The sequence below is a fragment of the Serinus canaria genome, chromosome 5, assembly GCF_022539315.1.
Source record: "Serinus canaria isolate serCan28SL12 chromosome 5, serCan2020, whole genome shotgun sequence".
Lineage (NCBI taxonomy): Eukaryota > Metazoa > Chordata > Aves > Passeriformes > Fringillidae > Serinus > Serinus canaria.
This window is the reverse complement of record NC_066319.1, coordinates 43593470-43737648: the sequence shown is the minus strand read 5'-3', so window position 1 is coordinate 43737648 and position 144179 is coordinate 43593470. Positions and strand designations below refer to the sequence as shown.

Genomic DNA, 144179 nt, shown 5'->3' with positions numbered 1-144179 from the left:
TAATTAATCACTTGTGAGAATAATTTATCTTATCATATGAAATACAGAAATAAATTCGCAGGAGTACAAACCAGTGTAGTTCCAGCTTATAACTGTGGAATATGGATCACAAAACTAATCACATCCTGGGCAGAGAAAATTACAATCATAAATAATAATCCATTCAATGCCCTTCGGTCAGGAAATACAAAAGTCTCAGAGAATGTCAATAAACTAATTAAGTTTGAACAAAAACAGGGTGAAATTTCAACAGAAACCTGCAGTCAAAATTAGACAGAATCTAATTATATGGTTTTAATGGGAATATGAATCTGATTAACTACACTGCAACCAATATTAGACACAAAGTACCAGCTATAATTGCCTTCTGAAACTATTTTTCTGATTGTAAAGTTAGAGAGAAAACAAGGAGAAATTTAATAAAAAGAAAAAAGATTGACAGAAATCAAAATAGAACAAAAGAATCATTGCATTTGTCTACATTGACACTTCACCCATATCCCTATCCTGTCCCTAAAGAATGCATAGGTCAACCCTTTGCTGTTCTCAGATCTAATTTTAGTGTGCAGAAAACCAACACTACCCAGAAAATTAGAACTTTATAAATTAATGAAAAGGTGAATAGACAAAGCATTAGGGCAAGCTAGCCATGCAGTTTGGTCAACACCTGACAAAGTAATCATCTTTTACTTTTTTGTCTCCGTCATACTTTTGATATAAATAATTAGGTCCATTAGAAAAATAATTTTAAGACCCTTATACTTTCCCATAAAGGATTTTTCTAAAAATGATGGCATACTAAAAAAGGTTTAGACTCATATAAATCCACTACAACTATATAAAAAAACATAGCTTTTATTTTACTATTTAATATGACACATGGACATTAAAAAAAGACCAAAACAAAACATCTCTCTGTAGGTTTAATTGATTTCAATCACATCAATATAAAATTTGCAATGTAATTACATGGACTTATTGTGCTATTTTCACAGATTTCTTTAGTCAATGAAAATTTGTTTCTATAAAATATTGAATATGAGAAGACTGAAAGCATCTCTGTTCAACTGAAACCACATCAAATTATTTGATATTTAGTGTCCAACATTTATATCAAAAGTGAACAAAGTAATTTTGTACTGTACTCTCTTGTTACTATGCTGTGTTGATAAGGCAAGCAACCATTTACTTCTTGTACTATTTTAAAAAAAATTAGGCAGCATTTTAAAATAAAAATTTAAAAATAAAATTTGATATTCATAGTAGTAGTTCTGGTTGTATCTTCCCCACATTTCAGATTGAATCACAATCACATTTTTTTATATTAGAGATTACTTTTTAAAGTCTTGTTCAATAATTACATAGAGTTGTTTACCAGTGTATGGTTGTTGGGTTCCATTGATAGATGAGGATCTTTCTCTTTATCAACTTGGTAAGTGTTTTGAGAGAAAGGGTGTTGAATAAAGATACTATTGATATATCTAGTTTGAAAGGCCAGGTAATGCAGCTTCATAAAGTCATATATATTTGTGGTGAATAACTATTAGGTCATCTGATTTTGTTCAGCCACAAATAACTCAAATTAGTTTTGCATTATTTTATCAGGCCCCCTGGGAAATTTTTCCACCGACATAAATATCAATTATAGTAATTGTATCCTGATACTCAAACTAAATTTTCCTTCACTCAATTTCACCTCACTCTCCTCTCTCATATTCTTGGAATCAAGGCTGTAAATGTCCTTTTGTAAAATAATAAACACTTTATTATCTTTTTCTTCTTTATTACCATAAGAGAAAGGTAAGACAGGAGCCCTTCTTAGTAAGATGAAAACTGGATAAAGAAAGGGATGTAACCAATTCACCAAAGACCTCTGCAAGGGTTTTGAAAAGAGGTGATAATATTCCTGGAACACTAAGCAGAGTGAAATGAGACAATATTAAAAGGAAGGGTTAAGTTTTGTTGAGTCAGTGGCAGCAATCTGAAGGGCAAATATTCTTCTACTTAATTGTTCTTCATTTGCATGTCATAGGTTACCAGATCTTGATCTATATTTTCAGAAGCTAGTTATGAAGCTATTAGAATATGAGGAATGAGAAGATATCCATATTTTTTCTATTCTCCAGTCATTGCTTAGCAAGGTTATTTGCAGCTAAAGCATCTTAGGGAAACTGTCATGATTTTCTAACTTAACAGTTGCTTAATTTGTTACTTAATTCAGTTAAGTAGTGTCTTTGAGGTCAATGGTAATATTTTCAAAAAAGCTCAAGTCTCATAGGCATTAACATCAATTCTCTAGATATTTCAAAGTACTCAGTGAAACATCGTTTGCAGTGATCATCAGTGAAACTTGAAACTTTTAATAACTGGGTCGGAACCACAATTTTTTAAATCATGTTGTTTTTTACACTGATGATTTAGAGTATTTTCTGTTTCCTGATCTGTTTTGTCTTGATATATACGTGCAACAACACAAAAGTTAGTCTTGAACCATGAGTTTTATTCCCTTTTTCAAGTATGATGCTACTGTGCTAAACAAAATCTAACCCTTAACTGAGTCACTAGTCTTTCTTCTAAACTTTATGCATTATTACTTTGTCTTTAATTTTGGTTATAGTGTTATGGCTTGTATTGGATCCAAGGCTAAACCAGCTCTGTCTTGTTGACTTTAGGCTCTTTTTAACTTTAACATATCTAACACCAACCACTATTGCAGTTTCCTGCATATTCTTCTTTCCATAATGCTCAGCAGTGTATTCAATTAGTATTTATATAACAGTCACCCAAAGGAAGCACCAAGAGCTGGCAGAGACAAAAGTCCATCTCAGGAAGCACCTGATCCTAATTATGTTACTTTATATCAAATAAAGGAATTCAATAAGACTGGATCCAGGTCTTGGTGTGGTTCATTTGTCTCACATGATTATTTGCACAATACTTCTTTTTAAAAATCAGTTGTGGCCAATTATCATTTAGGAAATAGAGGCAATGGCTTCTAGATATAAAAAATAAAACACTTTCCTGATAAACTTTAGTGTCTGCTCACTGTGAACTTTGTGCTGATCTCTCAATTTTTTATTCTACAGGCTTTTCTTTAGCCAAGTGATTTTAGGTAATAAAGCAATGAAAGATTAAACAACCCTAATCAAGTTTGGGTAGTGAAAGGGCTTGAATTCAGATAGTTCAGATTCAGTGAAGCCAAAGATTTATTGTCATGTGACAGTGAAAAAAAATGCATCAACTTCATTGCTTTTTGTCACTTAGTAGTTAAAAAAATATCTTTGAAATCAAAGTGCTCAGGAGTCTCACAGACAACGAATTTGGGATTTGTTATCTGCCAAACTCCCTCTGCAGCACAGAAGTCAAAACAGGGGAACATGCCCATCAAAACACAGAAACTGTGTTTACAGACCTAGTTTTCTCAGAATTGTGTTTGGCCAGCAGAGATTCTCCAAGTAACAATAATTTGGGGTAAAAAGGAGGGGAAAAGGGGAGGGGGAAGAAATTCATGTAATTTGTCAATTTGTTCACTGCTTAGCTATTTTCTGTGTCAAAATGAGCAAATTATCCTAGCCTCTTGCATAACATTGTGACAGATTATTTAGCAAAGAGTAGTGCAGCTCTAGGTGACTTAGATTCCCAGTTTACAACCTGACCATTGAAAAATACTTTCACTTGAGTCTAAGCCTTAATCTATACCTGTGCTACAAACTATGTCCAGTTTGCTTATCTGCAAATAGATTCTATATTATTTGAGCTGAGACATCAGAGATGCTAAGAAAAAGAAGAAAGCCACATCACTCCCTTGGCTACTTTTTGTAAAAGAACCTTGGATGCTATATGGCTGATGAGCATTAAACATATATGTTCTTGCAGACAGCATCTTCAAGGGACTGAAAATATTATATTCTTTGGTATGATATGGTAACATAATACTAGCCTATAAAAAACATTAACTCTTTTTTTTTTTTTTTGTTTAGCTGAGGAACCTGAGAACTTGATAAGCAAGCAGATTATAGACTCGAAAAAAAATCACAGATTTCAAATTGCAGAGGATGTGTATATTGTGCCTACATTCCTATTATTCAATATGTTCAAAATCACCATGAAAGTTTCATTTTTCCCGTCATTCACAGATTTTCCCTAGTCTGTTGAACATGAATCCAAACAAGGTCTCCAAATCAGAATCAAAGTGCACATGCGAAGCAAAAGATATCTGACAAATTAAATCTACTGTGTACTTATTTGACCTTGGTAGTAACTCTGGCCATTAGTGACTTAAATTTCAAGGCAAAAGTAATATGCCTTGACTAGTTATAGCTATGGATGTATAAAGGGTTAACCTAGAAACGTAAGAAATTGTGACAATCCTTCACTGTGATGTTAAATAATACAGCAGAATAGAATCAATAAATATCAATATATTATAATGCACTTTTATAGTGAAATCATTAATTTTTCTTCTAGCAGGGACAATTACATTTTGGCAAGAGAGTCCAGAATCTGCAGAAGAATATATGAAAAGGATAACCAGTCAAGGCAGTGTCACTTTATTATTTTCCTCCCCCACCTAACTTAGTGCATCTGCAAGCAAGATTTGTCTGTCTTTTGGCACTGCTCAAGTCCCAGGATGTTGAGTGCAGTGACTTTGAGCAGATACCCTCTAGTGGTTACATTTTCAGTCCAAAATGGACATCATTTGCTCCTCAGAATGGAGTATTTACTTGGGAACTAAAAAGATGAAAAGAACACTCTGTCTTTTAGTCTGCCCCTGTATCAGCAAAGGGAAATTAACTTGGGTTTCTCTGCTCTCTGACAAGTTAATTTCATTCCTTCTTTTACCAATTCAGCTATAACACTGGGAGGCTTCATGGTCTCTTGCCCCTGTTTTGGACAGATATAAAAAAATTCATCTCCTGGAATAGATGTACCATCACTTTTTGGCCTATTTTCAGTTAAAAAAATAAATACTTATGTCTTAATTTCCTGCAATGTCAAAGCAGAATGGAATGAATATCAATTATTGCAGAAATATTTTCTACCACTGGAGCAAAGAACATTCCACCAGGATTTTGCTCCCAGGTCTGTAACTGGGCTTTGCCTTCAGCCAGGCAGTCACACATTGCATGCCCCGCTATGAAATAGGTAAAATAATGATTGCTTCCCTTTAGCATTTAGCCAAGCATCAAATATGTATTTGTTAATTTTTTGGGGCAGCAAGGAGTGCAGATAGATCCACATCACTCCCTAAAGTGCCCTTTCAGAAATGAGGCTTAATGATGAAATATAATCAGGGACATTTTCATGACTTGACAGAAAAAGAAGTACCAAAAATGTTCTGGTACTTTTATGGAGCAACATGTCCTCAAAGGCTTTGGTTCCTGTAAGTCTTTCTAAACTTTCACAAAAATCTGTAATTTAAACAATTTTGAAATAAAAAACTCTGACTGGGTAGATCAATGTTTCTACTGCATGAGAAAAATACCTATTCCTGGTATTGCTGAGACATGCCTGGAACAAAGAACAATATAAAAATTTAATTAATTGCATACATTAAAGGTCAGCATTAATAAAAATCAACATATGCATTATTAAGCCCAAAGAAAAATAATTAGTAATACTTTCAGGTGTTGTTAAAATCAAATCAAATGATAAAATATCACATTTTATCAGAAAGGCCATTCTTGTCCCTCATGACAGAAGAAAGACCTTCAGAACTTAATGTGGTACCTTGCAATTTGAATTATGAGGTGATAAAGAAAAGTTACTTCATAAATTTCAGTCCTTGCAGTTTCTCACCATGTGTCCTTCAATGCTTCATGAAAATAACACTTTTTTTTCCATGGCTATTATGAAGTTCTCTTATTCCCAGAAAGAGTTATGAGTTTTGGGAAAATTTTCAGTTCTTTCCACTGATCTTTTTTCCCACTTCTCATCATGAAAGTGTTGATAGAAGACATTAATATGGCAGTATTAAGGGAAATGGCAGAAGCATTGTCAATGCCTGTGTGTAAAGAAACTCAGAATTGCTGATTATTACCTTTATTAAGTTAATCTCCTCCTTCTCCCACTGCCTTGAAAATTTCAGGTCTGCTTGAAGAATTTTTTGCCATTTCTTGCAGTGGAAATTTGCTGTTAGCCATATATGGGTAATTTCACTTATTGTTGATTCTCAGTAAGAGTCTCATACACTTAATCTCTGAGTGGTCTAAGATGTCAAAATACGAGGTCTTAGGTATAGAAAAGATTTCCAAAGAAACATAATCCTCAAACACATTGGCCCTGAATCTGGTTTACATAAAGAACCCTTTACAGATTCTGGCAGCACAGAGGAACCCTAAAGTGTATTTAAATAAAATTTATGCCCACTCTAAGATTTTTTTTTTTTTATGCTGCCAGAACTGTGTGAAAGAAAATCAGGTCCATTATATCTGAGGTGATTTGTTCTTTCAACTGGTGCACTGAATATATGAAAAGGCATTTCTTTATAACTTCTACAATGACAACGACACAAATTTAGAGGTAAAAAAGAAACAAATTTGTGGAGTTAAATAGGGAAGAACAGTTAGGATTATTCTGTTTAAAAAATAATAAAAAATCGGTTCATTTTATGAGAAGCGATCAATTGAAAATTTCTTTCCTGATTTTTCTTATATTATTCTGAGAAGCTGTGATGAGAAATGCTAAATATCAGAAATGTTGGGTTTGGACCAGGTTTAAAAGCAGATTGACTGAAAGATGGCTTGCAGAAAATCAAGCCTGTGACTTTTCTTAACCATAGAGCAGTTATTGCTGTTTTGCAAGGATAAAATAAAAACCAGAAAGAATCATGTGAAATGGCATGTGCAGGATGGTTCTCCACTTGTCTTGAAGAAAATATGTTATGGAGACAAATTTTTAAGGGCTCTTATAGATTGACCATGAAATGACATACTTGAAACTATGTTGAAGGGGCACTTCCAGTGAATTGTTTTAAAGCTGTAGTACCTCTGGCCTTATGAGTTAATTGCAGACAAAAAATTACATTTCTGTTTGATTACAGCCCATTTCCTGGGCAAGTTGAACACAGCCCAAGGTCAGGCATTCTCATTGTTTCCTTGAATGTCCTTTCTTTAGACCTTTTTACCTGCAGTTCTGGCCTTGGCCTTGCTCCATTTTAAATTTGTTTTTCCTTACATTTATGCCAAGATTCCAATGGATTCCAGCCTTTCCCTGTGCAGTAAAACCCTCTTATTTTGCTCCCAGTGGAATGTGAATGCATAGAAAACAGAAGACAGCTTGCACATTTAAAAATATCTTTTTTATTCTGCATTAATTTGTTACTAAATGCATTTTGTTCCAAGTCCATATCGACCTGAAATTTCCCTGTTATTGTTTGAAACCTATAGAAATTGAAAATCTTCAGTGCTCCTTGGCAACATTCTCATACTTTGGGATTACTTCAGTGAGCTCCACCAGCATTGGCAGTAAAATGGGATCCTGTTGGTAACTGTGATTTGTACACCTGTTGGAAAGGATTCAAAACCCTTCCTCTGCCCTTTCTCCCTTTTTATCTGCTTTTCCTGTCTTAGCTTTTGCTTTCCCCTGATCACTCATTACTCCTAAGAACCTGTACAGAGTTAACAGGCAGTCTGCTCTGTCAAAAATTGTTTTGGGAGAACAAGATCCTCATGAACCTCAGCTACATTTGAATAAAAAGCAAAGTTTTCTCCAGACCCTGAAGAGGAAAACACAGTTTCCTGGATTCAGGTATAATAAAAGTGAGTATCTGGGCTTTTTAACCTGTTGGTGGTTTGTGTTCATCTATTTCATTAAGATACAGTAAAATGTAGATGCATGGACATATTGTCCTTCTTGGATTTTCTTTTGATGTTATTATTAGAGGTCTCACAACACTGAGTGAAAAATAGGTGCTGCCTATTATCATGAAAAGAACATGGAAATTTTGCCTCTTAATATAAATTATTTTATCTTCACAGACACACAGAGAAAAATGCTGAAGTATCTTGGAGGAAAGCCAAATGACAGTGTGAGGTGGAACAAAATGATTATGAGTTAGATGAAGAGCAAAATATTCATGTACAGTTATAAAAATGAGGTAGCTTTATATTTACATGTAAATAAAGTACCAAAAATATAGAATCTTCCTAATCTATGAGATTTCACTATGTTTTGCTTAATATAAACCTACTTTTTTTCCTGTCTCCCTTTGATTGCTTGTACAACATATGTCTTTACTCAGCTTGACTTCTATATATTTCTCTAGTTTGTTGGACTTTATTCCATTTTAATTTCCAAGCTGGTAATAACTTAAAAGATGCATAACCTATAATTCACAAATGAGTGAATAGTTCTCAGATGCTGGTTAAAAGTTCACAAGCCACAGCCACCATTGCAATTCTCCCATTATCTGACAGAATTGTTCCTTAACATTTGCACAAGCAAACAGAAATAACCAACAGACCTACCAGAGTGATGACTAAGAATTTAGATGACTAAATTCTTAGGTTTAAATGATTTAGGTTAGATGACTAAGAATTTCTTCTGTTTCATTGATATAATAGGTGCCACAGCTGATACAGAATGAGATAGGGAAGTGTGAATATATCAGCAGAGTGAGAGTCAGAGTACTGAAGACTGAATGTGAACCTGATGAGCAGCCTGCTTATCTTCATAATTTCCCAGCATTAGTTATTTTGTAGGTAGATATTTAAAAGAGGAACTAAAGGAAAGATATATTGTACTATATCCACTGCATAACCTTCGGGCTGCCAGCACTATATAAAGCAAGCAAACAAATAAAACACACCAAATCCACACAAAAAATTCAAAGAATTTGAATTTTTTGTGTGGATTTGGTGTGTTTTATTTGTTTGCTTGCTTTATATAGTGCTCACAGGGGTGAGTGGTATAAAAGTTTCCCCTTTCTTAGCACAATATGGGAATTCAGCAAAAATCACACCATGATTTTCCCAGGTTACCTTGTTGAGGTGTGTTTGTTTTGATACTAAACCTGAGTCATCATCACTTTAAACAAACAGTTAATCTTCCTTGAAAATATGCATGGGGGAAAATATAGCAAAATCTCATCCTTGCCATTAGGGGACAATAAGGACTGTATGAAATTACTTTATGAAATTACAGAAGGCTTGACTTGTAAATGTAAAATAACAAGGATTTTATCTGAATTAAACAGAACTAGATAGACAAACCACATAGCAGTTCAGGCCCTAAGTCCCTCACTGTTTTTGCAACTACATCTGGCTTGCTCTTTTCCTGCCAATCTTGCATACATAGGTAGCACTTCCAGAAAGGGGGACTTGGGAATTCAGACAGGCAGGAGATGGATGAGGAGAGGTCCTCTGCATGTAGGATCAAGGTTGCTAATCTGGTTTTCTGTCCAAACTGCTGAAACTCTGATGGATTCAGAGCCTTTTCACTGTGCTTTTGGAGACCTGAATGCTCATTAACTCCTACTACAAATGCACAATTTTACTGAGGTAAAAATCCTTTGTGATGTTGAGCAGAACCAGAAATCAGATCCCTTATGACAATGTTTATACATTTCCTACAAGGTTTGTTTCCCCTTGTAAAATGTACATCTCATATGCCTTGATGTATGACATCACAGACCTCCATAAACATCTCTCTTTTACTATAGCCCAGGTGTAGTCATTCACCTGAGTCAATATATCCAACACAATTAATTGAAATAAATCTATAAATCTTGAACAGCTGCAGCTTTTGGAGAAAAAAAATTGCTTTATGAACACAGATCTATTGTCACCCCCCGCACAGTCACATTTTCACCTGCACACATAAACACACAGACACTCATCGTATCTGGCTCTGCAGCCATTCTCAATAGCATTCATTCCACTTTATACCACCTGTCAAAACAGCAATTTAATTAGGTTAAGCTGTCTGGCTTTGTGAAAAGGTTTTACTGTACTCTGTTGTCTTTGCCATAAAATTAATAGTTTGACCAACTTCTGAAGGGACAGGTTTTTGCACTTGTGAAAGTCAAATTAAAGCCACCTTTGCCAAACAGAATAATAATAATAATCTAAAAAATAAAATCTCAATGTCTGAAACTTCGAAAGCAACACTTCATTTATAATCATTTCCTAGTGCCAAAGTGCAAATTATGTAACAAAATAGAACTGCAGCTGCAAAGAGACCAAGACTGTAACCTGGAGCACGTGTTATCCCTGCAGTTCTTGGGGCAGGGGCAAGACAATGAAGTTATCAAATGACCTGCACTTTTCTCTGCACAACATATTTGCTGTCCAGTTCACTGAGGAAGAGGGAGTCTCTTCATTTACTGTCATCTCTCTTGCACCTATGTCAGTCTCATTCCTGTGACTGTCAAGGTAACTTTGTGCTGGCCATGAGAATCACAAGCTCCCTGAATACCAACTTAGCTATGATTGAAAATAGTCTGGTGACACTGATCTATCAGAATAATCTTTTATGTCAAGGGTCAACCTCAAAGTGGATGTCTAAGCAAAAAGGAGCATTGTTAGGCATTGTTAGTCATCTTGGTACTAGCTGAGGAACACAGCCTCCTGCTGGCAGAGGGTGACTTCAGTAGGAGCAAAAATGTCCAAATTCCCACCATTGTTTCTACCTTGATTTGCCTGGGGTTTTTTCAGGATTGTGAGGTTCTAAAATATAGTTCAAGAGAAGCTTCCATTTTTTATGGTAATTAATACTGGTGTCATTTGCTAATACAAGTGACAGTGCTATGCTGAATGTCTATTTAGTATGCAGGACATATTCTTTAAATTTATATAAAAAAATTAATAGGATCCCTGGGGCTCATACAATCTAATTAAGATACAGCTATGAAGGAGATGATCAATTAAAGTTTACCTGACAAGGCATATCCAGGTTTTAAATTTTTATTTTAGTTTTGAACTAGCTGGTTACTTATATTCATTGACTACTAAGCTTTTGGCCAATTTATTTATTTGTATTGTGACTGCAGGTATGAAATTTGTTTTGTCAGAATGACAGCACCTTCAGTACATTGAAAATCAAATAAAGCAATTTTAATTCATAATTAACACTTTATCTTCTGCTAGTTATCCGTGGTTGATTGTTTTCATTTTCCTTGGAAAAAAAAAATCATATTTTAACAGTTGCTTTGGTTTGCCTGCTCAGAGAAGAGTAGGCCACTTGGGATAAGATGAAATAACTAGGTTTTATCAATAGCATTTCAAAACTACACTGCTCTCAATTACTCAAGCCTGCACACAGACAAAGGTGCACCTATCCTACAGTTACAGCAAAACATAACTCAGGTGAGATTTCAAATATTCCTAAAAAGCCTAATATATGAAAGCTTGAAGTGTAACTTCTATTTCAGTGTGTTGCCCATCTTCTATACAGCTGTGAAACAAGCTACTTCTCTTCATACTTCCCCTCATTCCCTGTGCACTTTCACAGACTCACAGTATAAGCTGAATTGGAAGGGTCTCCAGTCTAACTCCCAGCCCTGCACTGCACCATCCAAAAAGTAGCAACATAGGCTGAGAGCATTGCCCAAATTCTTCTTGAACACTGTCAGGCTGGTGCTGTGACCAGTTCCCTCACAGAGACTCTGTTTTGTTTTGTTTTTTTGTATAAGCCAGCCTCAATCAGCAGTTTTCAATCTACCTTCCAAAGCCAGCAGAAATTGCTTTTGAACAAGCCAGCAAGCTACATATTCATCCTTAAACAAAAACAAACTAGCATGCAACATTTTTTTATTTCTGCTAGCTTTTCATCCAAGATTTCTTTTCTTTGTTTTTTTCTCTGCTCTTGCTGTTTTCTGTAAATCTGTATGAGATGAGTGAAGTAGGACTTTGTTTTCCAGGCTCATATTACACTTCCATGTGTGGTTTTCCTGAGTATTTCTGTTTCCCTGATGTTGCTCTAGCTGAGCAGAAGCTGTGGTTTACCAAGAATGTTCCCTGGAATGTGCAACCAGTGGCAGCAACAGTTTCCATAAACCTAGGAGTTCTTTTTCCAATAACTAGAAAATGTCATGCAATAATTATATATTTTTATGCATAATTCTACTTAGCCAATACCAACTTTCTGGATTCAAGTGGAACTTTTCTGCACCAAGTAGATCACATTGCTTTTAGTTTGTTGCACAATGGCTGAACTCTGCTTTGCAAAGTGTTTATAGTAGACTGCTATAGTGAGGTTATTCTCTTTGTTTCTAAGATTTTAACTTTATGTAGTTTAATGCAATACCTAATAAGTGCTTTCAGGATAAAAATTTACACCTCCTTCTCATACTCCTAAGCATATACCACTGCAGTTTTCCTTTTTGCTAGGTCTGTTGATCATACAGCTACAAGGCACAGTGGTTTGGTAAGCTGATTTGGCAGAAAATGAAGTATCAAAAATGTTCTGGTACTTCTGTGGAGCAATATGCCCTCAGTGGCTTTGGTTCCTGTAAGTCTTTCTGAACTTTCACCAAAAATCTGCATAGCTTTTGTGTCAAAGAGATTTCCTGCAGATTTTCCTGCAGCATCATTTCCTGACAGCACAATGAATGTGTAAGCTGTGGTTCTGCTGGTCCTGACTTGTCAGCATGATGCATACTGAAAATACTGGCCACAGTGGAGATGTTCTACAGCTGGTCACCTTTTCTGCCTTGTTCTTCATAATCACTGTGTGCAACACCCAAGATTTCAGTCCAAGACCCTCAAATTGCTATATTTGCAAACATACTTGCAATTATTATGGGTTCACAGACAGTTTTTAGACTCCCATTCTTAGGCCATATATCTCTTTATTTGCTGTCAAAGTCATTAAAAACCAGCTAAACTTCTCTTTCCTCACTACTCTTTTGGCACAGCCTGGTTTCATTGGAAGCAGTGAATTTCTAACATTGTCTTACATAAGAGGATTAATAAGTCCTTTTTGGATTTAGATAAATGGCTTTTCATTACACTACCATCAGAAACTGAGAACAGTGATGGCAAAATAAACAAGGCATGGATTTGTTAGGGCACTTTTCTAAAGTGCTCTGTTCTCAGCAGCTCAACTCATTGCAGCAAAGAATATCTGAGAAGTCCTGTCCTGGAGCCTTTACTGCTCTGGGTTCTGATGGGGTCAGAGCAATCCTTGCCTAACAGTGCACGAATCTGAGTTAGCAGTTAGATTTAATATAGCTGAATTTATCAGAGCAAGCAATTTAGCCTGTGCCTGAGCTACAGATTGAAGCTCATTTTCCTTGCATTCCCTCTTCGCTTGCACAAACAATCAGCCCAGTGGTTCATAACTTCTTTCATTTTGTAAAATTTCTGTGCTAGGTGGTATGATAATATCTCATGATTTCCTTATATCCTGGCAGCTGTGACACTAGTGTTGCTAAAGTTTTAATTTTGCACTGGATCTTGGTGTGATTGCTAATGCTTGATCTTCATGAAAAGCAAAATGGATGGGAACAGTAATTGCATAGAGTTAAAAGAGGTTAATTGGACATGCAATCTTCTCTGCAGGTTGTCTGCTTGGCTGTAAAATCCAGTGACACTGCAAAAAAACATCACCTCAGTAGGAATATGATGTCTCTGTATAACATACAAGCACACTGACAGAATTTTGACAGGGGACTATGCTAATAATAGTGCACTATTCAGTGCACTATTATTAGTGCCATGAATAAATTTATAGAAATATTTATAAAATTTCTGAATTCACTTTGTTAGAGGCTCTATTACTACAGTTTAATAAAAAGGAAAAAAAATTACTTTCAGAGCATATATGTAATTTATAATCCAGTAAATGCAATTAAAAAAAAAAGTAACCTGCATGTCTCTAAGTGTGCATTTGAGAAAAAATGGGAGAAGAAGGACAAAGTTCTTGTGAATTTGTTTGACTATCTGCAGATTCCTTTCTCCTTCACATTTCATTCAAGCTATTTCCACTTTATAACTTTGCAGGAAAACAATGATCAGTGTCTGAAAATCATAAGGTCCTGAGCAAGCACTAGGCAAAATTCTATATGTATTTGTATATATCCATGTAGCTGCTGCTGCTACTCCATTCAGCCTCTAAAGGCTCCATGTACTGATGATTCCAAAGTGTTATAACTGATGGCAGAGACAGATGCCAACAGTTGTTATCTCAGTGCAAAAAATTTCATGCTGCAAAAGCAGCTGACATTAAAGGACTTTCTGTGGCAGCCCCAGGAGTGAAAAACTCTGCAGTGAGAGCAGAAAGCCTCAGATCTGACTGAATATATATACTAAGATAAAGTCCCATCTTCAGTGCCTTTCAGGAAAAAAAAAAAGTAAGGATGCTTAGGAGTTGGGGTGACTTTAAGGGATAAAAATACTTCCCCTTTTTAGTTGTACAAGAAGTATGTCTAATTTATTAAGCTTAGAAACAATGTTATTTGTGGTTCTTTGGGACAGGAGGGATGGGACTGAATTCTGTATGGATCAGTGTAAGCAAATGAGTGGTTTGTTTATTCACATATTCATTGTCCCACCTGGCAGCCAACCTACTGAAAAAGGTACAGATAATATCCACAACACCTGCACATGCAGCATTACTCAAGACAATGGATGTATACAGAAGATAAGAATACACCCTCTATTTATGTTTAAAAGGCTGTTAAATATACTTACAAAAACTCATTTTGCTCAAAAGTTTTACACAAGTGTAATTTAACTATTCACTGCAATCTTCTACTGTTCGATAATCTTCAGTGGGACAAAGTATGTTGATGATACCAGGTTTACTACATTTTCAACCATGTGTTCTTATGAAAGTGCCCCTGTCTATTTTGATAGCACATTTGCAGAAAGGATTTGAACCAAAATATAATAGACAAAGTTTTGTTGATGCAAATTTCATTACTGAAAGCAAAGCATTAGTAACTTAGGATATTTGTTACATCTAAGAAAAAAAAAACCAATGTGCTTTTCAAAACACATTTCAACAAATTTTGAAATAAAAAAATGCTAAACACATAATATTAAACACAATGCATATTGTTTTTTCTTGAGATAAAAAAACCCCAATATATTGTTTTTTCAAAATAAATTAAGATAAAAAAATTAATGAAATAAAGAATAATTATTTGCATGAAACCTTACTTGCTTCACTGTGTGTTAGATTTTATGCTAGCAAGATTTGCTATATGCATCAGCAGGGAGATAGAGTTCATAATAGCAGCCAGGGTAATTTTTACACACTTCCTTCAAGGCAGTACTTCCTCAATACTTTAGAAATTATGATTAAAAATCACATCCTCACTGGATTTATAATAAGGTATTGCCTATCGATCATAAAGATGAGCAGAATTTCATTTTAGGAAAGAGTCCTCTCTCTCAAGCCCTGCTGTAAATCAGACATGCCAAGATAGCTTTGAAGAAATCTTTCAACAGTCCTGGGCATGGTGGCTATTGTATTAGAGATGCAACCAATGGTTACTAAAGCAGTTCACAAATCTGCAATCTAATTTGTGGCTGTAGAAATGATGCAGCTCCTTGAAAGTCCACAGAATGAGCTTGTATTGAATGAAATTAAAGGGACATGGTCAACCTGATATCTCACCAATTACTAAATATGAGCTAAAAGTGCTTCTACAGACATTTTAAAAAACACTGCCTGCTTCCTAGAATTTGCAGGGGGATTATTTCTAGGTAAATCACATATTTCTGGCTGATTGCTGGCAGGTCATAATACCAAATTTTTTCTACTCTGATTGCTTTGAGTTTCAAGGACCTTAGAAATGGAAGCTTTCCTTCCCTACAGAGAATAACTACTCTGCACAGACTCACACAAGCTTTAACAGAGTAAAAAGATTCTTTGTGTGCTCCTCCCTAGCTGCAAACACATAAAGAACTGCTACTATCTGTCTGCAGGTGAGTACTGTGCTTGGAAGAACAAGGAAAATATAAAAAGAATTTAAAAGTATTTTCTGTTCCGTTCACCCATCAGAAAAATGTTTTTTTTTCTGCAGGGCTGGTCCCCTAACAATACAAACCTTAGACTCTTCATTAGTAGTGTTGTGCATAGACACATTGCACCTGTCTGAATGAGGAAGATGGGCTTCTAGAGTGGGGAAAAATTCCCAAAGAATTTATGGGGTTTGGAGTGATACTGTAAGGAAAGCAAAAGACACTAAAAATCTTCCATGGAAGTCAAATTGGGATTACAAGGGAAATAATTATTTACCACAGTTTTTTAATGTTCAGGGTGTAGTGACACAGAGGAAATTTAATTCTCACCAAAGTCTTTAATATCTTGAATCTCTTCTGGCAACTTCAAATTTTTGTGAATTTTCTCCTATGTAACAACTGGGAAATGTCTGACAAAGATCATAATTCAGTAAAAGGCTCTTCAAGGTGAAAATGGAATTAAGAGATTAGGGAGAGTAAATCTTTGAGATTATTTTTATTTTTCAGGTGCCAGGTAAAAATTCAGATGATATTTTGAGACATGATGAAAACCACAGAGAAAACATCTTTCTTTCTGGACATATTCATCTTTAGGCAAGTGTGGACAGAGTGACCGTGTCAGGGCGAGCTCAGCACAAGCTCCAAAAATGTCCAGAACAGAAACCTCCAAAAGTGTCCAGAGCAGAAACCTCCAAAAGTGTCCAGAGCAGAATAGCACAGAAATGTCTGACTTGTAGCAAATCTCTAAAGTCTAATATGAGTAGGTATGAAGAGGAGCTACTGTTCCATTAAATTTTCTGCATCATCCATATCTGATTTAGCTTTTTTAAACGTGAACTCCCAATGGATTTACATAGAACACTCTGATTGTTTATGTAGTCATGCTAAGTTGGGCCCTTTGCACAGCTAGATAGACAGTGAAATTTTTCTTAATTCCTACCCATCTGTGCATTATTGCACAGATGTTGTTTAGGTAAAGATCAGGAAAAATCCTACTAGAAACTTTGATGGTGCTTTAAAGTGGTTCATTAAGAGAGAGTTGTTTAATGACCATTCTATGTGAAACTTTCCCTGCTTTTCATAGAACTCAGTGTTTTCATGAAATATGCTTTCATCAGCAGCAAAACAGACTCCTCAAAGTGATTATTCCAACTCTAGAGGTGTCTTGAACCAGTGACATCTTAATCATACAGAACAGACGGGAGGATAGGGGAATATAGGAATATAGGATAGGCTTAAGAACAAGGAATTTTCAGGTTTCATAGAATCAGAGAATATATTGAGTTGGAAGGGTCCACCAGGATCCAAATCCTAGCCCTGAGAATGACACCCCAAGACACTACAGGCCTCCTTTGGAGACTATCTAATAGCTTAATGTCTTTTTTATTATGTGGTGCCCAAACTGCACACCTCATTCAAGGTGAGGTCACACCAAAGCAGAGCAGAGCAGGACAATCCCCTCCCTTGCCTGGCTCCTGCTGCTGTGTCTGATGCCCCCAGGACACACCTGGCCCTCCTGGCTGCCAGGATACACTGATGGCTCATGTTCAATTTGCCATAGACCAGGACCCCCAGGTCCCTTTCTGCAGCACTCCTCTCCAGCCTCTCATTCCCCAGTCTAGGCACACAGCAAGAGTTGCCTGGTCTCAGCTGCACAATCCAGCACTTGCCCATGTTGAACTCCATATTTTTCATAATTGCCAATCTCTCTAGATTGTCAAGGTCCCTGCAGGACCTCTCTGCCCTCAAGGAAATCAACAAAACCTCCTAGCTTAGTGTCATGGACTTCCTTAGTATTCCTTTGAGTCCTGCATCTGTGCTGTTTACGATGTTGAAGAGAACTGGACTGAGGATGGAGCCTTGCCCAATACCACTTGTGACTGGCTGCCAGCCTGATCCCACTCCCTGTGTGAGAACACTTTGTGCCCAGCCTGTTAGCCAGTTGCTCACCCAGTGTACAATGCATTTATCCAGCTGTGTGCTGGGCACTTTGTCCAAAACGACACTGAGAGAGACAGTATCCAGGTAGCAAAGGTCTAAAAAAGCAGAGGGTCAGAACAAAAGTAAAATTAAAGCTCTCATCACTTGCATATGAGAAGAATTACAAAACAATAGTATGAAAATTCCTGGACTTATTCTGTGTGCAATATGCAGAAATAATTGAGCCTCAGCAGTAGGATGCTGTCACCAATGCATAGAGGTCCAGGTCATGCTGTTCCTGAACCTCTGCCCATGGCATGCATCAGGTCACAACACATCTGTCCACCTCCTCCTGTAATGGAGAAATCCGAGCATTGTGTGCTAATTGAGGATACTAATAATATATTTCACCTGGACTTAGAAGACAGCATCTTGCTTTGTGTGAGCCTTATTTCCAGGCTCCAGTAGAGTTGCAAAGCCCTTCAGAGTCAGGGAAAATGGCTCAATGTGACATTTGAGCAAACACTGTACCATTGTTGCTTGTAGTCTGAATGACCAGAGACTTGCCTTTATGTCATTTGCACCTTCTGAGTCACTTTTTTCTGCCTTTGAAACCAGTGTCCATAAAATGAAAGATTAATGAGATCATCTGCAGCCATCCCTCACACAAATAGCATTCATCCCCTCATCACTCTGCCTTGACAGTAACGACAGACCTGCTTCACAAAATACTCAGACATCACAGGTTGTGCAGGGTCACTTCCCCAAACCTCTCTATTCTAAACCTCATGTGCCTGCACAAACTAAGATGTCCAGTAAGCTTTTAAACACATCTTTCAGTACAGCCATGACAGATCAACTTAATAATTACAGTAAGAAAACCAGGTCTCCAAAATTATTTCCTTAATTTTCTTTTAATGTAAAATAATGCAAAAATTATTTCCTGTCTTGGGAATAAAAGGATGTTTTGCTGAATAAAAGGAAGGAAGGAAGGAAGGAAGGAAGGAAGGAAGGAAGGAAGGAGGAAGGAAGGAAGGAGGAAGGAGAAGGAAGGAAGGGAAGGAAGGAAGGCAAGGAAGGAAGGAAGGAAGCGAAGGAAGGAAGAAGGAAGGAAGGAAGGACGGAAGAGAAGGAAGGGGTTTTTCCTTCTCCTGAAGGGAAGGAAGTGGCGGAAGGAAGTGGCGGAAGTGGCGGAAGGAGAGTGGAGGAAGTGGGGAAGGAAGTGGCGGAAGGAAGGAAGCTGGCGGAAGGAAGGAATGGCGGAAGGAAGGAAGTGGCGGAAGGAAGTGGCGGAAGTGCGGAAGGAAGGAAGGAAGGAAGGAGGAAGGGGAGGAAGGAAGGAGGAAGTGCGGGAAGGAAGTGCGGGAAGGAAAGTGGCGGAAGTGAAGGAAGGAAGGAAGGAAGGAAGGAAGGAGGAAGGAAGGAAGGAAGGAAGGAAGGAAGGAAGGAAGGTAAGGAAGGAAGGAAGGAAGAAGGACGGAAGGCAAGGAAGGAAGGAAGAAGTGGGCGGAAGGAAGGAAGGAAAGTGGCGGAAGGAAGGAAGTGGCGGAAGGAAGTGGAGGAAGGAAGTGCGGAAGTGGCGGAAGTGGCGGAAGTGGCGGAAGTGGCGGAAGGAGGCAGGAAGGAAGGAAGGAAGGAAGGAGGAAGGAAAGGAAGGAAGGAAGCAAGGAAGGAAGGAAGGAAGGAAGGAAGGAAGAAGGAAGGAAGGAAGGAAGAGGGGAGGAAGGGGAAGAAGGAAGGAAGGGAAGGAAGGAAGGAGGAAGAATAGGGAAGGAAGGAAGGAAGGAAGGAGGAAAGGAAGGAAGGAAGGATGGGAAATTGACAAAAAAAAAAAGAAAGAGAGGCAATAGGAGGTGTCTAACTTGCATCTGCACACAAAATACATTCTCTAAAGTGCAGGAAACTAAATGCCACGTACCTAGTGAACTCATGTTTTAAGTCAAAGTTTTATCCCACTCTATATTTTCAGAAACTGTTTGTTTTGGTTACAAAGGAAACTACAAATCTGCAAGTGATAACTGATATTCCTCCTTTTCCATAGTTAACTATTTAACTAAAAACCATCTGTTAGCCTTCCATATGCGTTCAGCTATTTTTTCAGGTTTTCATTTCAAATTATTTCTTATGATATCCAAAAGAGCCTTGCTATAGGGGAAAGGAAATTAATCCATCTCCCATTGTTTCTTGCTGCATAAAACTAAATCCTGTGCTTCTTCCTCCTTCCTTTGGGAATTCCTGTGGTGCAGTACAAAGCATGCATTAAAGAGATGTTTTAATGGATCATTAGCTTTCTTACTGGAGGCTTCAGCCAAAGAAATATTTTGCTGTGGTCACTGATAAGCACAAAAGATATTACTGGATATGAGACACATACTTTTATATCCAAATTAATCTGTGCTTCTACAAAGTCCAATGCAGAGAAGCTTGAAAGGGACAAGTATAAGGGCTCTGATATTTAAAGCTTTTGTTTTTGTCAAGGACAGCAGGAAACTCAAGTTCCAGTCTTAATTCAGGCCATAAAAGTGACTTTGGATCCTTTCTGATTACCAGGTGTTCTACATAACTGTTGTCTGGTTTTATTTGTGGGTGCTTGCCCTCTTTTTCCCTGTTCTTTAAAAACTGAGCAAATAAAAAATGTCCCAATGAATAACTTGCAATGTTCCAAACCAGTTATTTTCATACAACAGTAAAGCTCTATCTCATCCACTGCCTGTATGAACCTCATCATTAGTACCAACACACTGGATCACTCTCATCCCTGAACTGAGGTAGAGAAAGGTAAAAAGCATAATATTTAGCATACCAGACATGAGGCTAGCTAGTGTAACATGACTAAAACTATTTAGGATAGAACAGGAGTCAAAAACATCTTGACTCAATGACCAGAGAACTAATTATCAGGGATGTTCTTGAGAAATGATAACTCTAGTTAAAATAAAGTAGGGGATTGAAATAATCCCATTTGTTTCTAAATAGAATTTTTAGCTATTTTGTACACTGAGTGCAGGGAATGAACACTGCAGCTCTTGGCAAGTCTGCAGTGCTCTGTCTTCTTTCTTCCTCTCATATGCTTCTCTGCCCTTGGTGAAGGAGTCAATTTGACCAGCTGAACCAAATAAAAGTCCATACATAGCCTTTCTAGGCAAAACAGACAAGAGAAGGTAGGAGGGGAGACAATACTAAATAGAAGAACAGCCTAAATCTGAGAGTATTTGAAACCTTATTTCTCTGTCTGCATGTACATGTGACAAACATAAAGAAGGGATGGCAGGGAGAAAATAGACTGCAAATTTATAAATCAGGAGACTGGATATTAGAGTAGAACAAAAATAATGATAAAGCTTTGGGTGGGGCAGTCTTACCATTAAAAATCTCACCTCTTTCATCTGAGCTCTTGATTTTAAACCCAGTTAAAGGGATTTTGGAAACTGTAAAGCTGATTGGTAAAGTTGAATTGGTTTTGGGAAGATGAATACTGTGGCTATTGCTACTGACTCTCACTCTCCCATATTCTGCCTTGCTCATTCACTGAGTCTGTTTTTGGAATGCGAGAAAAACATTTCTCAGCTAGCATGACATTATATTTTTTACCACTGCTTGACACTTTCATGGCCTGTGATCACAGTGGAATTTTCTCCATACAGTGATATCATCTCCACATGGGTTAACTAGAGTTGAAAATCACATTTAGGAAGAAAACAAGCTAAACATACCTGACCACAGCCTTGTACCAGGAAGGAAGGTGACCTGAGGCTGACAAGCAAGGGGAACAGGTGGAAGAGGAAAAGGTTCCCAAGGGGAGTATAGATTACCTTGCTCATGTTCTTTTAAATAGTTTGTGTGACCTCTAGTGGCCTTTGCTGCCTGCTGTGTCCCCGTGACTTCAATTTGTGGAAGCGACCTGGATGTGCTGATGCAGCAGCAAATTCACATGGATGTTAGATACCTCTAGATTTCTGCTGAAGCACAACTCACCTGGGAGTTAGGCAAAGATATATCCACACATTTCCTTTGATTAAACAAAGGGTTAAATAGTTTTAATTGCAATAAAGATGTGAACTTCCCTTTTCTCCCAAGAAAACCTCTCCCAAGGTAGAATACAGAAAGGTTGAAGTTGGCTTACTCCACACCCCTGTTCAAAGCAGAGTCACCTAGGCACAGTCCATCTGTGCCCAGTTGGACTTTGACTTATCTCAAAGAATGGAGGCTCCACAGCCTCTCTGGGCAATCTCTTCCAGTGCTCAGCCACAGTCATAGGCAAAAAGCCAAACAAACACTCTCTCCCTTTTTTGTTTAATTTTTAAAGGGAATTTTTTGTATTTCAGTTTATGACAGTTGTTTCTTGTTCTCTCACTGGCTTCCAATGACAAGACTTAATGCATATTTTTGTTAAAGAATGCGAGGAACATATGATACTCACAGGAGAGACAGATTAAAATGAGATTTAAAAATTGCACACACACACACACACACACACACACACACACACTCTCTCTCTCATTTTGCAGAGTGCTTTTTTTTCCTTCCTTTCTTTCTCTTACCTCAGGAATTTCCAGGACTGTAGCAGACAGGGCCCCTGAGCTGCAGCACACTACACACAGTTCTCACTCTGTGCTTTGTTTGACTTGGCTACACATTTGCTCCCTCCTGCTCTCAGGAGCCTCCTCTTCTCTGATCCTTCTGGATGTTCCCAGATCACCCTTTCTATTCCATCCCTGCTGACCTGTCTGTGGCATCCCTCACTTCTGTAGTCATTCCAGCTCATGTAAAGGTATAAATTCTCCCTCATCCTCCAAAAGGGAGATGGAATTTTGCTGAAAAGAGAATCCAAACAGGTGATCTCCTTCCATGCTTTTCAGTCATATTTACTAATGGATCACAATATAAACAATGCACTGTAGAAGAAGAACAAATAAACCAGACACCTTCCATCATTGCTGGATTTGCTGACTCTTATGTATAGATGACAAACATCACTGCTGTTTTTCCAGTATACTGGTGTGCTTAGATTAAGATGGACATTTTCCCAAAACTCCCAGTGAAAAAGAAGCATTAATCCAAAGGAGAACAGTTTCTTTTACAGGGTTAGTATTGCATTATGCTGTGAGCTGCAGATGGTGGGAGTACTTGTATAGTAAGGTATACACAGACAGATGATGTAATGAAGGCATTCATTGCTTGAATCATTTTATGTTATAATTTAAATGTTAATAGATTTATCTTTGTAGATCTTTTTGCACTGCTTATCACTGTCTTGTCCCTATTTTACAGAAAAAGAATTGAGTCAAAGACAATAATAAAGATCATTAAACATTATCACATCAATACACTGTGAACATTAATGCTAGATTACATATTACAGTAGTGGTTTGAATCACTTGGCTAAACCAACACAGGAAATATGTAGGAGAAAAGGATGATGTTCCAGCATTTTGAACTTATTGTTCTTATGTGTTATGGCTTTTTTAACCACAATGTCTCCCTCTTCTAATGAAAAAAATTAGATATATAAAATCTCCCAATATATCACCATGTCACCAACCTTGATTAACTTTAAGTAATGAGAATGACAGTGAAAACAGTATCACATTAAAACACCATCAAATAAGCTTAGGTGAATTTGATTTTCTCATATGTATGTTCCAACAGCATATCTGAAGGTGGGAAGCTTTTTGCAACCAGAGAAAAGTTATATCAAAGCAATCAAAGGAAAGAAAGGAAAAACAACCAAACCAAAAAACTCCAAAACCAAAAAACAACCAACCAACATCCATACCAATCATCAAAATATATTTCAAGTCACCAGATTTTGATTTAGCCTGGACTTTTTCAAATTCAAGGAATTTTTTTGTTTACCTTTTTGGTGTTCTGATTTAAAAATTTACAGTACAATTGAATTATAAGGTATGTCTAGAGATGGCAGGTGCTGAGCTGGTGTTGCTCAGGCTGAGCAGATTCTGTTGTTCTAGGAAGAAAGATGCTTCTTCCTAGATATGTTTAAACTGTGTTGCAATTCAATAAACATGGCAAATATACACACCTAGTTTTGTAGGTTTTAGTGATTATTTCTTCCTAAAGAAACAGCTGACTCCTCACCTCTTTTTGAGAGATAGGATGCAATGTACTGCTAATACTGAGTTTTTATTTCTGCTCAGCTGTAAAGATGGTTTATAAATGTTATCTCTGCCATAAGGTAAGCAAAGATAATAGACCTGATTTGTACACAACATATGGGCCTCTGTATCTAATTTATTTCCTATTTTATTTCTTGGATTTGCCTGAGGCCCATGTTCTGTTTGTATAGGATTTCATCCAAAAATGAATCCTAAAAACACCTCTTTGAAACATGCATTGTCTTTTTTATTAACAAACTGTAATTCTGACATCTGCTAAACTGTCCCCCAGAATAACCATATGAGAGACAAAGCTAACACAGCTCTAGCCAATTATTGTGTTAATTCTACATTGTGGAAATTTAGCATCTGCATTTAATGGAAATACTTTATTTATCAAAATACACAGTTTGAAAACAGCTTCTGAAATTTTATCACTTACCTAGAGCAAAATTTCTTTACTATATAAGCATTAAGTATGAGTTTTAGATCAAGATGAGTGTTTTAAATAGCATTTTTTTAAGACAAAAGAATAAAGTTTTAACTATTATAGCTCAAAGAAAGCTATGAAATAACTTAGTGGGTCCACTTTCGGCCTAATGTCTGTGAGGCTTGCCAACGTTCAAACCTTTGATTCCAAAACCTTCACCAGGGGGTTTCTAGTCCTGGAATAACCAAAACTCACAGAAAGGAGTCTGTGGTTTTGGAAGTTAGAATACAATCTCCTATGAGACTGCTGCACCTGAAAGAAGAGAATTAGATTTTAGTTTGTGTTTCAAAGAACTTTGACATATGGATCAGAATTTTCAGATGGATTGATTTCTGTGTTGGGTTCAACTTAAGCCCAATAAAAAATCAGATCTTTCCTTCTGTTTTATCTGCTTGTTACTGCATCTACAACAACAGTTTTAGATGCTGGAATCATGGCACACATGGCTTTCTTATGCTGTGTATGCAGTGGAAGGCAAAAGTGAGTGATGGTAACAGATGATGTGTCCACTTGAATCTTCTCTCAGACTAAATGAGAATGAGATTAAACTACTTTCAAGATTATTCTTGGTTAAAGTGGACAAAACAAATTCATAGAATCTAGCAGGATTCTCATTAACTTCCAGGAGGTGAGGATTTCACCTTAACATTTTGCAGCATCAGAATTTGCCAGACAAATGAAACCTGTGTTATTTTCCTTTTTTTTTTTTTTTTTTCCCTATGAAATAAGCTAACTTCTTGCTTGCACACTTCTTATTTGGAACTGTTCCAGAAACCAAAGCCAGAATGAAGACTATGATTGATAGTTCTTGCCACTAATAAGACAACACATCACCAAAATTATGCTTTTTCCTCCTTATGATCAGGAGAGCTTGAATGGCAACTCCATCTACCAGGACTATAGAAATACAAGGAAGGCCTCTTATAAATAGAGAGTCTGTTTTTATACTCTGCCTGGGGGAAATTTTACCCTTTTGTTTTTAGGTCCCAGGTGACTCAATGAAATGAAAAGCAGAGCTGGGTTCTGTAAAAATATTTTCTCAGAATCTTGAAAATTTTAATTGTATCTACTCCCACAAAGCAGCGAGTGAAAAACAGAATGTCATTTTCCATGCTCATTTCTAGTGAGTGCTCTAAGGAAGCTCAATTCCATTGACTCATTAGAAGATTTAAAAAGAGACAGCTGAAGGTGCACAGGGTGCTCACATCCCATCTGGTATTGGTCTCCAGAGACAGCACTGCCACTCTGGTACACATTTCCTGCAGGTAGCTCAGAGAAAAGGACTATGGAGTTTTGCTTAAGGCCCCTTCCATCCCAAACCATTCTATGGTTCTGTGATTCTGTGAACTTAAAAAGCACAATCAGGATTGAAGTGGCAGGATGCAATATGTCCATACATTCAGGGCACGTTGACAAGAACACAGTTTAGAGGATTAAGAACATGTGAGCTCAGAAACATCTTAAATATCACCAAACTTTTTTGACCTGAGCATCAAACTGAGTTTTTAAAATAAACAGATTAAATCACCATTAATAAATAGCCAAACCAGGCAATATTATCTTTTGAGTCCTACAGAGACTCAGAAATTAAATTTCTGAAAGATAGTTGAAAATTTAATAATTTTGAAAGAAACTTCCCAGAAATAAATGCATATAATTTGAAAAGTGCCTCTAGGGACAGACACAGCTGAGGACCAATATGTCTGACTTTCATGCTTGAAAACAAAGTATAAAAATAAATAGAATTAATAGAGAATGTAATGTACATGGGAAGGTCAGTATCAATAAATAAATTTTTGTGTCTCACAGAGTCACCAGAAGTCTTTCAAGGACCACTTAACATATGGATAAAACATGAGGGGAGAATGCTATTACAAGCTGAACAGGAATCAATTTTTCATTGCTGTGTTGTGAAAGAGATAGTGCCAAACTTGAGCAACAGCTGTAAGAACATAACTCTGACTTCCTTAGTGCTGGCTGCATCTCAATATTACATGTAGTCTTGTTGTAATGCACTCCAAAGGAAAAGAAAAATCAAACAAGCTGCTTGGACAGATTCATCAGGAAAGAAAAGGTCTCAGAGGCATTAACAGCAACAATTGAAAAAATCTGACCTTGCTTAGTCAAGACATGACAGAGGTCAGAAAAACTAGTAGTTAGTACAATCAAAGAGATAATGTAGAAACAAGGAATAAATGCTTTTTATTAGAAACAACTAATAAATGCATTTATTAGAAAAAACTTATAAGTGCTATTTTATTGTACATGTCCAGGGCTGCTAGGATAAGTAATAACATATTTAAGTTCCAGCAAGGGCTAGGCAAGGTAACTAAACTCCAAAAGCAATTCTCTGGAGCATGATATTTTTTCACTAAATATAAAGCACTGGATTGGTACTTATCTGGAATTTCATCACGCAGAAGAGAGGAAAGGACTACAGGACCTAAAATATTGTTCCCAGATTAACTTTCCATGATTCAATAATTATATCCACTCATTTCAAGTTTATTTCAGGAATTTTGATTTATGCACTAAACCTCAATAATTGCAATAATTTGGTTGTGACTTTAAATCTTATATTCCCAAAAAATGTCTCTGTTTTCTCACTGAAAAGCACAGGTCCAATGTTTCCCAAGCCATCATCATTTCAAAGTGCTGATTAATATCATGTCTGCTCTCAGTCCAGAGTTGGTAATGAATGACAGGCATTTTTTCCAACTGTAACCCTGAATTAGGTACGTTTTTCAAATTGCAGGTTGGTTTCAGATTTAAGGCTTTTTATGTGGAGATGTTTTACATTGGAATGTACACATTTAGTAAGCAAATGGGGAAGAGAGCTTTACTTTACTACTAAAAGAATTCAAGATATTTAAATAGGCAATTGTTGAACAGGTGGCTTTTCATTTCCAAAAAATCTCAATAAAACCTGAGTACCTCTGTAATTTAATAGGGAAAATGTCAAATATGTCTCTGTGTACTTACAGGTGAACAAGCTTTGGGAAAAGAAAATTATTTTGGAAGGAAAGACTTGGGGAATCCCAAAATATTTTGGGCTTGAACAGTTTCTAGGAGAAGATTTATGCTAACAAACTCAAAACAAACAAGCAAAGTTCAGTGTGTCTTAGAAAGAACATAATATTGTCTAAGAAGAAGCCTTCAAAAAGTAATTATGCTCTAAAATAGAGACCCATTTGGAATGAGAGAGTGTTCAGCTAAATACTAGCAATAGAAAAATCTGATGTTAGCATAATTCAATAAAGCAGTATTCATTTGTTGTCCATCCTTTACAAGGGTGCATCACATTTTTGTATATTTAAAGCCATAAATAGTTTTTATTTGTATTTTACCATAATCTAGTTCAGATTGTGGACATTAAAATACATAGAGTTAACAGAAAGCTATTTTAAATCAACAGATTTGGTGATCCTTGAAATTGAATTTTTATCAAGTTCACAGCTTCTCTAAATATTGATGCAAAAAATTAGAAAGGTAAGAAATCTGTTCTTTAAGCTGCAAGGATAAGAGGCCATACCAGGAGGTTTAAAAAGGAAGAAGTATTTCTCAGTAATAAGAGTGTGTCACTATAGTGAACAGGACAACTAAAACCTGATGGTCCCAAAGGAATTGTTCAAAAGTGCTGCAGCCAAGATATTTTCTGTTCCTCCTGAACAACCACTTGAATATTGGTTTATTAAACAAGCATGAATAAGAGTTTTGAAGGTACTGTCCAGAAGAGATGCTCATTTTACTGAACAAGCAAGAGAAAAAGATGATCATTCACCCAGTATGCTTCTGCAGGAAGCAGGGATAGAACAGGGAATTTGCAAAACAAAAAATCCTCTGCATGACTAAGGAATCCTCTACCCCAGAGAATGGTCACAGCTAGAGCTGTAGCTGCACAGAGGGAATAAACTGCTTGCTTTTGATGACAGCTAACCAAGACATAATGTGTCCATTGAGAACAGGGACTTAGAGGATAGGACTGTGAGGAAGAATAAAATGCTAGAATAGACAAAAGCTATTATGGTCCAGGAATACATAATGAGGAATGGGGAGTGTTATTAAGACAATACAATTGGAGGAATTGTCTGGGGAAAAAGCAAAAAATTATCTTTGAGTAAGAAGTGTTTGGGGACTCTTGCTAGTGGGAGTTATTTGCAAGCACACTGACTGAAATTATGACCTCTCTTCCATAATAAATGTTGAATGGCTAAAAGCAGAGAAGTTGTGGATGACAGCACAGATAGATCTGCTACTGCCAGCAAGCCAAGAAAAGCTAGAGACTACAGTCCACTCACTGACACAAATACTGAAAGGTCAGAGTAGTTATGATGGGGAGATCAAAGACCATAGTGCAGCCTTGAGGGGAGAGGTGAAGCACCAGCACACACAAAAAAAATTCTTGTCTTAATGTTCCATTGCAGGCATAAAATAGAAATGTCTCATGGAAAATGAGCAGAGAGGTATACAGAGAAGTGCTACAAAGATGAGTGGCTTCATCAGAGACAGATCTGTAGATTCTAAGACACATCATACTTTTACAGCTATCACATCATGATACTCATTTAAAGAGTTATTCTTTTTCACCCTAGCAGGCATGGTGAAGTAAGCACTGCTGCAGCTTCTGTAACCAGACTCAAAATCTGAAAAGAATATTTGCTTCCAGGAAGGTCCCACTAAGCTACTCTCTCAGATAGTCCAGCAGGCATTTTGCCAGTCTCCATCATCATTATGAGTGCCCTCATGGATCAGGCTGGATGGAGGGAAATATTCTGTCTCTAAACCTGGAAAGAATTTTAGCTGTCTAACATCTTAAAGCAAGTTCTTTGCCCTTTCAGTCAACAATGGAAAAAACAATTTTTATGGTCTAATAAAAAATAATAAAATGATGACATTTGCCTCCTATTTTATCCAGAAATAAATTATATAATAGACATTTTTGCTAAAAGTGCCTAAGGCTAAATTGAAATATATGCAACCAAAAAGATTACAATGGCAGCATAGTATTAGCTCATTTGCTCCTGGCTACTACAAGGTATTTAAGGAATCTCTGTGCTTCATAAGTTTATATACCCACACAGAGAGATAAAGCAAAATCTTCAGATCTCAATGGATACTTTTGGTGAAGCAGCACTGGATTATACATTCAAGTTTTATGTAATGATTTAAAATGCACGTTAGTTTTGACATGCTAATACATGAGCAAAGGCCAAAGGACCTGGAAAATGTGGTACAACCAGAATTGTTTCAAGAATTCTTTTGAAGTGGAGGTCTTGGTGTTACCCTCAATCCTTGAAAACTGCTTTGAGATGCAAACTTCTTGGGAGAGAAGCCTTTGAGGAAATGAAGAGGTTAATGAATCCACTTACAATGACAGGAAGTGACACAATCAGGCTGTACCACAAGCAATGCACAATAATCATTTGAAAGTCTATTACAGATGTAAAGAGGTTATAGATATAATTTGTAGGAAAGAGGATGCACCCCTAAGCCCTCCTGTCAGATACTCACCAACAATGAAAGGAAGCCCTTTAAAGAACAGAATTCTACTTTAGGAGGTGCCTCTCATTATAAATAAGGACTAAGGCAAAATCAAGTAGTCCTTGAGACGTAGGAAGACTATTTTGAAAATGCATTTTCCATATGATTTGGCAATGGCTGAGCAGAATGGCAACTTTTCATCTATTTTCTATTTTCATGACAAATAATCTGCTGGTAACTTTGAACTGATTCACCTATATCAACTAAAGTTCCATTTAGTTTGATAAGTTTATATTGCCAGACTCTGTTCAAAATGTTCAAATCTGCATTCACCATGGACAATGTGGGAGATCAAGATATTGTCTGTCCAGTGCCAAATTTATGTTTCAGAATCCAACCAGAGAGATGCCATGATCATCTTGGGAGCAGTCATTTACAGAAGCAGCTACAAAGAGTACATGGAGCTGGATGGACTCTTTGAAAAGGTAAGACCTGGTTATTAGAAGAACATCTGATGTATTCAGGGTTAATCATTTGGGCCACCTGACCAAACACCTTTCTATTCCCCAGGCAAAAGGCACAGTGGACTGGGAAAAAAATAAAAGGTGATAATCAATGACTAAGAAAATTTTTTGGATTGTGAAACCATGCTATGTACTGTGAATAGTGTAAGCATGACATAGGAACCTGTTCTTGCTACTAATTGTCTTTTTAGAATTTTAATGCAAAGATAATTTTAGTCAAAATAAATGTCATATTCACCTTACTAACTGTGGGAACAAATATAACTGTGAAAGTAGGACACTGAAGTAAGGTCAGAATCAAAAGATGTTGTTGTGGGACTGATTTTTTTTTTAATATTTCTTAGATATTTCTCTGGATTGATGTAAATTAAAAGTTTCAGCATTCCATTTCATTTAAGATGAATCAAAGTGCTGAAATTCATATATGTCCTTTGAGAACAGAATTTACTTTTTCTCCACATTTCTAGGCTTTCCTTCAGTGGAATAAGTTCTGATTTAAAAGGAAATCAGTGTTGTATTCTCTTCTGAAAATTGTTTGTGTTTTTAATTCTTTTGATTTTATTACCAGTGGCATAACTGATGATATTGGTGTTTTGCTGTCTTTTAAAATTAGAATAAAGCAAAATTATATAATTAGCCTAATTCTTTTTTTCAAATTTAATATTGTGCCAAAAGTTTTGAAAATATGTCTGTTTACAAAATATTTCACATAAAAATAATAAAAAAGGACAAATGCATACTTTTAAAAAATTTATTATCTTAATACTAAAGTCTGAGATTTTGGTGTTGATTCATGGCTTTTTTTAATATATAGACTTGGTAATGTTTCACTAAACCAACCCATTTCATCCCTGATCAAGGTGCTCCAAGCCTCCTAATGTGCTTCAGAGAATATGAACTGCAATGTAATTCCTAAGAAATTCTAAGAATTTAACATAGTTAATTGTCTGTATTATTTAGAAGTGCTGTTATTAGTTTGAAGTTTACCTGAATTAGAAAACACAGAAGTAACCAAATTCTGAAGTGCAGAAAATGGGCTTGCATTCAGTGCTTTGTTACACAATATAGTATAATAAACAGGCTTAGAGTAAAGCTTCAAATCAAACCTCTGTTGAGAGGGCCCTCAGCACACAGGTTAATTAAAATCTACATTTAAATCTTTTGGGACACATCTGTTTAGCTTAACATATGCCAAATTATAGGCTATAAAAATTTGTTTCAAAGACATCTTTTTAAATGCAAAGAAGCTTTCACAAATGTTGTCCATTCGTTAATGTTTTAACAGAAAAACAAAGTGATGTACTGGGTGAATTGCATCCTCTTATTTTCCTCTTATTCTTCTTATCCTTTCTCTTTTTTAAATTTTCAGACTCTGTCCCTAAGTGAGGCTTATGCAATTACCCTGATTTTTTCTAACATGTGGCACTGCTGTAAACACAACTCTAGATGTAATTTGTTTGATTTTCTTGCTCTTTTATCATAGCAATATCCCCCTACTCAGCTGGTTTAGTGTAATTCCTTAGATGATTTTCTTGCAGCATCATTTAACCATTTTTGATTGCTTAATGTACAACACAAACATTTTATGTGCCATGTCTGCCTGTCAGATTGCCTGTCACACCTCTTTCACTCTTTTCTTTTTTTCTTTTCTTTTCTTTCTTGTCTTTTCTTTCTTTTCTTGTCTTTTCTTTTCTTGTCTTTTCTGTTCTTTCTTTCTTCTTTTCTTTTCTTTCTTTTCTTTTCTTTTCTTTTCTTTTCTTTTCTTTTCTTTTCTTTTCTTTTCTTTTCTTTTCTTTTTTCTTTTCCTTTTCTTTTCCTTTTCTTTTCCTTTTCTTTTCCTCTCCTCGGTTTTGGACATTTTAAGGAAGTAATAAAATAAGAGGTATCACAAACAGCCAGCTTGCTTTAAAATGTGTGGAAATTGATGGGGAGGTAGATTACAAAGCCTCTGTAAATGTCCATTCTCAGGGAAAGAACTCACCCAGTTGGTCAGTCCATGGCCATGCACTCCTTGACCCTGAGTCACTTCATCACTCCTTTCTCTCAGTCACCAGTGGCAGCTTTTGCCTATCAGCCAGCTAGACTCTTATGTAAATGTTGGTAAAGAAAGATCTTGAAGTCCTGTTTAGGTACAACAGAGATGTTTCACTAGTGGTGGCACTGAAACAAGTGTAGGGATGAAGTGGAAGTGGACAAGAAAAAAGGGGATAGAAGAATGGAGAAGAATATGGGGCATGGTAATTAAATTCATAGCATGTTGGTTTCATCACTTGTTCACGCAAGGATTTTGTTGTGGAGGGAGAAGTCTGTGTGGGATCTTGTGCTTTTTAGCAAGTTGAGATACATTTTGGGAAAGAATTCTGTGATAAGTTCACTTAAATATTCTACAGATTTAGAATCAATTATAAGTAGTGAAAAAAGAAAGGGGAGTAATAACAAAACAGGAGTAAAAAGAGATACAGATACAGACTTATACTTCTCTGTACTTTGAATACTATGTCTTCTACCTATTAACAGTGTAAACACAAAGCATAGGGGAAATTATGGAAGTATCAAGAAGAAAAGTTTTCTAATAAACAGATTTTTTTCATTAAGAAAAGCAAAACAGCTAAAATAGCTAACATTTAGGCTCAGAAAAATGGTTTAGGAATACTTAAGACTAAGACAAGCTTTAGAAAATAGAACATAAAAAATCTTTGCCTGATAAATTGATGAAGTTATCTAATGCTGTTTACAGCCATATTTGGATGGATGAGGAGGGCACAGAAGTGTGACTGGAATACATTCTTCCACTAGCTAAAAACAGATTTGTGCCAGCTTGAATAAACTATGTTTGCATCATATCTGGGATGGAAAAAGAAGTGACATTCAAGAATGAAAGAGAAAAGACACATAGGACATCCAGCTGAGCAATGATCAGAGGCAAAGGAGCATTTTCAGGAGTTTGTTTTAGCTATATTAAAAGCCTGTTTTGAAAACAACTTCAAAATGTTTCATTTGATCATTTGAGGAATGTAAGCAACACCAGCAGGTTTTCCAATCAATTTATGTTGGCTTTTTTTCTCTCTAGCATTTTTTTTACAAAATTCAATATACAGATATTTCCAGCTGAAGTACAGATATGCCTTCAGTTATATTAGCTCTAACAAAACAGTTATTGTAGAGGTTTATTCATTTCAGCACTATCTATTCAGTTTTGTTTTATTTAACAGCAGAAAGTCTATGAATGCATAGCAATAATGAAATCATAATGGTATGTTTTGAGACTTGATTTTCCCCTTTTAAGAGAGGGAGATTTTTTTTTAAAGGCAAATTGATTTAACCATCTGATAACCTTTAATTAAATTAAAACAAAGCCTATCATCCTATTGCAAATTTACAAATGCAACAAGTAGACACATTATTCTGGAAGTCAGACAAGATATAATTAGATGTTCACCAAACAAGAAAGAGGCAAGAGAAAGACTGCCTTTCAAAAAACAAGAAAATAAGAAAGGACATTCTGGGAAGCCTACTAAAGATTCTATTTAAGTAATAAAATATGGAAAATGCCCTATAGAATAGAATAAAATCCTCATTTGAATATGATATTCCTTTAAAATCTGTCTAGTAATGTATTTGACTTTAAGCCAGATTTCTGATCCTTATCTCTTTAGATGAACAAGCAATCACCATATAACATACAACCATATAAATGTATGCTTCTTAGAGAAGAATTGAGGGATATGGATAATATGGATCCACTTCAGATTAAGCAACAATTCCCTACATTTTTAACTTAAAGAGCAATATCTCAATATGAGACTTAACTAATCAATTACTTTAAATGTTGCTAAGGTTAAAGATTCATAATCTGTTCAGAAAAGAAAAGTAAGCCAGAGCATGAGGATAAGACCTTAGGAAAGTCTTATAAGAAATATAATCTCATTAGAGAAGCCAACTATCACACTGAGAAGGATCGTGTCTTCTAAAGTGGAATTGACAGCTTGTAAAGACGTCTCAGAAACAAATTTTTGCTAAGTTAAGGTTGCAGAATCACTGTAGAAACTATTACTTACTTTGTCATGGATTTCCACAATACATTCCCTTTCAGAAGGCTTTGCTTAGACTAAACCACAAACCTTAAATAGTGGAGCAATAGCAGTGGAAAACAACAACAACAACAAAAAAAAAAAGCCAATTTTTTTTATCTATGCTTTTGTCTTTTAAAACCCTTTAAGCAAATTTTTAGGTACTCCTACAGCTAAGATAATGTTTTGTAATCTTTAGTTGATTTTCTTACAATTGTGCAGGGACTAGTCTCTAAACTAGGGTACAGAGGATGAACAGTGGCTTTATTACAGCATTTTTAACATGTGCACTATATGTCCTAGCCTGTAGCTCAGTATTACAGTATTTTCATGGCTAGAAATGAGCCACAGGATCTGTACTGAGTTTATGAGGCCTCAGGGCTATGGTTTGTCAAGCTTACTTTGTATGACTTTTTCTTGATCTGCCTGCAACTTTGCTTTGACCTAGTTCAACTGTACACAGTATTTTTCTCTCATAACTGGATAACCATGTTTAATTTGTTTTAATATGGCTTGTCTTCCTATGGTATAACCAGTTTCACATATAGTTGTAAAAAGTAGTTGTTCTATATAAAATTTGTGAGCCTAATGCAATGAAGCAATGTAGAGAATTACAAGACTGGAGTGTTGGTAGAGTCCTTGAGAAGAGGAAGCAAAGCAAGCAGTGCAGAGGAATAGTGGTGTGGAATAAGAGCAGAGTCACAGCCTGGCACCAGAGGTCCCATGGCTATGAACAGCTCATCAACAGTTAGTTAAAGAAATGCAGACCTGAACAAAATTGGGGTATGGGGGCATGACAAGTGCATGTTATGTAGTAAATTTGAATGCACAGCAATGAAGAGAAGCAGTGGGTGAAAGACCATTAAAAAAGAAAATAGTATTATCCCAGCAAATCCTAAAGTGAAGAAGAAAACAAAAATTTCATCATAGTCTTCCCTGTGAAACCGTTTGGGCGCCGGTGATTTCTGCATGGTACCATAACAGGTGGAAGGATCCCAAAGGAGAGTGAAAGGCTCAACAAAACCCTTAGCAGCTAGGAAATGTGTGATACACTTCTAACTTTGCTGTTATTGAGGGTTTTTTTGCTTTTTTTTACTTTGCTTTGAGTTTTTTTAGTAGTGGTTGTATCCTTTCTTTATGCCCTTTATTTTCTTAATTTTCTGTTATAATTAGATGTTGCCTGGCTTTCTAAATAAACTTTAAAGTTATATTAATAATGAAGTCCTGGCTTTACGTACAATCATTGTTTGCTTTTTCACCTATCATGTTTTTAAGCAGAAGTATGGACATCTTGATGACATAATTCCATTAGATTCTGTATATTGCTATTGAGTTACTGTGGAGTTCATATATTAAGGAAAACCCTCAAAATGGTAAAGAAGCTTCTTATGTTCTACTAAAATGGCTCTAGGTAAATTTACTGGTTTTCAACAGATCTGTATATTGTGAAAGAAAAATTCCTAGCATCTACCTAGTGCTTATCTCCAGGTCAGTACAGGATTTATCTTTTTACCCATTATAAGCAAGAATCAACAAGTATGCAGGCTCAGGATCATTAGCATTTTAGTGTCAGAATTTGTCTTTCCAGTGCACTAGATAACACTGAAGATTAGAAATTTACCTGTGGATCTAGAGAAGAAATCATAACTGACAAAGATGGCCTTCTACATAAATTATTCTAATCTTAAAGTGGTTTTATAAGGTTTTCGGCCAAAAAGATATACTTCAGGCTTCACTTCAAAATGTGAAACTCTTAGAATAATTCCCTTTGAAGAAGACTGTAAGAGGATCCACAGATTATTCCAGTCTTTTTAAATTCCCATGCAATTTATATTTTGTTAATCGTTTTTATAAAGAGAAACATCCAAGTGCTCTGTAAGGATGAGGATACCCTATTAAAAATATTAATATAAATTCTTATATAACATGCAAAACTAGAGCCTTTAGCATAAACTTTGAATTTGCCATAAGTTACAAGAGCTTTCACTTTTGTCAGTTAAATTTACGTTTCTAACACTTTTTCAGAGATGTGGTGGATGTAGGTGGTGAAAAGAAACTGGAAAATGCAGATCTCACTCTCAGAGAGCAGATCCCAGTCCCCTCCCTGCCATTCACATTGTTCAATTCTCATAAACACAGGTGAGGTCACTCAGCAGGGATCCACCAGAGGTGTGTTGGATTGAATGTGGCAGAAGCACATGGCAGGAGTGGTGTGTGATGCTGAGAGAGGTGATGGGCACCATCAGCACCCATGGCACTGCTGGCATCCTCCTCCCTCCTCCAGCACCTGCTGAGGGCTCTGTGGGAGCTGGGCAGGGCACACTGAGTGGCAAACTCCTTGTGGATCACCATCAGAGGACTGAAAGGATTTGTCCAAATTTGTCTCTTCCCTCTTATTCAGCTACCCTGAGAAAAACATGCACATGGAATAATGGCACACACTTCACAGGATGGCTCCAGTCAGGCAGTCAAGCAGGAAAAACAACAGGAAAAAACCTGCAAGCAAATCCAACAGAGCATTACCAAGACCTGTCAGGGATGGAAGCAGTTAAAACACTGGAGTGTTTAGCAAGGCTAAAAGATCTTTCTGCAGGACTGCTTCTGAAACACAATTCTTTTAATAATTATGAGAAATACCCTGATCAAAAAGTTTTGAATGTCATAGTGTTCATTGAAAAAACAGCTGCATTTTACAGCAAGCAGTAAATTCTAACTTGAGGAAATTCATGTTATTTTAGTCATATCATACTTTGCCCTAAACTAATGCTGTTAGTGTTTTACTCATTATTTTGTTATTTGCTATAAGTATTTCATTTATCCTTCATCAGCTGTCTAAATATAATTCAAATGAGTGCATGTCATCTTTTAGAATTAATGCAAAGAAAGCATTCATCGGACAGTGAATTTCTTTACTACTTCAAATCAACATCCTTCTTTAAAACATTGTTAAATTCTTCCCCCGATCCAACCAACAGTTTGCTGGAATTTTAGGACTTGAAGAAATGTTTCTTTAAACAATTTGTCTTCTATAGCAAGGTGGAGGAATGTCTACTGTGATATTTTGTTTTAATTGACAAGCATGAAGCTTTCCAAAGTCACTGCAACATAGCAGACACTAATTTTTTTCAGGGAAGAAAATGGAAAAAGGAAATTCAGATTTTTAATGGAAGATTTATGAAACAAAGAATTTTTCTCATCCCAGGCAAAGATTTTCTAATGGTGTACTAATTTAGTCACTTAAAATAAGCAGCAACCCTAACTGAATCCCACAAATAGAGAAAAAAATAGAAGAAATTTTTTGCATCTTTCCCACAATTGTTTGGTACCCTAGGTCTGAACAGAACTCTTATATTTTGGCCTATATTTATTTAAAAGTCATTTTTATTTGCAGGATTTTTGTCTTTCATATCTATCTCTCTGCCTCCACCACTGGTCCAAATAGTAAAACAGCTTTGATGTTCAGAGTAGTCTGTTAGTGGAACTTCATAAACTAGAAGGAACTTCACTCCTTACATCAGTTCATTTACTATTACACCAAAGTAAAACACTAAAACAACATTACCCACCAGATTTCTATGTTTTTATGTAATAGCACACTGGCTGCATGGCTCATCTCAGAAATATCTTTTTTGAATATTTAGATTAATGACTTAAGGAGGATGAGTGGCAATGAAAGCTCCCTTTGGGCTGCTACACACAAATGCATTTGCTCACGCATAGCAGAAGTGCCAATTTGGGGCATTCCACAAAAATCCTGCAGAAAAATCAGGTTTTTCATGAAGCAGAAAGTGAAGAGTGAATTAAAAGACAGCTCCTATGACAAGGAAAAACTGTCAGATACAGGGAAAGAAAAATAGACCACAGAGAAAAAAAAATACATAAAAAGTCAACAGTAATGCTAATGATGTAGAAATATCTGAATTGTTCCCTTCTTGTTCTTACTGGGTTTCAGTTTCATACTGCCTTCTCTCACATTCTCCTCTGTCTACACTGAGTGACCACACAGAACAGAGCTGCTGTAAACTGATTGCTCAGATGTGCTTTGTGCATTCCAAAGTGTATTCCAACAGGTGAGCATTGTCTGCTTCCAGGAGCTGTGATAATCCTCTCTGTAATTTTCAAGTTTTAGTGCATAGACTGTCAAAGCACATAAATTGTTGAAAAAAATGCTCTTACTAATACTGACATTACAGGTCTTCAAAAACCAATTCATGCTACTCTACCTCTTTACTCTCTTGAACAAGCTAAAGTGGAACTGAAATTATGCAAAAATCCAGAGCAAAAGATTTGTAATGAACTCAACACAGATCAAACTATAATTATACTACAGATATGCATGCCATATGTCTATATATTTGTATATTTGAGAATTTGAATATACATAAATATAAAAATCTATAAATATAATGTGATTGTGCATATGTTTATGTGTCTGTGTGTCTTATGTGTGTGCAAAACGGTGAGAAACCAATAGTGCAGGGGACAGGTACAAAGTAAATTACTTCTAGAGCAGCCCAAAGATGCAGACTATAAGAAAAGAGCTTAGTTTTTCTTGATTTAATCTTAAATGTAAACACTAATAAATCAGATAACCATGTGAGGCATCAAGCAGCAACCTGTCCTGTAATCCAATCATGCTACAGAAGGTCAATGCAACATAAAGAAAATGAGGCAAAAGCAATAGAAATCGTGAGATTAGTGCCTCTGGATTTTTCACATTCTGGTGAAATACTGAATTGATATCACAGTAGAAGACGTGGCTTCATGACAAATGGTTCACTGTATTGGCAGCATTTCTGTAGCTTAGCTTTGCTGGGCAATCATCAAAGTTTGCAGATATAATGGTTTTGCAGAAGCCTTTTTCTTGTGTTGTGACAAATAAGCAATAGTACAAACTGCTTAGTTTCAGGTATTAAGGAAAGAATTATTTTGACAAGAAATAAGGGAGAAAAAAAATGAAAGTAGTGTCTGATCTGATGGCTAACACAATGATCAATCACATCTGCTGTGGGTTGGAATCTTGCCTGCAAGGACATTACTAATATTTGCATTGATAAAAGGAAAGTCATCAGAAATGTGAGCTTTCAAACCCGCCTTGTTGCACACTCCTTCCTGAACACTCTGGTGCAGCTGGCACTCTAGAAACTACAGGAAAGAGTAATTAAAGATGCATAAAACAAAGTAAAATCCAGATCCTTCCTGGCTTTTATGGGCATGGGTTTTTTTACCTTTGGACACAAGCCCTCCAAGAGCATTGGCCTCAGCGAAGGCACCTTAGTAGGGTTCTGGACAAACCAGATGTCCTATATAATAATGCAGAACACCTGCAATTTGCTGCATCCCTCATAATATGATTCAGCTCTACTTCTGCCAGCTTCTGTAGTCGTCAAAGAGAAATGCCATGACTGCCTGTACTTTCCTTCTGCTCTGGCCACCTTGTTTCTTGAGGGAGATCTCTGTGAAGCAGCTGTATTTCCTCCTCCATCTCTACAGAAAGGAACCTGATACTTTAAGGAAGAAGAAACCTTTGTTCCCTTCTCTTTGTGCAGCTGCTAATAATAATCTGTAAAACTGAACCTGTGAACCCAAAGTTCCTATAACCACAAACCTAAATTTATTCAGTGTATCTAGCTCAGATTCTCACCATGACTATTGTAACTAAATATTGAAACATAGTTCAACTGAAAATTGATAGCAAAATTCTTTAAGGTAATTTTTCTTAACTCAATATTCTTAAATTTTGTTTTCCGATAGAAGGACTGCGCAGTCTTATGGCTGTAATTACAACAGAAAATAGTTATAATTTGATCTACTTCAAATTTGCTTCATTTTTGTAAAGTTAAATTACAGAAAGGAAACCAAAACAAAATCAGAAAGCTCTAGACATATACTTGCTACTTGTTTCTCCTGAAAGCAAGTATTGCACATAAAGTAGTCTATTCCTCAAACTCTTTATATCTGATAAAACAAATCAGGGCATCCAAAGATTTCAAATAAATATCGTGACCAATCAAAAAAAGAGAAAACACTGGTTTCAAAACTTTCAATGAATATGTAAGTAAAAATCTGTCTAAAATAAATTCTTGTGGATTGGAAATGGAATATATCCTCCTAAGGATGGGAGATATGAAAAGATTCAATACTTTTAATTAACTCCTTTTTTAGTTGCCTAAAGTACTTAACTCTATTATACTATTAAAATAACTATAATATTATGGAATATCTCCCCTTACTCAGGGGAGATACTCGTTTGTTTTCCTAAGTAATCTCTTCTTGGTAACCCATATGTGCTTTTTGTAAGGTGTAGCATTTTCTTGAAAATGAAACAATAATGTGCATGCCTTGCTTCTGCAGTCCTCACTTACACACACGTGCTGATGCCCTGCTTGAATAAATATCACTGTGCACATCAGCATATACTGCAGAACTCGGCTTCACATCATCTCTCAAATTTTCTTAACATGTTTCCTAAATGGGGAGAAATTCCTATCATTTGCATTGTAAGTCAGAGAGCAATGAATTATGTATTGGTTCCTGACCTGTGAATGCCCAAGGAAGTTTGTGAAAATATATGAGGTCAGGATTATAAAACCATCACTTAAATTGTTTGACTTTCTAGTCAAACCAACATTCTGTCTTCCTTTCTTTCTTTCTTTTTTCTTTTATTTTCTTTCTCAGTATTCATACATGCATTTTTCAGTCACAATTCAGCCCTAATATAAGGTTATAATAAAAAACCCCATGTGTTTATGTGAAAAAAAAATGCTCTTGCTATGCCCACTTGCCTAATTGTGGCTTTAAATATCCTTGTGTTCCATGGCTTTATATTGGCCAGGGTTCCTCAGAGCATACTTAGCTCCCCCCTCATTTTCTGCACAGTCTTTTTCACAGCTTTCCCAGCTTTTCATAAGAGAGGTGTGGGCCTATTGCCTTATTCAGTTGATGCATTTCATTTGGGGATACATAGGGTGATATGTTATACAGCGTGTCATATTGCATGTTTTTAATAATCCTTCTGTTATATATTATTGTGATTTAGTTGAAGGCAGTGGGGTCAGGATTTCACCATAAAAATGTGCTAATTTTTTTCAGGAATGGTAATTTTTGGTAAAAATTTCAACAAGTCTCTCTCTGTGTAATAAAAGCTTTTTAGTAATTTTTAGTTTCAGCCTTTGTTGACAGTGGCATTTCAAGTAGAATTAGAATTTTTGTTGCCTACTTTAATGATGGAATGGACACCATAACTTTTCTTTATTGTGATACCTTCTTCATGTGGTACCATAACTCTTCTTCAATGGAAGAACTCTTTTTAAAGTGGAATATTAAAAATTTTGAACGAACAATAATTAAAAGTACTCCTCCATGTGCTTTCTTTGAGAGATCTTTGTAGTTAAATCCTCTACACACAAGAAACTTATACACAATTGAAAATGTGTGGAAAATTACAGGTAACTGAGCTTAGAAGTATTAAAAATAAAGTTTTATCTTTGCTACAATAAATTATTTTGGGTTATTAAAAGGTTACCTGATGAAGTCAGTGGTTGCAATCTCCTTTTTTTGACAGAAAATATTATCAATTGAAAATGATGATTCCCTCATTGTCAGAAATACATAACTGATGGCAAGAGTTTGTCATTCTCAATATCTCTATTGTCCACCCTCCTGTGGTAAGGAAAGCAGATTTAATTATCAGGGTCTATTGTGCTTCAGCAGAAACATCAAATGAGGGGAGGCACATTGCAGGGGGAAAGAGGCAGGGCTAGGTGTGAATATATTGCACACCAGCCCTAGCTGGTTTTACATGATACTAGGGGTTAAGAAAGAGAGTAAGATAATTTGTTGAGGAACTGTGACAATCAGCAATAGTAAATTTCTAAGCTTTGAAATAGACTAGCACTCAGCATCTCACTTTCTACCAAAACAAAAAATTAGTTCTTGTACATGGAAGTAGAAAAGGGGTAATTGCCATTCCTAAGCAGCTAAGCCATCTCCTTATATATAGTATATATTACCATATATGTTATGTATAAGATTTGCTTTATACAAAAATTTATTAAGGCTTATGTATTAATCTTGTGCATTCTGAAAATTCAAGAACAATTTTGAAGGGAGAATTGGAAAAAAAATCATATTTCATGTCAAGGAAACAGATTAAATAGATAACAATAGTTGAAAAACAGATTCATGATTGTCATGTCAAATGTCAAATATGTTTATCAACTGGCTATGCATATAATGAGTCACAGCTTCCACATATATATATATATGCTATTGACATGTGTAGCTCCTTAAGTGTATCTATTAATTGCAAACACTGGAGTACAGTCTGTTCTCATTTTACATTGCTTTTCTATATGCATATTAGAAAGAGATAACTTTTTAAAGATAAGATTAAATCTGAGAAACTGAGGTAAGAAATTATTTAACTCTTTGAGAGACAAATAATATTTTTCTTTTAGAAACTGAAGAGAGGAATGAACAGACAGATCTTTCAGTAGAACATCTGAAAATATTTCCATGAATGAAAGTACAAAAGAAGGATATTTTTCTCCCTTTCATATACCCACATCCTTATTTTAATTAGCTTGCTAATATAAATACAGCAAAGTTGTTGTATTTTTTAAATAACTCTTTACTGAATATGTCAACAAGATAATATATAGTGTATAGTGAGGTTTTGAAGTTAACAATGCGTGCAACATGGCAGATTGCAGAAAACAGGTAACGCAGACTTCAAACCATCTATTTTTCCATGTTAAAGATAGAAAGTATACCAAACACAGAACAGAATCAAGTGTGCATATCTCAGTTTAAATCAATTTTATGAAAGATTATCTCCAGATATTTGGGATCAACTCATGATAACAATTGTTTAGTAGCTTATCTGTTTCTGAGAGGATCAGAATTCAGCTCTCATGAGGCACATTTCCACAGAGCCCCAGTGTAATAAAAGGTTGCCAAATCTCTTCTGTGCTAGTTTTCCATATGGACTACTAGCCAGCGTCCTTTTAAAGAGTAAAACATTCTCTGCTGTACAAAAGTTTAATGCCAAATGCTTCAATATTGCCTGTAGTATCATCTGGGATACAAAGTGCCCTGTTCAATAGAGTTCAGGGAAGGAGTGATCATCAGCTTCCTAGGATTATCTCTGTGTTTAGAAGAGAGCATCAGGCAGGATTTGATGAGGTTCAGAGCCAGAAACTTTTGGTTTTGGCACTCATTTCTGTTGTGTTTTTCCACTGAGCTGTAAAGATAAGTCATGTGTAAAACCATTATTGTCATGTTCTAAATAAAAAAACTTTAATATCTCCATGTTAAATTTAAGGTGAAGAAGTACTATAAATGTAGGATTCAATGGGGATTAACCACTTTACTGTCAAAAGCTGAGACTGAACTTTCACTTCAATGCCATTAATAAAGTGCCTTATGTAGACCCTTAAAACAATAATATCAAGATGCATAATGTTTTTCTGTTTGCAAAATTTAAATTAATAAATTTTTCAGAGGGAGAAACTTATTCTCATGAAAAAAAGAAATTCTTCCGAGAAAAATATAGTTGAACTACTCTAGTAGCAAATATCATATGCTACTTCATTTTTCTGTTTTACATGATATTCACTGTAGTCCTTTATTGGGTTACATGGAAAATTGCTAGTATCTTTTCAGATCAAATTAGCTTATTCCCTAAACATTCTTATAAAGAAATCCAGCAATAATGTTCCAATAAGAACCTGTTAACACAAAGTCCAGCATTAATTAGGTGTTTTTTTCTGCCAGCAAGCCACATGCAAGTAGCACTTATTAAAGTGACAGAATCCATTAAAACAAAGACCTGTTTGTAAATATATACATCTTCAGAAGGAAGCCAAGTATTGGGAACAGCAGTGTTGTGATACCTCTTTAACACAATTTCATTTAAATGCTTATTATTTTGTTCTACTCACCAATCTTTCTACATGTCTGTGTCAACTCTTAACAGTATGCAATGGAAGATGGGTGAGATTTTGACTAAAAAAAAAAAAAAATTTCCCTAGATCAAATGACCTTGGACAAATCAGGCCTTACAAGTGAACACTTTGAGTGAGTTGCACACGTACATATTTGGAACTTCTGCTCTATAACTTTTAGTTATTATATGTGGTCGGATATCTGTCCTAAGAGAAGATCACCCAAGTTTTACAAAGCCCAAGGAAAAAGCTACTAGTCTTAAACTTTATATTGCCAAAAGATCATTGTCCATTTTTAACTCTGACTTTTTCTACATACTTTGCCTAGTGAAATTTGCTCACAAAGTGCTTATCTAGGTGGGAACTGAAATGAAATGTGGCTGATACTTTGAGAAGTCCCAAATTCTGTTGTAGATTAAAATAAATTAACTCTTTTAGGGCTAAGGAACGATTAAATAGGGAAAAACATTATTCAAATTACAGATATGACCTTTCAGTTGACTACAATTCTGATTTTTTTTTAGATAATATTCCCAGCTCTATCCACAAATTTTGGTATAAGATGTTAGCTATGTTTTTTTCAGAAGAGCCTTTATAGTAAAGAAACTTTTGTCAGTATTACAGAAAAAAATGATACTTTTTTTCATACTGAAGAGAAGCCTAAAGTAGGCTATCTTTAATATCATTATGATTTTTGATTTAGGTAAGTGAGTCATAGTCTACATATATATAATGTTTCATCATTCAAGATCAAAATGAACAGTTTGTGAATGCCTTCTCTTTTCACCCTATTCTATAACTAACTAGATTTGTTGTTATCAGATCATCTTGGGCTTGTGGATCATTCACCTGCAGTACAGGCCAAACTCCCTGAATAAGTCAATTGCTATAAATAAGGTGCCTATAGTACACTGAGGTCTAGAACAGAAGATTCCTCCTGCATCAGTAAATACCAGTAAGCTTGTACTTTCAAAGGAGGCCTTTTGAAACCAAATGTACAACCAGTTATTTCATTGAAATTAAGTACTATGTCCACACCCAATGGGAATCACTGGCTCTGCTTAACTTCAAGCAAACTCCAGCATTCAACAGAAGTGTGCAGGAGCGCAACAGTTTGCTGCTTGTCTTTTGAGCTGTGGCATCTAAAATATGTTAAACAAAAAAAAATCAAATTTAAAAACTCCAAAAAACACCAAATCCAAAAGCCAAAGCCCAAAAGTATGAACCTTACCATGAGTAAATAGATGAGAGAAGAAAACCGTCCACTTTGCATAGACATTTCTACCTAGAATTATGCTATTTGAAATCATATGGTAAACTTTTAATCAGCAAAATTTTAGTGAATTAACTATTACAGTAGCCACAAAGGTTGCTTAGAATACCCGATATAGCTGGAGAAAATAGCTAATATATAGAATATAGACTGGGATTTCAAAATGTAATTTTAAAAGGTGTTGGTGGGAGGCTGTGGTTCCTTACAAAATGGTTGCACTTTGCCATCAATCATAACTGTGTTCTTTTTGTCATTGCAGAGAATTAGTGTTATCATGTGGTCTGAATTACAGAAAATACATGCTCATAGACTGCTGAGTTTCAAGAATGGGTTGAGTGAAATGAGCGAAAGAAAGGATTAAAACCCTCTCTTCCAGCATAAGGAGCTTGATAAAGTGAAAAGTCTAAGCATTCCACTGTGAAAGTGCTTCAGCCTTTACTTCCAATCCACATGCAGAAACTTTCTGTCAGTCCCTAGGTGATCACTGTAAAACTTTCTCTCTTTGGTTCCCCACTACCAAAGGGAAGTTTGTCCCTATCTTTTGTTGTTTTGGTTTTTTTTCTTTTTTTCTCCAATGTGATGTAGCTTTAGCTTTTCCCCAAACTCAGGAGAAAATTAGCTACATTAAAAAGCAAACTGAAAACCCCTCAAATAATTAAATTCCACCATAGTTCTTGGCAATCACTGAGTTAGCAGAGTGGCTGAAATATTACATAATTTTCAGAACTGCATTATGGTTTTAATACAAGCATGATATTTTGCATGGTGCATGTAAAGCTCAAGGACTAAGAAGAATCTGAGGGTATAAAAAAGCAATTTCTAAACCCAGCTACTCCTTGTGAAGCAGAAATCATTATGGAAAACTCAAAAATGCTTAAGGTAAAAGTAGGGTAATTCAGAGGGACACCGTGTACCTGTGTTCTCAAAATCCTCCAATTAATCAAATGCTTGGCTAATGTCAGTCTCTGTATACTTTAATTGGAAAGAAAAAAAAGCAAAACAAACAAACAAACAAAACCAGCAAAGACTTGTACATGATTTTCCCCACTGAAGATATTTCAGTTTGTAATAGCCCTCAAGGTCTTCCCAGTACTAAATAATTTTTTACAATATATTTCTTGTTTGTTTTCTCTTTTTGTCTTTTTTTTCTCCTATTTCTCCTGAAACATAACTCAGGCCCTTAATTCAAACAAGGCTTGACCCATACATATAATTAGCAAAACCTTTCCATTGCCATTATATTCTGCACCACATTTTCAGCAATACGCGCTTTTAGATTTCAAATTACATGAACACATGTGTGACTGCTGCATTGCTGGGAGCTCTGGAGCACTCAGAATTTCCCTCATTCCGGCCTTACCTGAACATGCTATGTCAACAAATGCTTCTCTATTAGGAGGTGCAACTTAATGACAGCTCTCTATTACTGTTACATAACCTTCACCTCCCACTGAGAAGGGTCAGAGAATGCCTAAAGCTTCTTAATTCTTATGGAGAGCACAAACAGTTTTTGAGATAAAGAATATAGTGTTGGGGACATTTTTGGAGCAACTTTTGCAAATAGGAATCAAGGTCACTTTGAGTTTGACACTGAGTTCTTTCCACGTTTCCTATTCCAAGCAGATTGAAAGAAAACTAATCAAACAAGAGAGAAGCTTTTTTGGCAGCACTCAGAACTCCAGCTTTCAACTGGAGGTGAGAAGTGCAGACCTGACAAAGAGGAAGGGATATATTTCCAATTGTTTGAAGCTAAACAGCAACTGCTGGGTTCAAGTCAGAAGGGTTGTGCCCATTTTATCTGAATTGCTTTTGTCTGTTCCTAGTGACCCTGTTTTAATATGCACTTATTTTCCTGTATTCCAGGACACCTAGAAACTTAACATCCCTCAGACTGCTTCGACAGCAAAGTGGTTAATGTTTGAAGAATGAGTCATTCTTTCCTTTGCCATGACATTGGGTTCTTATTGTACAACCCTGTACAGTACTCAGCAATAGTTTTTAAAGATTTAAAAAGCAAAGAGTTACAAAACCATTTGCAATTAACTTGAAATAGAAAAGATAGCACTTTTTTTTTAAATCCCGTTATATAGTACACCGTATAAATTACAGAGTATTCAAATGCATAAATGCATCTGTGTAACATTTATCAAATGTAATTTTTTTTCATTATTTTGGGGGGCTTATTTTTTCTAGAGTTTTTCCTCCTTGTCCTAGAGACCCCCATGGTCCCTCACTATCACGTATGACAGTGCTCCAGGTCTGAGACGTTGCTGTTGCAGTATCGCATGTTGTTGGGGATGTGGCAGTCTGTGTAGTTAATGCCCCCGTTTGGGGTATAAATGGGCTGCAGTCTGAAATCTCCTTTAAGGAGCTGATCATTATTTAAGGAGACAATCTGGAAGCTGGTTTCCGTCATCTCCAGGATGGAGTTGTCCTTCTTGGTCCCTGCCTCACAGTAGTCGTCTTTCCGACGGCCCCGGTTATATTTCCACTTCTGGGAGGTGTAACGACCTTTTTTGTGCATGTGCCAGCAAAAAATGCTGAGCAAGACCACGAGGACAAATATCACTGCACCCCCAATCAACCCTGCCAGCAGAAATGGGGAGCCTAGGTTCTGAGAAGTCGTCTGCTCATGGCTGGAAGGGATGTTGCTGCCATTGAAAAAGGAAGCCTTGGTTGTGGCTTCTGAACAGACAGTGTCTTCTCCAGTCCGGTAGTTGTTGTAAGTATCCAGCGGAACCAAACAAATCCGGTAAGTGGATTTGGGCTCCAGGTTTACCAAGCTTGATTGCTGCTTCTCACCACTAATTATTCGTTCATGAACAATTCCTCCTACCAGACTATGGCCCATTTTAACCCATGTGAGTTTATATGCCATCACGGTAAAAAGTGACATCCAGTTGACTTGGATGCAAGTGTCATTCACAAAATGGATGGAGAGCTGAATCCAATCAGACAAAGGAGGTGTCACCCTTTCTCTGTCCTCCCTGTCAGGCACAGTGGGGAGTGTGGCTATGATGGGAGTGAGAGGATTATATTTACTGCTTGAGGGAGGAAATGATGGGCTGGGAACTAATGTAGTCGGCATGGTTGTAGCTGGGACTGGGGTGATGACAAGTGGCAGACCAGGGGTGGTGGTGGGGCATGACAACATATTCATATTGAGCTCCCTGACTGCCATACCTCGGACCTGCTCTGGTCCCTGGCACATAAAACCACGTACATTGATGGAAGCAGGAATAAATTTGAGCCATTCAGTGACCCACTTAATGCCACAGTCACATAACCAGGGATTATTCCTTACAGTGAGTTGTCTCAGGCTGTGGAGACTATCAAATACTCCCTTTGCCAACATCCGAAGCTGATTGTTGGAAATATCAAGACGTTCCAGTTTGTGGAGGTTTGAAAAGGCTGTAAGTGGTATGTGGGTTATCTGGTTGTCCTGCAAGTAAAGTCTTAGCAGATGTGTACCTGGAAGATCGGGAGGAGGGTAAGTCAGTGAATTCCGAACTATTGAGAATTCCTTGAGCTTGGAGAGGTGGCTAAAAGTGCCTTCAGCTATGCCTTTATTAGTGAGGAGATTGCCGTCCAAGATCAGACGCTCCAGACTTGTAAGATTCTGGAAGGCCAGGTCTGAAATGACGGCAATTCGGTTTTCGTCTACTCGAAGTTCTTGCAAGTCCAGCGGAAGGCCTACTGGCACACTGCTTAAGTGATTCTTGGACAAGAACAGAAGCTTGAGGCTGATGGCTTCCTGGAATGCCCCATCCTCAACGCCAACAGTGGAGATGGAGTTGTCATCCAGGTGCAGTTCTTCCAGCTTCAAAAGCTGAGCAAGAGCAGCACGTGAAATGGTCTGAATGTTGTTTTCCTGCAGGTGGAGAACCCTGACATTTTTGGGCAGGTTCATGGGGAATTCATCCAGCTGATTGCCATACAGGTAGACTGTGTGCACGGACTGGACATTGTGCAACTCTGCAGGAAATCCAGCATTATTAATTTGGTTATTGTGGAGGTAGAGGACGGTTACACCCTCCGGTATCCCAAGAGGCACTGAGGTCAAGCTTCGTTCATTACAGTAGACAAAGTTTCGGTCACAGCGGCAAACTTTTGGGCAGGCCAGAGTTTTGGAGACCTGTATGTAGAGCCCCAGGGAAAAGATAAGCCATGATTTCATGAGAAGAGCCCAATCTGTGGGCCACATTTTAGTCCACAAACCCATTTCTAATTTAAAGAAATAAAGTACCAGAGTGTTTAGGAACTGATAACAATAATAACGCACAGGTAACAAATTCTCAGGTCATTAAAATTGGCTCCTATTTATGTCCAGTGTTCAGGCCAGAGTAACAGTCCTGGAGGCTAAGCATAAAATAATTCTTTTATAATTGGCCTGCCTCCTATTTCTGATAAGGAAAATACAGTCTTATTAGCCAGGGTTACAATGTTTGTTTCCTTCCTCCATGTGTGCTGAAAGAACCAGTAGCCATGTCTTTGCAAATGAACCACAGGTTACTTTAAAGCTACCAGAAGTCTCTGTGCTTGGAGGTGTATTTCACTGAAGTCTGTTGGCTTCTGTCAGCTTTCTGAAGTCAGCAAAGTCCTCATATTCACTATCTGCCAGATCTGGTCTGCCTGTAAAAGGAAAGAGAAAAGAAAAAGCTGAATACCATGGAATGTTTAATAGGAAAGATTAAGCCCATTAGAATACTATTCTAAGGCTGAGCTCTTTATGGATTTTGGGGGAAAAAAAGGGAAAAAAAGGCATTAATATTAAACATTAGCTTAATATTACTGCTAAATAGTCTTGAAATAGATTTGATGCAAAGTCATTGCACTTACTGAAGGACTTTCAGTGACTTCAGTGAAAGCTAGATCTATTACTTTCATTTGCATACTATACCTCCAGTCTTTGTCCTCTCACAGTCTGTTTAAAATTTTAGAACTAAAAAACAGCCCAAAAACCTAAACCATTTAACTGGAATTTTTTTTTGCTCAGGTAATTATTTTTCTTTTACAGAACCACTGACTTCAATGAATAGTAGTATTCACTGATGCCTGACAGAGTAGACTCTGGGCTGTACTATTTAATCACACTATGTTTTTTTCATTTTCTACCAGACTCTGGAATATTCTGCTTCTGTTTCTGTAATACCATTACATGTATTGTCCAAATTAATGCACACTTCCAGATTATTTTGCCTCACTTTTGTGAATTAGAGACTTATGAGGAGAGTCTTTTAAACAAATGTGGTAGTCCACAAATGTAAGATACCCTGCTGCAAGACATGTACTTTCTAAAACTACCATCTTGATATTGGCTCTGATGTGAACTGTACTGTCAATAGATTCCACAACTTGCTTTCCACTAAATGAAACAGGCTCGCATCTGCTAAGTTATTGTTTGAGGAGATCAGCTCAAGCTATGGCAGTTTTGCAGAACACTTCCTTTGAAACCATAAAGGTTAGATATGGCTTTTAATTTTGCTACACAGTTATCTGTGAATGGCTACATAAACAAGTGTGTTAACTTTAGTATAGCTGAGTTCTTTAATGTGCATTTTCAGCTTGTAAGCACACTTTTTATGTTCACAGCTACTATTTATTATTCAGATCTATAACCAAACATTCCCACTCTCCAAAGCATGCAATGAAAGGTACTGTGTTGTTTGATGCTATATTGTCTTGTTAGATGTTGTTTCCAATGATTATTGCCTCATCCTCCCCTCCAAAAGCATAGTTGGACCTAATGAAGGATATCAGCCTTGGCAAGTACAAAGCATGTGCAGATCTCAGGGTCTTCAATTACAGTGACATGAGCACAGTAATTTTCCAGGTTTTGTTTATCCAGATCAAAGCTCAGGCTAGGATTTCAAGAAAATAGAATTTTAGTGAACAAAAATCCTGTTTCTTAATAGTGGTTGATTTTTAAAATTATTTTTATTATTATGTTTATATTTAAATTTATTTAAACAAATTAAGAACATCTAGGTCATAAAGAAACAAACTTTGGTCGTACATAAAACCTTGTTTGTCTGATACAGCTGTGCAGTTTACAACATGTCCCTGATGCTTCTTTTGGGAATCCTATGGACTGGCAATGTAGAAGGCATCCTTAAGAGTCAAACTGTTATAACCCTTCAACCTTGCACTTGCAGATTACTGTATTTATTTAGAGCATCATCAGATATCAGCCTCAAGGTTCAAACAGCTGGAGACAAAAAAGTGAGACCCTGAAAAACCCTGTGTATCATTATGATTTCAAATTTTAAGATATGTAACTGTGATACTGTAATACAGCCTATAATGTATTGTCCTTTTATAGAAACAGTAAGATTAGGTGCCCCACTGTTCATGGTTTTCCCTCTCACAGGCATATTTCAGTCAAGACTGATTTCTTTTCAATTATGCCAGATGACGTGATACTGTAGAGAAACTCTTAACAGGATTACATTCTAACATGAGCCTGAGTGTGACAGTTTATCCGCCTTTAATACCGCCTGGCTCCCATCTAGATCCCAGGGCTCTGATCCGTCATGACACTCTCTTTGGAAATGAGAATGGATATGCAGAGCATCCTCTGAGATGCTCGGGACCACAGAGAGTAATAACAGTGTTCTCTCACTTTCCCGTCATGGTCACAGAGGGACAGCCTGTACCTCCTCACAGATCCAATACCTGCCCTAGGCTCCCTTCCCATTCCAAGTCCAGTTACTGATTAAGTTTTATTTCACTCCCGGGTACAATAGAAAGCCCAGCTGAGAACATGCAGCCACAGGCAGCTGCAGTTCCTGGTTTGCTGGGAATCTCCTAAGAAGGGACTGTCATATTAAAACTGATTTAGGCATTCATCTCATTTTAGTACTCTGTCCAGTGTACTTCTCACTTAAGTAGATGTGGCACCTGAATCAAAAATTTCAGTAATGGTTCAAACAAATTAGGTCAAGCACACAGCATTTCTCATTAGATATTACAAGAAAAAGAGCTTTGATTGGACAGTAACTTGAACAGATTCTGGAGTTTCTCTCCTTTTTTTTGTTACATGGATTTTGCTATTAGAAATCTGTTAAAACTTTCCTAATGTTTTCTTCCCTCATGATGGAAAGAAAGGTGATTCTCCTATTAATGACAGTATCCTAAACTCTAGATAGCAGTCCTTAATAAAGTGATAAAAAAAACCAGTAGAGAATATATGTATTTGGGACTACTCTTGATTGTACTAAGCAAGAGCGCAAGGACATATCTAACTAGATATTTATGGCCTCACGGTTAACTGTGGTGTGGCAGAGGTAAAGAACGAGGAAGCAAGGATAAAACTGAATGTATTCAAATTACTTTTTTGGGAAGGGTTTTTCTTCAGCAGTCTTTTACAACTGCTTAATACTAACTTAAAATAGGGCTCATAGTTGCTGTACATTTCAGCATAGCTCAGGGACCCTGATGCAAAAGTGAGTTCTGTGCGTCAGAAATCTCTACGCCAAAAGATTGAAAGAGATTAAAAAGATTAAAGAGTTGAAAACCTGCTTGATTAAAAAAAAAGAAACTTTTTGAAGGAAAACCACTGTGTGTAAACTCCAAAAGGCTAGAAAAGCATAAGCAGTTTTTTCTTTAGTAAACTGACAAAACTGAAGGCAAGTAGAGTCACTCAGCTTCCCCTCTCCCCACCATTCCTGACATGCTGGCTTCCTAAAGCAAGCTGTTTTCAATATGACTGCAAATTTACTGATTTTTTTCAGAAGTAGAAATTTGGAAGTAGAGGAATTAAAGGCATTCCTTAGCTATTGCGATTTCGAATATTGGGATTTGACTGATAAGCTATAGGTGGCAGTAATTTTGCTTATTTGAAGTCAGAAAGTTCTATGAACCAGTCTAGGTAGAGAAAAAGGGCAGTGTCATAATCAACTTAAAATTTAAGAAATCATCAAGCAAATGCTGCAATAATAACACATCTATCAACAATTTGGTAGTTTTTGTTTCTATTTCCTCCCCTGTACGCTTGATTTCTATTATTTCTCACCATATCCTCCTTAGACCCAGGTTGTATTTTCCAAGTGTGTAAGACATTTCCTGCCTTACTGCAGGATATTAAATCCCATTAGAATTTAAGGAATGATACAATGAAGTTAAGAAAGCTGCATTGAAATAGAAGAAAAAATAACACATATTTTACGTGGCCAAGTCTGAAAATTTGGCTTAGTAGTTCCTGCAATCAGTGGAAATATTTGTTTTCATAACTTACAATCCATTTCTGATCAACATTTTTATCTCACTGGTTTTTTTACAAACCTGCCTTGTTTAAATTCCCTTTTAACATAACTGATGCTAGTTGGAAAAGAAAAATTCTGGCTTTATGTACAGAATAAAATACAAGCCAGATGTTTCAACCTTTAAAATATCTTTAATCAATCGATTGATTAAAGATATTTTAAAGGTTGAAACGTCTGGCTGCAAGTTGGAAAGGTGAAAGTTTTTTATTAGTTGTACCTTTACTGGTCACAATCCTCCATACAACTTCCAGCCTTTGTCACACTGGTTAGCCATGAAATAATTACCATATTACTGAAAGTGATGTTCAATTATAAATTTGTGGCATCTACAGGAAAAAAAAATCAACTCACTAGTCTGCTTGTGGAACTTTTTCCTTCCTCAGGTATACTGCCTCAGTGGCTCTGCCCACGCTGTCTAAAGAATCTCCAAAGCTGCCCTTAGAATCATCTTTCCCATTTTTCATTCTGTAGTTTTTCAAATATGAAGTCAAGGTCCCTGTGGCTACCTGAGAACCTAGTGATAGTCAGGGAAGAGAACAGAGAATAAAGGGAGGAGAAAACATGTGGAACAAAGTCTGCATAACCTATGGTAACACTGGTTACCTATAAGCACAGAGTTCTGAAGTGTTCCTAAGGCCAGGCTGTCTGCCTTCATTAGCCCAATCATAGTTTATATTAAGGCTATAAATTTTTCAGAGATAATAAGATTAAGAATGCTTGGCTATTCTTTCCTTCAAGGAATGCTGAAAATAATAAAAAATAGGTCAAAGGAATCCCAGGCCTTTTTTTCTCTGAAAGTCTAACCAGTTAGCAGCACTTTTCCCAGCAGTTCATCTGTTTATCTGGACCTGAGTGCCATGCAACAAAAATTGAGAGGCAAGCAAAACCAAAACCAAACGTTCATACTTGCTCTTTTCACTATTACCAGTCAGTGACTCTTATTTAGCACTAAACCATTTGGCATAAATTTTCTTGGCTGTACTGCAGACCAGGGTTATAATCAAGTCATATAATCTTACTCTACATAATTATAATACACAGTAAGTACAAGGCTATTATATCTGGAATTGAATGACAAACAGAAAACAAATCTAATTCCTTTCATATGAAATCTAGTGCAGAGCTCCTTCTTCTTAAGAAAACGTCCCTGTATCTATCAACTGGTAACAAGAAAAATTAAGAGTAACACCTGACATATGCCTTTTTTCCATACAAGTAAAATTCATATCTGTCAGTGCACACATTAATGAATATCCTGGTGTTTTGGGTTTTGTGGGGTTTTTTGGTTTGTTTTTTTTTTAAGTGATTAGGAGCCTTGGGTGATAGTTTGTGCTATATATTTCTCTGTGAGTTACTTGAGTTTGAACTTTGTGCTCATATTTTAATAAGAGTCTATAATCTCTGCATCAAAGGCATGGGGAAAATGACCCAAAGGAATCAAAATGCTTTTACAGGAAGCCTTTTTGCATGAGTGCTCTTCTGGCTCCTTCATAGCTATGAGTGTGTATTATATAAGAAGAAGAGACAAGGAGGAAGTAAAAGAGGTGAAGAAAAAGGGATAGAGAGGAAGAAAACATCCTTGGTGTCCTATTCTAAAATGAATATTGACAACAGGATAATGATGAGTAGCTAGTGTAGGAAGGAAACCTTTTAGTGTCTCTGTTCACTGTTACAAATGAAGTCTATATGAACAGATTTTGTCAGAGAAAGGCATTACTGTCTTTGCAATATTGTTAATAAAATAATTCAGCAAATGTACACATCTGAACTCTTGTGCTCTCTTCTACTCTGATCAGGATGTTTCTGGTTTTACTTGTCAATTTACATTTATAATTATTCTCAAAACCTCAGATCAGGCAGCCTGAGGATGCAAGTGAAATTGATTTGGATCTGCCTTGGTGGAGACAGGAGAAAATTTAGAGAGTGGTACATCTTGCAACAATAGGTGTAAAGACATCCTTTGCCATCCTTCTCGTTCTTGTTCTTCTGTAATCTTCTGGTCCTCCGAGCCTTTTTTCTCTTTCTAGCTACATTCCTGCAAATTATTATGTGGACACATTGCCCAGAAGGATGCAGGCTTCAGGAAATCCCTTTTTAAAAGGCATGCTAAGAGTGAACAAGAGCTTTGTCTTTGGAAATTTGGGCAGGGTACAGGTTCAACAGGACTCTGATACAGCCCAATTCCTGACTGCCAGGAGAGGGAGCTAAGCCAGCAGGAAACTTTCTCTCTGCTGAATAAACAAATAAATAAATAAATGTGGGACTTGTTTTCTTCCCACTTTGTCTTTCCTCACACACATGCACACACTTCTTCCTCAAAGTTGTCTGTGACTGCTGACTTGTTTGATGGCATCTCTGTTACACACCTGACAAACTGAGTTGTATAGGACCTGGTTACTGGGAAAATTAATGTTCATGAATTCTTATAAAAGCATTATTCCCAGCTTCATGGTTCAAGAGTTTTTTATGTGTGGGTTACTACAGAGTGAAATTACTTCATGGGCGTGAGGAGGCATGTAAGAGTGAGGGAGAGAAAAGAGAAGAAATAATGGAAAATAGAGAGGTTTTGATGGGAAAAAGCTCAGGTAGAACAGATTTTTTCCTTGTAGTTATAGGAACCAGTAACAGGTCAAGAGAGAGAACCTACTACAAGACATAATCACTGGAGTGACTGCTGTAGTCCAGGAAGCAGAGCTGAAACAGCTACAAGATCAATAGCATTAATGCCTCAGGTGGGGCCATGAGTTCAAGGCTGCCAGTCATCCTGCCAGGCACTGTGCTGCACAACACACCCTGCTCAGCTCCTCACACTCCTCCATAAATGGGCATTGAAGTGCCAAAGTTCAGGTGTGGAGACTACCTGGACTAATGTTATCTTCATCCTGTGTTTAACAGTTACTGAGTTGAAATAGAAGGAAGCTATTCTGAAAATTTGACATTGTGCAACTTCATCAAGACTACCTCGTCTGTGAAAACTAATAAATTTCTGAGCCCAGGAACAACTGTGTTTGCAGCCTGTAAAAAAAAAATGTCCTTGCTCGCACACACATTGGTAAATACAAATTTTGTCATTAAATAGTTCTAAAAATATAACCCTTTTTAGTAATAAAACCCATCAATGAAATACTGTAGAAGGTCTAGTGGAAAATGTATCCATCCAAATTCATGTTTTGGCTTGTCATACCATCCAGTCTTATCTGAATGACTGTCTGCATGAATTAATCTTGCAGGGACCTATTTATATTGATAATTCCATCTTCAGAGTTCTAGAAATGGAAAATTGCCACCAAGAATATCCTGCTTGTGGAGTCCTGAATTCTAATGTAAGAAACATCCAAGCCTAGTATTACAACTAATTGTAGCTGTTAAAGTTAATGAGGATACACATGGTTGGCAAATTAAAAAGCAAAATCTTTAATTACCTATACATGAGCAGAGAGGACTCCCTCACAGAACACAAGGAAGAAGAAAAGGTGCAGAATTCCAGGTTTTTAACCAATGTGAGCTTCTGAGTTGTGTAGGACTTCGAGGCAGCCAAAAGTCATTGACAGCCCAAGCATATTTTTATAGGGAAATATCCCTGCTTTCATTATAAAATTGCTGATTGCTGAAAAACTACTCCAGATGGTGACCATCATGATATTTTCACTCCAGTGGGCAAAGAGGAACAGATGATCACCTTCAGGACTCATATTAAATGGAGTATTGCACCTACTAGCAAAAGGTTATTGGTGTCTTTATTAACCTTGCCCCAAGGCCTACTTTAATTTTTCACCAGTCTAATGCTGCAGTGTTCAAAACTTAGCAAATTTGTTAAACGGTGAAAATGATCTATTTAGTATGGCAGTAAATTAATTCCCTAGTCTTTCATCCCCAAAAGCTGTTCTCATATCTGAGGTGAAATGGTTTTGATGGATCTCATCTAGGATTCTATAGCTCACCAATGTACCATGTGATGATGTGAAGTTGGTTTGAGAAAGTTGGAAATAACAGATGAAAAGAATCTCACATAAGGAGCTATCCTGAACGTTTCAAAAAAATACATTTTCATTAAAGTATACTATTTCACTGAATCCAAAAACCTGCATGTAAATTTGTCAGTTTTGATAATGTTTTCAATAGGAAATGTGCCTGAGGTCCAGCATTTTCTGATCCTTTGTGACCAGAGACAGAGAGAGAAAAAACAATAGGGGAAGAATAAAAAATCAAATTTTTTACCCTAAAACATAGGTTTGGACACAATTCTACTTCATAAAAGCATTTGTAAAATAGTATTTACATTCCACAACATAAAACCGTGAAAATTGTTGTGGCATTATCTGCCTCTGGACAGCTGCACTTAACACAGTGAAAGAAATAGAAAAATAATCTTTCTTTGCCTTCTTGACCATTTTCCAGAGGGCTTACAGCTTTCCTTGATAAAACTGGACACGACTGTGTGAGAAAAACTATTAATACAAAACTAATTTCAAATAATTCCCCTTTTTGGAACACATACATTCTGTACTGCGGGTAGCATAATGCATTTTGCACTAAGAAAAACTGATGGCAACCTGCTGTTTCTTTGCAAACAAATTGGTCCCTACCTATAAATTATTCTACACTGTGAAGCAAGCAGTTTGCTTTTATCTAGAGATATGTGGGCAGCCTGGCAAAACATCTGTGGAGAATTTGAGAAAGCTGCTTTTAGTGACCTAAGTAGCAAAGCATTGCTGCTGTGGAGACAACATTTTGACACATTTTAAATGTGTTGCATGGTGCTACATCATTGATGAGGGCCTGTAGGGCTTCACTTTACCTTGTGGGGTATTGTTCCTTTAGGATCTCAGGCAAATGGGTGTGGGCTGTTGTATACTTGGACCATATGGCCTGGAAAGAAAATATGGAAGGAACTACCCCTCAACTTCTCAGACACCTCAATATAAATAAAGTTGAACGTGTCATCATATGTTCATCTTTCCAGCAAAGGCAGATGGAGGTCTCTCCTTCCTATTTTTATATTACTTAGCATGCTGCTCCTTCACAGCTCTAAGGACTACTCCATAAACAATTCTTAGGAGCTATCAAGAAGGATTATTAAAGTTGTTTGCACTCTTAACTTCTGCTTCAGAGAACCTGTCATGTACAGTATAGTCCCTAATGGGGTCAGTGAAAAAAAGATGTTCCCCAGATCTAGAAAAAATCTTGCTTATATGACAGTCCCTGTAACAAGCAAATAGAAGTTTATCAAAGAAAATTCTTAAATCATTGCCATCAAATAACAAGCTATCAGAAAAGGGGAAAGATATTAAGATGATGGATGAAGAATGTACTACTAAGCCTCTGAAATTCCTGTTCAGCTAAATAGCTGAATTATTTATCAACTGGACAATATCTCAGCATCAACAGTGCCTGACAAGAGCCTGGGGATCTGGTTTTGTTATCTTTTCCCAGTGATCCAAGTACACTTTTCTGTATGCACAGGTGGAGAAAGTGCTATAATCTCACTGCACCAGATATGACACAGCACTTCATACAGGAAACAACTGGTGCTCCCACATATCATCAGAAAAAAAAAAAAGAAATCAGTAGTAATAAACACTAAAGGCATAGCTGCAACTGTAACTTCCTTATAGCAAAACAAAAACATCCATACTCTGCTTATCTGGACACCAGTAAACCCAGTGATTTTCTGATTACAGAGAGGAAACAAACACCAGAGGCAGTAGGAGAGAAGAGTTTACCAAGGGTATAGACCATTACCAGATTTTTTTACCTGACTTACTTTTATTTGGTTCTGCTATTTATTTTCTGTTAATTGTCATTCAAGATTCCAGTAACTCCATGATAATAACTATAATCACTGAGAGAGTCCGGTTGTCTCTTTTTATTGTTGCTGGTTAAGCACATATCCTAAGAATGCATACATGTCAGGATTAAAAGGATTGAAGAAAAGATTATAGGTTAAAAGAATTTCTTTGTAGCAACGGGGATGTGAGTGTTCCCCAGGTCTTGATTCTGACAGAGAGCAAACTTTTTTTTGTCACTTTGCTCTGATTTGGTTCTCATTTAGTGAAAGGCTGCACTACTACCTTTCCCCAAGAGCCATTCAGATGTCCAATTTAACCTTGAAAGTTCTTTGAGAAAAGAAGACTGCATGGGACAGAATTTAACATGGGACAGCTCCAGTTTTAGGTACAAGTAGAAATAAGAGCAAGCTAGAAGTAGTAAATAGACATTTCTAACCCAATGATTCTCAGCTGTGAGAGAATCCACAAGAACCTCCTGAGAACTCTTAAGGGATCACAAAATAATACATACAGGCAGTGTTAGCCAGCAAGAGAGCAGCTCCTGCAGGATGAAGGAGTGCCAATGATACCTTTAAACACTGACTGCAACAGTTTACATCAACCAAGAATCAACTATGTGCCTCTAATTTCTTGCAGCAGCCCAGTTCCCTGGGGAAGAAGAGACAGAGCAGAAGAAGAAATGGTGTTTACATCTGCAGTTGTGATTTAAGTCACTTTTCAGTATTCCTTCTGGTATACTATTTCATTGAAGGAGCAGAGATGCTGCCAACATAGAAGGTGCTCCAAGACAAAGCAGAGCCAAAGGGACATCATTTCCAGAAGCTGAATGTGTTACTCCAGCCAATTTTTCTTTTGCCCCTTGCTGATGACTGTAGGATTGAATATTCTGTGCGAATAGTTTCACCTGATGTACCAAATCACAAGCCTTCTGACCATGACCTGAGAAAGGAGGATGCAGTAATGGTAATAGGTCTAATTTTGTCCATAATATACAGAGAGTAGATACACAGAAAAGAGTCTGCCATCTTTGGGCATTTATGAAGAAGCAGCTCAAAACAGAATTAAGCCCTGCTATTCTGTCCTGAAGCTTCTATCATTATATTTTCTCAATAACTTTTCTAAAACATTTTTAAAAGAGCTTGACTAGGCTTATTTCAACTGCAAACTTCAAAGCCTTTATGTTGAACGAATCCTGACAAAGATGGAAAAGAACACAGAAAGCAATTCTGCTTTGTTTTTCCCCTTCTCCCCTCTACCTTTGAGGTCTGTTTGTGGTTGCATCAGTTGATCAAAATTGCCAGGAGGCCCAAAAATTACACATACCAAGAGTAAAGCAAAAAACCATAGTCTTCTGCCATTAATGATTCATGGTGGGTTATTTTTAGCCATGTGTAGGCAGCCAACAAGATACTTGCAAACCACTTAAACTCTCTTAGCAACTTTTAAGTGGGTTCTAAGAGGTGCAGAAGCCTGGAGTTGGCCTTCAGCTCAAGTGCAAATTCCACCTGACACGTGCCAAATAATTCCAGGCAGCAATATGTGTCATCAATATGTGTCCTTGTGGCACTTTTCAGCACAGTTGTTATTGGAAGGAATTGCTAAATATTATCAGCATTTTGTGCTTATACAAAGCTGGACCTTTCAAATGAGTTCAGAAAGGCAGAGAGGCAGTGCACAATAAAACCTGAGAGCAAGCCAGAGGGAGAAATATATAAAGAAAAACTGAGACAGAGTTTTCAGCTATTCTGCAGGCAGCAAAATATTCCTGCTCAAAAATGCAATTATAGTTTTCTTTTGTTTGCAAGCACTCTACTTTTTCAGGTCACTGCATGAATCAAATAAGAAGACACTCATGTTTTCTATGCAGACCTCTGGGTACTTTAAATTAACTACATATAAAGATCTGCTATGTGATTTGGGGACTTGCTGATGGCTTTTTCTTTGTACTAAAAACAGAGGTAGGTCCCTAACACAAGTATCTTTGTAAGTATGGGAAATCTTGGATTTAGATTTATGTTTACACCAAAATTTTACGTACTAAATGCACAGGTTCTTACCTTACACTTCTGCTAGTAAGGCACATAGTTGGCATAACCCTTTGATGTGGGGTACAAAGACATGTACATGTAATGCATGGTGTTTTCAGCAATACTACCTCTGCTCATCTGCTCTGACCTCTACATGTTCCTTTATTATAGCGGGTTAGAAATTAAGAGAATTTAAATCCAAATCAACTTTGATGGCCATGGAAATATTGCTGTTGCTACATGCAAAAGAGCAAGCATGGGCTTGCACTTTTCTATTTTGTTGCACACACTGGATACATACATGTGTAAGTGGAAGCAGAGCAGATGAGGAAAAATAGCAAAATCTTCTGCTTCATGAAGACATGAATGGCAGAAGAGCCTATAAGCAGACTGGAAAAAGGATTTTGAGAACTTGACTAACTGCAGATGTTGTTTTGATTACTCAAAGGAAGTTTTCTTTTAGTGCAAATCCCTTTTTACTCCACCTCTGTCTTTGGACTACTGCATCTGTGTTGTGTTATGTCGAAAACACAGCTTAGACAACAAAAGGGCACTGGAGATTAGAATAAATATGAAGGGGGGAAGTCATCTGAGGCTTCACCCATCACCACCACCACCCTCAAATCCCTTCAGTTTGGATCTGCAAGAATTTTTCAGACATTTCACTTCAAATCTATCTAGACATCTCTGACCCATTACAGCAAATAGTTGAGTTTAACTCAAAAAGTAGTGTAAAGTAGCAAAGGACAAAAAATAAAACAGTTACAGCTATTCAAATGGATAAAATTCATTGACTTGTGAGAGTTCAGCCCCCCTCAACAGCTGAATTTGTCTACTGTAAAGTACTATTCAAAAATTATTTCCTTCCTATTTGAATTAAAATAAACTTAATTGCCTAATACCATACATCCTGAGAGATTCTGCTGCATCTTCTATCCAAACACATGCTCAAACAAACCCACCCTGGCAGCAACTACCTTCAAGGCTTTTAAGTCTCTTTGGAGAAATTGCCCTCCTCTGCTCCAGTGAAACAGAAAACTATCCTGTATTCAAGAGAGAAAAAAATCTGTTTCTATATTCACTGAAAATATTTCAACCATTAGCCCTCTTTAAAAAAAAATATCCAAATCTTCTGCTCCTCTGCTTAGGGACTATAAGAAGGAGGAAATCTTGTTAAAGCAATAGTGTTCATTATTATTATGAATAACAAGCTCCTTTTAAAGCACAGATAAGGACTGAATAAACAAAGTCACTGTTTAAACACAGTCTGTGCCTGTTCTGGTCACTTTCTGAGTTCACTTCCTACAAATCACTGAGCTGCACTGGAACAAAAGAAAATGTGAGGTGATTTTAATAGGTACCTGCAGCAAATTAACTGCAAATACCTGGGAAGCTTCTGACTCACACTGCCTCACAAGAAGAATGGAATTAGGAAAATTCTTGCATAAAAACTATATTTTGAATACCAAGAGAAACTGTGTTTCATTAAAATTAGTAAGTTTCCTTTGCACAGAAGATAGTGAAGTGAAAATTTCTGTGGAAATGGTTCCACAATTTATTGGTCTTTAAATAGGTTCCCTTAAAGAGAAGAGAAGAGAAAGGGATGCACCCTCTAATATTTCTAGTTCCACTCTTTCAGGCACTTCTGGATGTGTACAGGAGGGAAACTGGATGGCAAAAAGGAACTCCAACAATTTCTTGTATTTGTTGGAGCTAAAACACTGCGATATATGGACTGCTGGTCTGTCTCAGCTGAGAATTTCTTGTTTTAGTCATTCATATCTTATGGTCTGAACTAGGGACTGAGCATGACAACTGAAATGCAGCATGCATGGACCTATCCATTACATTCCCAGAGTATTTGAGACAGAATTTAGATATGGTGGTATCCCATAATGTATCTGATAGCTTAAAAGTCATTGAAACAGCTCAAATTCTGCATTTTGAAATTCTGGATATTTGCTAATGACTATAAATATAATGTTAAACCTAAACTGACCAAATAATGCATTCTCAGGAGCATTCCAAATGCAACAAGGAGGATGACTTAGCTGGTCTATTTTGCTTTTAAGACCATGAGTTTTTAAGGCAAGTAAGAAAATAAAATGGTAAAATGATGATGCAAAAACATGCTTTGAGGGCTAAATTCTGGTTCCCTAAATAGCAATGTTCTGCTTTAGCTTTAGAGGACTGGAAACTGTAAGGAATGAAGTAGTGACCAGAGAAGGAACTGAAACATATCATCATGTTTTATATACTTTTCTTCAATGACCTCTGCACCTTTCCTATATAGAAAAACCCAAGCCAAGCCAAAATATCTCTATATAAAATTGCATTGACTTGAAATTCAGACTGTTTCAAATCTAGTGGTTCAGTTAGAATACACCTGAAATTTTTATTTAGCTAATTTTTGTATAAATGTTTTTTGGGGTTTTTTTTCTATTCCATTTGTATTCTTTGTATTATATAAATGGGATCTTTCTTCTCAGTGAAACTTTGGTGAAAGAGGTCATCCAATCAGCTGCTATATAAACTCTATATGAAGTCTGTGAACTTTCTAGGTTATGTCGTTTCCTTTTTGACTGCTGGGAAGGTTGGCAAACACAATCCTTTGAAGAAAGACATGCTCACCATCTCACTTCTCCTCCTTTGAGGTAGATATTTAGAAATATCCTCATCTTCCACTAACATATAGAATCTGTAACTTTACTTGTGTTTCAGTCTAAGGACAGTTTAGAAAAAATGTCTCTCTTTCTAATAGAGAAACTTATCACAAAGAAAATTTCAGAATAAATATAGTGATAAAAAGAAACAAAAGTAGAGGACAACCACATCTTTTCTTCTGATACTGTGCTTGATTCCATTCTATCACCACACACAACACATCAATATCCATCCTGATCAATGTCATTCCCCTTTTTGTGGATGAACTCTTCAAAAACTTTCACTGCTCTCCGCAATTGTTAAACTAAGCAATAACAATCATAACATTTAAAGTCTATTTTCTAAACAATCATTATTTTCCTCCTGATTGAAGGTCCTAAAAATAAATAAATATAATCCAGACATGATTTCTTGACAGCTGTGATACTGGCACTTAGTAAATTCTTGGTAACAGCCAACAAGAATTGTTTATTTTCTTCTCTAAAAAAATTAAGTTAAAAATTTGTGATCCCAGAAGATAATGTTCTTTCCATAGTATATTTGCAAACCCTGTCTCAGGGAGTCAGGTCAGCTTTTGCACCAATTACTTCAGGACATAATAAATATCATCTCAAAATGTTAACACAGCCATGAGAGTTCAAATACTTCTTTATTCCTAAACCATAATTATATCCTGGGATCTGTTGGGCACAGTCATACTTGCCATTGTATACAACATAATTCACCTTTCTCATCATCCTTTCTAATCCAGACTAGGACAGTAGTGTCCAGCCATCAGTATGGTGGAAAATGAGGTGGCAGCTTAAGGCTATTCCTTAGGAAAAGTGGAGTCCAAAGTGGGGTGAAGAAGATGCAATGTTTGTATGATGGTTTCTTTTTCCTGATGGCAAACCTTTGATTAAATACTGAGCCAGAAGCAGACAGGCAGGCCTCTAAAAGGGGAGAGAATAGTGTCACTCCACTGACAGAAAAAAACTTTAGTCTCCAGTCTCTCTTGTTGGTAGACACTGATTTTTCTGTGACAAGCTCTTTGGATGAAAACTATATTACAATTAGAAGCAGTAGATAAAGACAGGATGGAAAATGACACCATCCTTCTAATATTTGGCAAGTAGAATAGCCCTGCACCTCTAAATGGTTCTTTTTAATCAATGAAGTAATTAATTTTTCTAAGAAATGTTATGGCAGCCTGGACATCCCTTAGCATTTATATTTGCAACCCTTATTCTCATACCTATAATCACAAAGTCTTGCATTTCAGGGAAGACAAGATTAAGTAGTTCTGGACCCACTGCTTCAAGGAGAAGAAGCCATAAAAGACATGTCAAACATATTAAGATTCACAATAAAATCAGGTTGCAAAAACCTATAATCAGACATAACACCAGTGAATGTGTTTCTTAAACTCAGTATGAGCATTAAGTAAAAAATGACTGATTAATTCAATTATCCTACGTAGCTTCCCACTTAAATATTTATGACAACTCTATCTCTCCTGAGCATAATAAAAGGTAAGATGAAGCTAAATACCTGAAAGCAGCATTCCCCCTCAAGTTGTGTGAGTAGAATGTCCCAGATAACCCACCAAAAAAGTAACAAAAATTCACAAGATGAAGTGTTCTCTGCTGCTTGTGTTCAACAGGCAAAGAAAAGACTTCATTTAGCCAGCATCATGGTAGAAACAGAGAACAATTTTAATTTTCTCTTCTGGTTCTTCTTTTGAAACTTTTAAGATTTTGGATTTCCCTTCTCAAAAAAAGGAATCAAAAGGTCGGGGCTCGTATGGTTATGTCCTGGCTTTGTGAAGTTGGTTTTTTTTTGCTAATACCAGCTACAGTCAATTATATTCACCCTAGCACTCATTTACTCATGTCAGTTTGGGGTTTTCAAGCTTAGGGGAAATGATGCCTCAGGTTTAGCTTTTATATTTTTCAGATTCTATTCTGCTTTCTAGGCTTCATATTAGGGGATACAAGCTCTCTTCACAGACAGACTAGACAAAATAATTCCTTCTCTAGCTGGGGACCAGGGACACATGATCCAAATCTCAGGCCCAAGAGCAGAAACAAGGGAAGACCGAAGAGAGGAAACAAGAAGGATGGGACTTCATGGGCTAAAATTGTCATTGGACAATTAGCTCCAATATGATAATGAACCAAAACTTATTAAAGTGTGGCACCCGTGGCTGGTCCATTTTGTGGCCATTTTGGGTTGTGCTGCACAAGGAGGATCCATTTGAGGCCTCTTAATAAATATCTACTTTAACTCTGTCTGGTCTCTGTTCTAGGTCAGCCTTCACAAGGCATCAGTCCTGTAACAGCAGCACTGGCCACGCTTCTGACCAGAAGGCTGTCAGCAGGAGTGGAGCTAATTCCCTGGTTCATCCACAGGCTGTGGCAACGTGGACCTGGAGCTGACCTCCTGGGTCTGAGCCCAGACTCCTGCTCTTGCAGGCAGCCCTGCCATTGAAAGGTAACACCTTGGCCAGGAGCTGCTGTGTGGATTGTTCTTCCCACTCTGAATCCCTCCCCGTTTTCTCCAGGGAGATCCGAGTATGTGCTTCAGCTGCTTGTGTTCCCAGGGTTAGCCAAAGATCCCTCACAAAGTCAGGGCACAACAAACATCATTAGCCTCCTCCTGCAATTCAAAGAGCATTTTTATTTTTCAGTTTAGATTGAGAAATTGAGACAGGGGGCTGTGTGCTCGGGGTTCAGCTGTGACCTGCATACAGCCCTATGGTAAATATACATACTGCAGACCCTGCTCAGCTGCACAGCTGGTATCAAAAGCAGCTCAGGCTTTCCCAAGAAATTCAGGATAAGACCCAATATACGGGATATGGGAGAGGAAGGCCAAGGGCTTGGGGATAACAAGTAAGTTTGTGATTTAGTACACTTAACTGGGCTGGCTTGGGTGGTTATTCTGAGCTACCTTCAGGATGCCTTCTTGCCCTCTGGAGCAGACCAGAATGAGTACAACCCAAAGTGTGGCCTAAATCTGCCTTGGCCTTTGGGAGTGGTGGTATGACTCCACAAAAGACAATGCTACATCTTCTGCAGGGTCGAATAAACTTGCTTAAGGGTTGCAAAGTGAGACGGGAGCACAAGTAAAATTAAAAGTTACAAGTTCCTGTCTCTCAGTCTGCATTTAATCAATGAAACCACATGTCCTCTCTGCTTAGACATACAGCTTTGAAGACATGGCCCTTAATGGCCTGAGGTTTGACTGTTCCAGCTTTGTTATTTTGGTTTGCTTTTTTCCTTTTAGCCTTTACTACCAGCCTCAGAGAGAGTCACTCAAAGCCAGTAGAGGGAAGAAGACTGGTGTCACAGTGGGGAACTCAATTTAATAAGAGCACTCACAGAAATTTTTTGTTCTTGAAAACATGCAAATAGACAGTATGATTTACAAGGATACAGGGAAACGAGCACACAACTTCCCCTGATGTTGTGGTTAAGACAGCTTGGAAACCATAGTGCTGTGCAGAGAACAGCACAAACATACACTGCAGAAAGCCAAGGCAACTATTCAAATCCATCTTTGTTTTAAGCACCAACTGTTAAAGTGACCATGCTGGTTTTACCTTGCCCTCTCTGACAGTAGGTGACAAAAGGCTTTTTAAATGCTGAAAAGTTGCAAGTCTGCCTTATCTGAATTGCAGAGGGAATTTGTCTTCTTGGCTTTTGAATAACTATGCAGAGTGAAAGCCAGAAGGAATAGCTGCTCATACTATATCAAATATGCATGGAAGAAAGAAAAAGAAATATAAACCTGGCATATAAAGACTCATATGGATTAAAGTGCCTAGATTATACAGCATGCAGGTTTTAATGTGTCCTGAATAAGACATGGTAGAATCCATGGCAATTATTCTACTACATGAGCAAAAAAAATTATCCTCATGTTGCTAGTGCTGCAGATTACCCCAAATCCTTGATTCAGCTATATCATGTGGACAACTCTGTGACAAAGTTAAATATTCTTTCTGTCTTTCACCACTTCTTGCAACTCTTTTTACTATTCATTGGATGAGCAATCTTAGACTTAAGATGGAGACAAAAAATTGCAATAGAGAAAAAAGAATTACCTTTTACTCTGTTCCTGGAGTGCTCTTGAATCAAATATTATGATTGTCTAAAATATATGTATGATTTTGAATTGTACAGTAAAGTCTTTTGCAAATTACAGCTAGGAGATGGCTTATTATTGAAAGTGTCATTAATTGCAGTTGGTCACATTAGACACTTGAAGAGCTTTTGGGTTCACACTCAATGCTCAGAATTTCTAGGATTGATTTTTCAGGTAGAAATGCTCATAGAAAGCTGTGTAAGACAAACTCAACACAGCAGCTTACAATTCACTGTTAAGGTTCTTCTCAAGACTCATGTAACTGAGCCCAAAAAGCAAGGGAAAAGGAATGCAAATATATCACTCCCATTTTCAGGAATTTCTGCTTCCAGGGCCAAATTCTCTTGTGAAGAAAATGGCCATTTTCTTGTGCTTGTCTAGCTGAGAACATACTGCATAATATTTTGTCACTTCAAACTGAAGTCTGACTAAGCTATGGCACGTACATTTGAAGAAATCAGTAAAAAGGAGATTTAAAAGGTTGTTGTTTTTTTTGTGGGTTTTTTTTTAGTTTTTTTTCTTTTTTTTTTTCAGGTATATTTCTAAACTTATCTAAGATTTGTGGGTAAATATTTATTTTTTTTAAAACAGATGCAACAATGTGATAATGAAGTTTGAGAATGTGAATGTTCTTTCTCTCTAAAAACAAACAAAAAAAAGGCACTACACCAAATCAACCCCAAAAACAACAGAAAAAAAACAAAAAAAAAACCAAACCAAACCAACATTCTCCGTTGTAACTTTCTTCCAAATGTGTTGTGCTAATATGTCATCATAACATCTGTCATCTGTATGCTTTCTCAACAAAATAATTATTGGTGGTTTTAGTAGAGTGTTAAAAAGACTTTACTGTGAGTTATTTCATTGCTTAGTTTTGAATATTCAAGTTTTATAATGCTCTATTTCTCATATTTTCTATTTTTGAAGTAGGTTTATTTGCACTAAGTTGCAAGACTATGTTCTTTAATTCAAGAGAAGCCAGAAATTATTAAAATTGGTAAAAGAAGGTGGTCCACAGGAAATGTATAATTTTGAGAAGCTACTACAGAATCAAAATCATGGATTCCTTTCCCATGCATGAAGCTTCATGGCTCTGATTCTGTTCTACTGCCTTTGAAGTCAATGGAAAATTTCCCATTAGTTTCAGTAGGCCCTTTGTTTTATTTTCAGAAGCATTTTTTAAAGTTTCCCATTTTCAAGTTCCCATGATTTAACCTTGGGTGTGACCTTGAGAGAATTTTCATGCCCATGAACAGAGAGAATTACTGAACTCAATGAGCCTGAAGGGCTGGACCAAACATCATCACTTATAGTGCTAAATTCTGTTAACTGCATGGAATGCCAATATCTTGGCTTGACTTCTCCATCCCACTTTATAAATCGAGACATATAGCTGAGCAGCTTTTGCAACAGTTGTACTGCTAACAATGGCAGCTCAGGAGAAAAACACAGTTAATACTTTGTGGAATGACAAGGACATAAAACTGCGTGTGAGTAGTTTCAGTGTGTTAGGGAAAATAGTAAAAAGGCAATTTTCTCCAAGTTTCCTGGGACTATTCTGAACAACATTTAGTGTAATAGGCTTTAAAGAAATATTTTCAAGAAAATAGCTGAAACTTTGTTTTACATAAATTCAGTTGATTCAGGAAAGCAATTATTGTTGCATCAAGGGATTTTTTTAAAGACCTGAATAATAAACAAGATAATGGGCTCTATCAGTTTCATGGGATATTTGAGAGTGTAAATTCACTTTTCAAAATGAAAATTTATCCTGAAGTTTCATCTGGTGATGCAGTGCACCATCCTGCACCCTGTAAAATCTCACTGCAGTGGTTTGATTTAATTGGAGGCTGAGATAAAAACACCACCGTGTATTAACAACAGTCTCACTAATGAATGCCAGCCAAAACCTTAACTCATTCCAGGCATTGTTGCATTTTACTTTTACACACATCCTTCTAAAAAAATCAATGCCCCCTTCACCTCCTCCACCCTGATGAAGCTGTCATTGGTACCAGCATGATGCCAAGGAAGAGCCCAACTGGAACCCTGTACTGGATGTACTTTCCCCTGTTCTGTAACAATGACCTAAATTCACACACACACGTCTGTATTTCCACCTTTTCATCCCCTTTTTCACTGCTGCACATTTGTTCCACATTCTTCCTCCCTCCTCTCTGCACTCCCCAACATGAAGCACAATCCACCCCAGGAGGTTTCTGTGGATTTCAGCAAGCGTGGATGGGCTTCTGACTGATATTCTCTCCCTCCCGTCACTTACATAAACTAAATGGCATTTGGATTTCTGAAAGAACTGCATTTGGTTGGAAAGTGAATGCTTCTTTTATTCTTAATTTTTCGAAACACAATTTCTAAGGGTTTTTTTTATCCCTCTTAAATATCAAAGTAATTTTTTCTCAGCAGCTCCAAGCTCCGCTTAGATTTGTGAGCTGAACACTTTGTTTCCTTTAGTGTGCTGATATCTTTCCAAAACAGCATCAAGGAAAAAAGCATGGAAATAAATCCATCTTTCTTGAAAAAGGTCCCTGCTAAATAAATGGATTTAAGGATGTCCAGGCTCTACCCGCAGAAGATAGCAAGAGCATTTAACACTTACAGTAAATGTACTTCTGTGCTAAATTACTTTTCACCTCTCAAGTATAGTAGAAACATTAGGTAATGATGCTCCAGTCCAAATGAAGACCAGCAAAAGTATAATCAAGAAGAAATGAATATTAGAAAACCTGTAAAATCCCTGACATGCAACTGGGCCAGTTCATTACATTTGGTCTGACTCAATTTCTTCTGTAAGTACAATAGTACCTAGCAGACACTTCCCTGCTGTAGGCCAAATGTGAAAAGGTTCTCTTGTCCTACTGATTTTAATAAAATGTGTGTTTCAATGTTTCTTTAAAATTAACTGTCAAAGTTTGGGGAGGCTAGGTGTCAAAGAAATACTCGATACCTCGAAGTAAGCACCACACAAATGTATTTGCTTGCAATGAGTTGAACAAAAACATCACTAAATTTACAATTAAACATTGTTAAGTGATAATTTACTGGAAGAGCATTGCAGATGGTGAGTTCAAGAATCAGGAATGAAAAAGTAGAGAAGGACTCACAAAATATGGAAAGAGCAGCATATCATGAGATATCTTTTATGGTTATAAGTATATATCTTCAGGTAGACTTCTCTTCTGTAATTAGGACCAAGGCAAAAATGCATAAAACAGAGAAGAAAAATTGTACATCAATAAGGTCTCACAAAAAGAATAGTCAAAGTCTACAGAAAAACAGGATAAACTTGTGGTAAGAATCCTGATTATCTAGTATGTTACTACCTACATGGCTTTGAAAACATTAAATCTCTTGATTGCATTATATTTGTTTCAAAACTTTGATAGTCTCCTATCATACATATTGGCCCTTCTGTTGAGATGAAAAATTCTGGGTTTGGGACATTTTCTATTATTAACTGCTGGACAGCAGTTGTGAAGAGGAGAAGGAATGGATGCACCTTCCCGTTTACTTAGCACTCTTCTGTGTTCCTTGGAGCAGCACAGTCTCTTAAGTGCACACTTGACAAGGATGAAGAAAAAAATGTTTTCAGTTAAATCTATAGTCAGGTTTTGGTTTTAACCCATTTTCTTACTCCACTTATATTTGGAGAGAAGGCATTACTTTCCTTCCTAGTGTGGGGAGTATTCTACTTCCTGTGCTCACACGGGGGACCACGTGGGGAGTTTCCATTAATAAATTCACAAGTTAGAAGTTGCTCTTACTTGTAAACCCAATATAACTTGTGTTGCCAGAACTGTTTTTACTTTTCATCTTAAGCTGGTCTCTAAAACAAATTTTCTAGCCTGTAGCTTATAGTACTAGGCAAAACAACCAATGTGAATGGTTGCAATGCCCCTTCAGTTTTTTTCCAATCAATACTAACAGTACCAATGCAGAATCAATACTCTCCTCATACCTCTACTGAGCTCAATGCTGCCACAAAGGCTTTGTAAATCCCTGGACCTCACATGACCTAGGCTCTGATATCTCCCCTCTATTATAACACCTGACATGTTGCTTTAAGGTAATTCTGGTACTTGCAAAATTTAGAGGCACTTGATTTTTCTCTGCCAGAGAAAATCTGCACTGCAAGACAAGTTCAGAAGCTACCTCTATGTATGGGGGAACAATTTGTTCACGAGAAATCATCGAGGCATTGTTAGAGCCATGCAGGAGCTCTTACCTCACTGGCTTCACTGGCAGAGTGAGCAGAACAGGATGGGGACATTTGTCAGATGGTGGAGTTTATAGGGAGGGCTCCAGTTTGTCCCCAGTCTCAGTGGTGGTGCTCAGCACACCTGCCTCTGCTTGGATTAATGGGGAGGAAAGCATGTGAACATGTGGAGGCTCTGGCCTTCATCCCCACCTCAACTACTATAACCACTGTCAAAAGGGAAGAATGCTCTCAAAGCCTTACCAGCAGCTTCAGACAGATTGGAAAACATATGTACTTACTGATTATATAAAAAAGAGAACAGAAATTGCAATGTTTAACACTTTGCATTACAACCAAATCAGAAATTGAATTGTTTGGAGAAAAAGAAATCTCTTAACTAGTATCAGATTTCTGCTGTAAATAAGGCAGATATGGAAGTTTCTGAAAGAAGAGCTCACTGTAATCCTTTGTAAAGAAATTCCTAGCCAACTTAAATATAGAATTTGCAATTAGCTACTACTATAATTATTGAGTCAAAACCCACATGGGAATAACAGATATGAAAAATCAAATTTTGTAGGTATATTGATTAAAAATACAGATATAACTAATGCTAAGACTACATTTGAATACTTGTTTGAATATTTTAATAACGTTCCCCATTTTCAAGCATATAATCCTAATAATGTTCACGTGTTTGTGTTTTCTAAATGGCAAATTAATATACCTACCATTTAGACACCATGATTACACAAAGAAAATAAGATCCTAACCCACGAGGAACTGACAAAAACTAATGAAGCTTAGAGGTGTGGCAAGCAAGCTCTGAGTGAGACCAGGGAGTTTTTCAGACTAAGATCTATAAGCAGTGCATGCATAACAGTGACACTTGATTTACATGCCTTTTACATCTAAAAACATGTTATAAACATGAACAATTCACCAAACATTTCTGTAGGCTAGATAAATACTATAGAGCAACTAGCTAAAGCAGAAAAGTGAATAGCTGTGTTTTGGAGATTTTAAACAAGGACAAGATTTCTAATAGGATTTTAGATGTTTAGCACTTGATTGGTATGTACTTTTCATCAGTGCATATTTTCTGGTGAAAAGTTCTGAATCAATGACATTAAAAAGCTTTGTACTGTATTGTTATAATTAAATTTTTAATTGCAATTTGGATTTGAGTACTATTTAGACATGGCTGATATTTCCTGTGTTCACACAAAGCTGTGTCCTCCTACTACTGATCTGGGACTGGTGAACTCTGAGGGTTGATTTCAATCAGTCCCACAGATTTTCACACAGAGAACAGATAATCAACCACTGTCCCTCTGCTTGGCCAAGTTCCCACCAACCACCCTGGCTTCTTGGACCCAGGAAAGTATTAAAGCTGGATCTGGATTTACACAGATTTGGATTAATAAATATTCTGGGAATATATTCTGGAAAAAAAAAAAAAAAGAAAGAAAGGTGCTTAGGTCATATTCATATTGGCTAGTTCAGGTTTCATAGTTACCAATAGCTTTAAATTTCTGGTAAATCTGGAAAAAAAATTATTAATGCTGAGGTAAGATGCTTTGGAAAACATCAAGAGTTCTATTTGTTACTACTATTAGAGAAAAAAATATTTTAAAATTATAAAATTCAGCATAGTTCTCATTTTCACATGGGTTTTTTGAGGTACAAATAGAAAATAATCAGGATTTAGAGCTAGGATAGTTTAGATTCACTCCAAAGCAGTAAGGGTCAAATGCAATTAGCCCTAGCTTCCACATCAAAGTCAGACAGATCTATAAGAGTTTCTGCATGACCTGTTCCTAGCTTCAGCCTATAAAAATGTAGATTGGAAAGAATGTCCAGAAAAGAGCACAGATCGTAGACATGGCATTAGAATAATATAGGAGGAGATATTTGGTTGAAAACCTTGAAAATAGACTAAAAAAATCCCTCAGAACTTTGTCATGTTATTCAAACGAATCTCAACTGGATCTGACAACTGTTACCAGCTGATGGCAGCTCTGTGTGAAATAAAGAATCAGATTCCACTGCAGCTACCACTGGCTACAGCCAAAACCACAATTCCCATTTGGAGTAACAGTGCCCTTGCGACACCAAAAACCCCCAAGTAGTAAAGGAGATGAAACCATCCAGTTATTCTCTAAAATGTCCCTCTGAGATAAGGCAAGGCACAGAATCAGATTATGTGTATGTGTGAAAGGAGGATGAAAGCAAGGCTCATACTTCCATAACACCTGTGCTGTTTTTCTTCTTTGAATAGAGACATTAATTGTTTGAGACTTTCAGTCTGATAAACTGGCACTACAACAATTAATAATTGAAAAAATTGAAACTAAATCTTTTCTACTCACTGAAATAACAAGATGGGAAAATGCAGTACAATATATAGGCATGTTAGTATATTTTCTATTCTGTATCAAAATGAGAAGTCATTTAAATGCCTTTATTCTTAACCTTTTTAATATGGTATCAAAGAAAAATTGATCACACTCATATCACCCTTCACCAAAAAAACTAAGGGAAAAAAATTCTCTATGCTGAACATAGATTTATGTATGACCTCCATTAACATTAATGAGAGGCTTTAGCTAAATCCCTAAGCCCTGCAGCAGAAACCTACACTTAATAATTTAGTCAAGAACTAAATAGATGGTGGAATAAGACATAAGAAATAACAAAAAAAAAAAATCAGGAGACATCAAACAGTAACATGAATTGCAACATGGGACAGCAGAGCCACTGCAGAAATTCATAGTTTGCAGGGGAATGGGGTTGCTTGATTCAGGGTCCTGGAGAGGTAAAAATAGAGCTGGTGTGAAGAAGAGGGACAGAAGTCCAAGAAGCTTAGGAAGCTCACTAGCCTATCATCACCTCCAGAAATAGTGGCAAATGCCTCCATGATGGTGCAGGTTGGAAGATATGGTATTATTTCCCAGGGGTAAATCAAAGTGATACTTTCTGTTTGCATATTGTTTTGGTAGTGGGTAATTAGCTTCATGGAAGGAAAATTTCTGTCCTTGCTTCAGCAAAGGTAACAAGGAGGAAGATATATATGAACTCTATGCTTTTCCAAGCAAAATCCCTCAAAATAATACTTTAAACCAGATGAGATCTTGTTATAGTTGGCTGCATATTAAACACAATTTTTCAGCACAAAAGTTCATTCTTTCAGGTTTCCTTTGTCTCTACACACTGTAAGGGCATGGAAAAAAAACATGAGACACATTCAGGGATGAACATGTCAATTTTGGCAATCTAAGTTGTTTTACCTTATAACAACTTCTGTTCTCTTATCCCTCATCTTTTAAGTTAAATCCCACATAAATTCAGAATTCAGACCCCCTAAAAACCAGCAGAACTTGATGGAAACAGAAAGCTAGATTTAAAGGAATTATGCCAAGAATTCTTTTGAGCCACTCTATATAACAGAAACTCCATATAACAGAATTTCTGCCAGTTAAGGTCATCACAGGAGCAGAAAATCTAATAAACTTTTTTACTATTTTATCACCTTTTATTTAACTTCAGACAAACAAATGTCAGATTTTTTCATTTTCATGCCATGAGGGGTTGCAAAGATATATATTTTAAATTAAATAGCTATTTGAAAGGCAGAAAAGAAGTTGAATTTAAAGCAGTCTGACCCAGTGTATCTGAGAATCTCTAGTCTGTGGTGTGAGAAAGTGTTTCTTACACCTGGAAGAGTTTTGCTGCAGATCAGGGTCCTTATGCAGGCCAGGCAAAATGAATAAAGATTTCATCTACCGTGTGTTCTAGGAAAAAGCCAACTTCTTAAGGAGTTGAACAGGAAGAATTAAATTCAGGTATTAATTTAAAATATAAGAGACTTCTCCCAATTGTAATTTGAACTGTGATTCTGTTAAGAAACTCAGATCTGGTTAACATTTATGTGATTTGGTCAACATTTGTGTGATGCCTATTTCCAAAAATGTTCAAAACCCTTCTGCGCTTATTCAAATCACAAATCACATTTTGTTTCTACTTCAGTTTCTCTGACGTTCAGAAATTTATCTACAACTTGTAAATTGACACTGCAAATGCTCTTTCCCTCTTGCATAACTTAACTTGGGTGTCCATTTTGTCTTTTTTTGCATTTAGTAATATCTATGGATTGATTATTTCTTTATGAATAAAGAGTCATCCGAGCAAAATGTCTACAAAAAAATCCCAAAGACCATGCTTCACAGAAAGAGATGTAATCTAAAAGTTGCCTAGCATTAAACAGAGAAAAACTGTGATCTGTGATTGATATATTGAAAGGAGTTACAGTCACCAAAACAAAAAGAGAATACGAATGGAACAGCTGAGTGCTTCTCCCTCTTCCCCTCCTCCCTCTTTCTCACTCTTCTGTTATTGAAATTAATATATTGATGTTGAGAGAGTTTATCAAGAATTTCTGAAGGGCAACATTTTAAATATACATAATCTCATTTTTCTTTCTCCTATAAATTAAAGAGCTGTCATCATTAATGCCATCATTTGGAAAAAGCAGTGAGTTCTAAAGAAAATCTGAAGTCTGATTTCTGAAATTTGTCAATAGGAAATACACTGTATGGGTGTATGAATGTATATATGCAAATTTTCCTGCGAAGTTTCTTCACTTCTTTCTAAATATGATAGAGACTTACCCAGAGAAATGGTTTCAAAAGGGTTAAAGTTATGATATTAATGCTGTACTACACTGATGTCAGCAATTTACAGCAGGATGGTGAGTCCCTGTGCCAGAAGCTATGGCACAGGAGAGAATGTTATTTTAACAGCATGAATCTCTATGAAAGCCTGTCATCTTCTGTTCTTGAACCCTTGCTAATGTACTGAGGCGACATGCCCAGATAGAAAAGGAATGTTTTTCAGCTGTTATGTGGTGGCTATTAATATAATACTGCTATACAATAAATATGATGCCACTGGTTGTCATCATTTTAAATTGACAAAGACATAGGAATCTCTTGGGACACTCTGTTTCTAAAGGGCCACAACCTTCATTCCTTATTCAGATGAAACTCTTAATAACCTAGCTCACAAGAAACTTTCCTTTTAAGAATTTTAAGCCCTTGAGACCATCTGGGCACAAATACCATGCTGTGTCAGGCCACATTCACTGTGACTGACAGGGCATAATGCAACACTGGTTTGAATTTTTCTGCATTGCTGCCCTCACACTCCTTAATATTTGCTTAGCATGCCTGACAATACCACAGTGAGATCCAGCACATGCTCAGTACCAGAGAAGAGCTGAAATCCTGAACATTATGACTGATGAAGCATTTTGTCTGACTAACAGCCCTCACAACTCACAGTGGATTAAAAAAAAATTTAGCATTTAAGTCTTCCTAAAATTTCCTTTCTTTCTGTTATCACTTCCCCAAATCACTCAGCTAGAGTACTACAAAGATATATGTACTTATTTTTCAAAACAAAATAAAAGGCAAAAAGAAACTTTCTGTCTACTAAGGAATTTTTTAATGTTGGAACTTTACCAGTTGCTTACCATTTTCTTTTGGCTAACAAGCTCTTGCAACATCATAGCCAATGACTATAGAGGCAATTCTTCAAGACTTACACACATGCCCTTCTAGGCAAATTATCAACAATGTATGTTCTTGAAAAGATAATTCTGTCTACCCAGCTCATCAGAAAGGAATGTGGGTAACCAAGATGAGCAGATGCACCTCAGTCACTTGAGCCAATTAGGTCACCCTAAGCAAACGTGGCTCTTCAAGGCATTGGGTCACTCACAAAATCAGCTTGGTGATCTGAGAGAGCAAGACATTTCTGTGGAGCCAGTGGAACTTACAAAAAAACCCAAAACCCAGAGAAATACATCTCTATATTTGAATTTCCTATATGTCAGTAAAAATAAAGCACTAATGTTAAATCAAAGTAGCTGTTAATACTTTTCATACCAACATTAATATGTAACCTGCATGTATATATTTGAAGTGCTCATGTTTGAAATACAGTGATGTAAAACTGGTTGTTTTACCTGTTCATACCTACTCATACATAATTCCTGCTCAGAAAGTTACCACCTACCTTTCATGCACTTTTTGCCTCCACTCACCCTGATCTGTTTTTCTGTCAAAACCACTGGAAAATGTAGAAGCATAACATTATTTCCCTTATACATTAAAAAAAGAGAGAGGGAAAAAAGTGTGTGGGGGGCAGCAGATCTAAACCCAACTCTCTGACTGCATCACTGCTGGAAGCAAAAATCAAAGTTTTACAGTATCAGCAAAGGAAGCAGCTAATCACAGAAATAGGTGATCTACTAGTCAGGGAACAGAACTGCGATTTGTACAAGCATATGCTGTGGAACTAGAGGAGGCATCCTGGGTCAATGAATCCAATTCCCTGCTATCATAAATAATCATGTCATATAATCCCATTCATCTCATTTGAGCTCCATCTTAAAACCCTTTTTATGAATTTGTGGAATAAATGCATTCATAGCTGGTTTATATTAATTTGTTCTTGTGTAACCTTGTCCTTTAGCAAAAATAACTCATCTTCCTCCTGCCCCCACTTATTTATAGAAGGCAATCATACTTTTTCTCAGCTATTATTTTGCTAGGCTAAATCCAGCTCTTTCAGTCCCCTCATGTAAAACAGCTTCTTCATTCTTTTAGTTATCAAAGCAGCTGGTCTATGTACCTGCCCCAGTTCAAACATGGGGCTTTTTAATACTCTCTTCAATGCTCCAAATAGTTTTAACTCTTCCTATACTAATGATCAAAACTTCATTACCTACTGGGGATGCTTCACTTCAAGCATACTAATCTGTCCGTCCTTCCTTCCTTCCTTCCTTCCTTCCTTCCTTCCTTCCTTCCTTCCTTCCTTCCTTCCTTCCTTCCTTCCTTCCTTCCTTCCTTCCTTCCTTCCTTCCTTCCTTCCTTCCTTCCTTCCTTCCTTCCTTCCTTCCTTCCTTCCTTCCTTCTTGGCAAAGGCACTCAAGTGTTTTGTGATTGACTCACACGTTCTAGTCTCCCCAACAGTTGTTGTCCCAGGCTACAAGTCAAAACTTTTGTTAGGTAACAATGTAAATGCACCAACACTTAAAATGCTTCAGTATTTTATTAATTTCATCATAATTCTGTCTTAGAACTGTGAAAGAGTTTTCAGATATTATGGCAATACTCCCATGAGAGTTCATCTTACATGTGTGCCATTGGTTAATTTCATACTAGTAAACTAAATTTCTAGATGAAAATGCTAATAATTTTCAGCATCAAAGATAAGCTTAGAGGAATTCTAATAATATCTATTAAGACAAGTTACTGCATTTTTAAACTCTCTTTCTTTTAGTTGTTTTACACTTAAAAAATTGTTTCCAGTTTCTAAGTCTCTAACTTTCCTCCTCATGCTACAGAATTTCATTAGATCAGATGTTTTTTTGAAGTCTAGATAGAAAAAGTACATTATCATTTTCTTCAAGAAAACCAGTTATCCTGTTAAACACAGCTATCAGGCTTGCCCAGCATTACTCCTCCTCTATCTCTGGCTGATGTAAACTGTATCCCATCCCATTTTACACAGACATTTATATTTTTAAACATTTGTCTCAAAATGGGTTTTAAATCTTTGCTTATGAGAAGGGAAAAGAACCTCTAGCCACACTAACAAAGATGATCACTTCCTTCTTTTTCTTCCTTTGCATATCTTCTCCAATTAGTGAAGAACGCCGCAGGACTTACTGCCTCAAATCTCCAAGGTGAAATTTGCACATCCTTAATACTTGCTGCATTCTCAGGTGAAGAAATATTAGTTTTTAGATACATGCTTCCACTAGATTTTCTCTCTGCCTTTGCATATTTCAGAGTAATCCCCAGTGAAAATTCAGTGACAGAGTTCTAATCCTGAGCATAAGACTTAATTTAACATATTTGGAATGAGTTAGAAAAAATTATCTCATCTGTTTTCCTGCAATAGGGATAATGAAATATTTCACTCAGAGCACACTTGTTTTGCTTGCATTTTTATGTCACCTTAGAAATAAACCCCACTGTTTAAACCCACTATTGTATCTCCAGTGAATGACACTGCAATCTCCTTTTCTAAGTGTCCACATGTACCCTTCTGGGATCCTTGCAAGCTGTTCTGGATGAAAAACTCTAACATTAGGTATTTTCTAGGAGTGCATAGAGATGAAATCAGTGCAGTCTATATTTTCTCTGTTGTGCTATGATAATAAGTTATTATAATATTACTATTGTTACAGACTAATCCTATATTGTCAAAAATTGCTACTGTTTTATTATAAAACCTTCATAATTCATTAGACCAAATGAGAAGAAGGAACTGCTGCATAGGCTGAAAATTACAATCAGAAATACAAGCTGCATAGAAAGCATTATGTGTAAAACATCTTTATAAAACACAGCTTAGTAACATAGGCTGGTATCTTAGATATATGCAGATTAATCAGAACTAGCTGGCAAGTAAAGGCTGGAGAGGCACACAGCAGTAGACAGAATGAAAGATTAGTGTTAAAAAATACATGAAAGAGAAAATAGTTAAGAAAATAGAATCATGCCATTAACCATATGGTAAATGGCATGATTCTGAGTAGAAAAAGAATTCTTTGATATGGAAAACATATGCTATATATCACATAAGGGAGAAAAAGGGCAAGACAGACTAGTCAAAAGCAGTGGCCATCACCAAAGGCTTCAGAAAGTCCTGAGACTAAAGTGCCATAGATCCTGAAGTATTAATTGTTCACATTTGTAAACCAGTCCCTGAGCTCCTGCCTCGTTCCTGAATGATTAACTGCTGTCTTATTCACTCCCATACAAGGACACATAGAATCACCTTTTTTCCCCCCCTACCTAAGAATGTCTTGTAATCCATATAAACAGCTTGTACTTATTCTGACTATAAATTCTGCAGCACTTAGTTCAGCAGGATAGCTCCTAACTATAAAGAATACAATCACTTTAAGAAGTGGTTGACTTCCAGACCCTTGATCTGATCTAAGGAAGAAAACACTTAAGAATATTCTCCTTATCTACCTAGTAGCTTTTATATTGTAATATCATCTCCCTTTTGAGCTAAATCCTTCTATTTTGTGAATGTCTCCTTACAATTTCGGTTATTTTTTAGATTATTTTGTGGAAAATGAATGAAAAAAAAATAAAAGCAATAAAACCAGAAAAATCTCTCCCTTAGTGTTGACTTCAATTCTGAAGAATTTGAGCTATTTAGGTTTTTATGGGACATTTCATACAAAGATAATATTTCTCTACATCATCTTTAAGTGTTTAAGAGACAAAAGATGACACAACTCTGAACAAAATTTCTGGGACTGGTCAGAATTTTTAACCAGCTAGGACCAAAGGTTAAATTACTTGACCAAGTAAGCTCAGTGAGTCAGCAGCAGAGTCAGAATGAATAAGCCCCAGGAGTGAAATTTCATCTATTTGAGGCCAACATAATTTTCCCAACATTTTCTGCTTAGCCAGGATTTCACCTCAGTTTCTATAATATGCTTCTGCCTCCTCTAATCACTAAAGCACAATGGCTCTAAGTGGCTCTTCAGTTACTAAATTTTTAAACTCTTCAGTTACTAAACTTTTAAAGGCTGTTTTGATGGTGCTGCTGGTGATATTTTTTGCCCTCTCATGTACTTTATTTCACATGATTTTACTAAAGAGCTCATCAATCATTATTCCAGTAATATAAGCTTAGGCAAATATCTTGATTTAAAATTTACTGACACTATAATCCCTTTAAATAGTTCCAGCATAGCATTAACTTATTATAGAGAATGACAGTATAATACAAAAATTGAATAAAATAAACTATAAATAAAATTTCTGAAGGAAGATAGATCTCACATCAGGCTATTTGTATCAAAGGACATGATGGTAATGTACCATATTTGTGAACTTGATATAGAAACACTTTAGCAACTTCTGTTTATATGTACAGGTCTAACAATGGTAACATTTTCTGTCATAAATATTTGGAAACTGTGAAACAAAAAAAATAAAGTAAACCAAAATTTTGCATTTTTGAGCAGTCTGGAAAACCTTAAATAACCCATAAAATTAACTTTTTCATCTTTCAACAGCAAAAAAGCTATTCAGATATTTCCTTAAAATTCCCTTTTTTTAGGTCATTACTATTCTAGATAAATTTATCACAAAAAATTGTAAATGCCAAATTGCTTATGGTCTTTTTGCAGCAACACTCAAAAATTATTAGAATCTTAGCTTTGACACCTTCAATCCTTTCTTGAAAATGATAATTTGCTGATGATAGTGACTGTCCAGAATTTTGCTCAGTATGCTTGAGAAATATTTGAAATTGAAGAAGTGATTCTTTGATTTAGTAATTATATTTTTAACCAATTCAGATGGGAATATTTTCCAATGCAATTTTACCAATGACATTCAATCTGGACAGCTACAGTTCTCACATTGCTGAGATAATGTTATTGCTATTAATAATCTCAAAGAACCTCTGAGATTGAAGGCATTGCACAGAGCCACAGATGGCTGCATAAAGGTCATTATTTTAATAGCTATAACATTAAAAATACTGGAAATTCCATACACTTGGCTGTGTGTTTACCTTCAAAAAGCCAGAAATTATTTTGACAGGAAGAACCCTTGCAGGAAACATAACACTATATAAATGACACTCTAGGGCTAGCTGACCTTATGGTAATATAAATATTGATGTTATTTATGCCACCTAAAGTATCCACTGCAAATACCCAAACAGAAATATACCTGCCTGTCTTGTGTGCAATGTAGCAGTTTAAGCCACCAAGGCATTGCTTCTACTTCAATGCTTTATTTTAAACTGATTTCTTGCACTGAAGTCGATCAGAAAGGGAAAGGAGATTGAGGAAATGCACAAGGGGAGTAAGAGAGGAGGAGGAAAAGAAAGAAAGAAGACACAAATGCACTGGGTGTTAATAACATCAGTTCCATGGTATCTTTGCGCAGATTCCCAGAGCCTGTGATTTCAGCTGCTGGCTGGGCTGCAGGCACCTCTCCTGTGGGAGTGTGGCTTCCTAATGGGAATGGAAATTTAGGCATTTTTAGGGGTTTAGCAATTGAGGGCTAAGGATATAATATCTGGAAGACAGACATAGCAGATCTCATGAATAGGTGCCTGGACAAAAACTCCTCCAGTGTTCTATTGATTCTTACTATTATTTCAGTGCCTTGAGTTCTTAACCACCTAAGGCTCCAGCTGAAGATGATGTTGTAGTCAGTACATTCTCTCTGCCAGAGGGGAACATGTGAATTTATGGTATGGCTCAACTCTGATCAATCAATTTCGCTATTCCAAATGACCAAACATGGTTAATTAATTCATCTTAAATAGTGAGAAGGTTTCCTTATGCCAGGTGTGCCTGCTCTGTCACTGCAGACATATTTTCAACACTGATACATCAGTGCTTTGTCAAAGCTAGTTCCATTTGTGCCTAGAAATGAGGCTTACATATTTATTGGAGACTACATACTAACTTTTGCTTTTAAAAAAGTATCCTGGTGTTCTGCTTATTTGAGACAAAAGCTAGAAGAGTAAAGATGTCATTCTAGCTCGTGGGACATGTATAATGACTTTCAGTTTCTGAAAAAACGCTCAGCATGTCTCACTCTTTTTTTTTTTTTTTTGGGGTAATATCTGGAAACAAAAAAGTTCCAGAAGAGCAGATCTGTGAAGAATTCAAGACTGAATATTACAAGTATATATGGAAAATACATATAGATGTATTGGATCCCAGTTTTACAAATTTTCTTTAGATCAGTTCAAACTAATTTTTACATGGTTTTGATGAAAAATGCTAAGATGCAGTTCTGAGTCTGAATCATACTCAGAATTCCTGTATTAGCTTAGATTCTAGGTGCTTATATAACAAATTTTTGTCTCCCTTTGTGATGCATTCTCATCTCAGTGCTCATGTTCCACTGAGGAAGGATGTATTCCTTTTCTTCTCACTGAGATGTGAAGAAAAGGAATACATCCTTTTCCACGTGGCTTGTAGCACTTTACAGTAGAGCTAAATCTAGCAATCAAATCACAGGCTAAACTTTTACATGTGGCCATTTATTGAATGGATGCTCCACTGCATGGCAGGAAAGCATAAAGACCTCATAAACATAGTAAGAGTTTTAACAACTACTCAATGAAATGCTTGAATGAAGTCTTAACTAACCATGAGGGACATGGAGAGGGTAGTCAGAAGTTGCCCCATTGCTTTGATGTCAGTGGGAGCTGAAGGACAAATCATCACCAAAGTCTTTGACTCCAGGAACTTCAGTCCCTTGTATTAAAACATAGATATAGCTATATCAGTGCTATTATGCCACACCAATACCTAAAAATAGATTACATCCAAATTAATTGATTACCCATCACAATGGGCTGATATTAAATTTCAGAGGTTTATGCAGCTCAAATTTGTGTTTGGGACACCAAGTAAGTAATTCTGTATCACTTTAGATACATTGTTTCCCCAAATCAAAATGTTTTATTTGAAACTTATTTAAATATTTCTAAAATTTTCAGCCAATTCTGGACATAATATGGGAAAGAAAACTTATGACTGTATTAAATTTAGGTGGATTAATCATCGATATGTTACATTCCCTTTATTTTTTGTTATTCTGGAATAATATTGTTTTATTCTGGAAAGCTAATCAGATCAGATAATGATGGTTCAGAATGATGGTTTATTCTTCTGTTCAAGTCCTGAACTAGCATAATTAATCAAAAAAATCATGTCAGTACAGACCAACTGATGAGCAGAGCTGCATGTTCAGAAAACAGAGTATGTGTTCTAGCATCATCAGATGCATTGAATATCAAATCAGTAACTGGATGCCACATTTCAGCCCACTGAAGCTTGCCCAGTATGATATTGCAGTATTTTCTCTTCAGGAAACAACTGGCAATGAAAATTCCACAGATATATGAGAAATTGCTAGGATAAACTGCATATTACAAAGACTAATACCAACATTCTTTATTAGGGAAATTATTTTTGGAACTTTTAGCACAGAGACAAGTTGTTCAAACCAAGATTTTGGAGACATGCATAAAAGTTTTCCCTATAAATAAATCTTAATTTCTCCCATGTCTCTAGAAGGAAACTGATTTTGACAAACTGCATTTTGCCTCTATTTCTTTTAATTTTTCACATTAACATTTAGCAAGGGAAATTTCTCTTTGCTCAAATTCTTATTGCATGCCAGACAACCTGCTGCCTCTTCTTATTACTTTTATTACTTATTGTTGTTATATGGAGGACTTTGCAGGCAACACTGTCACAATTTAAATTTAAAAAAAAAAAGTCACCATGAGAGAACTTTATCTTCAGAAAAAGTTTTTACTTCAAACTGTCTCAGATTTATATTTCAGGCCATACTACATTTTGAAATTAAATCTTTCTCACTCAAAAACATAAAAATATATAGATAGTTCTTCTTGGTCCTCCAATGGAGATAAGTTGAAAGAAAGAAATGTTTTTATGTGTGGAGACTTTGCAAAATGGTTATCATGTTCAAAAGTTATTGACTTTTACTGGGATTGAAAGTATGCAGAATTCTGAAGGACTTGACCTCAGCCATGGAAAGGATACTGCTTCTCAAATTTATTTTTGATCTAACTGGAAACAGAAGGAGCCAGCATGAAATAGGGGCCTGCATTTCACAAGAATAATATCTTAGTCAGAGAGAGTGGGAAGGTAGAGGAGAAATCTAAAAATTTCTATTCCTTTAGCATGAAATTACTGCAGTACAGCTTCATGATTCTTAAGCTATGGAAAAAAAAAATCCTAGCTACTGCTGAGTAAATAATGTTTTTAAGTAAGTCATTTAAAAAAAATAATAATGTGGAGTTAATTGTCCCAGGAGCAAAGTCCCTAGAAGTTAGCCATTGCTCCCTGGAGACATCTGTAAAAAGTGATGTATACAAATGCAATATAAATGTTGCAGCTATTGTCTCTTTGTTACAGCAGTCTTCAGAATTTTGCTGTACTTTATGGAGAACCTTACACTCTCCTTCATCTATTTACTCCAAATTCATTTCTTTATATAGAAAAATCAGGTATTTTGAAGCTGCAGCTTCATTAGGAATCATGTGATTATAGTAACATTTTTAATGCTTGTACTTGGGCTGGAAGCAGATAATTGTTTTGCTGGGTTTGTTTTTATTGTTCTCCCAGGTACTTCACATAGCAAAATGGCAATGTATACTAAGCACATCTATGAGTTTCTCTACTGGATGGCCTACTAGTCATCAAAAATAAATCAAGAAGCTCTGTTCAATCTGTGAAAATTTTACTGCTCGTGGGATGCCATTTTTTTAAAGTTTATATTAAAAACCAGAGGACTCTTTTACATTTCCCTATTACTTAGTACTTTTAATGAAAATCTAACTCACTTTTTCAAATTAATTTTTGAGCATGCACTTTTGGGCTAAATATAGTGCTTTTGATTCTGTTTTCTGTTTTCAAAAGCATTGTGAATTTTTGCAATTGCTTTTTAAACTACTATGGATATAGGTAGCATGTACAAATAGGCAGATGACTGTAGTTGCCCATTTGATTTGTCAAGGTACTGACATCTATACATTGATTCATAAACCATGAGCACTCTCTCCTTTACTTCAGGCATTTCAGGTCTGTACATGCACTGCGTTTCTGATTATTTACAGCTCCAAATATGTTTTGCCATGACACTGCCAATATGTCTGATAAAAGGATGTTCACCTTCTTTCTGCTTTATCCTATAGGTAAAGAATTGATAGGAGTAAGTCTCTTCATTTTCATTCATGTAGATGTAAGGTAATTCCAGATTTTAGAAGAATGAACCTATATTTATACTGGAGAAATATCTGTGGTGAAAGTGGGACCCTTTAGTTTTTGCTATTTCAGGTTTTACAAGTCCTTTTCCCTTACTGTTGATGATACATCATGAGAAGACTTACAGAGTGAAAAATTACCAGAAAGATCCCTCTCTATATAAGAGCAGTAGTATGAGATATGGTGTTATTTATTTCACTTTTTTTTTTTTTTGCAGCATAGCAATGCATGTAAGGGAAAACTTCCCCAAATGACTGTCAGCAATCATAGAATATGGGTACTTATTTATAACAAGGAGAATCTTCCTCCTGGAAATTGCCTGAAAAGCAAGCAATACACTGGGATCATGAATTCAACCTGTGTAATTACCTGAGAGAAAGGAAGAGGAGATTTGTTTCTCATCAGATCAGCTCTAATCTCATTTTCCCACAGCCTAAAATGACAGCTTTGTACTTATATCCATTAGTGAACCTGTGGACTCCTTTCTCTCTGACAGGAGATGTTAAAATAGATGGAATCATAGTACCATGAAAACACAACCCTTTAATCTTGCTGGGAATACCTAGGTTTCAACATGTCTGGGGCTTTAAGCATTAGAGGTTACAAGAGAAGGGCAAAGTGAGGCAGAGGGAGAGAATGAGAGAGCAGGGGTGAGAGAAAAATGCTGTATATAAGATTTCTAGAAGAACAATCCATTGGGAATAATTTCTGCAGCATTGTTATTTGCAGCTGGAATATGCAGCACAATTGATGCCATTTTGCTCATTACTTATCTAGATTGTGCATGTGTATCAAGTCAGTGGAGTGATAAACATGATTGATGTACCCATACATTATTGTGTGTACAAACCCCTGCCCTGAATTTCATAATAAGAAGGGAATTTAAAGATTTTAATTCTGATTGACCAAGTCTCATGTTGAGTAATAATAATTCTCTGCATTATATAAATGCATGTAATGTTATTAAGCATCACAGAACACTTTTGTAATAGCAGCTTTCACTGAAGTTTTACATATTGGCATTAGGTTAATACAGTGATGAGCAGAATAAGATCACACAGAACAGAATGCAATCTGGCTCATTATTATTCACTTTGTTTTATATCTAGTAGCAAAACATTGTACTAGTTTCTATAAAGGAAAAAATGACTAATGAAAGGACACATCTATTATTAGACATTATCAGCCTCTGGGGTACTACTGAAATTTGTACTGAAAAAAAGGCCACTAAATCCTGAATGAAAAAACATTACTGGCTACCAGATAGCAAAGTCTTACTGTAAATTCTGGAGATAAATATTTACTGCAAGGCAGTAATACTGAATTTTCTCCAGTAACATTATAGCAGTTGTCTCATGCTGTTCTTGTCTTTCTTAGACAACACCACCATCAGAAAATGCACAACTATAAGCCTAACTGAATTTTTTAAATGGCAAATTGATAGAGGACCTCTGTCACTATTCTCCCTACTCCTGCAATAGAGAGCTCCTGCAGCAGGAAAAAATATTTAATGCATTAAAACTGAGAAGTTTGAAATTTACTGCAAGTGGCAAAAGTCCACTGTTGCATTGATAAAGCCATTATGCCTGTAGTTCTCTTGCAGAAGGAGATGATGTTTAGGCTGGTAAATTTTTTAGAGCCATATTACATGCCCTAAAAATGGTCACATGCCTGTAAAAATCAATCTACAATAGTTATAGCAATGGTGGAATGCATGAGGAATGTCATGGAAAGCATGTCAGTCACAGTGGGCAGAGCAATTGCTATGAGACAGATACAAGGATCATAACTGCAATATAAAATATATGCCTCTGTAAATTACTCCACAGATGACTCTGAAGCTCCAAACTGTGTGGCAGATAACTAGAAGAGTGCTGTAAACCTGACCTTAGGCAATTGCATGCCCAAGCATTTCCAGATAAATCAAGAAAAAAAATATTTACTTTGTGTAAGAGATTTGAAGAGCAGGGTCCTCTATTGATAGTGAGGAAGCCAGGGCACAAACAGCAGTGTCAGCTATCGGACTGCAATCCTTTCTCCTTATTTTTTAAGAAGGAAGGCTGGCCTACAGTCATGGCTGTAACAAGGAGCTCAACAGAGAAGTTTTAGCTTTTATGTTGTAGATAATTCAGCTGTAAACTGGCTGAGCCCTGATTTTCACAAGTGCTACTACACATCTAATATCAAGCTACTTTCTGAATCTGCTTGTGCATCAGAATTCATTGATCAAATGCTGTTCTTTACTCTTCCTCCTATCTTATGTTTACATTCCTTCTTTTATGTCAGGAAAATTAGTGTAGAGTTTGTTTCTGAAAATGTGCCTTTTACAAGGACTTGTACAGTGTGACTGAGGCTCAGGTCTGCTTTGTAAGAGCAGAGGAAGAAGAGCATGTGGAGGTCAAAGAGCAGTTTTTCTTCCTTACCTAATAAATCTTTTCACATCTGTCAGGGACAGGAAAACAAGGCTCTGTTAATAGTGGTGGGTTTACCTGAGTCCCCCCTTCATTTCATATAGATCACCAAAGCCTATGCCTGGATTTCAAATAGTAATAAAAAGATTTTGTATTCAGCAAGAGAAACTCTGTGTCATTTACTCCCCTTGCAAGCTTTAAAATATTGCACTTTTTGTTATTTCATTTAGTCTAATAGGAAAGATGAATCAGAAACCATAACACTGTTTCTGTTGTCAGGAATGACATGTTGACTAATTTCCTACCCTAGTAAGGGTATTCTAATTTCCACTTGTACTTTATTTATCTGAATTGTCCAATAAAGTATTTGCTAATCTGACAAAATTTGAGTTTTCTCCAATTTCCTAAAATCAATTACTTAAAAACATGTTTGGCTAAATTTTAGTGCTCATGAAAAGGGAAGGCAGTTAGCACAGAGCGAATCATCACACACAAGTTCCCTGGCACAGCTCTGCCAAAGCAGTTCAGTCCCACACCTGTCCTGGAACTATTCACAGAGCTAATCTATGCAGTAGTTATTCCCTTGTGGGCAACTATCCATGAGAGGCTTGACTGAGACCAGCCAAATTCATCTGCCTTGTGTTTTATTACTCACAGGAAGCTTGATCTGAAAGAATGAAGGGCTAACATGTTAACTCATACAGTGCCATTTTTCCACTGAGCTTTTTTTTTTCTGTTTTGCAGTTACAGTAACTGAATTCTAGTCAGATTCTTTACTGGACTTTTTGCAAGATAATACGTAAACAAATAACTAGAATTACATATTTTTTCAAATATTACTGCTACCACAACACTCATGGAGAAGGCTGACACAGTAAAAAAAAATTGCACACCCTCCCTAACAAAGCAAGGACATACATCTTCAGTGTAGCCTTCACCACAAATTATCTCCTTCCTTCATGTTAAGGGCTCAGACTTGGTGCTGATGCTGATTGTGGGCATTTGGTGTGCCTGGGGGAAGAGAAATGCCAGCCCTCCCATATGTGCATGCACAGGGAGTTTCTGCAGCCTTTGCTGGTTTAGTCTGTAGCACTCCTTGTCCCCTGACAAGGGGACAGTGCTGAATTCTGCCCTGCATTCAGCTGCAAGAGGCAAAAGCAGACTGCAGACCTTAATATAGAGTTTGATCAATGTTTGACCTAGACAGTGATTTAATCAACTGGACAGCATGAATGCACTGATGATGCAGAGAAAACATCATAATTCTGAATGTTACAGTGCACAGTGAATATTTCTTTCATTGGGTTTCTTATAAACAACAGTAATAAAGACCCACTTTGATGTCATTTATTCCCTTGGCACATTGCTCCCTTAATTCAGTCTTTTTTTGTCACATAAGGGATTTCTAATCTCTTTCCAATGGGATGTCTTACAAAAAAAAGCTGCCAGGATCTATATTTTATATACTTTAAATAACATATAATAGTAATTATTCCCCTTTGCTTTATCCACTTAAACATATTTTCTGTGAATAAACCATTCCTGAGAGGAAAATTTAAGACTAGTTTCTCACTAATTGCTTTATGCATCCCATCTTTACTCTGTGCCTGTTTTTTCTTATGGTTAAAATGCACAGTTTCTAAAGATACAAAAATGAGAACACAGAATAATATTAATAGGGAATATATTAAAGACAAGAGACTCACAAAAGCAGCAAGGGTTCTGTTCTAGAGGTAACACACTCTGAGAGAACATTAACTGTCTGACAATTCAAATGTGCTATGCCCATCACAAAAACAATTACAGGAATGCAACAGATCCTTGTGTCCCATCTTAGCTTGTCCTAGAAGGTGCACTGTCCTACTTCTCTCTCTCATGGCAGTCATTTTCTTCTCAAATGAATAACAGTTTAGGTGGTCAAAACTGTGATAATTAGGATATTCTGATTTTCTGTTGCACATAAACTTGCTTATCTCTGGAATTCATTAAGTCCAGACATTTTGTTTGCTCACTTTCATCCTGGTTTTCAGTTATTTTCTAGTTACTTTCCCTTCCCAGCATTTATCTTCCCTTTGGCACAATACTTCAATACTTGACTTTTGAAAATGATATGAGAAGCATTTAAATGAAAATAAAAGCTTCTGTGAGCATTATTATTAGTTTTGATAGTATCTTTAGGATACTTGTCCTCAATGCACCTGACATGACAGACATGAGAGGATAAACTCCAGCTTAAAAGAAAGATCCTTCTTATCTGAAGACCTAACTAAAAATTCTAATTCAGCCTATGCTGCCACATGTATTTGAACAATAGAGGCAGTGAAAGAGACAAATAGGAGAGTAGTATGCTGCTACCAGAATACAAACATATGTCAATAAAAGTACCCCAGACCATGGAAAGCCAAATTTCATAGCAAGACTCCAGGTCTTTATTTATTTCCTATTGTATTAAACAGGAGATAATCCTTTAGCATCACAGGGAAAGAGTTAAAAAGAATGCATTTCTACAAGCATTGGCTATCAATCAACACAAGACAATATACAGTGCTATAATTAAACACCCCTTCCCAAGACTGCCAAGTATTTTTGCACAAGACTTAAGCAGCCTGTGAACTGACACTGATGTTATCTGAAATTTAAAAGTGTTTATTCTCCAAGAGCTCAAAAAGGATCATCTTTCTGCAGCTGGTTGGCTTTACTAGATGATGCCTTCCCTGGATCAGCACATGCATAACCAGACAATCATTCTGCAGCGTGTAAAATATGATTGCATATGAGATATTGATGGCCTAAGGGAAGTTCTGAGTATCAGAGGTTCATAATTAGAATATCTATGCATTTGATTCAATAGAGTTTCCATCAATGTCACAGAGATGAGTGGTTATGAATTTCAGAGTAATCTCTGCTCATATGGACTGATTTATGTACTTTCAGCTTTGGACAAATGAAGGGTGAAGAGTTAAAACTCTTCCACCTAGAGACCTCCTTATCTTTTGAAGGGCTCTAAAATTTATAATTGCCTCTCCTGGTGTCGGGATCAAGCTCCACAGTTGGTAACTCATGACCTATTTATGATCATGCCATCCATCCACTTTCAGTCATTCAGTCCTCTTATCTGTAAATTCACAGTCACACCATGTAGGATGTGTGGATCTGCTGATAAGACATTTTTGCAGGAAAGAGAATCTGGGCAGATCAACAGTTCTGTTGCCAGAGCTGCTGGCAGCATCTCTAACATCTCATTTATTCCAGATTTATAAAGATCCACTGTGCTGATCTGAGAATAGAGCTGAGTGTTTGAATTCTGTGATAATAGACAAACCTGTATGTGGTACGAAATATAAAGTTAAATAGATACTGATAAGATTATCCAGTGTGGAACAGAAAACAACCATCTTGTTAGTGTTGAGATTTCCAGAGCTCCTGAATTGTGGGCTTGGGTGTCCTTGGGTTTTGCTTTTGGATTTGTTTTAGTGTGTTTATCTGGTCTTTACTTAGTTTTCAATGACAGCATTTTACTGGAATTATACATAACTAAAAACTAAGGTTCTAGGTTATCACACAAAAAGGGATACAGAACTCCGTATCCAGAATTTAAAATTAAATCAAATTTCAGTATTTTTCTTAAGACTATTGAATGCAGTAGTACTTGTGAAAACTGTTCAGCATTAACTGTAGAGGGAAAGAACTACAGTAGAAAATGAAACAAACTAGAAAAACTCATGTAACAGTTTCCATTTCAAAATTCTTCAGTATCACTGTTTGCCCCACTACCTAGTTAAATATCTAAAAAGAAAGATGCTAACTAAGCTACAGAAGGAAATAGATTTTGTTAAATGATCTTTTGCTACTCTAATTATCTTGAAAATAATTTTTTGTTGTTTTTCTTTTCTATATTTTGTGTGTGTGTCCCCACATGCATGTATTTACATTTTTATAATTTTAAATACATAATACCACATGAATAAAAAAATTTTAGAAAGGAGATTTTTATGGGGCTTTACATGGATAAAGGAACTAGAGTAACATTTCTGTCAGATGCTTTGCCACAGATGCTTAGGCATCCCTGGGCAATTATAAGGGACTTCACTCTGTCTGTGGCATTCAGAGTGCACGTTCTTAAAAGAATGAGAGGTGTCCATTCTGCTTGTTTCTCTCCTCATATTTTCAAAGCTATAGTGGTAGGCACTTCTCTCCATGAGTAAAGATTGTAATTCTGCTGCACCACTGACAAATAATAAGGTTTTGAAATTAGTTTTGTTGAACAGTGAAAATAATTTCTCAAATAAAAAAAAAAAAGACTTCCACTGGCAAAATGCATTTTACAATTTACTGTTGAACTGTTCAAGAAGCAGCTCTTCACTGAGCAGCATGGCACAGGGCCAGAATGAGCTATTTCAAAAATCACTGTCAGGCATACACTGATTTGATACACAGGATTTAGCAGTACAGATGAGAATGACTGTCTGCATGTGATCATGTTCTGTTACATTTTAATAGTCCTTCACTGTATACTCATCTTTAACTTGAGGAAATTTGTTCTTAGACAACTAAATCTGTTTTAAAGGAGGAGAAATTTATCAGGCTGGGTAACAGTACATTTTATTTGCTTAGCTTACTTATTTTGATTTGGAAATAAATTTTCAATGGACAGTTCAAAGCATAAAAAGATGAAGTTTAGTTTAAATTAGGAAAGAAAATGTTACGAGCATATTAGAGAGAAAGGTGTGAGCTGTTGATTAGCCCTTCCTGTCTTTTCTGCCTCCACTTTCTCTTCTCCAATTATTAATGTGGGAGCTCACAGATCAGATCTAAGGTAACATCAATTCAGGCATCAAAATTATTCAGGTTTTGGGGTTTTTTTTGTTTGGTTTGTTTTTTTTTTTTACATAAAAAACTATGAAACTTAAGAGCAAGTTATCAACCAATACGGCTCAAGAAATAATGTGTACTCTTGGAGCATTTGTGACTAACTCCAAAGCTAAGTGTTTAAAGATAAGAATGAGGTTAAACTTAGATGAGCCAATGGGACAGCCTGTGAAACCAGCCTAACAAGACTCTTAAATAGGGTACATTTAGTTGGATGCAAATCTCTCAGTGACACAAGAAGCACCACCTAGGAAAGACTTCCTAGATCACAAATGAAATTACAAGGTATGGCTAACACATGCTCCTTCATTTAGAGACACCTGACATGGTTTCAGTTAGCATTTAAGGCATGAAACAGGCTCACTGAAACCCCCTCACTTACCAAAACCATAATTCATTAAATGATATGCACACATGATGTCTCGTCTGCAGATAGTTTCTACAGAAGCATACCTATGTATGCTGTGCCTGTGACAAACACAAATACTGCTTCAATCCTAACAAAGACACTGTTCTAGTAAGTTAAATTACTTTTGCCTACATAGCTTGTTTTCCTATACATATGTGAAGAAACTCCTATTGGAAGCCTATATACATAAGTATAATCAGAGGCATGCTGTTGGGGTTGTATCATCTTCAATTACAGCTAAATGACATCACTTTGGGGTATTGAAATCATTACTCACATGAGTATTACCTAATAATGAGAAGAGTGTCTGTGAAATTAACTTGCCAGTGAAAGAGAGAAGGATTGATTCTGGAGTCCAGTACAATAATTTAAAATGCAGCTCTTCAGCTGTGAACTTGTATTTCACAAGCACAGGTAAGTTTGGGACAGATTCTTTGCGTTGATCTCTGGAGCAATGCCCATTGGGAACACCTCAGCTCTTTTACCCACTATAGAAATTTGCAACACACTGCAGGAAAAGTATACCTTTTATCTTATTGTTTAGTTTGATTTGCAGTTCACCAACAAAATTAATTTTTATTTTATATTAATTATATATGCTTTGAAAGGTCTGAGGGAGACCTCTATGACTAGACAGTCATCTATATATGTAACCCATATAAAAACTGTATATATATGCATTTAATATATATAACCTAAATTTCTTTTTCAAAACTGCATATTAATTCTCATGTTCTGTCCGTGTCATATTGATTTTTTTTTTTTTTGCAGTAGTTTCCAATGGCATTGTAAAGGTCACCTTTTTCTCTGTAGGAAAAACATACAGGACATCTTAAGGGAAAGAAATATTTGTATTCTAAACCTACAGGTCTGCAGCTGATGACCCTATGACTCCAGTTTGACCATGTTTTGATCCTCTGCAACCAGTGTGAAGATTGAAGAGTGTACATAAGCATCACCAAAGCCCCCCAACATTCCTAGGACATGCTGCTGGGAGCACTTTCCCACACAGACAACCCTTTTAAAGATGATGTGTCTTGGCTAGATCTCAAGGAACAACTTGGCCAGGTATGAGCTGCTAGTGCAGTACTGGAAGCACTGTCAGAAAAAGCTCTACTCTTTAGTTTAACTTGACCTGTTGGTTTTGTGAAGGAATGACAAAAGCTGCCAGTGAGAACTGGGAGCAGCACTGCAGTACACTGATTTCTGGTCTTGGGAGGTGCAGATGGGGTTTTTTATTCAGAGCTCTCACCTTCTCTGCTCTCAAGAGGTCATCTCGTACTTTCACATAGTTTACAGTATTTACTAGGAGAGAAGTGTGTAGCATTAACTTGCCCTGTCTTTCCTGAACCCAGATGTACATGACAATGAATGCCTAATAAATTAGATATGGAATTTCAAAATCTTTTGCTTGTAATGCTCCCACAAGATCTCAGCCATTAAAAAAATCTTGAAAATTTTGTCTGAAGAGAATTTTTGGAATTACTTTAGATTAATTTAGTCATCAAGAAGAAACTAGCTTGATATCTACATGATACTTTTAAGATTAGATTACCAATGACAACCTGGACACAAGAACTTTGGTCAAAGAGCAGAACTTCTGTTACTTCATCCAAACATTTTCATTGTGATATTTTCAAAAATAAATGATAAAAGAAAGTAAGTACTGGATTCTGTGGCTCAAGGTATGTCCCTGCCTGGGTCAGGATTTGCAAAACCACATTGCAGACCATCACAGTAATTTACTGACCAGGGCCTGCTGGAAGCAAGTCACCTCTCACCTGGGGCCAAAGTAAAGCCATCACTTTGCAGGACCAAATCTGGCAATGATCTGATCCTGTGAGTCAAAAAAAGTTTTTTTTCAAAGACAGTACCCTTGAATGATAAACACTTTTCCGTGTCATATGCCTTTTTAAATACATCCTTGCACTACACTAGGCTAGAAAATATTTATGAAAAAAAAAAAACCAAACCAAATAAAGCAGTCATAGCTTGAAGTAAAATATACAGAAGACTGTTTCTGGGTAGAGTTGAAACACAAGACTTCTTTTAAAGAGGGAAACTTTACAGACCTTGTTCTGCATCATTAAGTTTTCAGGAATGCTGAATAGAGCATGATGGATTTAAGTTGCTGCTAGTATTTAATTTTGATACAGTTCAAGGGGCCACATCAGAAGAAGGAATCAAAGACAGAAAAAACAAACAAACAACCTGTTAACTGGGAAAACCATCAATTAAAAACAAGAAAAAATATAAGAAGGTCCCAAAACCTTTCACCAGTGGCTGAAAATATCAGATTAAATTGTAGTATTCCTGGGGCATATTATTTGATGTGATTAGAATATAATTGGTTAAACAGAGAAGAGTTTTTATTTAAAACACTTTTTTCCGAGTATCATCGATGGATTAAGGTTTCGGTGCATTTAAAATAAATTAATAAAACATGCCATCATTTTAATGATGATCTTTTTGTGGTTGTTTTTCTTTAAAATAAGCCAATTACTTGAAATGTGTGGGTTACTCATAGCTGGAGAGAAACTGAGGCTCATATCTTCCATGTATATCCAATTAGTCTTCTTTTAAAAAAAATACCAACTGTATATTATTCTTTTCTATTTTTAATAAAATAAAAAATAAAAGTATTTCTTTAAAAAATAAAAAAAGAAAAAAATAGAAAAGAAAAACCAATTTTATTACCTCTGGAGCAAGTTTCAACTCTTTTGGTTTCTTGAGGAAATAAATAAAAAGCTTTGCAAAAAGACTCCTAAAAAAAATTGCCCAAGGGGGAGGGAAGGAAACACCTTAAAACATCACATTACCAAGCGCTGAGGTAATCAACTACAATCTGAGAAATGTCAAACAGTGGTATTCATCTACTCAAAGATTTTGCTGGTCAAGTTCTTAACTGCCATTTGCAATCACTAACTAAAATATGGAAAAGAGTTGTGGATATAAACAAGAGGCAAATTAGTATTGGGAAGCTGGGTTTAATAATCCCCTAAAAAAGTCCATCTGTTTTTTAAAGACCCCTTTTTCCTTGATCTCTGACATGTATTCCTAATTTAGACAGCACTGGATTTTTTTTTCCTTACATTTTTTAAGCACCCTGCTACCATAAACTCTACTCATAGTATATCTGATCTGAGTGTTTCTCTCAAGTTTCAATTATGTAAGCACTGAGGGGCAATAAAATTTCGCACAGGTTCAGCCTGCTTTAGAGTAAGTATTATAGCATCAGACAAATATAAATGCAATTTCTTTAGTGCTAATGTTCAACAGCACTGGTTACTTCTTGTTTTTCTGATTTTATCAAATATTTATCATATTATCACAGGAATAGCTGAAACAGATTGGAAGCGCTTTCATGTTTGGAAGTGGAGCTTGGTTTTGTTTTCCTGCTTAAAACAATTGAAAATCACATTGTTTGCAATGAATGTAAGATTGATAACCTAAAAAACTAGAAGATTTGCAGGTAGTAAAGACTAAAACAATTTATAATCTGTTTTTCCTATCCACTATGGAGAAGGGAAAAATACACCAATGACTACACCCTTCTCACAGATAGAGGTCAGTAATGGACTGGATTTGAATCTGCCTAGTGAAAGCCTGAAAGTTACATCAAAGTATCCTAGACAAAAATGAACTCATTTTGAGATTAAAGAGGTAACACAAATGATTAAGAAATAAAGCTGTCACCTTCCTGGAAACAGTATTATCTTAAGTGTGCCTTCTTTCTAGTCCTTTAAATAGACAGTTCAGTACAGGAAAAGCCTGCTAGTTGTACTTGCTTTAACTGCTTTTTGTTTTCTTCACTTGGTAAAACTCTGTCTCTCCTCCTTTGCTGCGGGAAGGGTAGAGAAGTCAGCCCTAATGACATCCCACGTTTTAGATACTGCTATTTTAAGCAATTGAATGCAAGCACATTCTTGATTCTTGAAGGAAAGCACAGCCTATGTAATGCAGATTCCAACTGGAAGGGTGTAGGGTTGCGCAAAGGAGATATGTCTACATCCTAAATCAAGCTCTCCAGCAGGCCAGGATATAAATGTGACTGTAACAGTGGCTCAAATTAGATCCAGACTTCCCCAAGCCAAACACAGATAACATCACCTTATACAAAATACAGGGTGTACGTGTGTGTGGGGAGCAGCTCTTAAGAACTCTGCGTGCATTCCAGCTCCACTTCTTGCTAAAGCCTTGGACTTTGGAAAACACTGATGGCTGTTCTAGTCACAGGTAGTTTTATAGACACTGTGTTTGCACAGTGCTCTGACTTGTTTTACCTACAGTACTTCAGGCCTGAACTCTCTTAACTGCCTCGCTACCATATCAGCACACAGAACAACCATTGAAACAGCTTCTTGAAATCTCTCCTCACATACTTTTCAGAAAAAAGATCAATGCTCACATTCTGACATCACTTTTGTCACATAGAAATAATGACTTTAAAATAACCTCTGTTCTGTCTTTTTTTATTATGCAATGTTTAGATCTTTTTCATTATGCAAAGTTTGTTTCAGTGATAACATGGCATATATTGACTCTTTCAAAGAAGAAAGGAAAGAAAGGTGAATAGAGATATAGGTACAGTACCTTTTCAGAGTTTTGAAAAAAATGCCAGGATGAACTTTTCTCCTTTCAAAAATATTTATATCAAAATTAATTAATTAGCTTAGTCTTAAACTGCAGATATGTAAAGGTCTTTCTTTGGAGAAAGACCATGTCAGTGAACGAAGCAAGGCATTAAGTTCATGGAAATTTGTGGGGGTTTTTGTATGGCTAGTTGGGTTTATTGAACCCAAGAACTGATCAATCTCAACCTCTAAACTGGTTTAATTTCCCTGCAAGCACTGTGAAGTTAGTTACAGTAAATAAACCTCTCTTTAACATACACCCTCACTTTCAGAGAGAGAGGTGGGGGGAGAGGGAAGGAATGAGAGAGGGAGAGGGAGGTAGAGAGGGAGAGGTCTGACTTGCTTTTAGTATCTTTTCCTGCTCCTCGGGTAAGGAACTCTCCCTTTCTACTTGGCTGAACGCTGCATTGCAAAAGGCAGTATCTGAAGAAATACAATCAGTACCTTCCACACACAGTGCAGGAATTTACACGGATTTGTGCCTTGGATTTATTAGCTTATTGTAAGCCTTAAAACAGATTTCCTCCATTAAAATTAATTAAAAGCTCCTGTTGACTGCTTCCCACTCTGAAAAGAAGGTGGAGAATCTTATTCTCTTAACTTTAATGATTGTTTATTTATCTTTTATGGGGTTTTATATCATAGTCGAGAGAGGTTTTTTCAGCTGCTTGACTCCCTTTTGCCATCTGCTATTTTTTGTTCACACACCATCCCCACGCACCCAGCCCCCCGTAGTATTTATTCTTATTTTGTCAGATCCCCGTCTAACTCGTCAAGTCTCTGAGCGGCTCCTTTGTATTCCGAATCTCGATCCGATTCCCTTAACCTCTCCCCCACCCACTCACCGCCAGCCCCGCTCCGGAGGCTGCTGATGGGGATCTGATGGATCCTCCTGCCGGGCGCAGCTCCCGACTCTCCCCGTAGATTCCTTAACAATCGGCAGCACCGAACTAAGCCGACTACCTCTCCCAAGCAAGGCTCACCTCTAAAGGTCCCGTTTCCCCGAGCCACCTCCCAGACAGAACCGCTGGTGGTGCTCACAGGGGCGCTGTGCCGGTGCCCGTGCCGCAGGGGTAGTCCTCGGCTCTCCCCTCCCCACGGGGTGGGGGCCAGGCTCAGCACCCTCCCTGCTCGGCGGTGAAACACGACCGGGGGGACCCGGGACCTCGCTGCAGCTGCCAGCTCCGAGTCCCGCTCCTGAGCCACACGCTGGCGCAAAACACCCGGGGACCCTGCTAGCACTTGCCGCCGGCCATTCATAAATCCTGCGTGTGTGTGTGCCCGGCGCCGCGGACATGGGGCTCTAACGTGGCGAAGGCGGTATTTCTGACACAGCCTGATCCCGGCTCCGCAACTTTGCCATCTGGGAGCAGGCAAAGGGCACCGCGGCTTTAGATCGCCCGGGGCTAGAATTACCAGAAAGGAAAAGAGTAAGAAATGAAATCCCAACTGTACCTGACGGTGTCTGGGAATCCCTCGCCGGCACCGATCGTAATCCCCCTTCGCGCCTCTGGCCCCCCACACCAAAACTTTGCCGCCGCCGCTCCTCGGTGGTGGCCGCCGCCGCCCTCCTCCCGGCGCCGCTCCCGGCCGGCCCCGCGGGCCCGTTCCCCGCCGGCCGCCGCCGCTCCGAGCGAACCCCGCGCCTCCCGCGCCTTCCTCCGCCCTTACGAGGCGGCGGCATCGTCCTACCCCCTGCTCCACCACCTCCTCCTCCGGCGCGCAGCCCACGGCTCTGGCATTCCCAACGCACTTTCTCTCCTCGATTCGCTCTCTCTTTCCCCCGCCGTTCCTCCTTCTCCGGTAAAAAATAAACGAGAGGGAACCGCGGCTACCCTTGATCTTGGGGTTTCTTTCCGGATTTTTTGGTTGTTTGCCCCTTTTTTTTTTTTTTTTTTTTTTTTTTTTGTCTCTTTCTGTCCTCTGGAAATGATGAAAAGATCACATGAGGAGCAGGCACGGCGACCCAGGACCTTCGTAAGTCGGAGAAGGCATCGGACACATGTATGTGAGTATATATGTGAGCGTGTGTCTGGCTCTCTCCAAGTCCTGCGCCTGCCTCCAGCCGGGATTGCAGGATGATCTTAGCAGTAGTGATGCCTCACATCTCACTATTCCCTGCTAATGTAAGTCGTGCCTTTTTTCCTCCCTGCCTGACACCCCAGGGAGATGTTTACAGTAATGAATTCAGTTGATAGCCATCTCTCTCTCTCTCTCCTGGAGTCCCTCCCACATTTCTACTTTAAAGAATGCTTGGAAGGCAGGGCTGCAACCTAAAGCTTTCCAAGAGGCAAAGTCAGGCTAGATTTTCTCTTTTTCTTCTTTCCTTATTTCCCTCCCCGTCCCCCCGGCTACTTTTAACCCCTAGCTTGCTGAGGACAATTTAGCCAGCTTTATCTGTTTGGACTCCCCCTCTTCCCCTCTTTCAGCAATGGGAACCAAGCGGGCGGCGCTGCCGGGGGGTGTACGGGCTGCGGAGACCCCGATCCCCGCCCAGCCTCACCGCCGGGCCGGCGCTGCGGGAGAGGAAGGTGCGCGGAGCGCCGTCCTTCGAGGCGGGACTGCCCCGCACCGCCGCTCCGGGGACTCTCGGAGTGGATCGGAGCGTATCGGAAGGGAAGCCGGGAAGTGAGCTGAAAAACTCCCCGAGCGGCGGTTCTGGGAGATGCCCTCTCTAGCAATAATTACAGCCGTGCTCTCCACCAACATGGCGATATTTCATGTGCAGCCGCCGACAAGCCCGCCTCCCCCACCCCCTTCTTTTCCTCTCCTTCCTCCCTTGCGAACTTTTAGATACACAGCACCAGTATTCAACAAATATAACAGAATAAAAGAATCCCCAACCCTCAGGGAAGAGACGGATCTCCTCTAGTATTCTGTCTGATTTTCATCATCAGCCAAAAAGACTTACAAAACCTCTGGAGAAACCTCCTTTTGCCCTAAAGCGGTAACAACACCCACTCCCCTCCACCCCCCTGTTTCTCCTGTACACATTCAGTGCGTGTACACATGAGTGTGTGTGTGCATGCCGGGCTGTCTGCGCTTGTTTCGGAGTAACCCTTCCCCCGCCGTCCAGCTCCCTAGTAGGCTACTGCCTTGTCCTGGAAAGTCCACTTAAACACAAGGCTATTTAATACCGAGAAGCACTTGAGCGATAGGATACAGCCGTCAAGGTAGGACGTGGGGTGTCTGAAGAGAATTTGCCTCAAACTCCTACATTAGTAAAGCAAACGCACAGCACAGCTTTTGCTGCGAGTTACTTTAAGAAACGGGCTGAGGAGGGATGGAGGAGAGGGTGCTGATCAATGCCATGTGTCGAGGAAACAGAAAAGGCAACCGAAATGCCTCGGGGTTGGCTTCCCCCTCACCCCTGGCTGCTCAGTGGTTCTATTTGCTCGGCCGTACCTCATAAGCTGAATCACTCGCTATTAGCTCCGCGCCTCCTTCGCCCTTCGCTTGGGGGGGCTAAACCACTCCTGACTTCAAAGGCTCAATAAAGCCGTACCGAGGAGCCCCGGCGAGGGTCAGCCCAGCCTCCGTGTGCTCAGCGCAGCTCCTGCCCCCGCACTCGCCCTGCCCTCCACCCCCTGCCCTCCAAGGGGGCTTCGGAGAGTCCCCGCGTATGGACAGCCCGGAGCGGAGCCGAGCCGCGCCTCCTGCTCGCTCGGAGAAGGACTTGTACCCTCACCTATGCCGAGTGATGGGGGTAGGGAGCGAGCACGGACGGGGGAGCGCAGGTAGCAAGTATTTCTCAGGGGACTCAGCAAGAGGAAGGGAGTTGAGGACCAGACCCCGCTTCTCTCCCTGCTTTACGCCCCCAGGTTGGAGGGGAGGCCGCCCGGGGCCCTCCGCGGGTCCAGCCGGCCTGGAAGAAGAGGGTGTGACACCGGTGAGTCCCTCGGTCAGAGCACGTATCCCCGCCTCCGAACAGGGGCTACTCTGTGGTCGAAACTGCTCGCAGCTGCCAGCTGGTCCAGAGGGATGAAAGGATCAGGAGTCCTGTAGAGTACAAAGGCTAATGTGCTAGGTAGTTTGTTTTTTTTTTTACTTTTTAAGATGTTTCTTTCTTCCTTTCTTAGCCTCTGCGCACTTTTCAGAGTTCTTATTTGAGCATGATTTAAATCTCCTTCATGAAGCTGATGGACAACCAGTGCATTTTAAAGTCCAGGTAATCAGAACTTAAAAAAAAAAAAAAAGAAAGAACAACCTCTTGTTTTCTTGTGTAAACCACCTGTCCCTCTTTTTTCCAAGTCCTCGATACTAGCAACCTGTCGTCAGCACAGGAGGCAGAGCTGGCCATTGTCCATCACAAGTATTTCTGCCCTCTGTTCCCCTAAAGAGGGAGGAAAGTGGGAATGTTAAAAACTTCTGCAAGGCTGCAGGCAGTTGCCCTGCTCCGCAGTCTCAGAGGGATTACGTGGAATTATTCCTGTTCCTCTCCCTGACCCTACACCCTCAACCAGCCTATACCTCAAATCAGTGAATGATACTCAGGACATGTTTTGGTCAAATCAAGACTGTGTCAATCCAGAAAGTGACTTAATCAGGCGTTACCTGCTCCTGAGGAAGTGGGCTCCTTCTCGGTAGGTCACCCAAAGCCCACCGGGTCCGGCAGGTTGAAAGGGGAGAAAGTGGCAGCACAGCCGGGCTCCAGCATGGTACTGTTTTAAGGATCACCACCGAGGTCTCTGTTTTCCATAGCTGCCAAATGATCACCAACACCCAAGGCTGCCCTCAAGGAAAGGAGGAAAGAAATTATCTTCCCAAACTGCTCTCCAGCCGGTCGTTTGACCCTGACACCCACCGATGACACTGAAGAACACCCCGTTGAAGGGCTAAACGCCTCGCAATTTCCTGTCTTCTCTTCCCCCAGGCGGCCCCGGCGCACCGCCGCCGAGCGATCTTATCGCCGTGCGATCATTATTCACCGGTGACAACCAGAGATGCAGCGCTCCTAAGTGAGGGTGACAGATTTCAAACGCGGGGCTGCAGCGTATCCAGCCTCAGACATATTCTTCCTCAAACTTTGCCTAGCAAGAAAGTCAGCGGCTTAACCCTTTGCAGCTCTTTCTCTCGCCCGGGAACAGAGACCCCAGCACCGGGGAATGCTGGCTGCGGGGAATGCAGGACAACACGGCTACTTGGCTGGGGATTCTTTTTTACCTGCCATTTTATATTCTTGGTTATTTTCACTTGAAACAGATGAGAACAGCCAACTCTGGGGAGCAGATGGAGGGCTTTTCTGTGATCAGAGGCTGGAAAAATCCTCTTGGCAAAGCAGATCGCTGGGGACTCACCTGTGGTCCCTCTCTGTCACCGTATCTGCAAACTCATCTGCATGGCACGAGTTCCTCTCATACGCACATATACAGAGCTTCTGCACTTTCCCCAGAGTGATGTGGTTAAAAGCACAATTCCAAAAGTGCCATTTCACTCAGATCTCCAGAATCAGCTCTTTTACAGGTTATTAACTACAACAGAGAAAGGAGCAAGTGAGAAAGAAACACATTTTCAGGAAAGAAAGAAAGGAAAAAAAGCCTTTTTCACACATGCACTTTGTACTCAAAGGAAATATTTACCGCGACCGAACTCCAGCATGTCAGAGCATGTTTCCTCCTAAGCACAAGAAACCTTAAAACTGAGAGAAAAGCATGTGCTATTCCAAGATGAAATGAAGTGCTTGAAAGCTTTCCAAAGTGTGTACCACCAGCCCAGAGCCCGATGTCAAGACAACATCAAAATAACAGGGAAGCAAGATTAACAAACTCTACTGATTGCCTAGTATTAATTTATATATATTTTCAATGCATTATGATATTTCTGTCACCCTTCTCTACCCCCCTCCCTCCCCATCCCCCCCCCCAAAAAAAATGGAGGGGGAAACACACGACCTCTGACTGCAGCCTGCAGCTGGTATTCTGGGAGGTCCTTCCTGAGCCCCTGTGGTCATGCTGTAGGAAGGATGGAGAGGCAGGTAGATGTGTATGAATGGGAATTTCAGGGCTTTCTTCATTAAATGTGTAAGATAAGGCTGGACAAGGGGGGAGATGAATCCTACAGTAAGCAAAAGGACTAGAAAAAAAAATATTCTCCTCCCATCCACATGTCTAACTTCCGATTTTAAGCACAGCAGGCAAATGAACCTCATTAGAAGAACAACCCCCAGCCACACTCAGCCACCCCCCGCCCCCAAAACTCCCCCAAAACTGACCCTTTAGACATCTCATATATCCTTATCCAGTTTGTAACAGCAGGAGACGCGGCGGGGGCCGTGAGCAGCCCTGGCCGAGGGAGGTTGTGCAGGCAGGAGCGGGAGCGCTGCCGCAGGTGCGCAGCGGGAGCTCCGCGGGCGCGGAGCGGGGCCGCCTGCACGTCCCGCGGCGCGGCCAAGGTGGCAGCAGAGCACAGCGGTAGGATGGACACTTCCCCCTCTTCGCTCCTTCCAACACGCTCTGTTTAAACTGCTGCGAGCCCCTTCCCCCTCTTCCCCCTCTCCACGTAGTCTTGGTAATAGTCTGATTACTTGGACTTTAAACAGTTTTTGCCCTCACCATCACCAGACTATAAATGTGTCAAGGATGCATTTATTTATTTATTTGCTAGCAAAGAGCTTTGCATGGTTGAAAAGCTGTAAACTAAAAGGAGAATATAGAAATATATTCTCTTTAAATTATCTGTGATCATACAAGAGGGCTAGCCTGGAGTGATGGTCCACTGATCCAAAATACAACCTCACTTATTATATAGAAAATGTAAGATGGGATAACATTTAGAAATGTTATAAAAATGAAAGAGTCTTTTAAAATATTTTTTTATTTTCAACTATATTGTTAGGTTGATTTCTGCAGATTGCAAGAACGAGGGTAAAAGGAAATGGAAATAATTTTGTAACTGAGAGATTGCTCTAAATCATACTGAATGGTCTCAATTTTGTCTGTAATGTAAAATTTTTACCTCAGGCCTTAAATTCATGCAGCTGACAGTAGGGAAAAAAATCACTAAACATATTCTTCACCAAATTTGGGAAAATCAGCTTATTAAAAAAGGTTTTGAGGAAGAAAAGGGAAGGGAAAGAGGATGGGAAAGGAAAGAGAAAGGAAAGGGATGGAAAAAGAAGCAAAGGGGCAGAAAGAAAGGGGAAGGGGAAGGGAACCAGGTAGATACTATTATAGAATATTGATGTTTTAGTTTTAATAGTTTTCATGCTGATGACAGTTGCACAAAGATAGATCAATCCGACCAACATTTAGTTGAATTTGACAAATTAAAGGTAATTAAAGTGGCTAAATCATGACATAAGTATCCAGTAGTCATTAAACATTGTTATACATTGTTTATTTGTGGTATTATTGGTTTTTTTTTTTCATGTATAGGCAATGCAAGGGAAAATAGAATAATGAGAAAAACTTAAATCAACACCTATATGAAAAAAATAATTAATTTATGAGTGGCCTAACTACCTACCATGGTGAGTGGAAAGCATGAATAAAACCTTCTGAATAACATACAAATAGCCAACACAAGTTTTTTCTTTCACATTTTCTAAGCGTAATCATAAAGGTCCTTTTCATTGTCATAGCCAGCTTTTAAAATAAAGGAATATCTTCCATCTCTGGTTCTGTTACTGCACCATTATGTTTCTGGAAAAGATAATCCACACCCTTCTATCAAACTCTTGCTTCACTATATAAAGCTGAAACACCTTGGTGAAAGTCACACAGCATTCATTAAGTTGCCCCTTCTGCATTCAGTGCTCTTCTTCTGTTCTAAGAGGAGAAGGCTAGAGGCAGACTACCAATCTACTGTAGAGAAAATATCCTTTTCTGATCACAAGGCTATCCTCCCAATCTCCCATGGGAGTTCAAGAGCTCACTCATTCGAATTTCCTGCTGATTAAAAAAATCAGATTTATTCGTACTTTCCACAGGTTTTGCAAGCTCACATCATTCTTTCACTTTTGTCTCTGTCAAGTCAATTTCTGTAAATTTTGTATCTTCTAGAGGATGGTTGTAATTATGACAGAGTTCCTCTTACTGATCAAAGAGGAGCGTCCTAGGGTGACTTTATGATGCTTGCATCCCCATTTGTCTGTTCTGTTTGTGCTGGATATTAAGTTCTGCACCTTAAAGACTGGTTCCAAGAGCGAAGCAGGGAGAAGAAGTACAGTTTATTTTCAGAAAGTGAACTTCCACAATACTTTGCTTGTTAAATAAACTGATTTTTTTCCACTTTTCACCAAGGAAATCTTTTCCTGAACTAATAGGGTGAAGGGCAGCTTGAATCTGCCTTCTAGAGGGACCTTTTTGGAACTTTCCTCCCAGATTTGGCCTAAACCAGGAAAAGGAGCCAGTTTTCTTTCAGTCCAATAAACATGGATGAACATTAGAATTATGACAATATATAAAACTTGGACAGGAGAACATTATTTTTAAAAGATTAGTCTGATCAAAATGTCTCAATATAATTTAAAGAGAGAACATAAAAAAAATGCTACAGTTTATAATATAGACCCCAAGGCTCATGGCATAGCTTTGGCTTTATATTTGCTTGATTTCCATGTGTCACTTTACACAAGGTTAGCAAACTTTGATCTACAGTATTTCAAAATATTTCAAGCTCTATCTGAAAACTGTTAACTCTCTTTCAATTCCAGAATCAGCTAATTATGTGTAATAGGATACAATGGAGAATGCAAGTTTTCTATTGAAATGTATTGATTTTTGCCTTTTCTGAATTAGTCCCTAGATTCTGATAAACTGGTAGCATCATTTGGTAAAGCCTTTTCTAGTCTTTTCTGTTTATTTATTTAAGAACACATTGTTGCAAAAAGATTAGGTGAAAAGGAAAATTGGTTTCAATTCCTAAAGAAAGCAATAAGAGTGTCACCCTGACCATCAGGGTCAAGAAGCAGAGGCTACATGATTTCACCTCCAAACTCAGAAATAAATGAGCAATAATCTTGGCATGTTGGTGCACAAGAGGTCCTCTTTCCAGGGACTGTTACAAGAGGGCAGAAAAACATGTCACCATGGTACAGAGCAATTACCTGAAAGGAAAAAAAAAAGATAATACTCAGCAGATGGTATCTGTTTTGAATCCTGATAAATTTGCAGTAAGCTTTCAGGTCTTCAAGAGGATTTTGAGGCAGTGAAAATGTCTTGTGAAACCATTTGTCTTGCTCTTTAGCACTGCAAAGCACCCACATCACAGATTTTGTGGACTGAGGGGGATAGGAAGGTTGTCACAGCAGTCAACAACTTCAACTCTTTTAAAACATGGGACAGCAGGTTAATTTTGTTCAGACCAAAAACATTTTGTTAGAATTTAGTAAAAGAGATTCTATGTCACTTCAGTAATTTCTTTATGAACAGGAAGGGAAATGTTATTAGGAGGAACAGGGATCTCTGATTAGATCTACTGAACTAGTCAAAGGTACCTATCCAGGTAACCATGGCCTGATGAGAGAAGGAGAAGGGATGTGCACTTACGAGCAACATGTATTATGCTGAAGTAGAAATGCAGTGCTAAAAGTTATGAAGCTGTTTACTAGTGATGTTATGAAGAATATGGTTCCTAGTGCCAGTAGGTTTTTTTTTATTTCATTCCCATAGTATAGCAGAACTGGGAAAGTCTAAATTTGCTTCACTGATGGGATGCTGAAAGAACCTTCTGCTGAGAAAACCCATCTGCAGAATTGCACCAGGATTGCAAATTTAGGGTGAACTTAATTCAGCTAGGAGTCATTGTCAGGCAATTCCATTCTTCTTGTGGAATTGTGTTTTCCATTCAGCAGTCTTTGCAATTCTCAAGACCTTGAAGAATCCCTGAGGAAAGACCAGTTTTGCCTTTTATATATACTATATACATTCAACCTCTGAGAGAGTACTGACCATTTGATATAAAACTCCAGCTATATGCAAAGACAACAGCATATGGAAAAATCGTTTTCTGGGTCATGTGTGTACATATACATTGAATTGTCTTGCAGAATTTATAACTAAGTAATTGAGGTCTGCTTCTTCTTTGTTTTTAGCTCAAACTGACACTTCAGTCCATGACAGGTTTTCTATTCAGTTAATTCTGCTTACTTGGTGGTGACAAATTGCACTTGAAATCTACCATGAGATGATTTAGTTAAGCATACCACAATTAAAGTGTCCTATGTGGAGTAGTTATGAAGAAGAGCCAGGAATATACCCCCAGGATAAACTGAACTTTTTACTTACATCATAAGATGATCCTCCTCTCTATGCCTCAGGCAAAAAGAATGCTAAGAAGTTAAGATAATCTTTTTGGTAGGGTTAGAGAAGACAGTGAAAACCTCCCTGGAGAAAATGAAGCAGCTTGAGTGTGTAATCATTAATTGGTGAACTTTAGTAAGTCCAAACAATGAGTTAGGGAGAGAAGAGTTTTCAGGTTTTGTCTCTTTCTTTTTTAATTTTGAAGAATTTCTCAGCATTTGTTCATCAGAGAGACAGATTTCTGCAAGCTCAGAGAAGCAGGGGTTTCACTTTTGGAACAACTTTGGTGGTTTTTTTTTTTTTTTTTTTAATTTGTCAAACAAAAATAGTTTTAGAGACTATTGAACAAAATAGGCTAACTATATACTTCTATTGCCCTTGTCCTTGGATTTCTCTGGTCTCAAATGTTGTTGGCTATTAAGCACTGTTATGTTTAGTCTTAGCATTCTCACAATTTCTAGCTTATTGCCGGACTTGGTGTAGGGAACAGCAAGAAAAAGGGAGGATGGGCTGGAAGTCAAGAGTGATCCCAGAAAAAGGCAGTGCCCTCAGCCAGTCCTGCAGAAGGGAGACAGGTGGATAAAAAAGGGGCTTGGTGCACAGTTCATTAATAACCCCAGGCATGCCAGGATGGAGATTCAGGTTCAGTGTTCTCTGAGGGCTGGAGACAAGACTGGAAAGAAGGTTATCATGCTGTTCAGTGTCCATCCAGAAGAGAGGAATAGAGACCTGCACATGTCCAGTCGTCACTGCATCTGGGCACCCCCAAGGGGACACAAAGCCACTGCACCAGAGCAGAGTTGGACAGAAGGAGCGAGGAGGGGGGTTCCCAGGGAAGGATGGCTCTAGTCAGTGCTCATGGGTTCCCCCAGGACTCTGGATTTATGACACTAGCCACCAGTAACTGCACACTTGACTTACTGAAAACGTGTAACACTTGATGAATACATAACATCAGTTCTCTGAAGAGCCAGTACATAAAGTCACCAACAAGATCAAGCTCTTTCTTCCAACAATAGTTAGTTTTACCAATCCATACTGGATAGTCCATTGTGCTACATATTTGAAAGACAGAATATTTCATCTCCATGTAAGAAAGTTTTTAGATGCTGTCAGTGCTTCTTTTTCTTAGTCTTTTCATTTTTGTGCATGAGATTGGACAGTTAGAGAGGATACACCATTACCATTTTGAACAGTTGTCTTACAATTCTTATTACTGATGATAATGTGATGGAGATAATTCCCGATAATACCCCAATAAAAGGGTAAGGCTATTGCTTGAGAGAAACAGACTTTTACAGTCATCTCATCTGAGGAGGCTCAAGCAATTATTGATCAAGACTTTCTGCTGTTCTCCTGCAAGTACATTTTTTGCAGCAGTTATTACTGAGATGTATTCTTGAACCTCTGCAGATGACAGCAAAATATGTACTAGCAGTGACCAGGGTCAATTTCCAGCTTCCTTTTTTTTTGCTAGGCTGTAAACGGCTAACTATCAGAGGATGCTGCCAGTCTAAAAAAGCTCTTCCTGTTGAGGGAAAATGAGGAAAGGGATGGGTGGACAACTGGGGGAGGTAATAACTTTAACCAGTGTTGATCCCCCACTGCAAATGAGTCAATAGTCACAGCTCCAACTTAAAGTTAAAAAAAAAGTCTCTGACTTTCAAGAATGCAAATCCTCAAACCAGAAAAAAATAAAAAACTCCAACAAACCAATTAATGAACCAAGACAAAATAAGTGAATGAGATAATTATTGAAGAAAGGAATTCCTTGTGAATATTGGGTTAGAATTCTGCAACATGTGATAGATTGCTGTCATGATTACCATTACAAATGTAGGTTTTAAATATCACAATTTTCAATTTTGTAACCAAGAAAAGATTGGAGGTAACAGTTCTGGTTTTATTTCACTTTTTGTTACTGCTAAAGTTGCATTTATTGGATTGTTTGTTTTGATTTCCCCTCCCTTTTCACTCTATATTTTAAACTGTCCAGAAATGCTGAATAATGTTTGTGCCATGTGATACATGAGCTGTGGAGCGTGTTGCAGTCAGGACCTGTGAACCCTTCATTACCTGTAGCCTCAGGCCGTTGTCTACTGTCACCTACCTTGTCCTCTGATAGAATTATTTGACTTAGCTAGGTTTATATCAGCTTTGCAGGGGATGATATTAAATTTATCATTTCCTAGGAAATCTGTTCTTGGAGACATGTGAGTAGATCCTTTGGGAACATCTCTTCTGTAGTTGTACTAAGAGACAGACCATTAAAATGCTTTCTACCCATTTGGTTACCATCACAAATCTGGAATTCTATACTTGGAGATAAATGGACAAAAAATGCCTCCTGCTGTTGCAGGGCAAACTCTATTGAGTCAGCTGAGTCAGATCACACTGACTGCACAACTTTTGATGCAATGAATCAGAGAATTGGTATAGCTGTGCCAACACCCTGCTACTTCTGGCCATGCTGTTATTTGACACTTCGGAGAAACGTGCAAAAAATTCATAAACCACCTGGCCAATTGTTCAAGTTACATATCTTGATTAAAAAGTTATGGATGAAGAAGCAGAAGTCAGGGAAACTGATGATCTTTTTGTAGTCGAGTGCTCAGTTAGACACCTTGTCTTTAACAGAACATGAAGAAGCTCCCTTTTGTTTCTCAGTTTTTCCTAAATGATCATATTTTATGAAGCATGCACGTACTAATCCAGAGACAGAGACAATTGGACTATTAAGATTCATTAAATGCATTGATTTGTCTTTTTCTTTCTGTTTCTTATCTCTTATTAATGATGCACAGTGACTTGTCTCTTATTTTTTTCATCTGTTTTCATCTATATTCCTCGTATTTTATCTCGAACAAAGAGCAGTCTTGTGTCACGAAGGCTCATCAAAGTCATAATTGCCCTTCATTTATCTGCATTGAGCTGTCTGTCATCCGTTAGCATTCTGAACGCTCTATACATCTTTCTGCACTCGTCTGCATTCTCCCTCATTTACTTCTCCTGGACCATCCATTTCATCTTGCTAGCTTATTTCTGCTTTTAATTGCTTTTAATTACCAGGTGTTTTTGTAATCTTCTGGCCGTTTCAACCCAGAAATATTGGTAATGCTGTTTTTTCTGCATTTAGCAAGAGTTTATAGTCAACACTATTTATCTACAAGACTAACGTGCCCCAGCAAGGCAGGATAAATCTCAGTATTGAGGATCTGTTATACACCACAAAAACCTATGCACCTTTTCATAATCTATCTTTTATGCTCTGGATATTATCCTTGACATAGCCTAAAACTCAAAAGCACTTATTGTAAGTATTTTCTGTAGAATTGTCAGCTGATAAATATTAGATTGGTGGCCAAAGGGGATAAGGGCTGTTATTGATATTTTCTTCTTGGTCCTATCATGCATCATGGGGTTTTTTTAGTTAATTAAAATATTACTTTTTTTGAATTTTTTTTTCCTATCATACAACTGCTTTTGCTTGTTCTTTTCCTCCTAGGTACGTGTCCCATCATCTTTACTATATCTTATTTTAAAAGACCTGGCAAAACTAGGTTACAGAGGGTGTTTTAAAAATTAGATAAAGAACTAAAATTTCAGAGGGCTGCTTTGAAAGAAGTAAATGTGGAACCATTAATTTTAGGCTGTAGAGATAATGTGTTCCTTATCTGTAAAATTAGACAAATGAGCATCTTTCCTTCATCAGGAAATCTTTTTTATGAGTAGGTGAAGGTTGTCAGAAAGAAGGTTAAAATACTAGAAGGATAAAATTGTATATACTGTATGTATTAGATTCTTAACTGAGGCACATTGGTATAATAGAATAAATGAAACTATGGTGGTTTATCTAAAATGAAAACAAATGTGGATGGGTTTGTACATTTTTTTTCGCATTTAGCAGAGTCAGACAGATTGACAGTGGCATCATTACCTCATGTAGGCAGGTTTCAGAGGCCTAAGAAATTTATTTACCTGAGCTCAGGTGAACAAAACATTATTTTGTGTTTGGTAATTCCTTAGGGTAGAAACAATATCTGGTCACAAGAAATCTACTGAAACTCATTTTTCATAAATATCTCTCTGTAATCAATTTTTCTACTTTCACCAAAAGTGAAATTTCTGATAGTGTCTGCAAAGTATTAAATAGTTTTAATAAAAATGAATGAAAGTCGGGTCAAAAGGGACAAATATTTCAGGAACCTTCTTAACTTTTCATATGTTGTTTTAATTTCAATTAATTTTATAAATACTAGAAATACTTTAAATACACTTACTATGAAATTAAGCTAATTTTTAACAGGTGTTGTATTTTTAAACTAGCAATGGATTCATCTAGGGGGTAAATGAAGCGTTCCTGGAGTATGCCTAATTTGATTTTTAAATGTTTTTATGAAGCTAGTAAATTTTAACTAAAAAAGAACACAGAACTTGGAAGCATAACTAGATAATTCATCATGATGACTAATTATTTTCATTGCCAATTATACATTTGAGTTTGTCTACCTTGAATTTTCAGCTATTGTACCTTACTATAGATTATGACACATGAACCTTCTCATCACAAACAAAATGGAATGATCTCCTTAACTTCCTTTAATAACAAAATATTTTTTCCTCTCCACTCTTTTGTTGGTTACGGGTTCCTTGTCAACTACAGCATCACCCACCCACACATCCCAGCTGCTACTCTCTCCTTTTCCTTCCAAAACACCAGAATACATCACCTGTTATCAATGCTGCCATTCATTCTCAAGAAACAATCAAGAAATAGGTACTTATCCAAGGCTCCTGGCAGCCACCATGTTTGAAAGATTGAGGAATTCTATTTCTAGTCTATTTCGTGATCTTCATGAGCATATAATATAACATGGCTCTGGAAAAACTTCTGAGCTTCAACTAGAAACAGCTAGTAACACTATGTGAATAGAGCAAGTTCGTAGTTTTTTCCTGAGCAACTGGTGAAAAACCAGATTCCAGTTGCACCAGATATAAGGAATTCTCTTTTTCTGTCCTTCTGGGCCACAGACCAGACTTTATCTCTGATTTCCCATGTTCTCTGCTTCTCTGGTGTTCTGTGGAAAATTCTTTAATTTTTTTGTTCAGCTTGTTTTTTCCTACCATACAATTTGTGTGGCTAAATGCTGTAGCACAGCCAGGCCTACTGACCGTCTTTTCTTCATTTCTATTTAATCTCCTTTGCTACCTTAAAGCTCCATTCTGCCAATAGATTGGCTGTGCCACTGCTGCCACTTGTGTCGTTGAGGCTGCTGTTTTATTCATCTGTGCTGAAGTATACAATGGATTAACTATTTCTATTACTTCCTAACTTGGACTTATTTATTGCTTCAAAGGACATAAGTCTTCTCATGTTGCCTGATTTTCTCTTGTATTCCTCTTCCCTCCTTCATTCACTCACCCTTTCATTTCCTAACTTCCTTTTATCTTAGCACAGAATCTCAAGCCCTAAATCACAAAGTGCAATGTAATAAGCACAAGTGGCTGTGCTGTTATAACTTACAAAAGAAAATGAAAAAGGGTCAGGGAAAATGCCCCCATTAATCTCTGCTCCTGCATTTTATACAGCTGTTTCTGCCCCTGTAGGACAGATAGCAAAAGATGCCAGCTTTCAACTCCATCCCAACCTGCCTATAGGCAGAGATAATTAGAAGTGGAAGCTGAAATAACCCTACCCCATAGAGATGATCTAGAAATGACATGCACATAGTTTTCATTTTATTATTTTTTTCTTTTTCCTCCCCACAAGCTGCATCTTTTTAAATTTTCTCCTCATATGCTACCTCCAATGTTTTTTTGTATCTAAACACAGCACATGGTATATCAGGGAAAACTGCAGTCCTCATTCTCAGGTCTGCTTACTAATGGCAGGTGAAAGCAAAAAGTCTCTTCTCTTGAATTCCTGACAGCATCATTTTGAGCTAATGTCTGCTCAGCTGGTTATTGCTCAGCCTCTACACCATACAGTAACTTCCAGGGAATTACATGAGAGAAACAGGCCTGAGAGAGATGTAAGGTAAAGAAGTATGGAGCCAGAGGGTGCCTGGCTATAATTGTGCCTTGTGGCACAATTCCTGATCAAGAAGAGGGGCTACTGCTCTTTGTAGTTGCCACTGAAAATCTTCTTCATGAGTCAAATTGAGATGAAAGAACTTTTAACTGGGTCCATCAGTGTTTCAGGCCACAAGTCCAAAGTCCTTCCCTATCCTTTGGTAAACAATAGGTTTCTGCTGTCTCTGAAACTCAGCAGATATCTTCTGGTTGTCTGCCAGAGCACAAAAGCATTTTGGAAAAAAAGAAGCTTGTGACTTGTTTTACGTTTTGGGAATGCAATGGAAGGATTTTGGTCATGTTTTGAGGAAGGATTATGACGGCCCTCTAGAATTAATCACCTCCCACTTCTTCCATCCAAATAATTCATCTGCCTTATGTTGTATTTTCTATATCTCTGTGACCTCTCACTTTTCATCAGCTCCTCTCTCCAGTGTGAAAGAGTGACAAGATGGCTCATAGCACAATATATGATTTGAAAGATATTTACAAAAAGACCTCCCTAAAGAAAAAGATGCAGGGAAAAGTATAATTTACACTATTTGTGCAGTCTTCAATGGAAGTGTGAGAAAAAGTCTGAAAGAAAAACAAAAGTTAGGAAAACTGAAAATGTGAGGTAGGAATGGAGGCAAGTTTGGGAGCAAATGGGTATCTGAATGCTGTTTCCTAATAATTTAGATCCAATGTGTTGCTAACCAGCAGCCTGCCACTTTTTTATTATTTTTATTTTCACTTGGATGTATTTCTCAAACCATGAAAATACATGGCAAACAAACAATTTTTCAGTGTTAAATGCAAATTAAGGTTTTTTGGTTTATTACCTTTTCCAACACAGTATTTTGTGAAAATAATTTTTCCTTAGTTCTTTCCAACACAGAGATTTTCATATATACAGTGTATAGTGTACAAGTGCAATGTATACACAAATAAATATATTTACATAGCCAGGGATCTCTCTGTACTGATGCAATCTTTAAGCCAAATTCAACATTTATACAACTTGTCTCTCCATATAATTCAAGTGTGTTTGGATTAAACAAGTCTGCAGCTTTCTAATTGTCATGGTTTAACCCCAGCTGCCAACTAAGCAAAACTGGCAGACTAATAAAAAATCTGACTATTCCTTCCAACCCTGCACAGACCGTACATCTGGGAGATGATTTTGGAAGTGTGAAGAAGACAAAACATCACTTCCTGGCATGTGTTCTACTCCAGATGAGCATGTCAGCACTCTCTTTTTGATTGCTTACCTGGTGTTAGTGCTCTGTGAAGGGATCCTGTCGCCACAGGATTGTTTCCCACTCAGGTTAGTGGAAATTGTCAAACTGTGTGTCAGCCTTTTTCGAATCCCAAATCTAGCTGGGCAGTAATGAAAGAGCAATGCCCTTTTTAAGCCAGTGTAAATCACAGAGCATCTACTCTGGATGTCTTGTTCAGTGCCTAATCACTGAATGCTGGGTATGGAGGGAGTGTTCTCATATTATCAGGACAGAAGTTCTCCTTCTTCTCTCTTCTCAGAAGAATATAATTAGCTAACTGCACATCCTCATGGACTCCAGTTTTTCAAAAGAGTCCATACAAATCACAAGTCATCATGGCTGGCAGTAAGTGCCTTGCTGTGTTGAAATTTCAAAAAATTCATTTTCTTACATGACCTGAACTCTTAAGTCATAAAAATAATATCAGTCTGACTGCCTGCTTGCGTTTGCCATGTTTTGCTTCTAATTTAAGAACAGTTTAATTATTTTCAGAGCGGTTGATGATAACATCTTTTAAGAGCTGAAAAAGCCTTACAAATGATGTTGCAAAAGATTTGATGTTTTCTCAGGAATGGTCTTTCACCCTTCCAGTCTGGATTTCTGTTAAGGAAGCAGTTGTTCTCACTGATGTAATCCTAGGTGTTGGTTATACCTGTTGCAGATTTTCTGCATCCTCCACATCTCAGTAAAGGGTTTACATTGATAGCAATTGCTTTAGTTTATAAATCTCATAAAAATATGCAGATAAGAGAAAAGTTGAATTATGAGCAAGTTGCTGCAGTGATCTCTGCAGATCCAGTGGTTAATTGTGTGCCTACTGGATGTTTGTGCAAATATCCAGTTTTTTTACCATTTCTTTTCATAGGTATGCTGGACTTGCAGCTGAAAAGTAAACAGAATTCAAAAAATGGTTAAATATATAATGATAGAAGAATATAATTATGTGACTGGATATCTATTTACACAATGTAAAGTAATGGCTCCAGAGCCTACTGGGTGAATAAAATGTATTTCTTAAAGCTTTCCAAAAATACTTTCATAGTATTAAGGAGTAAATGGGATAATTACAATTAAGGACATTTAAATGAGTTTCTTGTGTACATTTATGTGTGAGACTCATGCTGCTAGATAGGATTTTTCAGCAATTACTAGCTAACCTTTTTAATAGTGTCCCCTTTGATTCTAACAGAAAGGAAACAGGCTGAAGAGTCATAAGTGAGGCTTGAATTTAATTTACTCACTTATCTTAAGGTAAATAAAATTTTAAGATGAGTCACACTTAAAATGCAACAAAACCAGAGAGAAAGAGGTATTCTTAATGTGAATTCATTGAACCATATCTCTTGAGACCAGAGATCACAAGTATTTGTGAAATACGTTTCTGATGGACAGACATATTAAGAAGTGCATGGCCAATATGCACAGATTGACTGGCACAAATATCTTTGACATGGTCATTCCAAAATGTGCTGTGAGTGGAGTATTTTATTTTCCTTGATGGCAAATAAGTATGAGAAAGAGGATTTTACTCAGAATGATGTGTATCAATTCTAGTAGTATCTTGCACAGGGGCTAGAGAGACAAATGGTCATTCAGAAAAAAATCCTCAACAAGACAGCTTGAAACACAGATTATCTTTTCTTTTCCAGGGATTTTCCTCTCACTGTTACTACAGTACTGTTTAATGCCAGTTCAAGCCGTTGCTGAAATTAGGATCAATTAATTGAACCTCATATGAACCTCATCCTCTCAGAACTTCAAAACTCCCAAGGATGAAGACTGTACTCTTGGCAATCTATTTAGTCTTGACTTCTTTCTCTGGGAAGAAGTTTTTCCCCACGTTATGAGAAGGCGAGGTGTTCAAGTAAAGCCTATGGTGACTGGAAAAAAGAGAACCCTCACTCTAATTTTTAAAAAATGTAAAAAGGAAGACCCCGGAACTACAAAATGCTGAGCCTCACCTCTATGCCTGGAGGCTGGTGATGAGTTGTGTCCTTCAGGGCTCATCTTGGGCCCAGTGCTCTGTAATATCTTTGTGAATGACAGTGTCATTGAGAGATTGAGAGCACCCTCAGCAAGTTTGCAGATGACAAGAAGATGAGTGGTGGGGGCAACAGAACAAAAGGATGAAAAGTTATCCACAGGGACCTGGAAAAACTTAATAGGTGGGCCCACAAGAACATATTGGGGTTCAACAAGTTCATGTATAGGGTGCTGCACCTAGGTTGGGATGATCCCAGACATGACCACAGGGAGATGAAGAACAGCCTGAAAAGAAAAAGTTGGGGTTTCTGGTGGACATGGTGTGCAGGTGTGCTACAGCCCCAAAAGGCAACCATATCCTGGGCTACTTCAAAAGAAGAGTGGCTAGAAGGTTGAAGGAGGTGATTCTTCTCCTCTACTCTGCTCTCATGAGATCCCACCTGCAGTGCTGCATCCATTTTTGGACCTGTTGGAGCAGGTCCAGAGGAGTGCCACTAAACTGGTCAGAAAGGTTGAGCATCCCTCCTATGAAGACCAGCTGAGACAGCTGGAGTAGATTTCCCTGGAGAAAAGGAGTCTGTGGGGAGAACATGATGTGGCCTTTAGGTACTTAAAGGGGGCTCATAAAATAGAGGGGAAAGTGATAGGACAAGGGGAAAGGGTATTAAAGAAAAAGAGGACAGATTTAAGTTAGATGTTTAGAAGAAATTCTTTACTGTGACAGTGGTGAGGTACAGGAGAAAGCTGTGTTGAGAAGCTGTAGATGCCCCATACCTGGCAGTGCTCAAGGCCAGATTGGATGGGCCCTGTACAATCTGATATAGTGGGTGGCAAACCTGCTCACAGCAGGACTTGGAACTAGGTGATATTCAGGGTCTCTTGGTCTTGCAAACCAAGGCATTCTATGATTTGATTATTCTATGATGCTCTTTCTCAATGTCTTTACAGGATGCAGTTGACTAAAACTGGACAAAGTAGCTTTATAGCATTCTAAAGAGTGGCATGTAAATGGGAATAAGCAATTGGTTTCTTGAATGTGCTCTCCTCCTGTTCCTACAGCTCAGAAGGCAGTTAAGACATTTCTGTTGCAGATACACACTGATGGCTCATGTTCAGCTTGCTAACCACTGCAAACTCCAGGAATTTTCCAGCAGAACTGCCTGGAACCAATCCATCCCAGTCTGCAACACTGCAAAAGGCTCTGCTTCCCATGTACAGGACTTCACATTTGTCTTTGCTGAATTTGATAAGGCTACAGTTCACCCCATTCCTTCAGCAAGTCCAGGCCCCTCCACCCTCCACTGTACTGACTGTTCCTCCCCTCCTGGTTGTCACCTGCAAACCTGAAGAAAGGGCACTTCATCTCCTCCTTCAGCTTATTGTTAGAGACACTAAACAAGACAGGTGCGTAATGCAACATTAGTGTTTCACGAATTCAAGTAGTTCGTTCTGTCTTTCTGGTTCTGACACTCACTAGTCTCCCTTCTAACTGTTCTTAACTCTGACCAGCTAAAACAAGGGTAAATTGATGGCCTCTACACCAGAAAATGTCTTTTACTTCACTGAAAATGTTGTCTGAATGAAAACCAAAAGATTGTGTCATTCATCATACTGGGCATTCTTTCAACGAAGGGATTTCAAGAAAATCTCTTGTTCAGCAAATGCGTAAAAGAGAGTCTTTTGATTTTCATAGCTGTACAGTGCAGTACTATGAGGGTAACCTTGGTGTATAATTATCATTTCTAAGAATGAATTCAAATAAAAGATCTTTGTGATGAAATATGTTCTCTAAAATGTGAGTGCTATATTTTATGGATTGTCATTATTTTGAAGCCTTAAAATAAATAAATGTTTCCAGAAGCAAACACAGGCTATTTAGATGCCAAATTCTTTTGTTTTCCTAAGTGTCCCTTTGAATGCATAGAATCCAGCATTTAGCACTTGGCACCTAATTAACTTGTTATCAGGGAGGAAGTCACAGAGCAATGCCATTCCCCATTCTCATAAGTGCCAGAATCTGTTTTAAAACTGTGGAGGCAGAGCACTAATAATAAAAGCTTTCTTAGCTTTACTCTTTCCCTTCCAGCTCTACACCAAACCTTAAAGAAATCTTCCTCCTATTTCAGGGGAAAAAAAGGCAACAAAAAACAAATCCTAAAAAAACCTTCCATAGCAAGATACAACCCTCAGGACTTTTCCTGTTATTACTGTGCATTGTTCTTTTATTCTGCTTTGAGAAACCTCGTTCTTAGTACCTTTTTAAGTTAATAGAGATGAGATTCTGGGGAAGATGAACTAGGGAGTTTGCATATTTTCTATAACTAGACTTCCAGGAGACCAATTAATTTTAACTGGAATGATGGAAGGACAGATCTGTTATTCACCTTTTCAAAATGCAGAACAGGCTTTGCTTGTATTGAGTAGGCTCATCAAAATTACATCACCATTTAATTAAATGTTTGTAGCAATAATTGACCTCAGGAGTAAGTAATTTGGTAATAAATAGATTCCTCTGTTTCTAAATACTATTTTACTGACTCTGAGATGCTATGCATAGCCTCATAGCTTTGCAAATCTCATTAGCAATTTGTTTAAATGCATATTCCATTGTAGAATTGACAGTGGATCAAAACAAAGTTTAACAAGAGAGGTTTCAGAGCATGGTCCAAACCAGAAAATAACATGCATTTCTTTGAGAGTTTTTAGGGACAGCTCAAAAGTGAGATAGGAAAAAAAACAAATAAAAAAAAAAAACCACCAAGAGAAAACCAAGTTAAATTCTGATTTATTTAGTGTCTTCCTGTTTTTCTACTTTATTTTTACCAGCTTAAATAATTGCTTAAAGAATTTGGTGCATATCTAAATTTGAGTTCAATAGCGTTTCAAGTAAAAAGGCAGGACCTTTTTATTAGTTTTGATGAAATACAGTGATAACCTCGAGAAGCCAAAATGGACACACATTTCATGTCCTCCCTCCTCCAAACTATCAATTTATTACTCTGCTTTTGTTTAAAACCTATGAGCTAAGTTCAGAGGTGATGCATAAAATGTGTAATTTAGAGTCCTTTCTGCTCAGTTAGACACCTTAAGACCTACTTACACTCACTTACTAGAGTATAAGTCAGTGAAATGGAGTGTAAATTGATGTGATTTACATGTGGAGGAGCTGGCAGAGTGAGGAGGTATTACCTACAGGAGGGAATAGACTTTGTATGAGCACTTTCTAGCGTTCAGCTGGTTTTCTTGCACACCTCTGTACCCCTGAGTAAAGATGTCGTGCTTGAGTTTGACTGCTTAATCCTGCACATTCCGTGAGACTGCTGGGCCAAAGGCACTGATGGAAGGGAAGCATGATAAAAGCTGTGTGCTGAGGAGTGAGTGTGGGGTTTATAAATAAGTAACTAAAGGCTAGGCTTCCCATCCCTCCTTGTAGTAAGCTGCAAACCCAGCAGTTCTGTAGTTACCTGTAATGACTGCTCTCATTTAGGGCTCTTGCTCTGCTTTCTATCAGAAAGATTTTTACATCCAGTGCACACTGCATGTTTTGCCCTGATGCCTTGTTTGACAAGCTGGCAGGTAAGAGGAAAGCTCCACCATATTTTCTGTGGGATTAGAACATGCACCTGGCAGTTACCACACTGCTGTAATTTCACACTCATACCCTGCGGTGAGTTGCTCTTTTGCCAACTGAGCTATGTAAAACCTTGTCAGCTCCAGAATTGTACCACTTGAAACATGTCTGTTGAAACACTACCAGTACAGAGGCAATTCCTGCAGGATAGAGAACCATAAGCCTGTTAATCTCAGTTTCTAGTGCCTTAAAACCTCTCCTGATAGTACTTAATAATTAAAAATCCCCCCAAAACCTGACCAAAATATTTAGCCTTAGACCATGATCATAACATAAGTAAGACTCAAGTTTCAAGTTAATCCAAAGTACAAATAAAACAGTGGGATAAAGCATAAAGAACAAAGGAAGAGGAGTAATGGAGATATAGGCTATCTTAGTAAAGACTTTGGGAAGACTTCAGCCTGTGCTCCTCTGGAAAGTTTTGGAACATATACAGATAAAGTGTGATAAAACCAAACCAAAACAAAGAAATGTATCCAGCTTTTGCTTTACTGGCAAAACCAGATGCAATTGTAATGGCCAAAAAATATTTCATCAGGTGTTGTTCATTTTGCTCAAAAATCTACAACTAGCTTTTCTTTCCTTTTTAAAATTTCTCTTGTTTTGTGTTTCTTTAATTCCACATTTTGATAGAAAGCCTTCATACACTCATTACTGTATTTATATATTTAATTACACAAGAGGATAAAGCTAATCATATGGGTATGATCTACATGTAAGCTTTTTGCAGAGTATATTAGTACTGGGTACTGGTAAAGCTAAATTTTATAGACAGATAGAATTTAGCTATATATGAGCAATATTTTTTACAGATGATATGTTTTTTTAATTCTATTTTGTTTCTCTTACAGCTAAATGCAAATAGGTAGCTACCCACAATAAGTAAACCTACTCTAGGATTAAATTGCTATTTCAGTTTGCATTCAAATCTCGATTTATACTAAGAAGATTTTGCAGCGCAGCCAAAAGCTTTTTTGGTGCAGGACTGAATCCAACTAATGCTTTCTGAAACTGGAGTCAAGAGAAAGAAAGTCATTTTTTGTTACATATTAGAATGATCATGTGTTCCAGTATAAATTCAACTCACTTTCTATACAACCAGCTTCCTCTCGATTGGAATTATAATTTTCATCCTTTTTTTTTTTTTTTTCACTTGTTTCTAAATGAAGTCTTGCAGCCAGCCTTGAATTAACACATGCACATCTCCCAGATAGTAATAGTCATTCAAAAATGATGAACATTAATGTCACCTAACTCATCTATTAAGTCTTTCTTTCAATAATAAAGACATGAAGTCATCAAAAATTTTGCCGAATTGGTGGCTACAGTTATGGTCCATTTTCAGCTCATTGTTAAACTATACCACCCAAAAACCCCAAATATTTACCTAATTAATAATTAAAGGAATATACTACCTGTTTCTGTTTTGAAATAGTTAATATTATATCCTAAAACAAGTGTTTTAAAAGAAAAAATATATAATTGAGGCTAAATATGGCACTGAGTTTAAAAATAAAACGAAGAGCTTGAGAGATCCTGCAGCTAAAGAGGAAATAAGGTTTTTTCACGTTGTTTTTTGTCGAAAGAGAAATATGAAGCACAAGGAATAAATTTAGAAGAAGGAGAAAATATGCAAGCTCACTTACACAGCATACCCCAAAGAGGAAAATGAATATGAGGCCACTTGGACTTACTGCTGATGCTGATGTGAACAAATCTTTATGATGAGGGAAACTGACTCAGCAACGCAGATAGCTACAGCAAGTGTCAGTGAGACAATTTTCCACGAACCAGCAAGGCACCAGAAAGAGTTTGTGTGTGAAAATGCAGTTAAGGGAGCCAGCAGTCTGCCCCCACAGGGGCTCTTTCAGTGGCTGTGATCAGCAGGATCTCTTGGGGCAGGGTGAGACTGGGGCCAGGGCAGGGCAGCCCTGGCTGACCTGAGAACTCATCACAGCCCAGTCAAGTGCGTGGAAGTGTTGATTTGCCAGCACCACTGTGACATTTGAAAAGTGTGGCCGCGGTTTTGGAAAGAACTAAAAGGAATATAATTATCTGTGATATTTATGTGTCTCCAGTTACTGTGCTATTTTAGTGCCAGCTGTAGAGCTGGGATAATGGCAGTGGCCCAAGGAGATACTTTTCTTGCCATGGTTCCTCTGAGTACAGGAGGCATTTTTATATTTCTTTGTCTTCCTGAACTTTTGCTATTTCCAGGATACCTGGGAATGCCACATTGTGTCCCTAAGATTCACAATTAACATGAAAAAAGGCAGAAAATAAATAGGAATGATAGAATTTATTTAATAGAGTCATTGGTGATATAGATCCACCCTGGCACATATTAAAATAAGAGCTCAGGAGGTAGATTCAGACTATGAAATCTTGTAAGATTAAACCCTAAGAATACTTTGTGAAGAATTCATTACCTAGATTTAGTAATTTTTATTTTTCTGTCTTCTACTTAATTTAATCAATTTTCTAGGGAAGTTTTGACTACAATTCTATCTGAATTGTAGGGTGAGGTTTTCATTCATTTCCATTTGACAGACTTTGACCAGTTAAATTTGAAAATACAAGAAATCACCAAACAAAATTAAAAGCTATTTGTGAACACCTTCACCTCCCCACAGTTTTAGTATTCATCTTCAACGTTTTTTTACTAAATTCTTCTGCACTGGTATCAGGCATGGGAAGAATTGTAAACCTGAATAACTGCCTTTAAGCTGTTAGCAATGGTATGTAATTTAAAAACAAGATTTTGAGTGCATTAACTAATTTTCTGCTTTGTAGAAGCCTTAATAGCCCTTGCATGAGTAAATTAGGCATTTTCTTCAAACATTACCCCTATATTTAAGAAGTTCCTAGAGAAGCAAAAACATGCAACATTAGCCAAATCCATCTCCTTGTTTCAGCTAGGTTTCTTTTTTATAAAGAGAGTGCATAGCTATTTGTAGATGTTTATCACATAGTTGCTTATTGGCTGTGATTCTGAATTACTTGAGAACTTTTTTTAAAGAGCAGATTAATTGCTACAGTATTTTCAAAGGTACCTAATCTTTCTAAGGTAGTTCTTCACGTTTAGGATTTGAAATATCTTATTAAGTCTGATGCCTGAGGTTTATGCATTGACATAATCCCAACCTTTTGTTCTTGTTCTTTGGTTTTAAAGGGCAGACTGGTGTATAAAGTTTTTGTTCAGGGAATGCACATTTTTAGGGTGGAGAAAAATATACCTTCAAAGGTACAAAGCTATAGTGAAATCTAGGACCCATATTCTCTTATGACTGAACTACTGTATCTTCACTGAAGTAAAAAGAGGGGCTCCAGATTGTCATAAGTGTGAAACGAGAAGAGGATCCTTCCCTAACATGCATCACTGTGAATTTTAACACCATACATATGTCTAAAATCCATAGAAATTCGTATCTTTATTTGGCTTTGGAAGCACATGAAATTTGAGTGAGCAGTTTTCTCAACCAAGAATTAAAAATAACAGATGGAGGTATCTAATGCAGAACAAAATCAAAAATGGCATATGAATCAGTGAACAATTCACACTACAACCTTGTTGATTGGTTCATGAATAGTTTATGTTCTCTCAATCCTTATATTAAGCCGAGTTATTCCTGATTTCATGACATTACCTGCATTGAAAACAGCATATTCCCTGATCATTGACAAGTCTCTTTGGGTCAAGTTTTGGCTATTTTGTTCATCAAATAAATTCATATTTGATTCTATAGAATGAGATAAGGTAATTCACTGTAGCAGTATTAATGTTGTATCTCATCACTTTTTTTTGGCTTCAGCTCTAAAGATCACTATTGGTTCTATTAGAATAGAAGTGCATTGAAGAATGTTTACTTAGGAAATGCCTAGATCATAGACACAGCAAGCCAGGAAGAGAGGAGCTTTTCTAAGGTCTAGTCTAGTTGACTGAAAGTTATTAACTGTCCCATACAAAGGGAGATCTCATGAACATTTTTCAGACTAGAAATATTCATTGAGATCTTTAATGAAAAGCAGAAAAGTCTGTGTTTCAAAGGAAATGAAATAGTCAATGGGTCTGTCATATCCTGAGTTCCTTACTCTCCATCTTTTTCTGTGTCTAAGACCATGATAGCTCTGTTTTGGGTTTGAGCCCATTCCACTTATGATCTTGCTGAACTTTTCTTCTTTCATCTGATATCTCAAGCAACAAAGGACAGCCATACACTACTAAGAACATTATTTTCTCCAGCTCCCTTTTCCTTGTGCCCATAATATTTGCTTGAAAGATGTGACATGGTTCTCAGGCAAGATCTATTTTCCCCATGCATTAGCTAATCCCATTAAAAACTCCATGGAGTATTTTTCACTTAGGCACACAGTAGAGCAATTTCTCATTGTTTGGAGAGCTCCATCTGTACTGTTTTACTAAACAAAATGAAAAGGAACAATCAAGCTCAATCAAAGCACTTTCAATAAAAGATCTCACATGTGTGGGACCTCATCCAAATCCCCCTTTATGTCAGACACTGACTTCCTACAGGGATTGCTGGGATTTCACAGCAAGAATAGACTGGTGGACTCTGGACGTCCAGTTTATCCAAAAATTGTGGCACGATTCTAAGACCGTATTTTGGTTTTATTTGGTCCAGGTTATGGTGCTTAAGACTTAAGTTAGGACCCCTCTGTTACCACTGGAAAAAAATAAATATGGTTTTAAGAATAATTTCCTAAATTAATCTAGTAACTTGCATGCTCAGGAATCAGTGTGTTAGTAAATGAAAAGAGTAGGTGACACCAATCTGCAAAACATAAAATAAAATGCATTACATTTCACCATTAAAACTCACTTTCTAATCCCCAGAACTCCATGTAAACTCAATTGGTGGGCTACTCAAGTAAATCAGATCTCAAGCCATGGTTGAGAACCTCAGAAACCCCAAAGCACAGCCTGACTGTTGATGTAGCCTGGTATCCCACCCTGACAGCGCCCTGTGGAAGCCACTGATTCGCCATGCTGTCACTCCAGGGTGTATCCTGGTCATCCAGATTAAGGAGGGGAAAGAATAGACTACAAGAAGGTCCTTATTTTCTTTTCTCTTTCCCTTCTTGACTATTTGGATAAGATTAAATGGGATGATGTGAGTATCAGTGGTGACATCTTTCCTTGTTTGTCCACTTTGGATAATCATTAGTTCAGAGTTTGGCTTGACTTGGATTTGAACTCTGATTTTTGCCTCTTGATATGTTTTCAGCTGCCTCAAAAAGATGACAGGATAAGTGTAAAATTCTCTTACCAAGGGCACAAGCAGACAACAGCTAGCACAAGGCATATGCTGTGACAGGAACAGCCACAGCAGTTTCAGGAGCACGGTACTTTACTTTGGGGTGAAGATAATGAGAATTAACTTGGAGAATGAGAAAAGAAAAATTAAAGAGGTATTACACTGTTGCAGCAATGATTTTTCCAGTTGTGTTTTATAGACCAAATTATATTAGCCAAATGTGAAAAATCTGTGAAAAATAATTCATGAGTTCCAGGAAGAAGTTAGAAATACATTTATAAATTTGTTCATTAAAATTTTTCCAAAGAGAACTCATAACTCCATTTTGAAGACTTGACACATTTATAAAACTCCTGAAATGTTAATAATCTCTGTGCCCAGTGTATTTCTCATATTTTTATTTCTGCCTTCTTCATACAGTATCTTTTTATTCTTCCTAAACAAACGGTGGTTATGAATGCAAAGTTTAATTTTGCTGTTGTCTTTGAGCTTGTTGCTTCTTTGAGCAATGCTTAGCATCTCTACATATGTTAATGATGAGCAAAGCAACACCAGTTTCTGGATCTAGGGACAATTAAAAAGGGTATCAGTTGTAAGGGACACCATAGATAGATGGAAATAGGGATTCTAGTCACTATTCCTTACCCAGACAATGGCTTTGCTCTCATGTCACGTTCTTGTGACAGTGAGTAAGTACTGAAAGAATGAAATAAGCTCCAAATTTCTGTCCAGCAAAAGCTGTCTCTTGAACTTTGCTCTGAACTTCTGATCCCATAGAGATAATGTTCTTCCTAGCACGGCTGAACTCCTAGGCTATATGTAATATCCAAAGAACCATCTCTGCACTATCTTTTCTCTAGAGAAAATTTTCTATTTTGTGCCCATGAGTAAAAAAATGGGATCTGAATACTGCTTTTAAACAAAGGTTAGGAATCAGCCCCTCTGCCTCTCTACATATCTCTGACTATATTCTGAAGTACAAAAGAGAAGAAAATTGCCTTAGTACCTTAGAGGATATAGCTATTAGACACTAATTTTGCTCCTTTTGGCACAGTGGCATAGATAAAGAGAGACAGGCAGAAAATATCAACTTATCAAGCACCTCAGCAGAGTGAGACAATTATATAAAACATATTTATATAAATTATTTCACCTGCTTGCTTCATTTCCCTATTAAATAGATCTGGTTACTTTTATCTCCCAGAGAGGGTCTTCTAGGAATCACCCTCATAAACTGTGCTAGCATTCATTCAACATTAGCTCAGCATTAGCTCAACATTTAGTAACTAATAACACTATAATTTTGTAGCTGGGGCTGGAAAAGTGGTGAGTTATGGCTCACAAAAAGTACAGTAGAGAAAGATTTTATAGTTATTTAAAGGTATGACTTCTGAAAGTTACCTGCTTTTTTGCTCCTGTTCTATCTTTGCACAGTCACAGATTTCCTAGGAAGATACCTGTTGCTCAGAGAGAGGGTTGTATATCTCATACTGCAAATATCCCATCTTCTCCAAGCCAAGAAATTTTAACCAATTTATACCTCAGGGCTTTTGCCTCACTGAGCAGCTGGTTGTGTGTAGTTATCTCAAGTCAGCGTTCTCTTTAATTTCCCTTCAAGTTCTCTCCCTTGGAGAAGCTCATTAGTGAAATACTGGACAAAACCTGTTAGGTTTTACCACCAGTGGCCCTAATTCTTAACTCAGTGTGGTCAGAGCTAAGGATTGACTTGTCTGAAATCAACTGCAGCACAAAACCAGGGGTACAAAATGAAAAGGTTACAGACACCTTATGGCATATTTTTAGTCTGGTACATCATGGACTTTAATGGCAGCAAGGGCAAGATCATGCTTTCATATCTTCTGAAGGAAAATTATCTTAATATATATATAATCTTTACATAATTGTAGAAAATCTGGGTTTACATATCTCATTTATTTTATTTTGCCATTTTTCCTTGATTTCTCTTGCAAGGCTTGAGTAAAATATGTATCAAGATCTTTTAAATGAAGACTGGGGGAGCAGAACTCCTGCAAAATGTCAAATAGGTGTGCCACTGGTAGGGAACACTCAATGCTTTGGTGCTCTGGGCCCATGGAACAACAAGTTTCAGTCGGAATTAATGAGAATTCATGACTGATTTTTAGCTTGAATATTGTATCTGTAAGTAAAATCTTAGTACCTTAGTGATTTGGTAAATTAAGAGACTTCATCTTCCTCTTTATAGGTTTTTTCTGTAGCCTTTCTAACAATTTGTGGGCATGTAATCTAATCTTCTTACATATCCTTGTTTAAGAAACTTAAAATAGGTTTGGTTAATCATGAAGTGTGAACCACTGCACCGTGGTGTTTCAGCCACCCTTGCTTCCTATTTCCAACATCCAGATCTACAGCCTTCTTTGACAGAGTTATCAAGGTTCTTTTCTCTTAAGAAAGTTAATTTATACATATCAGATTTCCTCTAAGGGTGAGGCTTCTAAATAGCACCCTGCTTTTTACATAACTAGGACTCTGGGAGTGGCTTTCTTCTGTACTCTTTGATACTGGAGTACTGGCTTTCCTGGGCTGCCCTCTAATTTGTAGTGATTCTGGTGAGAAGAGATTAAGTCTGTCATGCCAGAGATTTGCATGAGCTCTTCTTCATTCCACATGCAACACTTCAGTTTAACTTTTGATGGGAAAGTAGAGCTCAGAGTGTCTGACCTATTTATCCCTTTTCTGTTCCTTTTTTGGAGATAAAATTGTTGTATAGATGAATTGCACACCACAGAGTATGTGTGTTTGGTTACTGTGTCACTTTTGGTAACCGAAAGAGAAAAATCTTTTGTAATCAGCTAGCCTCTAATTTAATAACACTTTTGATAAATTGCTTGCATACCATAGGTTATCAAACCCAAACATTAAAGATTTCAGTTTGACACTGCTGGAATGAATCATACAGATGGAAAAGGCCAAATTCACAGTTCTTTATCTGGAGTAAAGAAAGAAAAAAATCATATTAGTTTCGAGACTTGTACTAATGACTGAATAAAGAATTTAAAATCTGGCCAAAGGAAGTTAGAGATATGCTTGAAGCATAACTTTTCATTATAACAGCATTTACAGTTCCTCTACCAGAGAGTTTTAGCACACTGTGGATCATTGTTTATACTTTATTGTATACTACCATTAAGAAATACCTCCTTATATTCTTCTTTTCCCCTTTCTTTTCCAAATTTATGCCCTTTTCTTGTAACTTTTCAGCTTCCCACATACACAACCCCCATGCTGGATCTGCTACACTCCAAAACATGAGAGTGACAACAGGCTTGACAGCCCTTGGGGTGGTGAAAGATCTGGCGAGAGCAAGCCTCCCCAGCATGCTCATCAGGTTAGTAAGGATACTGTCATGGATGGCAGTGCCATGTATTCTTGTCAGCCATAAGTATAAAGTGATTGCAGCCAAACCTTTCCTCACAACAAAAGGAGAAAAGCCTGAAAAAAACCTTCTTGAGACAGTGAGTGGAAAGATTATGATGCTTTCCAATAAAAGAGGGCTCCCTTCAAGTACTTTGCAGGCATACCTGCTTCTTTTTTCTATCACTTGCACACTGTAAAGAGGCTTTAAACTGGCTGTAGATATATCCTATTTGAATTTTATAGTCTTTTATGCTGCTGTAACAGCATGCTGAGGCTTTAGGATAAACACAAACTAAAGCCAGCTTGTTCCATTAAGACCTTGATTCACCTATTTTAGAGATTTCCCTCTCAGAAAGATCATGGAGGCAAAACATCTTTACTGGGTAACCCTGAGTGTGCAAGAGAAATATCTACTATGGGAAATATCTACTTTGGTCTCCTCAGAACTCAAACACAGCCTGGCTTCAGCAGCTCTGTGTGTGTGTGTGTGTGTGTGTGTGTGTGTGTGTGGTGTGTGGTGTGTGTGTGGACAACTCCTTCCTTTAGGTGGCCAGCAACAGCAGAGACCCTCTCCAAGGGGATGATAGCAAAGTAGGTGCATCTGGCCCATTCATTGGAAAAAGGCATGTGCATGCTGGCTGTGATATGGTGGAAGGAACAGGGAAACAGCTGTCAAGCCCAAAGTCATCACCTCAGCAGCTGGAATCTACCAGCAGCTTGCATTACTACGTTAAAACAAAAATGCAGTCAGTCCCATTTCAGTTTGCATTAAAATGTGCTCTTTACTTGCTGCAGAGGTAATAACCATAATAACTATTGCAGATGAGCATTTACCATATTTGCTCTCCCTGTCATATCACATCACCATTCATGACTAAACATCCTGAGGCTGAGAGAAAACAATAGTACATCTCCATTTCCTTTGCACACCCTCACATTAGCCAGGTAAAACATGACTTCCACAAGCTCCTTTTGATAGAGGTAACAGCAATTGTTGTCTACTTAAATCTGATAGGTGAAAGATTTAATGCTAAGCGACATTTTCTAGGTCAAAAAGAGATTCAGCACCTGTATTTTCCAAAGGCATGCCAGAGCCCTGACTTCTGCCTTGTGCTCCCACAGCTAAATTTTATCTCCTAGAGCTGAACACTGGTGATGAATGTGCTGTGGAATTTACTTTGAAAAACAAATATTTAACTTTCTACAGATCACTGAAGACCTGATAAAACTCTTGAGTGTCACCTACCTAATTTCTCTCTATTTTTAATTGGAAAATCTTCTTATTCTTTTCATCTAAATGCTTGGTTCAAATAAGAATGGAAAGGCGATTTGCAGTTCTTTTCAAATATCACTCATGCAAAGAGGATTCACAAAGTCTGAGTGTTCAGAGTGAGACTTGGAAGGAAAAAAAATCCTTTTAAAAGCATCAGTTATTTCAAAAAGACGAGTCACATTTATGATTAGTCAAGAGGGCCAATGCTTCCTTCTTGCTTTTGGGTGTGGAGAGGCAAATGGCCAGGAAGGCAGGGTTGGGCTGCGTGGGGGGAGATGTGAGCAGCTTTGATATCCTGGGTGATGCTCCCCTGTGCACAGGCTGGTGGTGCAAATTCCATGGTGGGGAAGGGCAGAGCGGGAGCCAAGTAAGCACTCCAGAGAGCCAGGTAGTGAGATAGATAGCTTGTTCCCAGCAAAGACATGGGAATGCTGGCACCAGCTAATTAATCTAGCTCCATTCTCCAAAATGGGAGACCCGAGTCCACAAAAGGCTTTTGTTCTTTATTGTTTACAGTAATTTCCTATGAGAACTGAAGGTTTTCTTATGTTAAGGCAAAAAATTAAAAATCTCACAGTTGCTGAAAAATATATCCAAATACATAGTGATAGGAAAAGTCAGCCTGAAAATGCCAGTGTGAGGGGGGAATTCTGCACAGGACATTTTAGACAGTTATTTTTCAACTCTTTTCAATAAATTAACTAAATATAGTACTTATTTATTGTTTATTTAGATATCTCAGTTTATAGCAACATTCTAATTTGACAAAAAATGGGGGGGTTCTTACTTTGAGATCTTGTAGATTTCAATTTTAAGTAATTTATGTTAAACTTTTTTCCCTCGTCTCTTCCTTAGAAAGCAAAGGAGATCTTATATAAATCTTTTGACATATTTAATCTTGTCAAGTTCTGGTATTAAAAAACCCCAAAAACTGTATGTAAATAATTTGAGTGCTAGGAAGTATTAGGAAAGGAACTGAGTTAGAAAAGGAAAACATAATTGTATTACCATATTACCCTGTTGTTTAAGGGCCCATAGATTCAATATTTAATTAATTTCTGATCATCTTAACCTAAAATGGGATATAGTAAAAAAGACAAAGTGCACTGAAAGGAGAAAAGGCTGATTAGGGAAACAAATTGTTTTTATATTAAGTGCATACAAATAGATTAAGATTATACAAGACAGAAAAACACAAGCAAGGGGGGAGTTACAGAGATCTGAAGCAGAATTATTTGCCTGGGGAAGATGTGTTTGTATGCAATGACTATTCACTGCTTCTCTAAATACAGGAAGCAACGGAAATCAAATTATGTTTTCATATAGTAGGCTCAAACCAAACAGGCTTTGGTTTTTTCCTACATAAAAAAAAAAAAAAAGCATTAATCTCTGTAACTTGTTGGTAAAGTCTTTGCCAATGCCAAAAATTTACATACATTTTAAAACTCATTTAGCAGTCTCAAAGAATAATCTTTGAAAAGGTAATAAATATAAGTTGAAACCTGCTACTCAGGAAGACCTTGAACTTCAGATCAGAGGAAGCTGTTAGACTGTACTAGGAAAGTAGGTCTTTAATATATTTTACTGTGTTTCTATGCTGTTCAGTGGAGGAGCTACTCTTCTTGTATTTCCCTTGATCAATCCTGAAAGCAAAAAACTGCATGGAAGTTTTGTTCTACCCCAAAAAATTGCCTTTTTTCTGGAGTTCAAAAGATCTGAACAAACAACCAAAATTTAGCAAAACTAAATATTTTGTTTGTTAGAAAAATATTGGCCAGGTTTCAGCGAATTAAGGTTAAAAAGAAACAGTAAAAAAGCAAACTACCTATTTACAAAACAGAAAATCTCATTTTCCTCCCGCATCTATTCATATCTATTTGCAGTCATTACAGGTAAGAACATACTGCTGATGAGGATACTTAAACATATAATTACACATAAAATATAGCAGGTAAAGTAGTAAAACAGGGAGAATAAGATAATACAAAAGTTAGGCTTATTTTATATTGGACTGTGTTTAAAATTTTATTGTGAGTTTTGGATCAACTCCATTGAAAAACATTAGAGGATCCCTTCCTATTGTTTTTGTGACATTTTACTTCAGGATTATTTTGTTGCTCCCCTTGCCTCAGTCAGTTTACCTAACTTTCACAATCCAGTCATCTAAAAGAAAAATTTACAAGTTGTATATTTTAATAAAACAAAGTAAGGGAATTTTTCTTATGGTTGGCTCTGAAAAGAAATTATCTCTTCTGCTCACTCTTTGCAGCTAATTATCTAATCTCCTTCAAATTCTTAGTAAGCATAAGCCTGCCTTTTCTGGTGGCTGATACAGGACTACCCTGATCCATTAAACTGGGGCACACCTAATCCTAATATCACACCAAAAGGAATTGAAGAAAAAAAAACTAAAGCACAAATCTTCAGCATGTGAGGAACAAAACTGACTTTATTGCCACTTAAAGATGGTGTTCTAATTCTCCAAATTTGATTTCACATTACATCTAGAAAGTCCTAGCTACAATAGTTCATATTTATGGTAATATTAGGACTTTTTTTTTGAAAAATCTGGATGTTACATAGGTGAGACCATCCACCCTTAAGGAGAAGTAATTCTCTTAAACTGTCTGAAGCTAAACTGACTGCAGTTTGAAAAAGCAGACAAGTGTTACACAGAAACTGGGGCTTTATTTTTTTTTCTTATAAAAGAAGCCTTTTCCTTTCTGTCTCAGAAATCTGGATTATTATTCATTTCAATCACAAATATTTCCTCTTCCTGGAAAATCTTGATTTTTCCTAGCCTTAAGCAATCATGTCTGTGATCATGCTGCTGAAATAAGGAGGTCCTGTAAGACCAGCAGACTGAGAGATGACTGAGAAGTTGGAGCCATGGCTATTTGTCTAGGTAAGATATCCTTCTGTTAATAGTATGGAGAAGCAGTGATGATCTAGCACAGTTGGAACTGGATCTGCTTGCTCTGAGCAGCTGGGAGAGCAAAGATGAAGCGTCAGCTATTTAGTGTAATTCCGTGTTTTCTAAAATCCAGAATGTCATGGGAGTGATGCATCGCCTTGGCTTGTCAGACTGGTCCTTCTGTGGTACAGATTATGTCTGAGGCTGTCTGAGTTTGCTCAGTGTTTGAGATAAGGAAAGACTTTGAAACTTGCTAAAATCCCTTAAGAAACCAGACACCTGAACTGCAAACAGATGACATAAGCAGCAGCAGTCAATAATTTGGAAGTTTATCTCTCACTCGTACAATTCAGTGGGTGTTTAAACATTGATTTTCTTGAAATTAGAATCAGGCTCCCAGGTTCTAAATTAATTTTTAACTAATGTACAGAAGGAAATGCTCCATTAAATTGCTGCTACTGTATTACTTGTCACAACACCAACACCACCTTCTGCTGTTGCAGAGGCCTCAGTTCAGCAGCCCCTCATCCTCCAAATTTGAAATCAATAACACTCTATTCAGTTTCCCAGCAAACAGTGAAAAGTCTGTTAGCTTAATCCTCACATAGAGAAAAAAAGAGATGGAATTTTATGTGCTTGTTATTTACATTTAAGAGTAAAATAAGAATTGAGAATTACTCTTTTAAGGCTGAAGTGTTAAAGTTTTGTTGTTGACATAGGACTTTGTGTCAGAAATTTCCTTTGTTTTATGGACTCTCTGTGGACTCCAAAGGGGGTAAAAAACTCTGACCTGCAGCCTGAGGTCACAGTATGAACCTCTCCTTCCTGAAGTTTTCAACTTTGCATAGAGCTGCTGAACTAGAATGTATTCATATGATGTTCAGTTTGCTCTCATTTTCCTTTCATTAAGGGAAATGTGGGCATTCAGTAAAGTTGCCAATCAGCTGTTCTTAACATTACTGGACTAGGTCAGGAAGTTGCAAGATTTTTAAAGTGCCTTCAGTGCAGGAGCAATTACAACCTGATAGCATTTTATTTTTCTTGTCACATGGAGGCTTTTTAAAATACAATATGATAGAAAGAAATGCAATGGGGTGATTTTTATTATACCTAGCTCATCTAGCATTGCTGTCAAGTTAAGTTATAGTTTTCAGAGGAAATCACTAAATAGCACATTTATGGTTTTGCTATTGTAAATCACACCATCATTATTGAGATAGAAAATCTACAATAATTATACTATCATCTCTATTTTTTTCTATAAATTCTGCTACATATCAATGGGCAGAGAAATATCAGCTGGTATACATCCTGTGCATATAAACCAGCTGCTCCTTATTCCATTTCAAAGTAAAGCAGCTTCTGTACAATCTGCTGCATGTTCCCATAGCTGTAAATGGGCATGTGAAAGCAAACACAATTATATACCAACAGGTTAGGCCATCAACTGCACTGACCCTTTGAGGTCAATGAAAAGAATGCTAATGAGTTCAGGGGTTTTCAGTTAGATTCTGGGTGTTATGTACCTATTCACCACAGATGTGTACTTCAACTGCAGAAGTAAACAAAAGTATTTACAGCTACAGGTATCATCCCTAAGGAATGACTACTTTGCTTTCCCTTCCTAGCCAAGACTTACTTGGTTTGGTTCAGGACACTTTTACACAGCTTCACTCTCATTGCTGTAAAATAGAAACAAAGTTTTACTGAAAACTTTTTTGCCTCCTTGCATAGTTGCAAAAAAGAGTTTGGTGGCTCATGAATGGCTTCAATTAAGTAAAAATATGTTTAATTTGTGTAAGTCAATAATTTGAAACAATCATGTTTAGAAATTTAAATTAACAAAATGAAGAGAAAAAAATACTTCTTCTAATCTTGATATTGTTTTATGTTGAATACATTTCATTGTTGACATTTGAATTTGTTACTGGTTGAAGTTTAAATTACAACAATGAAGGCATATTTGTTTCAGGTTTAAATTTCTCTTTGTTTAATATAGCTGTCAAGTCATGAGAAAAAGTCAGATCATACAAGTAACATTTTTAAATAGAAAAATATTTTATAAGGTGGTCAAATTTCATTTGACTTAGCTTCAAAAAGGAATGGGTTATTTCAAATTTGCAAATCCATGAGCAACAAATTTTGTGTCTGATTTGCTTCATTTGTAAAGGCAAGCTGAAGCAAAATACACCCTGCTGAGGCTCCCAGTAAGCATATCTCCTGGTTTCCCAAACCACTGCAGAGAATAGGTTCTAAAAGCCAGTTTGAAGTCCATGATGAAGAAAAAGCTTTTCTTCTAGTTCTCTGTTTTGCCTGATAACCTTTCTAAATGCTCGGACAAAATGCAGGCTTAAATGCAAATTTTGTGTCTATCCAGAATTATTCTCTTGAAAGAGCTAAGAAATAATCCAGGTCAAAGAAATCTTGAGGGGATCATATTTGGCTGAAATCAATGATTCTTCCAAAGCTACATTTCTTACATATGGGATGCAATCTGCAAAATTTCATTTTGAGGGGGAAAAACATCACCACAATGCTAAAAACCATCATTTTACCTTTTTCATAGCAATTAAGTTTTGCTGTGTATTTTACATTTTAGATTTCTGTTGTGGGTTTTTTTCCACACTCTGTAAATAACAACACTTAAAAGTTTAACCAACCACAGGAATTTTCCTTCACTTATGTCACTCTTGTTAAAACTTACCTTCCTGCAGGGTTTGGAGTCTGGAAGATCTGTTATACATTGATTTTTTTTCCCAAAATGGAACTATCAGTACCTCCACAGCTCTAAGGGTTGATTTGCTAAAAGCTCTTTATTGTTTGATTCAGATTTCATATAAAAGAATGATAATTCTGCAAGAGGCTCTTTCAAAGTGTCCAATGCTTGGTGCACCTGCAGTAGAAGTGAACAGACCAGCTGAGGAGGTCATAGGTGTATATCTCAGGCAGTTCAGTGCAGACCTGACTGTCCAAACTGAAAAGCTTACACTTCCATAGAGAGGACCTGCTTCTGTGGGTTATTTTTGAAGTAAAACATGAAATCTGCCCACCTCAGTGTAAAGAAAGTGTGGCTGAACCAGATGACCCCATCATGGTCCCTCCCAACCTTACCCTCTCTGTGATTCAGAGAAAGCAGCAAACTGATTTTCCCTGCAGGAGGATGCTCAGGGCTGCAGGTGAGATATGGCAGGTACATACCACTAAGACAGGTGTGAGTGACATTTCTGGCATGTTCCTGACCACAGAGTCTCCCTCTTGGCTAATTATTATCCAGTGATTGCTGACCTGGGGAACACTGAGTGGTTCCAGCCCCCGTGATTGCCTTTTAGTGTGCTGCTGGGGGGGTTCTGGCTGTCTGAATCTGTGTGCCCATTGTTTAGGCACCTAAATCCTTTGCAGACACAGGCCTTTGGTGAAAATAAAACTCCAACTGAGTCAGACTACACTTAGGGCAGGACTATCAAAAATGAAGTTGTTTAACTAAGATAATCTCCTGTTCAGATATCACAGTGCACTACTTTGTGGTGAAACTGTTGAATTTTAATTACTTGACAAGTCTGAAAAAAAATTTGCTGGTTGGATTTTCAAAGCTTTCTGTATTTATAGTTTCAATTAACTTCACTGCTTATATACTATTGTTTATGCTAAGTATACTTCATAGCTATTAAATTTATATTTTTCACACAGTCTCTTGGGTTTTTTCCTTTGTTTGATGTTCCACAGGGATATATGGTTCCTTTAAGGAAATATTTTACATTACTTCACATGGCTCATTGTTCTGTTGCTCTGTATTCCAGCAACACATTCAGGCTTTTTTGAAAGTTTTGTTGTAACTGACTGCCAGCATCTGAAAGAGCATTTCAGGACTAGTGCTTGATATGTATATACTTTTTCCAGGCCAGTTGAGTAATGAAAACATATTTAATTATTTCCAGGCTCTCAAAGGGTGTACAGTGTAATTACCTATGATGCAGATTTCCAGGCTGATTAGAACAAAGTGTGCTACCAAATTAATTGGACACAAAAGTACCTCTGAAGAGCAATAAAACAAGTTTATCACTTGTGTTTGATAAAAGGAGCATGAAGGTGTATGAATGCAGTATATAAGAAAATATTAGGAAAACTGTTAAGATGATCTTCAGGGCAAGAAAAATTTTTGTCAGTTCATTTAAGAATCAAGTGGGTCTTTACTTTATTTGATTCCAGCCTCCTTCCTTTGAAGTGTAGCTGCCCACCAACATGCTGGACCTCACACAACTCCCTATACCATCTTCTCCTCAGGAAGGAAAATCTTTCTCTATAGCTACTTGGATTCTCACAAATCCACTGACACTTATTCTCAAGATTTTATGGCATCTGCCATTTCTCCTAAAAATTTCTGAAGTCATACTAAATTTTATGAGTTGCAGCTTCTTAGGAGGGGAAAAGCACACACAGGAGAAGTCTGGAATTCTGTCATGTCCAAAAATGGGAAGGGAAGGGAAGGGAAGGGAAGGGAAGGGAAGGGAAGGGAAGGGAAGGAAGGGAAGGGAAGGGAAGGGAAGGGAAGGGAAGGGAAGGGAAGGGAATGGAAGGTAAGGGAAGGGAAGGGACGGGAAGGGAAGGGAAGGGAAGGAAGGGAGGAAGGGAAGGAAGGGAAGTGGAAGGGAATGGAAGGGAAGGGAGGGACGGGAAGTGAAGGGAAGGGAAGGGAAGGAAGGCGACGGGAAGGGAAGGGAACTTGTCCATGAGAACTGAAAGGATTATTTCTACCTTGTTACTTTTTTCTTCATTGCTCTGTCCCTATTTTCTATTTCATTATAAACAGAAAACTTTGTGTGAATAAAGATAATGAAGAATTATATTTACATTTCCTTCAAACTGCAGCCTAAATCTTTCTCTCTGATTCTGTGAAATATTTTGGGGGTTGACTTCTGAGTCACAGTGCTCAACAGAGGAAAAAAATCAGATAGGTTTAATATTTAGAGGCCTGTTAGTCTCACCTCAGTGCCTGGTAAAGTTACGGAGAAGATTTTTCTGGGGGGTATTGAAAAATGCCTGAAGGACAACACAGTCACCAGTCAGCATGACTTCAGGAGCAGAAAGTCCTGCTTATCAAACCTGATTTCCTTTTATGACAAGGTAACCCAAGCAGCTAATCAAGGGAAGCCAGTTGATGCACTCTTGAATTTCAGCAAAGTTTTTGATACTGTTTCTCATGGTATCCTCCTGGACAACATGTCCAGCCTAGACATGTCCAGCCATATTCACTATTTCTAATTTGATCTGGGCTATAAATGGAGTGTTAGAAGAGGAAAACACATCAAAACCAAAACACACCTGAAACATCTTTTAAATCTTAGCACCTATGATAATATTTGTCATCTTTACAGTGTGGGGAACTCTCACATTCTACATCTTCTTCCAAGAAACCCATGTAACAATGATGGTGCTGGAAAAATCAGTGATGGCCTGAACTCATGCTTAAACAACTGAAGCTGTACAGTCCATAACTACAGTTAAACTGTAACTGAGGCTGCTCATACCCAGTCAGACATAAAATGAGACTGTAAGCTCCTGAACCCTTTACAACAATGGCATTCCCATTGATGCTATCACCAGTTCAATTATTCTCACTGGAAATTAATTGCCAAAAAATCCAAGTAGTGGAAAAGCTGCTGTGCATGAGTTGTTATAGAGAGAAATTAAGAAATATTTTCCCCATACATGCCATAGAATTTGTGCTTGTATAGACTAAGTATAAAATGTTTTGACATTTTTGGACTTTTACTTAAAATGTTTCATAGCTAACTAAAGGACACAATTCTGCTAGCTTTGATATACAGCTGTTCAAATAATTTAGACATTAAGGAGATGACCTGCAGGACTATTTTCATTTGAGTTTTTCTTTTTTAAAGGGCTAAGTCTGTGTTTTAATTTCTCTAAGCGTTGCAGACCTTGAGTTCCCAGCAGAGAGAAGATGAACAATACAAAACTTTAAGCTTAAGAGGAAACAGACATAGAAATGAGGTTTTTGGGTTTATTCATTGTTCTTTTTTTTTTTTTATTTAATCCTTCTCTTACTACTGCAGTAAGAGGCAGCAAGAATATCTTAAGAGTGGCAGAGTGCAGAAGATGCTAAGAGGTTTTACTGGCCCTGACCTGTCTCCTCTGAGGCACTCACCCCTGAAATGGTCTTATTTGAACACAGGTTTGTGAATTTAGTCTTTTCCTGATGTGAACATGTTAGTCCTGTTCCACCCCTTGTTTAGGTGTGTTGTGCTGTCTCTAGCCCTCTCTCTGTCCCAAGTGTTTTTGTCACTGACTGGGCTTTCTCCTTGTCACACTGGTGGTTCCTGTTGCCAGCACTGGCTCTGTCTGTTGTGTTGGGCTCCTGCTCCCCTTTGCACTCAGCTGCTGATGGGACAGTGGTCCTTGCTGTTCCCTGAGGGGCAGTGCATATATGTCATTTGATTCCCATGCAGTGCTCTGGAAGACAGGGACAATCTTGATGCCTTTGCTGCTACGTTCTGAGAAATGTTTTCCTTCAGACCATTGTTTAGTGCATCACTTTTTTCTCAAGCAGGAAATGAAGAATAGTTTTTCTTAAATAATCAAAGATTGCACAGTAACTTACAATGCAGTGACCTCATTCTCAAAGACACTCAGCAAAAGCAGTTTCTAGTGGCTTCAGGGACAGATGGGGTTCAGCATCTGCAACTCAACCCCATATATTTTAAGGCCCTGGCCTACCACATGGAAAAGTTTCAATAATTCAAGTTTTTCTGTTACTCTCTAGAATGGTTTGTACTTTTTGGAGGTAATTAAAGCATGGAGTAATTGGGCTGTGCTCTTAACCAGTTCCTATAACAGAGGAAAGAAACAGATGATTAAGAGTTGTGTTCCATTTATGACAGCCAGGGGACAAATTTTTTGCTGGAGGTGCAGGATGGATTGACTTTAATCCAATTTCTGCCTTCACAGCAGTGAAAAGGGGGTGGAGAGAATATGTATGCCTCAGAACAGGCTAACCTTGTTGGTGTCAGTCATGTTGTGTCTAAATCTCTATTAATACTGAATGAGCATTTGTGTCAATCACCAGAATGCATTGCATCTTAGTGCAGATAAAGCTAGGGATGGATTCAAGTCCTTTACATTTTTATGTGGTAGCTTGAAAAAGAGATTAATTTATCCACTTGATGCACTTGGTTGAAGTGAAATATGTTAGTCCAACAGAGATGAGGAAAATATTTGAGGTTTACTTATTAGTGCAGGTTTGAAACCACTTACAGGTGCTAGTTTTCATTTTGAAAAAGCAATTCTGCTTGTGAAAGAAGGACTATCTCAAGTTTTCATAGTTCACAGTGAACCACTTGTTCAGACTGGAATTAGACCAAAGGAAATAGTCTTTTTCTCTGGATTGTCAGCTGATGTTCAATCTCTGCTAGCAATGTTTACAAGGAAAAATTTTTTGTACATTGTCCTCATCTGCCATCTGGGTTTTAACTAAGTCTTTGAAACAAATAAAATTATTGGAGGAAACAGGTTAAAACAGAATTCCTCTCTGTAACGTGGCTGTTGCATTTCCCTTCTCAGGTAAAGTAAGAGATTTATGTTTGAAGGAGCCTTAACAAGATCACATACATGTGACATATATGCAATACAGTTCAAGCCTTTTTCACACCTCCTTGATTTTTAGTGGGCACATATGGCTGAATACAAGATTATATATATCTGCTTTGATTCTCATTCATCCTTCACTTCCCCATGTACATTGTGCATCACCCTCTCCTACATTCATTCGTGCTTAGATTTTTTTCTCCCCTCTTTTAAAAATATTCTTTTTTTCCCCAAACAAGATTAAATAAACAGATATTACCACTTATTTTGAACAATAGCACTGCATTATATGAGAAACTGTTTATTAAAAACTATTAGGTAAGTACATAACTGGTAGAGAACGCTGTGTGAAATGTTAAGAGAACATGGAAGTGTTGACCAGTTTCCAGAAAATGTAAACTTCTGGTATGTTCTTTTTTAAGTTTCAAGAAGTATATAGGAGAATATACACTTGATTCAATAAGCTAAAAATGTGCAAATAATGAAATTATCTGGCAATATCTGTCATGGACTGTTATCAAGGTCACAG

At 37.4% G+C, this 144179-nt stretch overlaps 1 protein-coding gene across 7 annotated transcripts; it reads right to left on the bottom strand.

Moving 5' to 3' along the window:
• Positions 1 to 33468: 33468 nt before the first annotated feature.
• On the bottom strand, positions 33469 to 104662 carry FLRT2 (fibronectin leucine rich transmembrane protein 2). Of its 7 annotated transcripts, none has more exons than XM_018907348.3 (2): positions 104561 to 104662; positions 33469 to 50361 (listed from the first exon to the last, which is right to left on the bottom strand). In XM_018907348.3, the coding sequence occupies exon 2, from the start codon at positions 49949 to 49951 to the stop codon at positions 47966 to 47968; it is 1986 nt and encodes a 661-aa protein (XP_018762893.1). In that variant the 5' UTR covers positions 49952 to 50361; positions 104561 to 104662; the 3' UTR covers positions 33469 to 47965. The 7 variants fall into 7 exon arrangements, with proteins under 7 accessions (XP_018762893.1, XP_018762898.1, XP_018762897.1 ...); XM_018907353.3 differs by lacking the exon at positions 104561 to 104662 and adding an exon at positions 103412 to 103496; XM_018907352.3 differs by lacking the exon at positions 104561 to 104662 and adding an exon at positions 101699 to 102254.
• Positions 104663 to 144179: the final 39517 nt, after the last annotated feature.

Excerpts from the sequence above, each read along its gene's own strand:
- FLRT2 (XM_018907348.3), bottom strand. The coding sequence starts at position 49,951 with ATGGGTTTGTGGACTAAAATGTGGCCCACAGATTGGGCTCTTCTCATG.